Source organism: Rhinolophus ferrumequinum, chromosome 19 (assembly GCF_004115265.2).
Source record: "Rhinolophus ferrumequinum isolate MPI-CBG mRhiFer1 chromosome 19, mRhiFer1_v1.p, whole genome shotgun sequence".
Classification (NCBI taxonomy): Eukaryota; Metazoa; Chordata; class Mammalia; order Chiroptera; family Rhinolophidae; genus Rhinolophus; species Rhinolophus ferrumequinum.
The window spans coordinates 26600992-26745170 of record NC_046302.1 but is presented as its reverse complement, the minus strand read 5'-3'; the positions used below and the strand labels follow the sequence as shown (position 1 = coordinate 26745170).

The 144179-nt window shown below is 35.9% G+C and overlaps 1 protein-coding gene and 1 pseudogene across 5 annotated transcripts; one reads left to right on the top strand and one right to left on the bottom strand.

The window, feature by feature from the left end:
• Positions 1 to 22082: 22082 nt before the first annotated feature.
• Positions 22083 to 24952, bottom strand: LOC117011672 (protein quaking-like; annotated as a pseudogene).
• Positions 24953 to 38330: 13378 nt separating this feature from the next.
• TRAPPC8 (trafficking protein particle complex subunit 8) lies at positions 38331 to 115723 on the top strand. 5 transcript variants are annotated; one of them, XM_033087344.1, is made up of 30 exons: positions 38361 to 38843; positions 44676 to 44870; positions 54532 to 54621; positions 55455 to 55629; positions 57656 to 57809; positions 59941 to 60034; positions 60716 to 60972; positions 61313 to 61428; positions 62169 to 62319; positions 66100 to 66200; positions 69390 to 69495; positions 74797 to 74817; positions 75727 to 75858; positions 80011 to 80235; positions 80634 to 80742; positions 82632 to 82826; positions 83248 to 83378; positions 86211 to 86285; positions 86775 to 86901; positions 88912 to 89066; positions 93582 to 94024; positions 95355 to 95502; positions 96720 to 96816; positions 98450 to 98518; positions 98607 to 98665; positions 100616 to 100789; positions 103643 to 103744; positions 107129 to 107274; positions 113652 to 113741; positions 114696 to 115711. In XM_033087344.1, the coding sequence occupies exons 1-30, from the start codon at positions 38687 to 38689 to the stop codon at positions 114928 to 114930; spliced, it is 4329 nt and encodes a 1442-aa protein (XP_032943235.1). In that variant the 5' UTR covers positions 38361 to 38686; the 3' UTR covers positions 114931 to 115711. The 5 variants fall into 5 exon arrangements, with proteins under 5 accessions (XP_032943238.1, XP_032943235.1, XP_032943236.1 ...); XM_033087345.1 differs by having other exon boundaries at positions 60713 to 60972; positions 74800 to 74817; XM_033087343.1 differs by having other exon boundaries at positions 60713 to 60972.
• Positions 115724 to 144179: the final 28456 nt, after the last annotated feature.

Genomic DNA, 144179 nt, shown 5'->3' with positions numbered 1-144179 from the left:
TGCTAGCCATTAATACGTCAACTAACAAACTCAAAAGATTTAATGACAATACTGCTTCACGAAATTTGTTTCAGAGAATTATGTGGAACTCCATTGCCAAATGAGAACGAATAGTCAATAGTTTGGTCAAAACTGATGATGATGTTAAGAGTGATCCGTAAGTAGCAGTAACACAAAGGACAAGCGGACTTCACATGGAACAATTTTTATGTTCAAGTAATACAAAAGTAACTATGGGTTAATTCTACCCCAGACATAAAGCTTACAAGAATAAAAACTAAACAAAAATTTTAAAGTGAACCACTGTGCTCCTGACACATAAGAGGCCTCACCAGAGCGTAGTAATAGCCTCTTCCTAGTTTGTCTCTGTGTTCAAGTGAATATAGAAAAATCAGGTGATTCTAGGTCAGCAGTTGCAGAGGTAAGAGAAGAGTCATTGTTTCCTTCATTTAAAGGCTCTGGAGAGTTCTCCTTCAGGAAACAGTGGAAAAATCAATGCCAGATGGCTCTCAAGGAGATGCTGCTAATGGTTCTGCTGTTGTCAAATCCCCTGTGGAAGAAATTTCTTCACAGTTAATCAATACAGCAATGCAATGCTGCAGATGTCACATTTCATGAACCACTGACCTCCACGGTGCAGGAAGCTGCCCGGCTCAGGCTTACCCACGGGCCTCAGCAAAGACCATTTCTCACGATACCAACAACTTATGACTTGATTCAGACAAAACGGCAGAAATTTCCCCTCCTTCTCCACTTTTTATTTGTGTTGAAATGGTATTTTAGCCAGCTAAAGAAAATTCATAAGTCACATTAGCTATTACTTAGAAGGCACTTACTATGTGCCAGTAAAGTGTGAAGTGCATGACATATGTCAATGCATTCATCCTTACCTCTGGGACTGGCATTATTATTTCCTTTTGAAGTTAAGTAACTGGCACGAGACCGTACAGCTTCCAAGTGGTAGAGCTGAGAGGTAGACACAGGTCTGTATGACAGACACCAAAGTTTCAGTTTCTAACGGCTGAACTCTATATTCTGTTCTAAAATTACAACACTGAAAAGAACATCTTTATAAACAACACCCTATCCCTGCTAAAACTGCTTTCATTTTCTTGTATTCCCCTTCATTGTTGTTTATAGGGATAGAGCTGGGAACTTTTCTGTTTATTGTTCTCCCCACTCACTTTGTCCTTTCAGTTAAGCAAGAGTAACCATTTTCCTAGAAGTGACTTTGCACCCAAAACTCCACCCCCAGCCACCAGCCATTGTTTATTAGTTTAAGGTTGGCTACCTGACCCAAGCTTGGCTGAGAAGTCTGTTCCTAGGAATTTCAAAATTCGAGCAGGGAGATTTCAAAAGACGGAGGAGGGAGAGAAAATGAATCAGTTTCTCTCTTCATTAGCTGAAACATGTAAAATTCAGAACCTATGTGTCAGTATGTTCTTTATTGTGGACTGCAGAATAGAGAAAGCCTTTAGCAGTAAGAAAAAGGCAGAAGCATCAGAGAGAGAGGGAGAATGAGGAAGACCTTGGATTCTCTACAGTATTTCAGGCTGTGGTTTATTCCTGAGGCCCCGCTGGAACTCTGTCCTTGGATTCTATGAAACGTCCTGATTTTACAAAGAGTTCTCCTTTTTGCTTAAGATAACTAAAGTTGTGTCTTGTCACTTGTAACGAAAAGAGTCTTAATAAAAATAAAAGAATGTCTATCTCACAAGGACTCTGATAGGGCTGGAGGGGAGATGGTGTGAGTGATGTCTGGAGATGCCCCGCTATCAACTGCAAAGACAACCTGACTCGCAGTGATTTCACCTCACCGGTAAGGAGACTCACTGGCTCGTGTAGCTACACACGCAGAGGAAGTGCAGGCTTCTGGGCTGACTTCCTCCAGAGGCGACAGCACCAGTTCCTTTTATCTTTCCTCCTCCATGGCCTCCTCCTCCTTAGGCAATAGGTGAGACAACTGCCTTCTGAGTCCAAGGAAACTTTCCTAGCATCCCCAACACATTTTCAAGGCCCTTAATTCCCGTGGTCAGGCAATGTCACATGCTGAGGTGAGGCCTCAGTTCCCGAAATAACAGCTGGAAAGCAGGATGGAGATTCACCAGAGTCACTTCCCTGAAGAACATGGCGGCTGCTCGAGGGCACAGGTGGAACAGAGATGTTGTAGTCTGCTCTAGTCCCTGCGTTGAGCCTGCTCGTTTCTCTTCGTTTTTACACATGCCCCTTCCTCCCTCTTACTGAGAAACAATGGGTATAGGAAGAACAGCACTGGTTGTGGAGTCAGACTGCCTGAGATTTTTCAGATTCTTGGCTCTCCTGCATCTTGTCCTTGGCAGCAGCTGCCCCTGTCACATTCTCTGCTTGAAGATGGCACCGGAGTCTTTGTCTGTGCTGCTCCTCAGTGACCTCAATATGGCTGATGACTGACCTTTCTGAGACAGCCAGGGAGGCCAGGAATGAGCCTCCTGGAGGGGGCTCTTGGCCGTGGGCAAGCTGAGCCCGCTGCTAAACTTTATCTGGCTGCATCTGCTTCTTGTACCAACTTGATATTTTTCTTGGCTCTGAATCTCTCAGCAGTATGAGTATGGAGATGACTGGTACATAATAAGTACTATATGAGTGGTCAAGAGGCAGAATAATTAGGGAGAACAGAACTCTCAAAACAGAAAGCCTAGGCTTTGGCACTTACCAGCTGTGTGACTTTGGAGGGCTCACTTAACCTCTCTGTGCTTCATTTCCTTCATCTGTAAAACAGGGTTAGTAATGGCACTTACCACACAGGGTTGTGTGAATTAAGTGAGTTAATATATGTGAAGCACTGTGAAGAGTGGCTGGTACATAATAAGCCCTCTCTTTAAGTATTTCCTAATATTATTATCATTATCGTTTATTATCTTAGGTTGAATTCCTAAGAAATAGACTCAGAGATAGGAATTTAGGTGCATGAAAGTCGTTGGGTAGTACTCTACATCCCTGCCTCCCTGTGAATAATTTTGGATGTAGAATTCCCCTGGGACAGATGTAAGTCGGAGGTAGAACAATTTCTAGGGTGGGACTTGGCCATGAGCCTTTAGCAGACATCACTCCTGGTAACTGGAAGGAATGAGAACCTTGGCCATGGGGTGGAGATCTGAGTGGTCCACTGCAGCACCCACTACATATATCTTCATGCATGACCCCTCTCATATCAGATGCGTTCACCCAGGACTCAACCCAATGACATCCAATTGTGGTATCAGTGCCAAGTTCAGCAATCTGGGCCTTGTGTTTCATCTTTATCAATTCTACCTATAGTTCCTCTGGGAGCCTACGTCTGAATGATAAATCACCTGCAACACCCCAATATACAAGGAACTAGATAAGTGATTAAAATGTTGGAAAATGGGAGGCTGAACAACACATATAGTTCCAAACACATATCATATCCTGTTGGACCCAAATAGCAAGAGCCCTCTGCCATACAAAGGGGAGAGGTCTTTGGTTAACCACGTTGGCAGTCTGAGGCTGTGTCCTTGAGAGGATGACCCTTTTATGGCCTAAATTGAGCCTAGTTCTGTGCTCTGGGATGACCTCTTTTATCCAGTGTGTTCTTTGGCTATATCTGGGGTGAGCATCAGTACAGAATCCTCTTCTAAGGGCTACATCTATTGAACAATCTGTTTCTTGATGGTAGGCTTTCCAGGTCATAGGGTTACTTGGGGGTTGAATGGTCATACGATGTTCAAAGTGAAGGTACTTCCAAATAATCCTCAAGAAACTTCCCTTAATGGCCTGAATTAAGTCATATCCATTCTTGAAATAAGAATGGTCTAAATAATTTAGGTCTGGGATCCTGAAGTAATAATTGGGGAAAGGGATGGGTTTATCAGGTTGGGGGCATACCCCACTACAGCTGGTCATCAGTTTCTCAACCATTTGCTTGCTATACAATGTGAGATGAAGCAATTGGTCTTGGGCAGTGATCCATATATTGCCCCATTAGTAATTCAACTGGATCAACAGGTTGAACAAGCAAGATGTGTGACGCAGTAATAAATTTTGAAAATTTTGCAGGCTAATCTCATTTAATTACACTCAAGAATCCCAAACTATACTTTCAGCCCAAAGAATTGTTTAAGGACGGTGATCTATTCTAGAATATATTAATAGTTGAGTTAAAGGCTTAACAGGGGATTATGTCAGCAGAAGAGAAGAACAATTAGCAAATTAATTTATTTGGTCTTACTTGTATTGCTATTATAATCATGGGTTATTGTTCATTTTACATTGGATGTTCTGATTTTAAAATCATTCATGTCAAGGGTTATTAAAAATATAGTCATCAATTGTCTTGTCTGTTTCCCCAATTAGGGACCTGATCTCATTCAACCTTATAGATCTAAGATCTAGCATAAGGTCTTAAAGGTGGCAGGAACATGATGAAAATTTGTTAAATGGCATGTGGAACTTCCTTGTAACTAGTCACTCAAAGTTACTACATATTTCCTGATCATTTTAAAATGAGCTCTGCTTGGGATGAAATTTTATTTCTCTCATACTTCTACATACCTAGCATAAAATGCAGAAATATATGGAGTTCTTCAGAAATTGAATTATTAATATTAATGTCAACATAGCTTTATAAGCAAATGAAGTCTTCTAATTTATTTGAAAGTGGTTAAAAACAATTTGCTTATGTGGAACGAATAATACTCTCCTATACTGATGGTGGAAGTGGAAATCAGTAAGAAAAAACCCCCAAAAAAACCCAATTTGCTTAAGTTATATAAACATGTCATCTATAATTATGTAGTGAAAATTATTTTTTATGGAAAAAGTAAAACTGAGCCAGTTTTCCAAAGCTTTATCCATTTATACAACACATGGAAATGTGTTAACAATCATTGTTTAAACTTCACCGATTCTCAGCCCCACAATCAGTGATGCAGGACTTCTCCTCTCTTCTAGTTTGACCACAGGTGTTTCTGGGGGTTATCATGAGGTATCCCACATATACTTGCAAGAGTCTGTTCCCATTGGACACTATCATTGCTTCACAGTAACTCCTTCATCAGATCCCATCACACTTTTCTGGGTACTGCAACATACCATGACAGGGCTGCCTCCTTTCTCTGCCCAACACTGCGATGTTTGCCTTGTATCTCCGCAATTTTGATAGGCACCACTACCTCTGCTGGTTACTACCATTGATAAGAGTATCTTTCCATATTAATAAATATAATTATATAAAATATTTTTGTTGGCTCATATTGTTATTTATTTGTACACATCAGTACACTTTTGTATAATTTTATCACATATTTGAATGGTATTTTATGCATTGTACCATAACTGATTCAACCAATTCCCTATTATTGGACATTTGGTTATTTCCTTTCTTTCTGTCTTTTTTTTTTAGGGTAGCCACAAAGATGGATTAAGTTATGGACTCCTTGTTATCCCCTGATATGTATCCATTCCTTCTTTAGTAATGAAACTCCTAAGTGTTAGCTAGGTTTATGTGGTTATTTTCCTTTTTTCTATTACACATAATGCTGCAATAAACAGCCTTGTACTCAGATCTTACACATTCCTTAATTTTAGCTTTAGGATCATAAGAGCTGATTTAATGTTTCACATGCTCTTAAAAGCAAGGAAATGATTTCATAAGTAGTTCAAAGACTGAATAGTTTTTAGAAATTAGAAGAGCAACTGATAAAAATAGAAAACACTAACAATCATACCGTGTATACCAGCTTAATTACCAGCTACAATTCAAGGAAGAGCTGTTCGGTGGCCTACAGGGACTATCTTCCTGGCTACGTTGGTTTTGTTTAGAAACTGCTCACCATCAAGTAAACAATGTGGTTTTGGAATAATTTTCAGATGTTTTTATTACTTTGCTTTAAATATGTAATTAGTCCATTTGAATGTAAAGAAAAGTACAACTGAATAAAAACAAAATGAATTCTTATAATTTTATTATTTTTTTTACCTGTTAAGTTGTATAAACATTTAAACAGAAGAAGTAGAGTTTATATAAGAGCACATTCCAGCGAAGCTAATAATGGGAGCTCTAATGAGGGCAAAGAAAAGACTTAAGGAAGTTTCTAGAGCGGAGCTGGCTGTTTGATTGGCTAACACCATAGCAAAACTCCCAGCTGAAAAATAGAAATTAGGAAGGAGACTGCAATTCTCAACATTTACATCAATTCTGCTGTATTTCTTTTGCTGGTTTCTTTGCTGTCTGCCAGAATCTAAATCTGGTTTTCCAGGGGCAAATCCCAGGTCAATTCTCTACTGCTTATTCCAGTCTTCTTTTTTCAGAAACTGATCCTGCTCACCATAATGCTTACTCATCTAGATAGATGTTCTAGTCATGGCCACTACATTGAGTGACTTCCAAATTGCCTAAAGTAATAATAGGTATCATCTGTATATACCATGCACCGAAGTAAGGTCTTTACCGTCATTATTTGATGTTATTCTCGCACTAGATCTAGGTTGCTGTAATCTACAAGTAACAGAAACCTGACTCAAGTCTGTTTAAACAATAAGAAATTGTACTGGCTCCATATAACAGGAAGTTCAAAAGTTGTATTGGCTTCAGGCATAATTTGGTCAGGATTCTGGCTCCATTTCTCGGCAATGCTGTTCAATTCTATATGTCAGCTGTGCTCTGAAGCTGATTTCCCTGCTGGTGTTGGAATGGGTGCTGGAGAGAGTTGGGGCTACTTTTGTGCTTTTTGATATATGGAGTGAGAAAGAGACTTCCTCTTGTTTCTTTAGCAGAGCAAGGAAACTTTTTCCCAGAAGCCTCCATTAAGTTCTTTGTATTAGTCAGCTCGGGCTGCCCTAAGTAAATACCATAGACTGGGTGGCTTAAACAAAAGAAATTAATTTTCTTACAATCTGGAGTCTGGGAGTCCAATATCAGAGTGAGTATTCTCTTCTTGCCTTGTAGACTGCTATCTTCTATCTGTGTCTTCACATTGGGGAGAGAGAGAGAGAGAGAGAGAGAGATCACAAGCTCTCTGGTGTTTCTTCTAAAAAGAATACTAATACCATCACAAGGGCCCCACCCTCATGACTTCATGTAACCCTAATTATCGTCCAGAGTCTCCATCTCTAAACACAAATACCACAACATGAGAGGTTAGGGCTTCAACATATGAATTTTGTGGAGACACATTTCAGCCCATAGCATGCTTCTTCACATCTCCTTAGCCACTCCTGGCCCAATTAGCAAGGAGAATGGGATTCTTGTGGTGAAAAGAATTTGGGGAAGTCAACCATAAAGTCTGTGGTAAAGTAGGTATGTTTCAAAAATAAGGAAACTGAATCTGAGAGATGTTAAGTGACCAGCCAATGTCATGCATACTAGTGAGAGAGCCGAGACTGAAACTCAACTGTCTCTAAAGCCCTTCTTCCTGCACTACATGACATCAGTGTGTCTTGTTTTCTTTGCTAGTTTGCAGTTTATCTGTCCCTTCTAGTTTTAGGCTGTTTTCTCTTTTGATAGCAGATACCCTGTCCTGGCTTTTGCAGCCTGAGTGGACAATCCTGGACCTGAGCTCCATGCCCCATCTTGGGCTTCTGGCATGGAGGACCAGGCCCAAACATAAATAATTCCCTACTGTTTTTTGGACTACTACTTAAGGCCTTTTAAAACAAAGTCCTTACTTTTAGAAGGTCTTAAGTACTTCTTACTTAACTCTGTTGGTGGAATGTCAGCCTTCCACTTTCCCGTAATCTCCACTCCTGTCAAATCTAGTTTCTTGCAGAACTCCAAACATGCCTTCCATTATTAGATCTCACTGCACTGTTCATACTGTCCAACCTGCCTGGAGGCCTCTGATTAGATTTTGTAATCCTCCCAGTGGATAAAATAGACACTTTGAAGTAAGATATTGTGATTTATAATAAGAAATGTGTATTTGGTCTTCATCCTTGTTTCTGTTTCACAGAGATCCTAAAATTGTTGGAATTTCTTAAGTGATCAGAGTACTGGGAGCATTTTTTGTTTTTTCAGTGTAGTGTTTGGTCTTTTATCCTTGGTTCCTGAAATAGCTCCAGATCCATAGAGGTGAAAGGAATGTCTTATTATTAATAACAAACCCCTTTCAACCACACCTGAGTGTATGTCACTGAGATGACTTTTAGAAAGCCTCTAAGGATAGGGGCTAATTAGAGGGATGGATCTTTCAGGACCCTCCCCCCAAAACTGCCAAGAAGGGGAGAAGGACTGGAAATTAAATCAATCAACCAATGGCCAATGATTTAATCAGTCATGCCTACATAATGAGCCCCCATAAAACCCCCAAAAGAACTGGGTTTGGAGAGCTTCCAGGTTGCTTGTCATGCAGAGGTGATGGGAGAGTGGGGAGCCCAGAGTGGACATGGAAGCTCGGTGCCCTTTCCCCATACCGTACTTTATACATTTCTTCCATCTGGCTATTCCTGGATTGTATCCTTTTATAATAAACTGGTACTCTAGTAAGTAAACTGTTTTCCTGAGTTCTGTGAGCTGCTCTGGCAAATTAATCAAACCTGAAGAGGGAGCTGTGGGAACCTGAAATCTATAGTTGGTAAGTCAGAAACACAGGAGACAACCTGGACTTTCGATTGGCATATGAAGTATGTGTGTGTGTCGGTGGGCCTAAATTTCTAGACCCAAGATGGAGCTGGTCCTGCCTGGGTGCCACTCAACAAACTAAAACCAAAACTTAGATAACTTTCGAGTCTCTGTAAATGCTCTGCTTGACCAGAATCGCAGTATATCCAGCCAATCAGTCCCCAACTGCCAAGACTGTGTAATGATTTCTTTATTCTAAATGAGGTCAGCAATGTAACCTCAGCCTATCAACTGAAGCCAAGTACTTTATCCTTATTTCCTGGGTGACATGCTAACCTTCTAAGGAAATCCCAACCTCCTAGCCAATCACGCCCTGTTTCCGTGTTACCTCTTCTAACATTCTATAAAACTCACCTACTGCCCAAACATCCCTCGGGAAGAGTGCTTCACTCCTTGTGAGGCGCTGTACTCCCCCATCCATGGATTGTTTCCCCCCCTTGAATAAAAGACTTCAAACTCACTACTAAATTGTATTATTTTCATAATTGGACAGTCCTTAACCTGTGAGTTTTGGTGCTATCTCAAGGCGGATAGCGTCAGAATTGAGTAAAATGATAGGATGCCGAGCTGGTGCCCCAGAACTGCTTGATGTGTGGAAAACCCACACATCTGGTGTCAGAAGTGAGGTAGTGTTGTCACAGAGTATTGAGAGTAGGGGAGACACACACAGGAGTGTGTTTTTTTCTTTTTCTTTACAGAATCATATGGAAACAGCCCTCTCTGCTGTTTCCTGGCTGAGTTACTTAGGACAGATTTATAACCCTCTGAACCTCAGTTTCATCCTTTGCAGACTGTGGATACTAATGCCTATTCCATAGCGTTGATCTGAGAAATCACAATCCAGATGTGAAAATGCCTGACAAGTAATCAGTACTTAATAAATGGGAAATGCTTGAAGTCCCAATGCCTTCATAAATTTTCTTGCATCATCCCAATCTGAAGTGTTACTTTTTCTCTGAACTGTCATCACAGTTGACACAATTGGTTTGATTATTAACCGGGCACTATGTGGTGATAACTCTTCTGTTGCTATCTTAGACTATTTAAAACACATAACTATTTAACTATCCACTTAGGTTATAAGCAACTTCAATCTGCATTACGTAGCACCGTGTCTTGTCCATATGTTTGAAAAGCATACCCAGTGCAGAACTTTCTCTTCTTCAGGACTAGTTATCATGCCTTTAATATGCTAAATACATAGCAGTCATTCTCAAATATGAGGCACACAATAGAAACACACATAGGAAGACCATATCCCCCCTGCGTGTCTAAGGATTGCATGGGTCATTGTGAAGAAGGGCACAGACAGTAATTGCTGATGTGTATGTGGCCAGCACTGATTGAGGTTACCAGTAACTATAAAGGAAGGCTGCCTAGACCCTCTAGGTGGTCCTGGGCTGCAGTTCCCATTTTAGGCCCCTCTTGCCCTAATTTATAAAGATGGTTTCTCCCTTGGTACCTGTGGCAAACATTGTTTTCCTAGTACCCTTCCAAGCATTACATACCAAGAATGACATAAATTACCATCTTAAGCAGGACTCTGTTGAAGACGAAAGGGGATGCCATTTATACTTATAGCAAGACCACAGACATCACACAGTAGTGTTTCCTGCTAACTATGGATACTTCTCCTGGTACCTAAGCTTTGCCTTGCATTTGCCTGTTCTCTCCTTGAGGACCAAGAGCCTGTCCCTGAATCTTAGGCTAGTTGGTAAGTGGAGGTCGCCACCAAGCACCAGCTCTCCCACACATTGAGTGCCTTCCCAGAGGACACTGTCCTTTGCCCTCCTAGCTGGACTTCTGTTGTCAGCTGAGTCATACTCCACCCCTTTCCGAGGGGAGTGAGTTTGGCCAAGTCCCAAGATTCGTGCTTGTTTTACTCAGAAAATAGCCATGTATCCTGTGATAGGGCAAGTGCTGTTGTTAATCCAATTATGTGGTTAAAGTACAAGCGGTCCTTACATAAGGGAACATAGATACACGGTGTTTTGCACTTACAGGACTTTGCAGATTCCACTTGGGTTGTAAGCTACAGCTCTTCCAGCCCTGCCACAAAGTCGGTCACTGGGTCAGAATGCTTTTCAGAGTTCCAACAAACCACATTGTTGCCTTGGCTATGACTCCCAAGCAGCTTTCCTCCCACCCCAGCTTTTCTCCTGGGGGTCTCTCCATCTCTCTGCCAAGTCATGGATTTGGGTTTTTCCAATTCCCAGTCTGAGGCACCATTTGACGCCAAAAAAATCCCCAAGACATCGCTGCCTATCATTATAATTTCTCCTTTGGTTAAAAGCACTTTCCTGAGAAGGCCATGTTAAAAATGCATATTGACTTGAACAGAAAGAATGCCAATTATGACACATAAGATGTCATTGCTTTTGGGTTATCAGCATACTGACACTTCAAAAGGCAGTGCTGTTGGGGGGCAGCCATAGCTCAATGTGTGTGGTGCTCATGACACCAAGGTTGCTGGTTCGATCGCTGCATAGGCCACTGTGACCTGTGCCCTCCACAACTAGAGTGAAACAACTACTTGACTTAGAGCTGATGGATCCTGGAAAAGCACACTTGAAAAAAAAAGGCAGAGCTATTGGGGACGGGGGGGGGGGGAAGAGGGGGTGGGGGTTGGGGGGAATTATGTAGACTTGATCTACCAAAGGGCTAGCAGCATAATTTCATCTCCTTGAGGGTATTTTTGATAAGTAGGAGGAGAGGAGTAGAAGAGTCCAATTAAAAAATCTTCCCTGAAGTAAGTTCAGTTCCCCTTTCCTGATCTGTATCTCTCTTTGGTGATCTCTTCGCTTCTGGAAATTCAGGTAAATTCAATTCAACAGGCATTTATTGAAGTGAACTTTGTGAATGGTATTATACTAGGCATTGATGATACTAAGAAGAATAAGACCTAATCCTGGCCTTCAACAAACTCAAAACCTGGTGGGCCACTCAGGAAAGAATTGTGTATGCCACAGAGCTTGGTACCTGCCCTCACTCAGTCAAAATTTCAGTCCCACATGTTGTTTTTATTTCTTTTAAAAATCACACACACACACACACACACACACACGAAAAGCAAAAGAATCACACTAAAAATGATCCACCATCCAAGTACACCTACTGTGAAAGAATACATTATACATACCTCTTTCAAGGAAAATTTCTCAGTAGGCTGCAAGCACATTCTAATTCTCTGTGTCTTCTAGAGATTATTTGCTTGTTGAGTCTCTGTCTAAAGTAGCTTAAATACAACTAGATTCACATTTCCAGTAAATCCCAATACATAATTCCCTCCTACCTCTTTCAAGAGCCAGAGAAAAGACAATGAGAGTCGTATAGAGCATCACAACTGTCCTCAGAAAGCTGAAAAGCTGCCACCTTCATGACAGGTGCACTGACTCTGCTTTTCTTCAAAGGGCATATGAGTCTGGGTAAGCACGAATGGGCACATTTAGAAGGAACATTGGCAAAAGCCTTCTAATTACTAAATTTCCTAAAAATTGAATGGGCATGACAGTTAGTGAATTCTTCTTCTCTAGCTTTAAACAAAGCCAAAGATAGATAACCTCTTGAAAGCGGTGCTGATAAAAAAAGATGTTATCTATGTGATTACCCAGGTTTGGAAACTCTCAGGAGGTATTTAACACAAGGGCTGCTGATTGGGTTCGCACATTTTGCCAACTTAGAAACTCACATCTGTTTGAAGAGTGACTCACGTTAGGCTGAAATGCTGTTGCTTTAAAAAAGAAACAGAATCTGGGACATTATTCAAGCATTTAGAACAAAGTTTAAACCCAAACTGGGATGAGTGCCTGGGTATTCATCAACTTTACAAAGGAAAACAAAATAAAATTGAAAACAATCTGTTGAGATGAAGTAAGGAAAAGAGTCATGGGTGTGTTTACACGTTTGTGAAGATGTACTTTTAATAATGTTGTTGCTTGTAATGTGCCATTGATGACAATTTACATACAAGTTTGAAACCAATTGGACAGTTTCTTCACAAGTGCTTTAAATAGGATTGTATCATTAATTTCAAAAACTGTTTGGATGCTGTGTATAGCCTCTCAAGCATTTATTTGACTCATTGTCTGGAAAACTATTAATAGTATCCTAAGACTCAGAACTCTTAAGTTATGAAGAAATATTTCTCATAATATGAAATGTTGCAACTCATCCTTGTATCATTTATAGAGTTGGTTCATCTATACAACAACTGTTCTTGTATGTATCCTTAAAAAAAATCTCAATAGTTCACATTTACTAAACCCATATTCTGTGCCAGGCATTGTTCTATAATTGTATTAAATCACTTAGAATCTGGTTTAGAGGTGAAGAACAGACATTTTTTTATATAAGCAGTCGTTGTGTCAATGATATGTATAGCAGAAATGATCTTTGGGTTTTTGTTTTGCGTGTGTGTGTGTGTGTGTGTGTGTGTGTGTTTCTCAAAAGGATTGCCACACTTCACTTTCCTTGAGCCTAATTCCAGACACTTCAGAAAAGAGAACTTAGTTATTCTACGACTCTTATGACCCCACTGCACCGGAATCTCCAGGAGCAGGTATCAGGAGGCTAAATTTTTAACAAGCACCCCTGGTGATTTTCATGGATATCAACATTTGAAAACCACTGCTGCTATCCCTCTTGAATTATCCAAAGTACTGGTACCCAGCGTCCTTCTTGCTTTCTCCTTTTGGAGCCCTGCCCCTCTAGAGCATTTCTCCTGTTCAGGTTCTCCTTTTTTCTCCACCACTGACATTTCTATTCTGTTACAGGTAAAATGGAAAAACTGCATCATTCTGAGAAAACATATTTGGGACCCTCTTCCTGTATTTTTTTTAAAGCCATATATTGGGGAAAGAGGTAGAATAGAGAATGCACACCATAGGTGGAGATGGTTCTAGTTAATAAGGCCGAGTCCAATGAAAGAAACAGAATGTATAAAAATCACTAAAGCACATACATACGTCTTTAAGATTGGAACCTGGACCTTTCCTTTTATTTCTTGCAGATTTCATCACTAACAGTGACTTACAAAACCAAATGCTGGAAGTCTCTTGGTTTTTCAGATTTTCCCACCTCTCATGGAATATGCTTATTTATCCATCTAGTAGTATATTACTATTTTTGAAAAATGATATATGTTTATGGTGAATAATTAAAATAGTATAAAAGGATACACAGTGAAAAATTAATGTCCCTTCCACAGTAGCCTCAACCAATGACACACCATTCTGGCTAATTTATACTCCAGAGATACTCTATGCATACCAAGCATATAAATGTATATATAACCCCCCTTTTGGACACAAATGGGAGCATACTGTATACAACATTGTACATTTCCTTTATTCATTGAACAATAGGGCTTACAGATTGCTGCAAATTAATACCTCATTCTTGTTAATAGCATGTCTACTATGTTAGAGTATAACATAGTTGTGGTTCCTGTCTTTCACGTCATGGGTCAAAAGGTGTCTTGCAAAGATGCTGAGATCTTTTTAATTACTGTGATCACTCTGTTTCCAGGCTTTCTCAATTATGCTTCCTTCAAGCTATGCTCCAATATGACTGTAATGAAAATAGATGGGAATTATTTAACCCCACTCTATTATTTGAATTCATTCTAGGTAGATCTTAGGTTCAGTCAATAATATTGCACAGCCCATAGGTAAAAGGAAGAGTAAGGGATACAAAGGAGGAGAAACTGCTAAATCATACACCAGTATTTGCTAAGCAGTGTTTTTTAACTACAGGCTGTGACCCATGGATAGATTGTGAAATCAATTTAGTGAGTTTCAAAATAAAAAATACATTAGAAAGAAAGGAAAGTAGACTGGAAAATATGTACAGGACATATAGAAAAGGTAAGCATTGTTTTATGAAACATTTGTTTCAGTTTTACAAGTATATCAGTACTGGTTTCTGATATGAAATATATCCCTAACTGAAGCCAGAGCAAAAACAAGTTTGAAAAACATTGTTCCCCAAGTGTACTCTTTGGAAAAATAAGTCCTTTAAATCTTAAGAAAATGTAGGAGGTTTTTGGTGTTAAAAGATAACTGAAGCATATTGAAAATTTGAAGTTTATTTGAGCAAAAATCGATTGGAACAGGGCAGCACCAGAAATAGTTAAGAGCACTCAGCAGACAGGAGCCAGAGAAAGAGTGGAAGCAAAGAAAGGAAATTATTTGATTGGCTATAGCATAAAGACTAGGTGGCTGTTTGTGATTGCTTGTCCTTAGGTTTTGATTTCATAACTTTGAGGCATTTGGTAGGCCCACGTGGCCTTAGCGTCACCTGTCTAATGGATTCCTTGTTTCATTAATTTAACAATGGTCAAGTAAGTTTGGCAAAGTCTGAGAACCAATTTACCTTTTGGAAATTCAAAACTCACATTCATATATTAAAAGTCCTGTAAAGTCTTGCAGTGAAGAAACCTGTTTAGTGGAACATTTTCCAAAGATTGGCTGTAGAACTTTTTCTGTACTCCAAGGATAATATCTATTTCCATCCTCCAGCACTGGTGTTGAGAGAAGCATGCTTTCATCTGTGCTGCCATGGCCTCCGATTTCTATTGGCAAGTTGTTGTCTCTGAGAGTGCTAACTCCTGTCTCTGAGTTTGACCTACTTCAGTCTAACCCAGGTTATTACAAAGAGGGGGCTATGGTGTGTGCGTGCAGAGAAACGCAGGCCACTGACAGTAAGGAAACAACAGCATATGTCAATTGCTCAGTTTCAGTCTGGCACTCAGGATCAAATTGCTCCACCATGCCTTGCTTTTCATCACTTATTTAAATCCCAGAGTGTTTTTTTTCCAGGTCTGTGGCTAAGACCTCTTTTCAAGCTTCCTCCAATCCAGACATGCTAAGGTAACTACCTGGGGCCAGAGTGTGAGATCCCAGGGCCTTTTCTTGGTATTTCCTTCTGCAACTCCACTAAACATTATATAAGGAGCTCGGAATTAAGAGTTAACATCTAGGAAGGACGAGGTAACTAACTAGACTGAGATATTATAAATCTGGACAAGTTATTTAACTCTTCTGTGTCTCTAGTTACCATATCTAAAACAAGGAGGTTGGACACGATTTCGGAGACCACATCCTGCACCAATATTTGGGTCTTTAATCTGGTGTTCTTGATATTAAAGTAATCCTGAAAATTTTTCCCTCCAGCTTTGCCTTCCTTCCTCCTTTCTTGATCTACTGTGCAAGTGTTTTGAGGGTTTGCTCTTTGTCAAGCATTGTATCAACTGCTGGAGAGATGATGGTGAAAAAATAATGTTTACATCTTGCTCCCAGCAATCACCTGCTTGGACAAAATGGTGATTCTTAACTCTGTCTGAGGTCTGCCCAAGAGTATTTTGATATAGTCAGTCTTTTACCTGATCACTACCTTTACTACAGAAAACATTTCTCCATTTCACCGAAACATCGCCTCAGCTAAAAAAATAAATATAATGGGGCAGACAGCTGGCTCAGTTGGTTAGATAGAGCACAAGGTCTGGGTAACGGGGCTGCAGGTTTGATTCCCACATGGGCCAGCGAGCTGTGTCCTCCGCAACTAGAATGAAGTCAATGAGCTGCTCCTCAGCTTCCAGGTGGCCAGATGGCTCAGTTGGTTGGAGCGCAGGCTCTCAACCACAACGTTGTTGGTTCGACTCCTTGACTCCCACAAGGGATGGTGGGCTCCCCCCCTGCCCTGGACCTGGAGCTGAGCTGAGCCCTCCACAACTAAGACTGAAAGGACAACAACTTGACTTGGAACAACTTGGCTGTTCTCCAATAAAGTCCTGTTCCTCTTCCCCAATAAAATGTTAAATATATATATATATGTATATGATTCACATTTACATTAGGAAATAGATAATGACAGTTGCCTATTTGGGATGTTTCCACAAATAACACCCACCTTTGTTCGCTTGGAGAAGAGCCATGATATCAGTAAGTGCTGCCTTCACCCCCATACAACAATGGCTGGCCAAGGTCCATATGACATTCATGCTCTACATAAGTCCTATCTGGTGGAATTCTTTTCAGGCAAGAGTCACTTCTGAGCCACTGATAAATGTCTTTAAAATTGAATTAAATGAAAGTGGTTACTAAAGCTCATGCAACTATTCCTTAAAAGGGTAGAATGTCTATGTTAAACCTAAATATCAAATATGCTGAGCATATGAGGACAAAATTAAACGTCCCATAAAACCTTTAATTGCATATTCTGCAAGTTGTCTTAAACACACACACACACACACACACAACATGCTGGCTTTTCATTTAACAACATCCAGGCATACTTTTGGAGTGCCTGCTACATACGTGGCAGTCATCGTAAAACTGTTTTTTTTTTTAACTTCTATTTGTTAAGTGACCTTAAAAAAAAAAAGTATACTCTCTATATAATGAAAGATAACAGTTGCATTGTACTTTTACTGCTCAGATCACATCTGGAACACTGTGTTCAATTCTAAGCACTGCATTTTTAGAGGAACACAGACAAATGAAAGTATTCTCAGAGAAGTGAGGGAAAAAATGGAGAGGGAGCTTAGAACCATATAAAAACGGAACTGCTAAAGAGTGTGTGTATTTTTAGATCAGAGAAGAGCAGATTATAAAGGCACACAATAGCTAGTGAGCTCTCTTCAAATATGAGGTAGTTTTCTCATTATACAGAGGGTGCCAAAAAAATGTATACACATTTTAAGAGAGGAAAAAGCTATTAATAATAAATTGTAATACTCAATATATACCAATAACAAAAGATGAATACAAGTCATGTTTGACTTCTGCAATTACAAGAGGTGCTCAAAGTTGTTACCATCAGCATCCAGACACTTCTGATTACGGCAAATTACTGCTTAAGCAACGTGGACCAAAGTGTCCACTTGTATACATTTTTTGGCACCCTTGGTATATTGCTCTGGAAAGCAAAATGCAGTCAAAAGGCTGAGGTCATGAGGAGGCATGATTCAGCTCAAGCCAAGGTTTAGATCAGATCTTGGCTTTGGTACTTGAGCATCAGAGATAACCAAGCGGAGGCTAGACTACCACTTGGCTGGAATATTATAGCTTTTACTTCTATTTTGCATATTAGATTTGCATATATCCCTTCTTGCCCTTTGGTCAATGTGAACCTAAAATTGGATGAAAAATTACGTCACATAGTAGAATTGTGCAATGTATTTGAAAACGTTAGCTGGTACAATTTGATACAGAACCGAGGTCTTCTGTGGAACCATGTTCCTCACAGCTCTAAACTGACTGCAAAGTTGTGCTTGATCTCATTCATATTTCTAAGCATTAGTATAAAATATCCCATATTATGACCTCAGGATATAATTTGAGGATATGAATAACTTGCAGAGCCAGAAATGTAGCCTTTCAGCTCTTCAAAAATTGAAATTTCAGGAGTATGTTCTTAAAATAGATTGAGCTCAACTTGCCCTGCAATTTTCTGGAAGAAAACCTATTATCAATTTTCAGAGAAACATCTCAGGAAGTGTTCTCTGACTTTCAGAAGTAGGATGAAAACCTCATTCCATGCATGTCACATCCTGGGTGTGGGTAGAATGCCTCCAAAGTATCACTTGTGGATGCTTTGCTCTGAGTGACGGATGGAGGTGTGGGTGACAGGACTGAGTCAGTGAATGCAGGTAGGTTGAGGAGGAGGGAAATACATGCTAGGAGGGCAGAGCTAAAATACTCAGAAGGGAGAGGAAGGGCTGACAATGCTACCTTGAACAGTGGTTACAGCACTTAGCAGAGCAGCTGAGATTATGCACAGATGCATGCAAAGAGACTGTGCAAAGAGTGAGAGTCTCCTTTCCTTTCCAGAAGGGCACTGAAATGGATGAAAGGAGAATTATGTACTCTCAGATTTCAATCTATTGGTGTTGAAGAATAGAGAAGCCTACGGATTCTGACGATGGTAAAGAACACGACTTTGTATTTCAGTACTATCTTATATTTTCCAAAGTTCTTTCACATTTTGTGGGACCAAATATAGCATTGTAAAAACTTTAGCATATTCTTGAAATTTTTGGATCCCAAACCTGTTTAATGACTTCCAAATTCGGGGTATCAAATGTTTTTGTAAGGCCAATGAATTTAGTGGGTATCAGTGATGACCTCTGCATTTTATTTTTGCAGTAACTAATACAAAGACCATGTCCCATATTTCACATTCTGGCTGACAGTGTAGTTTGGAAGGTTAGAGTTAGTTTTGTGGTGCATAATATTGTCTAAAGGGAAATTTGATCAGGTAATTGACGAAATTGCTCAAAAGCACGAACGGCAGGTCCAGGGTGCATTTTGTAAGTTTATTCTGGTTTATTCTCATAAACCTTATGTTCATATCATTTTAGGGCTTGTGCCAGTTATTCCTCAAACTAGAGTAGAAATGTTGAATACTATTTTTCCAGTTAATATTCTTTATACCTTGTGGTCTTTTTCAGAAAATGCCAATTCTATTATTTCTCAAATACACTATTAAGAATTTAATTCAGATCCACTTAGGAAGTATCTATCAAGTCAAAATACATTATAAAGAGTCATGGCAACAGAAGGCACATAGCATATAATATAGATAAGACTATGGAGTCAGAGCCTGACTATCAGAATTTACATTCTAACGCTATCACTTACTGCACTGGATTTTGTGGGTGAGTTAATTTCTCTGTGCCTTGGTTTCCTTAGTTGTCAAGTGAAGATAATAATAGGACACATTTCTTAGAGTTGTGAATTTTCAATGAACTAATAATACATGTAGAACACTCTGAACATTGCCTAACCTTTGGTAAATGCTCTGTAATTAGGCTCTGTAAGTGCCAGCTTTCATTATTCAAGGATTTCCACTTGGAGTTCTAAGAATTAAGCAAACATTTCCTTTACCTTACTGTATATTTTGAAGTATCAGCAGAGAATTTTAGATCCTAGACCTTTTTAGAAATTACACTTCCTAATGTCTCAGAATTTCAAACCAATGGGCAAATGTAAATATAATAACGTTTGGATATTTACAATGAAAAATTTTCATTTTAAGAAATGAGAGAATTTAGGTATATGTAGATGAAGGGACTTGCTGGAGATGTGAAAGAGGAAGACTATATCAGGGATTCTGTCTTCTGATAATCTCTAAAGCATTGCTTGGATATGTAAATCATAATCTGCAAACAAAAAAAATAAATACTCACAGCCAACTTTGGATCACAGATACTATTAATATTAACATTTTTGTACCCTTTGGTGTTTTTATAAACACAGCTTTTTTTTTTTAAAGGTTTTATTGGGGAAGGGGAACAGGACTTTATTGGGGAACAGTGTGTATTTGCAGGACTTTTTTATTGGGGAACAGTATAGTGTGTTTTTCCCAGGACTCATCGGCTCCATCCAAGTCAAGTTGTTGTCCTTTCAGTCTTAGTTGTGGAGGGCACAGCTCAGCTCTAGGTCCAGTTGCCGTTGTTAGTTTCAGGGGGTGCAGTCCACCATCCGTTACAGGAGTCGAACTGGCAACCTTGTGGTTGAGAGCACATGCTCCAACCAACAGAGCCACCCATCCACCCCTGTGCAAGGTCTGTTAAAGTCCAGGATGAGTTTAAATGAGTGAGCTGAGTCATCTTACCTTCCGGAAAATGTACTTATTTGCTTTTTCCATTCCAGCAACCTTAAGACAGTATCTATACACAGGCCAGGTAGAATGATTAACTGTGGAAAGCAAACCATATAATTCAAACAAAATAACCCCCTTTGGTCTGAACTATCCAAATAACTATGACTAAATTGGTTGTTCTTTGTTTGCTTCCTTTTGGAAACTGTGGGATCAGTAGAAAATGTGGATGAAAAGGAATTAAATTATCCAAACAATTGTCTCAATTTTCTACCCAGAGACAGTCAGTGCTGACCCTTAAAATAGATAATAAGAAGTTCTGTGAAAGTGTTTTTCCCAAAAATAAGAACCATAGCTCCTGTCATTTTACTGTTATAGCATAACTTCTATTTAAATTTTATGTATTTATAAGTATTGCTATTATTCACATGTTTACTTTAAGCTGATATCAGCCAAAACCTATATTTGCAGTGTCACTACTTCCCATCAGCAGAAAGCAAAGCTAATTAATTTCTAAATGCAAAGCACATTAATTTCTAAATGCTTGTCGAGGCGGAGAAAAACGGCTCAGACATGAGATGTGAGAGAGGACATTTTCTAATGTGTGTGACTTGGATTCAGTCTAAAATGTAAACCAAAGAATCACCAGATAATATGAAGCTAATTAAGTTCTTACATATAGAAATGAAGTGGCTGAAACAAAATCAACTACCTAAAAATATTAGAAAACTCTTAAAAGTATTCGTCACCATAGTTGACATGAACTAAACTATCAAATACCTTATCTGATAGTGACAGAACACTACACCTAACAGCTATAGAGTTGTTCTCTTGAATTGCATAATTCAAATTTCTTTTCAAATTCATGTTGACTCATGAAAGTTGAGTCAAAGATGTCGACTCATTAAAAAATAAATCTAATAAAAGAATCATATTCATGTTATCTGACTACAACAGAAGTAAAGTAGAAATCGCAAACAAGATATCTTGGTGTATTAGGCTACATCAAAAATCCACAGATTCAGTGGATTAAACAACAGAAATTTTATTTTATTTTCTCCCAGTTCTGGAGGCTGGATGTTTAAGATCAAGGTGCTGGCAGCTTTGGTTTCTGGTGAGTGCTTTCTTCCTGGTTTGTAGATGGCCACTTTTCTGCTATGTCTTCACGTGGTTTTTCCTCAATGGATACATGAGGAGAGTGAGAGTGAAAGAGCAAGAGAGAGAGCTCTCTGGGGTCTCTTCTTATAAGAACATGAATCCTACTGGATCAGGGCCTCACTGACCCTTAGGACCTTATTTAACCTTAATTACTTCCTTAGAGCCTCATCTGCAAAGACAGATGAGTTAGGGATTCAACATATGAATTTGGGGGGGGGGGGTGTCCACAAACATTCAGTCCATAAAACTTGGAAAACCTCAAATATTTAGAAGTTAGACAACAAATTTTGAAGTAATCTGTGGGTCAAATAAAAAAAAAGTAACGGGAAAATAGAAAATATTTCAAACTGAATGACAATGAAAATACAAGATATTCATTTGGAGGGGATGAAACTAAAACAGTGCTCAGAGAAAAATTTATAGCTTTAAATTCTTTTTTTCCTTGACAACCACCAGAAAAAATCATTTGATGAAATAAAGGGTTTCTTTGTTCTTTTTTTTATAACATAAACATTTAAAGTATGAAATGTTACATGTCCAAAAATATGTATTTTTTCTGCACCAGCACCCTTGTATTGTAAAAGTATCTACTTTTTGATCATTTGTTTCAATGCACTACCCTTTTACTACAATTCCATTCCATCTATACAGCAAAAAGGCAAGCATGGCTTTTATATCCTTAATAATTTTTTTTAATACAGGGAGACTTAAAAAGAATTTGAACAGTTTGCCCACTAATGTGACACATAATGCATGTACCTTGTTCTTGTATATTTTTTAAGGAGGTATAAAATAAAGTTTCCGTAATTTTAACTCAGATATTTCTGGTTTAAAATAGTGTTGCAGTTTTGTTCTTTGCATTACTTTTCAAAGTTCCTTGTTAAGTTTTTGTCTCATGGCACACTTCTAATACTTCAAATTTTGGCAGGCAAAATAAAAAAAGCTGTAACTTCTGCCCTTTGAGGTCACTATAGTAACTAAACAGCATATCAAATTTTGAATATTTTTTGAAATCGCTTCACCAATGACATCCCTGAGCCAAGGTTCATGCATGATGCATCCTCACACATACATTCAGAGAGCTGTGACTCGCTATGAGAAGAAAAGATTCCCAGGAGTTTCTCATGGTAACTGTCTCTGTCATTGAGTAGTTAAGCGCCATCTGTCTCCCCTTCTGAAGTGAGGCCTTCTTACTGTTCACTTAGGGTGAGGCATTAAAAGATGATTATTGCTGTGGGATGAATTGGGCCTTACGGCTTTATTAGGATTCAGTGCAGTTTCTAGAACCACTTTCACCCAAACAGGAAAAAAAAAAAGAACCAAAAGCTAAGTTAGAGGACAACAATTTCTTTGTCTTTTGTTTGGTTAGATGGTAAGACCTAAGGAGAAGTGCCTCAGCTTGCTCAACTGACAACAGGCAAGCAAAGATGATGATCAGTAAACTGATCAGCAGGCAGGCAAGGTCAGGTCATCACTGGCTGAAGAGTTCAGCGGTAAGAAGGTCATAGGGTAGCTGCTGGTGGCAGCTCAGTCTGCAGTCACATCCTTTGGTAACGATGGACATGCGTATCGTGCCTTTGAACTTTAGTAGCCACCCCACCTAATACACCACTAGGTTTAACAGGATACTCAAAGATTGATGAAGTTGGTGCCAATGTGTAGGGGTATTCATAGAGTGTGTAGATTAAACCAGCTTCCTTCCCTGGAGGAACTATTGCAGCAGTTGGGTGAGGAGTTCTATTTGGCATGACTGCAGTCTGTATTTGTCTGATCAAAGGCATTATGGTAGCGCCAGCTGGCGTAGGAGTACACAGTGCAGCTGGTGGGAAAACAGGTGCAGGTCCAGTAATAATGCTTGGAGCAGACTGGGCTGTTGCTGCAAAAGAAAAGGCAAGGGCTGATGAGTTAATGTTGGCATTTCTGTAGGTGGGTGCCATTCAGAATCGTGGCTCCATCAGCTGCATCTTCTTCAGGCTGTCTTCTCCCCCTGCGGCAGGTACCAGTAATTTCTTCTCTTCCTCCATGGCTCTCTTCAGTTTGATCTCTGCTCTGTTTTGAGTGTCTTCACAGTGATCAGTACACGTAAATCTGCGTTGAGATGCTCCAAATTGGGCTTGCCTCTATTTTCCTCCTCCTTCTTTTTAATCCCTCATTGAGATCTTGGCTTTTGACCATTATTTTACATCCTGTTTCTGCTTCAAGCTGTTTCTAAGTCCTGTAGGTCCAAGGATTCTCCCAACAAAATTAAAATCTGGGTATTCTTTTACAAGCACAAAAAGTTTCTCTTGTAACTGAACAATAGGTTTCACAGCATCAGACAATTCTGCACTCTTTTTCTCTGTTCTGCCATTTAATGTGTCATTGTACATGTCTTCCTGTACTCTGCAAATTTCAGTCTCGAAGTGGCTTCTTCTATATAGCCTTAGTTGTAGGACTTCAGTTTAGCTGAAGTTGTAGGACTTCAGGTGATTCTCAATGATGGTTGTTCTGTAATTTAGTTGTAATTTTGAGGTGATTATGAGAGGATGCAAGCACAGTATTTACCTCCCCTGCCATCTTTACCAGATACTTAAATTCTTATATTAAATAGAAGAAAGGTCTAGGATCAATGATCTAAGACTTCACCCTAATAATCTTAAAAAATGAAGAGCAAAATAAACCCCAAACTTGTAGAAGGGAGGAAATAAACTTAAGAGCAGAAATCAATGTAGTACAAAACACTAAACAATAGAAAAAATTAATAAATGTGAAAGTTGATTTTACATTATTCACTAGTCAAACCTTAGAAAACAAATCAAAGAGAAAAAAAAGAAATAACACAGATTATTAGTAACAGGAATGATACAGGAATTATCATCACAGATCCTACAGAAATTAACATAAGAAGATATTATTGAAATATTTGCCAATAAATTTGAAAAATTAGATGAAATGGACAAGTTCCTATAAAAATATGACTTACCAAAATTGGCATAGATGAAACTGCATAGTCCTATATCTATTAAATATACGGATTTTTAAATCAAAAACTTTTCCATGAGGAAAACCTCAGTTTCAATGGTGAATCCTCAAATATTTGAGGAAGAAATACCACCAATGTTACATAAACTCTTTCAGAAACAAAGAAGGAAAGAACAATTACCAATTTGTTTTATGTAACCAACATTATATTATTTTTAAAATATAACAAATATATTATAAAAATAAAATTGCTTTTCAGAAACACACATGCAAAAATTCTTAATAAAATTTTAGTAAATCAAATCCAACAATATAAAAAAGGATAATATATCATGATCAAGTAGGGTTTTACCCTGGAATGCAAATTGGTATAACATTTGAAAATCAATCAGTATAATTCACCATATTAACTGAATAGAAATAAAAGTAGTGTTATTTCAATAGGTGCAGAAAAAGATATTAGACAAATTTCAATAGATGTAAAATTCAGTTAACATCTGAATCATGAACATAATCAATGGTGAAATACTGAATATTTTCCTAAAGTTTGGGGCCAACTAAAGAACACCCTTTTTGATTACTTTTATTCAATCTTGTAATGGAGGTCCTAGTCATTGCAACAAGGAAAGGAAAACAATGCATAAAAAATCAGAAAGTTCTAATGTCATCTATATTTGCAGATTATGTGATTATTTACTTATAAAATGATAGAAAAAAACTGCTAGAAATAATGAAAAAACTTAGCAAGGTCATAAAATACAAGGTCAATATACAAAAGTCAATTATATTTTTATATGCTAGTAGCAAACAATTGGACATTGTTTAAAAAAAGATTCAATTTACAATATTACTACAAAACATTAAATACCTAGGAATAAATTTAACAAAAGATGTGCAAGACCTCCTCACTGAAAAGTACAGAACATTGCTGAGAGAAATTTAAGACTAAATAAATGGTGAAATACAGTATGTTCGTGGATTACAACACTCAATATTGTTAAAATCTAAAATTTCCCCAGCTCAATCTATAGATGGAACACAATCCCAATCACCATTCTAGTGGGGTTATTTTTGTAGAAATTGATGAGCTCAATCTAAACATTATTTTAAAATGTGACCTAAAGTAGCCAAATTAATTTTTTAATGTTGTTAATTCAAGAAATATTTATCGATAGGTGCTATGGGACAAAGTAATTTTAAAACAAGAAGAACAAACGTGGAGGACTTAAATGATCTGATTTCAAGACTTACTATAAAGCTATAGTAATCAAGATGGTACAGTACTGGTGTAAGGATAGACATAAATCAATGGAACAGAATAAAGAATCCAGAATTAGACCCACAGATATATGGTAAATCAATTCTCTACAAAGGTGCTAAATATTCAAATATATTGACATAAAGTAATTCATTTTTTTATTATCTTTTTAATGCCTCTAGCATTTTTTGTTCTCTTTTTCATGTCTGTACTTGTACCTTTGACCTATTTTGTTGTTTAAAAATCTAAAGAATAAACATTTGCTTTGTTAAATTGTCTCTATTGTACATTTGTTTTAGTCTCTATAATTGTAATCATTGACATTTGGTTAGTCTTGATGTATGACCTAATATACGATTGATTTGAATAATTGTTCCATGTGCATTTGAAAATAATGTGTATTCTGCAGTTGTTGAATGTACTATATTTTATATATCACAATTAGGTTTATTTTATTAATTGTATTATTCAAATATTAAATATCTTTAATGATTCTATCTTTTTATGCTTGTTTTATCAACTATTAAAAAGATTTGTCCGTTTTTTGTTTTAATTCTTTTAGTTTTAGCTTTACATATTATTAGGCAAACAATTTTACTTTATTTCTAAAGTAAACTAAGTTTCATTTTATTTTAATGAACACTCACATGAGATCTACCTTCTTATTTATTGGTTTTATTTTTTAATAAATTAAAATTTTATTTATAATTTTTAAGTTTATTATTGTTGACTATAGGTACAATGTTGTATAGCCGATCTCTAGAGCATATTCATCTTGCTTGATTGAAACTTTGTGCCCATTGATTAGCAACTCCCCATTTTTTTCTCCTCTCAGCCTCTAACAACCACCATTCACTCTTTGATTCTATAAATTTGACAGTTTTAGATACTTAATGTAAGCAGAATCATGTGTATTTGTCATTCTGTGATTGGCTTGTTTCACTTAGCATAACGTGCTCAAGCTTAATTCATGTTGTTGTATATTGCACAATTTCTTTCTTTTTAAAGACAAATCATATTATATTGTATGTATAAGTGACAGTTTCTTTATCCTCTCATCTGTCAATGAACATTTAGGTTGTTTCCAATTTATGGCTATTGTGAATAATGCTGTAATGAAATTGGAGTGCTAATATTTCTTCAAGATGCTGATTTGAATTCTTTTGAATACATTTCCAGAGTAAGATTTTTGGATCATATGATAGTTCGATTTTAAAATTCTTGAGGAACTTTCATATTTTTTTTTTATGGTAACTGCACCATTTTGCATTCCCACCAGCAATGTAGAAGGGTTCCAACTTCTCCACATCATTGCTAACATTTGTGTTTTGTTTTCCCTCTAACAGACATCCTGACAGGTGTGAGGTGTTATCTCACTGTGGTTTTGATTTGCATTTTCCTGACGATTTATGATGTTGGTCAATTTTCCATATGCCTGTTGATCATTTGTATTTTTTAGGAGAAATGTCTATTCATGTCCTTAGCCTATTATATTAGTTATTAGTTTCTTTGCTATTGAATTATAGACGTTCCTTATATATTTTGGAGATTAACCCTTTATCATATATATGATTTGCAAATATTTTCATCCATTCTGTATGTTGCCTTTTCACTCTATCGATTGTTTCCTTTGCTGTAGAACTTTGCAGCTGAAACTATTTGAAAAGAATCTCAAAATAAATCTCCTTTTTCTGCCTGAATCTGGAGTAGCTATGCCTTTGTAATGATTTTTCTTCCTCTGTATTCTACATTTCTCTCTTATTACCCTCTCTTCCTACTCTGCTTAGCAATTCTGGGGAAAGATTGTACAGGAGATATTAATGAACTAGTCTTTTGTCTTAAAGGGTTAAGTATGGTTCAGAACCATGGAGAGCAGCCCATATGGTTCAAACTTCTAAGTGATGACCTGATTATGGCAGGTCTTTATCGGCTCTGTTTTAAATCCTAGAGTTTAGTGCAGTGCCTACCATATAAAAAGTAGTCAATTAATATTTGTTGACTGAAAGGAAATGACACGAATTCTCCATAGTGGAATCAGTTCATGCAGGACTATGAACACTTTTGTAGCTCTTGATACATGCCACCAAATTACTTTTCAAAAGTGGGACATTAATTTACACAACCACCAAGTAAAACTTCTTTAATTTTTCTCTTTATATCCTTCATTTATTTATCTTTTTTACTGTAGTTGACATATTAGTTTCAGGTACACATCATAGTGATTCAACATTTATATTCCTTACGAAGTGATGACCACAATAATTCTAATAACCATCTGTCACCATACAGAGTTATGATAATATTGACTATTTTCCCTATGCTGTACATTACATCTACATGACTTATTTTTTATAACTGGTGGTTTGTACTTTTTATTCTCCTTCACATTTTTCACCCATTTCCCCACTTCCCTACCCTCTGGCAATCATCAGTTTTTTTCTCTGTATCTATGAATCTGTTTGTTTTATTTGTTCATTTGTTTTTTAGTCCACATTTAAGTGAAATAATATGGTATTTGTTTTTTTTCCGTCTGACTTATTTCACTTAGCGTATTGCTGTCTATCTCTATCCATGTTGTCACCAATGACAAGATTTCATTCTTTTTATGGCTCGGTAATATTCCATTGTATATATACCACATCTTCTTTAGCCATTCATCTGTCGATAGACACCTAGGTTGCTTCCATATCTTGGCTATTGTAAATAATGATGCAATAAACATGGGAATGCATATATTTTTTGAATTAGTTTTTGTTTTCTTTGGATAAATACCCAGAAATGGAATTGCTGGGTCATATGGTAGTTTTATTTTTAATTTATTGAGGAAACTTCATACTGTTTTCCACTTCACTCACATGGGTGATAAAATAAGTGCCTACTGGCTCTCACAAAACGTGAAATTCATATGGGGGAGCAGATGCAAAAACAAATGATTATATTACAATGACATCAATTCTATATTAAAGTATGCTATGAGACATGTAGAGGAAGATCTTATTATTAGACTTGAAGGTCAGAGAATTCTACCTCATGAGAATATAAAAATTTGAGCTGAATATTGAAAAAATAAGAGTTAATCAGGTGAAAAGAGGAAAATGCAGAAATAGTGGTAGGATTAAAGTAAAGTTTCATACAGGTTTCATTGCCTGCCCTTCCCATAATACTTTTTATAGCATACAACTGTTTGTCACTGACCATTGAAGCAAGGATGGACACTTAAAACAACTAATTCTTTTATCTTTAACAGAGGAAATAGTTTATTCCATCATGTAGAATTGAGGTTTGGACATCATATTAAATATGGTGCAAAATGAGTAAAGTGTGTGTGTGTGTGTGTGTGTGTGTGTGTGTGTGTGTGTGTGTAAGAAAGAGAAAGAGGAGAGGAGAAAGAGAGAGAGTCTTAGGAAAATGCCTGGACTCCATAAAAGAAAAGAGGCTGAGATGAAAATAACAATAAGAACCCTGACTGAGGAAAGAGCTTTGGGTCTAGCATTTCTCTTTCTGTTTGCATCAAGCCCAGTTGTATGTCTGTTTCTGTCCTTGGATTTTATGAAAAGTCTATATTGTAACAATTTACTTTCCCCTTATTGTACCTGAGTTATTTTGAGTGGGTCTCATTTTTTCTGCACTTAAAGCCTTAAGGAAAATGTGTTCTAATTAGAGGGAGTTGATAGAGACATTTACGAAAATTCAAGTGTTTCAGATATGGTTTTCAATATAAATGGAATCAAATGTGGTTCTTTGTGACTGGCTTCTTTCACTTAGTATGTTTTTAAGGTTCATCCACATTGTAGTGTGTATCAGTACTTCATTTCTTGTTATTGCCAAATAATATTCTATTGCATGGCTATATCACACTTTATTTATTCCTTTATGAGTTGATGAACATTTGGATTGTTTTCACTTTTTGACTCTTATGAACAATACTGTAACGAACATTTGTGTACAAGCTTTTATGTGGGCATACAAGGTCTGACAATTAAGTTCGCGAACTTGTTGCAACAATGTTGCTAACCTTTTTTGATATCAGAGGAATTATTCATTATGAATTTTTACCTAGTGGACAAACAGTTAACCAAGTTTACTATTTGGAAGTGCTGAAAAGGCTGCAGGAAAAAGTTAGATGACTTGAACTTTTCGCCAACAATTCATGGCTCTTGCATCGCGACAAACGCACCACTTCACACGGCACTGTCTGTGAGGGAGTTTTTAGCCAATAAATAAATAACTGTATTGGAACACCTTCCCTACTCACCTAATCTGGCCCTCAATTACTTCTTTCTTTACCTGAAGATAAAGGCAATATCGAAAGGAAGATATTTTGATGACATTCAGGACATCAAGGGTAATACGACGAGAGTTCTGATGGCCATTCCAGGAAAAGAGTTCCAAAATTGCTTTGAAGGGTAGACTAGGCACTGGCATAGGTGCATAGCTTCCCAAGGGGAGTACTTTGATGGTGACCTTAGTGATATTCAGCAATGAGGTATGTAGCACTTTTTCTAGGATTAGTTGGCAAACTTAATTGTCTGACATCGTATGTTTTCATTCTCTTAGGAGTAAAATCGCTGCATCGTTTGGTAACTATATTTAACAGCAGGAGAAACTCTATGTTTAACAGTTTGGAAAATAGCTGTACCCCTTTACACTTTCACCAGCAGTATATGAAAGTTCAAATTTCTCTACATCCTTGTCAAACTTCTTATACTCTGTCTTTTTGAATTTAGCAATCCTAGTGGGTGTGAAGTGGTATTTTACTATGGTTTTTGTTTCCCTGATAGTTAATGATGTTGAACATCTTTTCATGTGCTTATTGCCTATTTGTATATATATTTTTTGGAGAACCTTTTGTTCATATCCTTTGCCCACTTTTTTTGTTTGTTTGTTTAACTTCGAGTGTATTTCAATGTTTATTGGCCATTTAAAGTTTTTTCTCTTCTGTGAAATGACTTTCTGTCACTTGCCTATTTTCCTGCTGTTTTGTTTGCCTGACATGGTTTGCACTTTTTGAATCTTATTTAATAAATCTGTACCTACTTGTTTTGTGAAAGGGAAGCAGTTTAGTGTAGTGGTTCAAGACAGGGACTCAAGAGGCAGATCACTTGAGTTCAAATCACAGTTCTTCTATTTAGTGGCTCTGTGGACTGGAGAAATTTAGTGGCTCAGTTTCCTCATGTATAACATGGGAATGATACTAATAGTATCTAGTTCACAGGGTTGTTATGAAGACTAAATGAGTTAGCATATTTAAAATGCTTAAAACCATAATAGGCACATAATAAGCATGTTATTATTTGCATCTTTATTCTATCTGACCTGATTTTTTAAATGCTGTGACAGAAAACAAATTGGACTTTTGCTCCGTAGAGACAACCAATAATTAAAGCAGGATTTATTAAATAATCTGTCCTTTCTATGTTGCTTTGTTCATGTTTCAAGTTGGTCTATCTTGTAGCTCTCTATCCTATTCCATTAGCTTCATTTGTCTACCCCGGTCTTTTAGTAATTGTATTGTAACTTCAATAGGTCTTGCTTGCTAGTAGGATAAATCCTTGTACTTTTTAAAATCCATCTTCAAAATTATCTTAATTATTCTTAGAACTTTGCTCTTAAATATGGATTTTAGAATTAGTTTGTCAAATTCTGTAAAATCTCTGTGGGTATTTTGATTAGAATTACATTGAATCTCTAGATTAATTATGGTGAAAATTGACATCTTTATGGTGACGCTCCCACTTTCAGTTAGGATTTTTGCACATTTATGTCTAGCTGACAAAAACCCAAGTTGAATGACAATGTCTTAGCTATATGAGAAGCTGAAATTTTGAGTTCTGCCTTCTACTTTTAGGAGGGCATTAAAGAGAAGATGGACAGCCACATAAATATGATGAAGGCATACTATATATTTAGCCTACTATGTCATTTCTAAGTAAGTATAGAGTATAGAGTAGGCCCCCTTGTCCGTGGTTTTGCTTTCTGTAGTTTCAGTTACCCACAGTCAACTGCAGTCCAAAAATATAAAATGGAAAATTCCAGAAGTAACCAATCAATAAGTTTTAAACTGTGCCCCGTTCTGAGTAACGTGATAAAATCTCACACTGTCCCACTCTGTCCTGCCTGAGAAGTGAATCATCCCTTTGTCCAGTGTTAGTCAGTTAGTAGCTTCTTGGTTATCAGCTCAACTGTTGCAGTATTACTGTGCTTGTTCAAGTAACTCTTATAGCAGCCTAGTGCTATGTCACGATGCCTATGTCATTCACCTCACTTCATTGCATCACGTAGGTATTGTATCATCTCATATCATCACAAGAAGGGTGAGTGCAGTACAACACAATAAGATATTTGAGAGCGACCACATTCATATAACTTTTATTAGTATATTGTTATACTTTATTATTTGTTATTATTGTTAATCTCCTACTGTGCTTAATTTATAAATTAAATGTTATCATAGGTATGCATGTTGTCACATCCAGCACAACACGGGCAGTGACAGAATGAGAAAGGGCAGCGAAGGGTTAAGAAAGAAACAGAAGTCAAGATGTGATGTACTAGGGGCCAAGGGTCTCACAGCCTCAAAGGACTGAGAGCCCCAAATCGGGCCACCTTGTGGCTTTTATTGATGTACACACAAGGAAGTAACATTGTTTTCTCCATGGCCTGTGAATTTCATACATTATACTAGGAAACTGATTCAAACTAATCCGCCTTGCCTGCAAGCAATGGAACTGTAAGTCTCAGGATGTACCTCGCCAAGGGACAAAACCTTTCTGCTGAAACTTACTGATATGAATAGATGGAGAACTGTTATCACATCATTGAATTTCTTCCCAAGCAGGTTATGGGAAGGAATATAGCCACAGAGGCAGAAGCTCTCCTTAGCGGGGGGAAGGTGGGGTTCTATGCCCACCTCTATTAACCCCGTGGGTTCTCCTGATGGTCCCCAGGCGGCTGCGCCTGGCTTAGGTTGTTCCCCCCGTGGGGAATCTTATCCGTCATTGGCTAACCAGCCATCCTTTGGGGCCAAACAGGGAGACATAAGGTGTAAGCACAAAGGTTAAGCAAAGTCCCTGAAAGGATTAGTCTCACAGACTCTCCTTTCTTTAGGGGTAGGTACTAGGGGACAGACAGGTAGGCTGCTGTGTGACAACAGTATGCATAGGAAAAAACATGGCATATGTACAGGGTTTGGTACTATCCATTGTTTCAGGCATCCACTGGGGGTCTTGGCACATATCCCCCAATGTTAGATCTCGATTGACATGCTTTTTTTGCACGAGGAGGAATGGGTGATTTCCACTGAGAACTACGAACCTTGGTCTCAGGATTATAAACAAGTTTCATCTCCTGTGATGACACATCTTAAAAAGCTGGAATCTGAAGTGGCACAATCACGCAACTCCAACGAAATTGACAAACACTGTTGTATTTGTTTGACAGTCAAAACTCGTGGAACAAATTTACCACTCATTTGCCTTACGTTCAAATCTGTTATTAAAATGCTTTGAACAGAACCACAAGAGATGTTCAGATCCTCAGAAATTTCCCTAATAGTCAATTGCCTGTTTGGTCAAATTATTTTGCTTACTCTTTCAACATTCTGTTGGGTTTTTGATGTTGAAGGACATCCGGATCTCTCCTTATCTTCAACCAATTTACAACCACTACAAAATCACTCATACCACTTATAAACTATCTTCATGGTCACTTCAGCATTACCATAAACTAATTTTAACATTTCATGTGTTTCTTTAGCACTTTTTTGCAGTTTGAAACAAAATTTCATGTTAATGCATTGTTCGTTATCCTTGATTAACGGCACACTTTAAAACACACCTTCTCTCAACCATAGCTCACACCCAACTGACTGCACCAAATAAGTTGAAATTTGTCACACATTGTTACGAAGGTTCAGTGTGCCACTTCCCATATTGAAGATACCTGCCTTTCCATTGGATGGCATTCAGCAGCAGCAATCACCATATTTTTTTATCGTACCTATGATAGGGGAATCAGGAGGAGAAGAGAGAGATAGGAATTGAAAACCTATTTGAAGAAATAACGATGGAAAAGTTCCCTAACCTGGTAAAGGAAATAGATATACAAGCTCAGAAAGTGCAGAGAGTCCCAAACAAGATGAACCCAAAGAGGCCTACACCAAGACACATCATAACTAAAATGCCAAAGGTTAAAGACAAAGAGAGAATCTTAAGAGCAGCAAGAGAAAAGCAGTTAGTAACCTACAAGGGAGCTCCCATATGACAGTCAACTGCTTTTTCAACAGAAACTTTACAAGCCAGAAGGGATTTGCAGGAAATAGTCGAAGTGATGAAAAACAAGGAACTACAGCTAAGATTACTCTACCCTACATCTATCATTTAGAATTGAAGGACAGATAAATAGCTTCTCAGACAAGGAAAAGCTAAAGGAATTGATCATCACCAAACTAGTATTATAAGGAATTGTAGAGGGACATCTTTAAAACAGAGAAGAAAAAAAATATAAAAAATATGAATAAAATCACAATAACTATATACCTGTCAATAATTACTTTAAATGTAAATGGATTAAATGCTCCAATCAAAAGACATAGGAGGGCTGAATGGATAAGAAAACAAAACTCTTGACTGCTGCCTAAAAGAGACACACTTCAGATCAAGACTCACAGAGACTGAAAGTAATGGGATGGAAAAATATATTTGATGAAAATGGAAATTAAAAAAACCCTGAAATAGCAATACTTATACCAGAAAAAATAGACTTTAAACCAAAGGCTATAATGAGAGACATAGAAGGACCCAGTAATCCCATTTCTGGGTATTTAACCAAACAAACCCAAAATGCGACTTCAAGGGGACGTGCTCATCCATACATTCTTTGCAGCATTATTAAAATAAGCCAAGATATGAAGGCAACATGGGCGTCCCTCATGAATGGATAAAGAAGAGGTGGTACATATATACAATGGAATATTACTCAGCCACAAAAAGAATAAAATCTTGCCATTTGCAACAACGTGGGTGGACTTAGAGGGTATTACGTTGAGTGCAGTAAGTCAGACAGAGCAAGACAGATCCAATATGATTTCACTATGCGGAATCCAAAGAACACAAACAAACAAACAAAACAGAAACAGATTCATAGATACAGAGAACATTCTGAGGGTTGCCAAATGGGAGGGGGTTGGGGGTTGGGTGAAAAAGGGGAAGAGATTAAGAAGTAGTTACAAAATAGTTATGGGGATGTAAAGTATAGCATAATGAATATAGTCAATAATATTATAATAACTGTATGTGTGTGGTAGACGAGTACTAGATTTATCTGCGTGATCACTGCATAAGTTATATAAATGTCTAATCACTATGTTGTACACCTAAAACTAATATAATATTGTATGTCAACTCTAATTGAAAATTTGACATTATTCAAAAAGAACTGCTTTATTGTTTTTGAAAGCCAATACTCAATAGCACCATCTACTGTTAACATAGTGAATTTTAATAGCAGTGGGAAGAATATTAGACTCTCAGATCTTCATACGAAAGAAATACAAGAAATAAATACAAGAAATTCTTTAGTCACAACTTTCTAAGCTTACAGATAAAGAATGTGAGACCCAGAAAAGATAAGTAACTTGTCAAAAGTCACAGATTTCTTGCTGAAATGATATATATTATTGCAAACTAAAATTTCTGTAGGCACTTTCAAAGCAAGGAAACATGGAAAAGCAATTTATCCTAGTGATCAAGTCTATAGGGTTAAATAGCAAGCTGGCTCTGTTTCTGGGTCCAATGCTATCTTTGGGCAAATTAATTAACTGCTCTGTGCTTCTGTTTTTACATCTGAAAATTGGCAACACATGTGCTTTTCAGTGTTTGTGTGAGAAGCAGATGATGTAAAGCACCATGCAAGCAATACGATGATCAATACTGGTGACATTAGTTTTATTAAGTGGTGGAACTGCTTTTGAATCCAGGTGTCTTTGACTTCAGTGTCTGTTCTTTAAACTTAACCACGCAGCCGTCAGAAGAGAATGGGTGTATTATTCATACAAAATAAAAATCCATGAACATTTGATAACACAGTATATCAAAATATAAGCCCACTGACATGGCATAAGTTTCATGGGAGTTTTTGACTTGAGGAGAGAAGGAAACTGGGTCTTATCTTCAATACTTTGGAAAGAGGTCCTTAGTTGCTTATGTTATTATTATTTTATCCAGCAAGCTTTTTCTCTTTTAGTGATAGACCCTATCCTCTTGGCTTCGAAGGTGGGCACGTGGCTAAGTCCTGTCCAATCATAGTATCTCATTTTTCCTGGACACAGTGAATGGTTCAGGGGACATGTGATGCAAAAAGATCCAGTGTCCAGAAGAGTCAGAGAAATGAGAGAAGTATGATATCTTAACCTCATGCAAATACCTTCTGCAAGGTACCTCATTCTTAATAAAGCGTGTTGGAGACTTGACTGTCATCCCATATTCATTCTCCTCCTCTTTACCTACCAACAGATCCCATGAACCTACATTTTCCAATCTCCTTTGGAGACAGGTGTGACCAGTAGACTCACTGGGGCCAGTGGGTGTGGGTGAAATTGTTGAATGTTATTTCTAGAATTTTATCTTAAACCATTAGTTATGTGCTTCTCCATTCTCTTTTTTCCACTCCTGTAGGCTAGAAAGCAAATGTGGCAGGGACTCAGCTTTAACTTTTAGATGAAAACAATACCTTAGAAAATGAACACCTTACATAGACTAGGAAAGAAATGGATTTTTACAGTGAAAGCACTCAGTGGAAACACCGTGTAGATGTGGTGTTAGATGTAAAGTCAGTGCAGAAAACAAAAATCTTGACTCATACTGATTCTTACTACAACGTGGAGTAAACCTGAACACGTTGTGCTAAGTGATAGAGATCAGACACAAAGTCACATATTGTATGATTCCATTTATGTGAAATGCCTAGAATAAGTAAATCTATAGAGTAAATTCGTGATTGCCAGGGACTAGAGGAGCTGCAGAGGTAGAGAATGACTGCTAGTGGGTACCAGGCTTCTTTTGGTGGTGATGAAAGTGTTCTGGACTTAGACAGTAGTAATGGTTGTACAACTTTCCGAATATACTCAAAGCCACTGAATTGTATACTTTAAAGGGGTGAATTTAATGGTATGTGAACGATATCTGAAAAAAATCCCTTTAGGCTAAATTGCCCCTGAAAGTCCTTTTTAGAGTCTAATACAGCTAGTTTTACCTTTATTGTAAAAAATAAATTGCCTTTTTAACTTTTATTTTGAGTTGAGTACTAGATAACGCAGTATACTTGCATTTAGGAGCCCTATTACAAAAAAAAATGTAAAATGTATAATTTGAGTCATACATACTTGGTTGTATGAAATTCTCACATTATAAAGTGCAGGGATTGAGATCAGAGGTATTCAAAAGGAAATATACTGGTATGTACTCCTGGAGGTACAAGAAAAATTTTCAAGAGCTGATTAGGCACAGATAGTTTTAAAGAAATGAATTCCCAGGTCCATCGACTTGCAGGTATTATCCATTCAAAATGTATCTGTGGCTAAAGCTGCCATGTCATTACGTCCTACTATCATGTCCTACGTCCCATTTCTCAATTTACAAAAGGCATAGCTCTCCCTGTCATAAATTCTTACCATGGTAAAATCCTGAGGATGCCAAACAATCTGACAATTTCAATACTGGTGTTGGGGAAGCCTGCTTTACATCAAGGCACCATAAACCGTGATAGAGCGTTGCATTTTTCCCTGCCTTATTACTTTTGGCATATAATTCAGAAGGAATTCAAACTAATGAGTGACACGATAGTAAAATTCATTTCATTCACGTCTCCTTATTTAGAGGAACAATCTATCAAATGAAAGCTAGGAATGGAAGCCAGTTCAAGATTCCATTGGCACATAAATACTGGCTTCCTGACCTCCATCACTATGAAGTAAACACCGTAATAGAGAGTAAAAAGGAAGCGGCTGCGGAAGACCGACTGGGATGTTTGCAGGCACATCCCTTCCCTGCGACCAAGAAAAATGCAGTAGCATAGGAGTTTCCCCTTATATTCTTGTCAATTGCAGGACACACAAAAGCGCCCATATCTGTTCACTGGTTGTCTACATTCGTTGCAGTCCGTTTCTGAAAGCGGTTGTGTTCAAACGATACACGGCCTGTTCAGACCAGCTCCAGAGACACCTCTAAGGACCCGGACAGCGGGCGGAGTTGGGGGGGAGCACATGCTCTCCAGTGAGCAGGGGCTCCTAGTCGCTCCACAGCGTGGGAGGGCATGGCGAAGGGAGCCGGCAGGAAGCAGCGCGCACCGCCACTTCATTTGCCCACTGTTTCCAGGGAGAGCCTTTGTGACTCCAGACAGGCCAGGTCGGCGTAGGAGAGCGGGCGCCTTCGCCACTGTGACGACACCGACCTCCAGTACTGACTGACATGGCCGGTAGCCCTCGCACCTCGCTCTGTTTCGCCAAGTACCTGCTTGAAAAGCGGGTCTAAAGTCGCGTGCCACCCCGCATGGCTCCGCCCACCCCGCGTAGCCCCGCCCCGCCCTGTTAGGGTCCCACCCCTCTTACCACTTCCGGCGCTAGCCTCCCAACCAGCCTCTGTCGCTCCTCACTTCCCTCTCCTGGACTCTCTTCCCCCGCCCCTATCTCCTCCTTTAACGCCGTCACGTGAGGGGCGAGCGCGGGGACTGCCGGGAATAGTACTGCTGCTGGGTCAGGGTTCGGCCTCAACATGGCGGTTCCGGTCGGGCAGTGACCAAGGATTTGCTGTCCCGAGGATTAACTGGCGATTGTCGGCGTCTCCACTTATCACGGTGGAATGTGAGGACGCCGGGGAGAGCGCTGAGGAGCGGCGGTGACAGGGAGGGGTCTGTGGTGGGTGCTCCGGGAGCCGAGGCGGCGGCGTTGGTGCCTTCTATTGGTCTCAAGGCTTCAGTGCGGGGCCCCGCCCGGCCGGGGCAGGCCGGCGGGCGGCGGCAGTAGCTGCTGCAGCCGCAGGATTAGCCTCTGAAGAGTGGGCCGGAGGGCGGGCGCCGCCACTGCCTCTACCACGGCGATGGCCCAGTGTGTACAGTCGGTGCAAGAGCTAATCCCGGACTCTTTCGTCCCCTGTGTCGCCGCGCTGTGCAGCGAAGAAGCCGAGCGGCTCACTCGTCTCAATCACCTTAGCTTTGCGGAGTTGCTTAAGCCCTTCTCTCGCCTCACTTCCGAGGGTATGTAGTCTTTTATTCACTGAGTTTCCGCACAGCCGGGACCGAGAGAATAAGTTGGGGGCGGGCAGGGAAGAGAACGGCTATGTTTACATGTCGGAGCCGGTGGAGTGGCGTCTGGGGCTTGGGCTCGGCGGCGTCTTCGGTGGCGGCTGGAGGAGGGGCCATGAGTGAGGTTGTCAAGACAGCGCGGTCCTAATCTCCAGTTTTCTCTCGGAGAAAAACTATTCTTTCTTCCTATTCCCAAGTAAGCCGAACTGCTAGGTAATTATTGTAAAGAAAAGCGTGAGCCCCGTAGAAGGGCATTGAGACTGTTCTCAGCGGCCACAGGAGAGGTCGTTAGAAAGTGGCATGACAGGTAAGGGTAGGAAGATGCTTCCTTTTAGACCGATGAGCTCTTAGTAAAGAAAACAAATATTCTTTCTCTGGTGTTAAGATGGACTTTGAGTTGTTTGGAACATTTCATTCTTCTAGCAGTGAGGCTCATCTCTTTCCAAGCTTCTGTTTGTTTTCCTTTTTTCTTTGAAAATGTAAACATTTTCTTAAGTATATAATATTTTACTTAACCTCTCAAGAAAATAAAAAATATATTACATAAATAGTAAAACGTGCAACAGTCTTTACCTAATGGACGAGGAAGGGCAAGCTGTTATTAAGTTAATCTAGATCGGTAGAGTTACCTAGATTTATAGGGATGGAAAAGCCCTAAAATGTGTTTTTTTCCTAATAAGAGTTAAATGAACAGAAGAACTGTCTTTTATTGAGGAACTACCTGTTTTCTCTAGCTTTAGATTCTTTATTAGGGAAAAACAAGTGTAATAAGACTGCAAGTATGATTGAACCAGGTCTTTACCAGTACTTTGCAAACAGAACGTAGGAAAGTATAGGTAAAGTTCTTTGTTAAGATCTGTATAAAATGCAAGGTTCTATTAAGGAGCTTTGTCAAGTGAACGACTATGATGTTTATTTGGTTAGGATGACTTCACAAAAAACCAGTGCTGTGCCATAAATTTATGTCTTTATATGCTACAGGTGTGTATTCTTCAGGAGAAGAGCTACATTATAAGTTCACTTTAGCATTTAAAGAAAGGAACTGTCCAAAAAAAACCAGTTTAGGAAGTCTTGAATTTTCTTCAGCTTGTACCATCGCCAGCCCATTCAGTGTTGTACTAAGTCAACAAGAAGAGTGGAGTGCCCTACATCCTTATATTCTTTAAAAAAACCAAACGAACAAACAAAACGCATGAGAGCCAGTTTGACTTTGATGTGTGTGCTCTTTTTTGCCTTGCTAATAAATAATAGTGGTAATACTTGATACATGCTTTATGTGACTATTCACTTTTACTTCTTATTGAATCCCATGAGGTAGATACTGTTATCATTTTAAATGTGAAGACATTGAGGCATAGAGATGTTACCTTGTCCACGGTCTTAAATGTGGGAAAGGTTTAAAAACAGGCAATCTGACTCAAGACAAGGTATTTTTAATCAAGTTGTCGCCTGGCAATATTTAGAATTACTCACACTAGAGAGCAGTGCTGTCCAATAGAAATATAATGTGAGTCACATATATAATTTTAAATTATTTAGTAGTCATATCATAAAAAAAAGGTAAAAGGAAGCAGGTGAAATTAGTTTTAATGATATATTTTATTTAACCCAGTATTTCCAAAATGTTACCATTTCAACACGTAATCAATATGAAAAATCTTAAGAGATATTTTACTTTTTTTTTGGTAAGTATTTGAAATTTGGTATGCATTTTACACTTATGTTACATCTCAATTTGGACTACACATATTTCAAGTGCTTATTAGCCACATGTTGCTGGTGCCTCCTGTATTGAACAGTACAGTGAATAGAGGCTCAAATCAGTATTTTTCTGATTTCCTTTTGTAGACTGCGAAAAATTTAGGAAAGGAATATAATAAGTTGGATTTTTATGGCTAGGTAGAGAGTTGGTAGAAAGGAACCAGCGTTTCCTGTTGAGGAGGGGGATGAAATAAGAATAGTATGGGCAAAAGGTATAAATTATGAGTTATGAGCGGTTGGGGAACAGTGAGGAAACTATCCCTATCGGAATACAGAAGAGTAAGGGAAGGTGCTAGATAAAGGAGGATCTTGAATTCTAGGAGAGGGATTTTGGCTTTCATTTTGAAAAGTATTATTTTTTAGTTACTACTTTTAAAAAAAAAAAATTTATTGGGGAATATTGAGGAACAGTGTGTTTTTCCAGGACCCATCAATCGTTGTCCTTCATTCTAGTTGTGGAGGGCACAGTTTAGCTCCAGTCCCGTTTTCAATCTTAGTTGTAGGGGGCACAGCCCACCATCTGATGTGGGAATTGAACCGGCAACCTTGTTGCGAAGAGCTCCCTCTTTAAACAACTGAGCCATCTGGTTTCCCAAAAGTATTATTTTGAGATTTACTGTGAAATATTTTAAGGGATTAAAAAGATAAGAATAGAATGTAGTTTTTATGTAAATCTTCAATGTTTTCTGAATGAACTATCAAAAATAGCGAGTTAGATTAGGGAATGATGTTTGAAGGATACTTAATGCCTCTAGTTTTATGTTTCTTTTAAAAAGTAGAAATATTTCATTAACCTTAAGTGCCATGTTAGTGTAACTAAGTGATTACCCTTGAAGATTTTCAAGTATCAAAGTCTGAATAAAATTCAAGTCAGCTTTTCAAAATTTAGATATAAATACAGGTATGTTATTTGTGTCATTTTTGTACAAGTTTAATTTTATTCAGCAATTGAGGTTTTCTTAATAAAGTTTTGTGCGCTAGGTAAAAACATGAAAGGTATGATTTCATTTTTGAAAATATATTCCTTAGAACACCAGATGTGTTCTGTGCTCCCTAAAAATTAATTTTGTGGTCAAATAACTTTGCTGAATATAGCATGTTTTTGGGAGAACAACAGTCATTTAGCACATTAAAGATTGTGGGAAAACCTGTTATAAAGAGACGAAAAACCTAATCCAGTATTTCCCAAATTTATTTGAACATGGAATCAGTATTTCAGAAACAACTCTTGAGGGAACTATTCCAGGAAGCAGTGCATACTGGAATATTACTTCATATTCCAGTATTCCAAATATTACTTCATAATATAGTATTCAAAAAACTATATGGTAAAACTATATGGTAAGATAAAGTAGAACTGAATTTCACTTTGAAATTGAGATGTTATATAATACATAAAGTCACCTTTTGTGCTGTTATAATCTTAATGAAGCCTTAATATAATTAGTTCTGAAGCTTTTGAATTTTTTTGTTTGTGATTTAAGAGAACTTCTCTTGATCATTCTTAACTCTTATCTTCCTCTCCATTAGTTTGGTTTTGTGATACTTCAATGTATTACTTATTTATTGTTGTGTAACAAATGACCCCAACATTTAGCACCTTAAAACAAATGCATTTATTATTTCTGTTTCTCAGGAATCTGGGAGTGGCTTAGCTGGATACTTCAGGCTCAGGTCTCTTGAGGTTGCAGGGGAGCTGTAGCAAAGGCTACCGTCATTTGGGCCCATTTGGGGCCGGAGGATCCTCTTTCAAGCTCACTCATGTGGTTGTTAGCAAGTCTCACTTCCTCACTGCATGGCCCGAGACCTGGGTTCTGTGCTATGTGGGCCTCTCCATAGGCTCCCTGAGTATCCCTGTGGCATAGCAGTTAGCTTCTCCCAGAGGGAGTGATCAGAGAGAGAACCCAGGATGGAAGCTGCACTCTTTTTATAACCTTATCTCAGAAGTGGTATACCATTGATTTTGCTGTGTTCTTTTTGTCACATATACCAACCCTGGAATGTGGTAAGGGACTACACAAGAGAGTGATAACAGGAAACGTCAGGATCATTGGGAGCCATTTCAGAGGCTGGCTGCCATACCTATTAACTCATTTTTGGATTTATTAGTAGGATTACCTGATAAACCCACTCTGAATAGAGGGCAAGACTAGAATGTCCCTTTTGTGTTAACACTATGCTAAAAGATAATTAGCCAATTTAAAATTTTGAGAGGTTTAATACCTACATGGCTACGTAGGTTGTTCAACAGTTGTGGACCAACTTTAAGGTAAATACTTGTATGTTTCTAATAATATAAAAAAATGCACTGTAGTGTTTTCATGGTTTTTGGTTTCTCTGTGTCATAGTTAAGACTAGTTGGGAAGTTTAATTAGGGAAAGAGTCCTATGTGTGTGTATTTAAATTAGAAAATATAAACAGTGACAGAAGAATGCAGAGAATACAAGAAACATCCAGCTCCCCACTACCCAGAACCAACAAATATCAACCTTCTTGTCATATTTGCTTTTTATCTTTTCCTTTCCTTTAAAAAGAAATCAAACACAGGTGCAGATGAAGGTACCTTTTTACCTTTTCTTTGTCCCATTTCCTTCTTTCCTTCATAGGCAACCATTATAATGGAATTTACATGTATTTTATTGTACTTTCTGTACGTGTATTTGTATTTACAATACAAGTGCAAATATTTATTCCATTTATAGTATTTAAAAGTATTTTTGTTTTATGTTTTTTAATTAAAAATTTAGAAACCAACAGAGATAACACACACGAAATTTAGGAAGACAGTTTCTATAGATTTAACATTATTTAAAATATAGCCTAAACTTAGAAGTTTGGTATAAAACATTTTCCATTGGGAATAAAAGTATCATTTTTTTTAATGATGTTCAAAGCTAGTTTTCCAGAGTTGCCTCTTATTTGTATATGATGATCCATGATGTACGTGACATAGTGTATGTTGCAGCTAACCCTGTGAAGTAGGTATTAATCACATCTTATAGATGAGGAAGTTGAAGAATGGAAAAGTTAAAAAGTTATTTAGGATAATCCAGTTAATAAGTGGTGAGTGGGAATTTAATAAGGTCTGACTCCAAAAGTTGGGCCCTTAATCAATATAATGCGATGTTTCTAATACTACTACAGAAACTAATCATCTCATCTGATTATATTTACATGAAAAAATGCTCACATTTCCTACTGTGCACTGTGGATACTGTCTTCTTGGTATACTCTCCTACGAACCTATTCCCTGGCTCTGAACCACTGGTTGTAAATCCCATAGACTAAGCCTAGGCCATAGCGGGGGGGAGGCGGGAGGTATTGGGGTAGAAGAAGGGATTTGGGCATTGATTTTTTTTTTTTAATAGGCTTTATTTTTTTTTAGAGCAGTTTTATGTTCACTGCCAAATTAAGCAGAAAGTATGGAGAGTTTCCACATATCTTCTGGAAGTGTACAGTTTCCTACACTATCACCATCCCCACCAGAGAGTGGGCATTGATTTTTATGATGGTGGAATAGGGGCTGAGAATGCAGCAGCACGCTAGGGGAAATGGAGGAATCCTGAACGTAGCATTTAATTCCCCTTTCTTTCTTTCTTTCTTTTTTTTTTCTCCCCTTTCTTAATTCCCCTCTTTTTTCCCCTTTATTATTTTCTGTGTTGATACCATAGATTTCACACTGCCCTGGACAAGCCTTAGGGTGAGGTGAGAATTAGATCAAATACTGGTGGTGGTTGGCTCCTGGCAACTCCAAACAAGAGGAAGGAAAGGACCTATTGGAGGGACATTGTGAGCAGTGGCATTGGGGACATGGTTAGACTGTTTGGCTAGCCCTTTTGGTTATAAAGGAGTGTTACAAGTCCTTTGTATTTGTGGAAGACTTCCGTTTGGAATTTCTGGTTTCTGATTTGAGCATCCTTTTTACTGGTAAACCATTAACCCAATTTTTTATTATTGTTGTTACAGTTGAGTTGTTACGCATTGTGTAGAATTAATTTCAAGTTTTTTTTCTTTTTTTAAAAGTTCATATGAGAGATCCTAATAATCAACTTCACATAATTAAGAATTTGAAGATAGCAGTAAGCAACATTATTACCCAGCCACCTCAGCCTGGAGCCATTCGGAAGCTTTTGAACGATGTTGTTTCTGGCAGTCAGCCTGCAGAAGGATTAGTAGCTAATGTGATCACGGCAGGAGATTATGATCTCAACATCAGTGGTATGTAATAAGGTTTATTTATTATTATCTCTTAAATGAATGTTTCTTTTTTAGAAAAAGTAATTCTGTTACTGGGAAATCATTCAATAAACATTTAAATGATTACTGAGTGATAGAGCCTGGGAATACAATACAGTAAGGACGGAAATAAACAGTCCTTACTTTTAAGGAGGTTACAATCTAGTGAGTAGGCAGCCATTCAAACTATGAATTACATGATTTCATTGTATTTTGTCATAATGAAAGTGTTTCTGTAGTTCTAATTGTAAAGCTCCATGAGGGCAGGGACTCTGTCTCTTTATTTTATTTATTTCCAGTATCTAAAGTATGCCTAGAACATGTGTATAGTAAATACTTCTTGAATGAAAGAATTAACAGATAAAAACAACATATTCTTTTGTGACATACCGTGTTTCCCCGAAAATAAGACCTAGCCAGACAATCAGCTCTAATGCATCTTTTGGAGCAAAAATTAATATAAGACCCGATCTTATTTTATATAATATAATACCGGATATAATATAATGTAATGTAATATAATATATGATATGATATCATATAATAAGATTGGGTCTTAGATATAATACAATATAATACCCGGTCTTATAAGACCGGGTCTTATATTAATTTTTGCTCCAAAAGACGCATTAGAGCTGATTGTCCAGCTAGGTCTTATTTTTGGGGAAACACGGTAAGTAATACATACTATAATTAAATAAAAAGAATTAAGTTTATTTTTTTATCTTGCTTAGTATTAATTGGAGAGAATGTTTATAATACATGAATTAATATTTCATCTTTTCTGAGTGCTTTCTAATCTGAATGGTAAATATTTTCATAATAAGATTGGTAGGTGAAATGATATATGTAAAGTAAGTTAGCAATATTTGATATGACTTTTGGTATGAAAAAGACTTAATAGAGGGACATAAGAGTTATTTCTAGAGGGAAAAGATGAAAAGTACCTCTGATCAGAATACTTCAGCAGTGTAATAAAATCTTTTTAGGTCAATACAATTTATAATCTAATATTTTAATATCTCCTAAATGAATACTTATTTTCCTAAATATACGAAGAGAGCTTAAGTGTCATATTTTAGGTTATGAAGTTAGTTGGTTGCACTTATGTAGTTAGAAATATTTGTAGAATTACTTTGTTTAAATGTTCATAATTTTTCCTTTTTGTATGTCATTTTAATTCAAACAAGATAAGTTAACTTCATAATTTTAAGTTTAGAATATTATGGTTATCTTTACAAATCTAAAGAATCTGAATTTCAGGGTACATATTTTGAGCATTTCTTGATATAACATATTTTCAACACAAGGCAAAATTTGGATTTTTTGAGAGAAAGTGATAGAATTTGAACTTTTATTTCCCTGTTATTAATGGGAAATCTGTGTTGAAGTGTGCATCTAATGTCAGAGTGTCCCAAGTTTTTATACTACCATTGCCATTACTTAATTGGATAACTTGAATAAGTCACTTATTCAGAATTGGTTTCATTCTTTGGAAACCAGAGAATTTGGCTAGATTCTTTCTCAAGGCCTCTCCGAGACCTTTAATCCTGTGATTCTGTTTTATAGGGTCTTTAACATTTTTGTTATTCATGAAACAAATATTTATTGATTTCCTACTATATGCTTTGAATTGAGATCTAGAGATGAATAAGACATGATGTATGAGTTCATAATCTGGTGGGGATCAGTAATCAGAATACATCTCAATTTACAATACCTTTTAATCAGAATACATTGTAATAGGGATATGTCATATCCGATATGCCAAAGTGCTGAGGGCACACAGAGAGGGATTAACTATTATATTTTAAAAATAAATAAAAATACCTTTTTTGTACTGCAAATATCCTCTAACCTCTAAAGCTTGTAATACTTTTTATTTTTAAAACAATTTATCAAAATGATATATGCATGTATAGCTCTATATGCATTAGTGCTAAAAAGACTTTGTGTAAGGAAAAAACAGCAGTGATCTCCCTGTGCCCCTTCCCCCCAACTTTTTTAGTGGTTTTTAGTTTGTGTTTCCAAGTAATATTTTTACATGGCTCTCTATGGCTTACTCAGTTTTAAATTAACATATTGATTTCTCATAATTGATGAAGCTTTAGCTTAATTATTCCCCTTTCCCCATCTCTTTAATGTAGTTTTCATAATTTTTGGTTAATATTCACTATTTACAATATTATGATTAAATATTATTCACTTCTTCATTGCTGAGCCAAATACTGGGATTTCAGTCCATTCTTACACAGCATTTTTTTTTTCAGGACTTAAGTAATTGCATTTTTAAAAACAACTTGCTCAGAGTTGTCTGTATCTCTTGCTAATCTCAAATTATCAATAACCTCTCAGTAAGATTTTTTTTCTTGACAGATTGTAGTAGCAAAACCTCAATCTTCCACCTCCTGTAAAGGGAAAAACCTACCTGTTCCCTGCTATGTCTTTTTTCCCTGTGATTCTCCTTTTCTACTCACACAAAACATTTCACTTTTGATCACCAAATGTGTGGAGTTTTTTTCCCCATATCACCAAGCAATTCTTGGATTCGAGCAGAGTGTCCAAGAATTCAATTCAGTTCTGACACTACCTTGAGATAGCATCAGATTCCATAAGTTAAGGGCTTAATCCTACAAGATTCCTGTCCTGTTCCACTTCAGATGCCAGTTGCAAGCCCCTGTGCTTCTAACCTACTGGCTATAGATTGGGGCTTCCAGTGGCCTCCTCCTTGGGTTTAATTAATTTGGTAGAGAGACTCACAGAACTCAGAGAAACACTTTACTTACTAGATCACTGGTTTATTATAAAAGGATATAATTCAGAACAGCCAGATGGCGGAGATGCATAGAGGGATGGGGAACGGATGTGGAGCCTCCACGCCTTCTTTGGCCACGCTCTCAGCACCTCCACATGTTCACTAACCCGGAACCTCTCTGAACCTCATATTTTTGGGATTTTTATGGAAGCTTCATGATGTGGGAATGATGAATCATTAACTCCAGTTTTAGCCCTTCTCCCTTCTCAAGAGAATAGGGGACGGGCCTGAAAATTCCAAGCTTTTAATAGTCATGGCTTGATCTTTCTGGTGACCAGACCTCATCCAGGAGCAATCTAGGAGCCCACCCAGAGTCACCTCATTGGAATAAAAGACATACTATCACAAAGGAAATTATCTGGTTTCAGGAGCTCTGCATTAGGAACTGGGGGTAGAGACCAGTCTATAAATATAGTATTTTCTGTTATTGCACACCGACTAGTTTATCAAATAATCTATTTATCAAGATCTCCTTCCTGAAATCTTTTTACTCCATGCATTCTCTCTATGGGGAATGATAGCATCCTTCAGTGGAGGGGGAAATTCAGTTTTGGGGGGGGGGCAAAAAAATATCATAGATATTACAATAGTTTGTGACGCTCAGAAGGACCATGGTACATAAATAGATATGTAGTATATCTGTGGTATTATTTTAAAGTATTTTTTGTGGGGAAGGACCAATTAGGAAAGAAAAGGCTCATGGGGAAGATAATGAAATAAAAGTTGCTAAACATGGTTTTACTTCCTCTTGGAGAGGATACTCTCCAAGGCATGCTCTACAGCTGTCACCCTGGGGATTTCCTTTTCTTCTCTACAGTCTCCCTCTCATTCACACCTTTTTTGGTCCATTTCCTTGATTTGGTGAAGGACATCTCTAATAGCTACCTGAGAAAGGTTGCTTAGACAGTATTGAGGTTGAGTAGTCCCTTTTGATAGAGTGGTCATGCATACTCTAGTCCTGAGAAATTTTCGTGTGTTTTTGTTTGTTAGTTTCTTCCTCTTTATTTATTTAATTTTTGTGGAATGACTGTTAGTTGGATGTGGAACTTCCTGAGTTGCTTCTCTAAAGTTTTCATCTTCTAATGTTGTCCATCTCCATCTCTTATGTCTTTTTGTATTACTTTCTGAGGAACATCCTTAACTTTATTTTCTGACCCTTTTGTTGAAATTTTAATGTTCACTGTCCTTTTTTTTTAAACTTCCCTTGCTCTTTTGATTTTCGTTTTTGTACCATACAGTTCTTGCTTCATGTTCTGGTACCTTAACTCCGAGGATATTAATAAATTGTTGTTTTTAACTTTTTAAGTTGTCTTCTGTCTTGTGATTTTTCTCTCATTTGTATTATTTTTCAGTTTGTTTTGGTCTCTTTTTCATATTGGAAATTTACCTCAAATGTCTCTTGAGCTCTTGGCATTTTTTTCCATTTCAAATTGAGGCATTAAAACCCTGACAGAGCAAAACAAAACTTGTCAGCTAGTGGACTTCCTTATTGGGTGGTGAGGCTGTGAATAGGCTTGAAGGTTGCCCAGTTTTTTACTTATTGTTCTTTTGTATGGGGCCATTTAGTTTCTCCAGAGAGAGTTTCTCAAATCTAATGTCTGGCTGTCTGCATTCTGGAGGTGGGCTTATTATTTTTTTTAAACAGCCTATTAAAGTGGTTTGGTAGATAGTTTACTGTAACAATGTAGTCATGATTTGGTTGTGAAAATTTATTTTATCTAGGTATATTACTTATATTCTCAGGTCCCGCCAACATCTCCACATAAGGAAGGATTGAGTGCAATTTGTCTTTAAAAGCAGGTGGAGGCACTACTATAGCTCAATTCTTTAGGTAGATTTTAAAAAGAATCCCAAATGGTTTGGATAAACTACATGCCAGAAGAAAACAGTTTCTTCAGCTTCTTTCCCTGATTAAGGCATCTTCCTTCAGCTTTATTGTTATGTTGGTCTTGAGGACTGAGAATGTAATTTATTGAAGCACTGAATTCATTTTAAAAATGTTTCAGTATAACAGTAATACTCTGGAAATTTAAGAGTGATTTTATCCATTTTAAATAAGATATTAATTCATTATATGTCTAGAAATACACTTCTAATTTTTGCCATTAATGTGAGTCAGCATACTTTTTACCCATTCTATTTAAGAAGTGCATGTTAGATATTTACCTCATAAGCCTAGCTTAACAGTGCCATGTTTTCTTCATCAGATCGGTCAATTAAAGCTAGTGTTCCTTGGTACAGTAATTGGAAAGACACATTGATGGAATTGAAAGAATCCTCGTTATACACAGGTATTTCCTATGGTAGTCTCAGTTTTCCAGATTGTTCTCACTCTACTCCTTATCTATTAATCTTTTTTTCTACTCAGCTACTACTTTTTTGTATTTGTCCCAATGAACACGTCTGTCTAATTTTTCTAAAACAGAGGCAATCTGGTGATGCTTGTTCAACTTACGTTATTTATTCTATCATCTATTATTTATTGTATTTACTCTTGATTTACATTATCTGGTAAATCCAGACATTGTTTTAGAATAGTATAATTTGGGTTGCATCTTATTTCGATCAGAAGGAAAAACATCTTTTTCCCCCTTTAAGTGTGTAGTATACTTTTTCTGATTGCCTTTATATTAATTGCTATTACTCTGTAAAATACTGTGATACTTTGGAGAGTAGTCACTTGTAAACAGTATTTTAGAGGATTGCTTAAATATTCTGTAATATTTTTTCCTAAATTTTTACTTAAGAGCAAAAAGCATAAAGGACTCTTTTAAAAAGTGACAATTATTTAAAATAATTGTGCAGGAACTTAGTGTTGTTATTTTTCCAGTATCTTGAAGTATTTTGCTATTTTTCACATCCTGTGAATTATTTATCAGTTATCATTACTCTGAATAGAAGAAAGTGGAAGGATGATGAAATTGCCTAAAAAGATGATACAGTAGTGAAGTAAGTCATCAATATTATAACATCCTTTAATTTTAAATTTTGTGTCGCCCAAAGTATATTGCATCTTCTTTTGAGACGATATTAAAGAAGTCTAGAGACCCCATCTTTGTAGTCACCATCTTTGTTTTCATTTTTTCTTGCATTAAGCACAGTTGAGAATTGAGAACTTTTCATTTTCAGTCTGTATTAGCAAAGAAAAAATTAACAATGGAAGACAAAATTTTTCACAATTATTAGACAAATCAGAAGATTCAGTGAAACAACAGCATTCTAGACTAGCATTGTCCAGTAGAGATATGTGAGCCACTTATATAATTTTCAGTGTTCTGTGGCTACAGTAAAGAATGTGAAAAAAATGGGTGAAATTAATGTTTTATTTAACCCAGTATATGCAAAATATCATTTCAATATGTAATCAATAGAAAATTTTTTTTTTGTATTACTGTCTTTGAATTCTTAATGTGCATTTTGCACTTACAGCACATCTTGATTCAGACAAGCCACATTTCAGGTATCCAGTAGCCACATGTGACTAATGGCTACCTACCATATTGGACAGTCTAGCTCTAGACTCTAATGATAGTGGTAAATTGATCATGAAATTGATCATATACAGAAATCTCATTTTATGAGTATTCAATATCTAACACGAATTTCCTCGAACTCAAAAATTGATGCTAAACAATGTATTTTTAATTTAACAAGAAGGACTTCACATAATACTATTTTGAAACGAGCCTAGACCATCCTATTTTGTTAAAGCACATATCACAGTATTCTTTTCATTTTTTATGATGTTTGTTTAACAAAACTTACTTCCTTCAGTTTGTAAGTGATAAATGTTGAAAGTACGCATGTGTATGAAGATGATTGGGAGGAATTAGATGATATTGAAATAAAAAAAATCATTGGATTGATCTTTCTGTTTACTGTTAAGAAGTAAGTCTAGACGATGAAAACGTTTTTGCAGTGATGGAGCAAATAAGATAGCTACCTTTCTTACCTTTCCTTACCAAGACAAAATACATTCTGCATAGAGAAGCTGGTAGAATAACATGGTTGCTGTTTCAATTCCAAAGAAAGAACACATAGAGATGGAAAGGGGTATGGGCAAAATACTAATTTCATCCCAAAATAAGTACAAGAGAATTTCTAAAGGGAGACAACTGTCACTAAATGTTAGTCTCTTGTTAATATAAAACATTTTAAAACTATTATTTTATCCACTTTGTAAAAAGTGTCATTTAAAAAATAAAAAATAGAAGGACTTCTATTTTTTTTTTATTTATTGGCATGTAAAATAATGGAAGGACTTCTTAATTAGCTGCTTAAGGAAACATGAGGCTGAAGGGAAAACCTAACTTATAAAACTGAATGTGACCTACCTGAAGGATAAAATTCACTTCTGCCATATGTATTTAAAATTTTTCCTTTGTTCCTCATACCCAGTGTTGTCTTGTAATCAGTATTTAGAAAGTGTTATTTTGATTTAAGAACTCATATGTGTGTATATATTTGCTTTTTCATTTTTATTTAATTTTATTTTTAATTATGTAGACATATATACTTGCAAAGTTAGAACTCTAAAACAAGGTGAATTCAGTGAGGTCTGGCTTCTATTCATGCTCACTCCCCTTTTTCTTCTCTTGTCTTCCTTATATGTAATGGAATTTATTAGATTTATCCTCCTATTATTTCTTTGACAGTATAAGCAAATATATGTGTGGTTCTTTATATTTTCTTCCCTTTCTTACACTAAAATGCATACTTTTCTGCTGTTCCCTTTTTTCACTTAACAGTATATCCAAGAGAGCACTTTATAATAATATATAGAGAGATTTTCCTCTTTCTCTTACAGCTGGATAGTACATCCATTTAATGGGTGTTCTCCCCTCTTAATGGACTAGTGGGTTTGCTTTCTAGTGTTTTATTACAGGTAGTGTTGCAATGAATAGCTATTTTGGAAGATAATTTGTTTATTTAGAACTCCCCAGCCCACCATGAAATACCCTTTTTCATATTTCTACAATTTATCTGTTTTTTGTTAAATTTAAGCAGCATTGAAGCGAATAAGTAAATAGAAAAATAATCAAAATAGAGAAAGTCATTTCCCCATTTCTGTGGCGATTCCTTCCTATTTAACCAAAGTTTTCATTGTCTATTTATTTTCTTGTCATTGGTACTAAATGAAAATACACATTGATTTTCTAGACAGGGACTAGTTTTGACTGACTTGGGGGAAGATATATTTATTGGTTGGAAAGAAAATTGGTTTCATATGATAGGTAACAGACTAGTTTGTCATTTATTCTTTAATTTTTGCCACTTTTCATATAGATTATAATATTTATGGGAATGTTTTTCCTCTTCTATAGCAAAGAACATGAAATTGTTATAGTAATAGCCCCCCTAAATAGTATACCGGGAGTGCCCGAAAAATGTATACAAGTGGACGCTTTGGTCAGCATTGCTCAAGCAGTAGTTTGCTGTAATCAGAAGTGTCTGGACGCTGATGGTAACCACGTTGAGCACCTCTTGTAATTGCAGAAGTCAAATGTGACTTGTATTCATCTTTTGTTATCAGTGTATATTGAGTATTACAATTTTAATAGTTTTTTCCTTTCTTAAAATGTGTGTACATTTTTTTGGCACCTTCTGTATGGATTATTCTCATAAGGCATTTGTTGGAATTAAAACTTTTTGTGTCTGTGGCAACAGGTTAAAAATGTTTTTTGGTCAAGATGAATATCTTTTTCTTCTTCAGCCTTCCCTCTCGTTTAATGTAGTATTATAATGTAAACGGAAAATACATTTGCTGTGTTTTCAGTGATTAAGGTGAAAACAAAAAGTACATAAGATTTGGTAATCAGCATAAGTAGCTAGGAATAGAGTGCTCTTATAGTAAAACTGTGATTTAAATAATCTCCTTAAAACTAGTGAAATTACTAAATTTAAGTTCAAATATAAAAACATTAGAATAGTTGTAATGTAAAATGCATAGCATGAAATGAGAGATTTGATATTTTTAGAATCACATTATATACATGTATACAAAAAGTGAAAATGCACATCTTTGTATTTGATTATAAGTATGCTTTGAAATTCCATTTAAAGACGTTTTGTTACTGTTATATTCAAATAATCAAATTGTGCAGTAGGCTTTGTCAGCCTCACCGCTATTGACATTGAGCCAAGTATTTCTTTGTTGTGGGGGTCTGTCTTCTTCTGTTCGTTGTAGGATGCTTGCATCATTCCTAGCCTCTTTCCCTAGATGCCAGTATCCTCCCCACGCCTAGTGGTGACACCCAAAATATCTCCAGACGTTGCCAAATGTTTCCAGGGGTCAGAATCACTCTCAGTTGAGGACCAGCATTCTGGAATGATATCATTTATGATAAGGAGTTACTTATGGACAACATGACTGGTGGCAGGGGTATAAAACTTTAGTATATGTGCTGCCGAAGCGAGCACAAGGGGTACAAAACTTTAGTTCTAAAATTTTTTTATTCATATAGGTAATATTTAAAGCATTAATAGGTAAGTTAAGTTGTGGAATTATTGTGTAGGTTTGGGAATCAGTCAGTTTTCTTTTTTCAAGTACAGTATACTCCTATGTGTAAATATCTTTGTATATGTGGCTTAAATTTAAATATGTATGTGTATATATATATATATATATGCACACACACACACACACACACACATAAAAGCACACATGAAAATGCTTGTTACATATGTTTAAGCACATGTGAGAAATGCTTGTTTATTGCTAGAAATTACTATGTTTTATGCCTTTTAGGAGTATGGACTTGAAATATTGTCTGTTGTAAACTGATTCTGTTGAGGAATTTTAACTGTTTCATATACGGTTAATTTTAGCTACTACTCCATGGTTTGAGTCTTACAGAGAGACCTTTCTTCAGTCGATGCCCGCATCTGATCATGAATTTCTGAACCACTATTTAGCGTGTATCCTTTCACCGTAGTGTTCTCTTAAAATCAAATGTTTTGGAAGTTATTAATCTCAGAAATGGTTAAATGAAGGCAAAATTGTTGAGAGGATATAGAGAATGCGGCAATCTTTTTTATTGATGATGCTTCAAGTTTTTGTTAATTGTTTTGTTAAATGGCATCCTACATACAGGACTGGTGTAATAAATTAATTTTTGATTACAAAATAAGAATACTGAGGGCTTGCTTATTGTTTTTCTTTATCCCCCAACTTGAATATTTCATGCTTAATATGTTTTAAGCCATTTTAGAAAGAGAAAATGTAGACTGTCATTGTTAACTGCTTTTGATGATTACCTCAAAATTAATTGCTTTTACAAAAGCACAAGTTTAAAAACAGTTTTCCATTTTTATGGTAACCTGTTTTATAGCTGTTAACCTCCTTTGACAGTTAAGACTTTTTCTTTTTTTAAATGGGGTTGCAGAGAAAAGTTAAGAGATAGGGTAAGGTATGAAACTAGTGAAATGTAATGAAGAGGAGCAAGATGTAGCATAATTGTTCGTCATGTTGATAGTTGTACAGTTTTGGTCCATTTTTATTTTCATGGATTTCCTTATTGTAAACGACCTAAAAAACTCAACAAAAAATCTTTAACCAACCTTGAATTTAGAACCAACCTTGAATTACTTAGAAGTGTTGGAGAAATTATTTTGTACTTGCTGTGAAAACCTATGAAATCATACATATTTTTTTATTGGCTCAGAATATATCTTCCTAAAGTTTATTTTAATAGGGTAATATTTATCATCGAGTGATGGGTGATAATTTCCTTAATAATATGGTTTACAAGGTATGTTGGTAGCATCGTCTAGTGAAGCTGAACCTGTGGAACAGTTTTCAAAGTTGTCACAAGAACAACATCGAATTCAGCACAACAATGACTATTCCTACCCCAAGTGGTTTATACCAAATACACTTAAATATTATGTACTTTTACATGATGTAAGTGCAGGAGATGAACAGAGGTAAGCTTCATATTTTTAATTAACTTTTTTCTGTTAAACGATATAACTTTAATTTGGACATGGCTTATTTAAATTTTAGATAAACTTTTCATCTAAGAAAGTAAAAATATATTAATAAAATATTTAACTTTTATTCCAGAGTTATATTCAACAGCTAAGTCATTTTATGTTGGATTTCATTTGCTTACCTAGCCTTTTCTTTCAATATATAGCTGTGTTAGTACAATCTTGGTACATAAGTGCTTGCCATTTCACACCTGTAGGTCTAAGGTGTATATAAAATTATTTCTTGTTTTTTCTCTTTTCTCCTTCCCAGTTTTCCTCTAACTTTTCACTTCCTGGCTGTTGCTTGTAGGCACTTCATTTTTCACTCTTTGTTCTCTTGTCACTTTATATTCTTAGCCTTGATGTTTTTCACAGTCTTAAAAACATCCAAACATTTCTTTCTTATGTTCCCTTTAATATTCCTTATTAGTGATTTGCTGTAGTCCTTTTATCTTTGGGATAAGTGAATAACTTATCTTTAAAAATAAGTTTTTAAAAAATAAGATAACATTAAAAGCAGTTTTACTTACGGTTTTGGAGTCTATTTTGACTCTTTGTTCAGGTTGTAGATCAAATGAATCTTTTGTTTCAAACTATTATTTAGGTTATGCAATTAAATAATTATTTCTTGCCCTGTTCTGAGCATAAACCATCATCTTTTTAATAAATTTTTCTCTATAGAATGATCTTTAGGATTTTTTGAAATCATAAACAGTCTTCGGCCTGTAGGATAAAGTATACTGTATAAATAGAAATAATTTGAACAGGCTGTTAAAATTAGTTTCCATCAGTTGAATATGGTATATATCCTCCATATTAAATGGTTGTAACTAGGATATTTAAGAGGTACTTTAAGGATTAGATCAGTGGTTCTCATGTTTAACAGTATCATTGGTAAAGTGACAAAAGCTTAGTTTATTGTACTTAAGTGTATATACATACACATATACTTATATGTCTGTGTTTATTCAAATTTATAATTATTTTAGTTAATTCAGCTTTAATTATATAGCGTGTAAAGTGATTCATTTGCTAGGCTTTTTATTTGTAGCATCTGCATTTGAATATGATATAAGATTTTCCAGGGTTTTATTTGCACCAGATGGCTGATTGACTGAAAAAGTACCTATTTAAACTAGATTAGCTCTAAGTACCAAAGTTTCATTTTCCATCAGAATGTACTGTTTACTTCTTAGGCTGTCTTATTTGAATTATATTATTTCCTACCGACTAGCAAGTTTAGTTAAAGTATGGAAATCAAAATGCTTTTTGTTACATCTGAGATATAGCTCATGGATATAGCTGTCCGTGATTATCTGAATTTTGCAAGAAAAAAGGCTGGATTTTATGGAAGAAATACCTTGGCTGCTCTTCTTGAGTTTCCTCCTTTTCTTCCTCTGTACTGTGTCCCTTTGGAGACAACCAAGGGAAGTGTAAACTGTGGCAGTGAAAGATGTTTTGTAAGTTTTGGGTGCTATATTTTTCTGTTGTAGCGCTCATGTTGTTCGATAAATGTGTGTTCTCAAGATTTTTTCAAAGTCATATATTTCCTGAAATTAGTTCTCATAGTTGAAAGATTTACTGATGTATAAGTTTGCTGCTGCTCTTTGGAAATTTATAGTGCTCCTTAGCAAATGGAAGGCTCAGAGGTTATTTGCTGCAAATACACTATTTGGCCTTGTTTACTGTAATTCCCCAAACTAGTATGACCACCAGAACTCTCTCTGAATAACATAGGAGTAGCTTGCAAAATGTCTGTCATGAAATACCTTGGTAACTCTGTTTTATGGTGATATCCAAGCTAGCTAAATTTCAGTTAGGATCATGATCTTTATTTTCATTTTTAAATTATTCTATTTCTAATTGTCTGTTTTGCCTTTTGGGGGGTTAGTTTTGCAATTTTTCGTATTATTTTAGTGTCTTTTATTGCCTAAGGTGTGCTACCCATTTACTACAAATTGGTTTTCATTTTTTATTTTAGAGCTGAATCCATTTATGAAGAAATGAAACAGAAATATGGAACTCAGGGTTGCTATTTACTTAAAATTAATTCTCGAACATCTAATCGAGCATCAGATGAACAGATACCAGATCCTTGGAGTCAGTATCTCCAGAAAAATAGTATTCAAAACCAGGTATATGTAAAAAACAACAATGAAGCAAATCACAAAAGCTATATTTCAGTCTTATGACATAATGGTATCACTAGAATTTTTCATGTCTTGGTTTAACTAGTAAAATTACTAATATTTGTTTTGGAATCTGGCTAAATTTTATCCATCACCTTGTGGGCTCTTAAATCAGAAGTTCGAAAGCTGTTTTTAACTAATAATAATCCCTTATTTGTACTCCTTTCTGGTATATAATATTAGTGTTAATTGATCTTTTTCTTAAAAAATAAAAAGTGAATTGCACATTAAGAATTGAATGTCTAGACACGAAGAGAATAGAATTTTTGGCTTGAACGTTTAATTCATTATGAATGCTTACAGTCAGTTCTTTATTATCCACATGCTCTGGGTTGCCTTCCTTCATTTTCAACATGCTGTTTTTATGGCCACCTTTTGGAACTCATACTTTTTAGGTGGGTGGGCTTCTTTCCCTAACTTCCCTCTGATTTCCTTTCCTTCTTAATTTTCAGGAAGTGTTGTTTCTTCCTAATGTACACCTTTCTTAATCTAGAGTTCTAGACTAATGTTAACTGTTACCTGCTGGCTGAAGTAGGTGGGTGTACGGTTTCACATTGTCAAACTTTTAAGATAGAATTGTATGCCACTTGGTAGTAGTCAAATGACAAGTTCCTATGATTAGTGCAGATAATCAAGAATTGACTGTTTTTTGTTTAGAAGCAGGATTTCTTAAGTAAATGGAAAATATACTTATATTTTGTACCACTACATTGTGTACTCTTTGTGATATTTTTAAAAAATATCAATTATAATAGAGTTTATATAACTTGATTTTCTGATATAAATATTATTTAATCTGTTTATTTGCCTGTTTTTAATATATGGAATTTTTGATCCAGATATAGTGCTATACTGATATTTTCCTCACTTTAACATTGAGTTGACTGCTGACCTTCTTTAAGACAATGCTGAGGGAAAATGCCTGAGAAAAAAAGAACCAGTTGGATGTGAAGGGACTCTGTTTTTTTAAATGGTCTTTTAGGGCCACGCTCATAACAGGAACAGTACTGAAATAACTCAGTTGAGAGTCCAGCCATTTAAGTTTGGGAAGGGCAACATAAGTCATATGGCTCAGCTTGAGAACTTTTGACAGAAGACCAGCGGTATGAGTAATTCTATAGCTTAGAACGCTAGAAGCTCCGGATTGAAGGATAATTTAAAGGTTATAAAAATCCAACCCTGTTCTAATGCTTTAATTCCCTTTAAACCTATGAATGCCCTCATCTAGTGACTGTCTTCTCAGGTGACCCTTTCTATGTCTGAACAGTTTGAGGATCAACCAAAAATTTCCTCTCTTTGCTTGTACTCATTAATCCTTTGAGGACCATATCAGTTTTCTATTATGACAACTTTCAAAATATAGGAGGGTGACTCTCATGTCCCTTTTAAAATTTTTCCAGGCTAAATATGCCCAGTTTTTCCAAATCTTTCTTAAATGATGGTTTCAGACTTTTCTTGTTTTGATCACTTTCCTCTTAAGTTCTAGTTTATATATTTCCTTGAAAGTGTGGCAACTCAGATGATACCTCATATTTACTGGTCTCATGGGGTAGTCTGGGTATTTTCAGTTTTTGTTGACTGGGAAAACAGTGCCTTTGTATAAACAAACATTGCATTGGATATTTTTCCAAAACATTTTGATATATTCAGAATGCACTCCAACCTAGTAACATGGGGTTCATGACCAGGAGATTCCATATCATTCCTCTTTTTTCCCCTGGCTTGACTTTAGTAGTTCATCTCTCTTGCCATTATTCCTTACTCAAACACATACAAGATATTCATATAGGCATATATCTAATCACATATAAACTGAGAGAGAGAGATAATTTGAATTCAGAATAATTAGGGCAGTAGATTGAATGTGAAAGGGAATTTAAGAATATAGTAGGTGTGGACTAGAGTGCTAGAAAACATAATGGAAAAAGTTAAGAATTTGGAAGATTGGAAGAAAAGAGTCTTGCTATAGCAAATAAATGAGGCTTACAGTTAGAGCAGCCATAGTTGTTGATGGAGATAGTAATAGCTTAAACATGATTAAATATAACTTCTAATGCTTTTTATTTTGTTTTGATAGGAATCATATGAAGATGGTCCTTGTACTATAACTTCAAATAAGAATTCTGATAGTAACTTGCTTTCATTGGATGGATTAGATAACGAAGTCAAAGGTCTTGATATACTTTCTCTTAAGTTTCTCTTTTGATTGAAAATATACACTGTTGTCAAAGCATGCTAATCTTTATAGATAAAAGATGGGGGGAAATTTTCATAATGAAAAAGATAATGGGCAGGTTAGCTTTTCTTCTGAAGATTTTATTGACTCATTTGACTTTGATTTTTTTTTGACATTTAAAATTTATTTTAAAAGTGTAATGTATCAAATTTCTTTTAGAAAATTTTGTAGAAAGCAAGGGAAGATAAGATGTGCCGCATGAATTATTTCCAAAATTCACATGACTTTGAGAATTTTATTTTTGTATTTTAAATTGCGATTTTGATAGTAGGGGTACATATATTATAATTTTTGTTACAATTTTTGTTATTGCTTGGTTGTGCTATTTGAAAGTAATTCTTTATATTATATAAAAAATTTTGTTTTTCCTCATTTATTACCATGAATTTTAAAATTTCTATTATGTGTAGCAAGTATTAACCCAAGCCCTATAATTTTAAAGGGGGAAAGATTAATGTTATTGTATCTTAGACTTCTAAGATATACAGAAAAATAAAAGAGTCCAACATTCTTTTTTTTCTGTAGCAGTGTAGTAGTAATATCACTACTACTAAGAGTAGTAATATCAATTTTCTGTTGCATTCTGAGAGTAAAAGAAAGATTTGTTTTTCAGCAGATGGCTTACCAAATAACTTTAGAGCTCACCCACTTCAATTGGATTCATCCAGTGACCCTTCTAACAGCATTGATGGCCCAGATCATGTAAAACCTGCTTCATCATTAAACGAAACAAAGAAAGCAAATACTGGAATTATTCATGGTGCATGTTTAACTCTTACTGATCATGATAGAATTCGACAGTTTATACAAGAGTTCACATTTCGGGGCCTTTTGCCTCATATAGAGAAAACAATTCGGCAATTAAATGATCAGGTAAGATTTTATTTTTTTGGATTAGTATTTTTAAAACCTGAGAATATAGTAGTATAAGGTATTTAAAGTATTTGAAGTTCTTTTATTTTAAAGATACACCAATATTAGGGGTTTACTAACATTACTATCAATCAGGAAATTTTATTAAATCTTAGAACAGGCTTATTCGTTTTCACTAGGCATTTTGCCAGCATATTGGACAGTTTTCTTTAAATAAGTGTTGTTAAAATGAACATTTGCTCACTATTAAAGCTTTTTACTTACTTAGAATTTTTCTTTTGTATGTAAAAAAAACTACCAAATTCTCATATTTGTCAACATATTTAATCTTTTCTCTTAGCTAATATCAAGAAAAGGTTTGAGTCGATCTCTATTTTCTGCAACTAAAAAATGGTTTAGTGGCAGTAAAGTCCCAGAAAAGGGCATAAATGAGCTGAAAAATACATCTGGATTGCTGTGAGTGAAATACCATTTTTGTTTTTTTTCCTGTGTTTAACTCTGACTAATGTTTGACTATATGATGTACTGCAAAAAATGACAATTTCTTCACTTTCTTTCATGTTGGTCAAAACTCAGGTAATGTCTAGGTAAATTCTATTAATTAAGAAGAATAAAAACTTTTAAGTAATTTCATATCTAAAAATAAAGAATTGGGCAAGTCACTTTACTTTGGGTCTTTTTCCCTATTTGTAAAAGATGGAGTTAGATTAGGTATTCATTAATACTCTTCTATATTAAAATATTGTGGTGTTGTGCTTCTGTGACATAGCCTATATTTAGAAATTTTTCTTTAATATAAAGATCTTGTTTTATATAATATAAAATCTTTAATATAAAATCTTGTTTTAAGGGAAAATAAAATTAACCCATTTTGGATTTTAATTTTTTCCTAGTTGTATATAAAAGTGGAATTAACCATTACTTCATAATTTGCCCATGGACAAAGTGCTTGCCTGTTGTTGACAAGTTCTCAATATAGGGCTATAAATTATATTAATACAGATCTAGCTATCTGTTTCCAGATATCTTTGAGACATGACACTCTGTCCTTGGAGGTAGAGTTCTGTTCTTGTAAAACAGGATCTGTTTTGCTCATGTTAATGGACAATTGAGCAGCTGTTAGATATTTTATAGTATTTAACGGTGTAGGGGTCATAAATTATAAATAACTTTCTTAACTTATTTTGTATTTACAGGTATCCACCAGAAGCACCAGAGCTTCAAATCAGGAAAATGGCTGACTTATGTTTTTTGGTGCAGCATTATGATTTGGCTTACAGTTGCTATCATACTGCAAAGAAGGATTTTCTTAATGATCAAGCAATGCTTTATGCAGCTGGTGCCTTGGTTGGTATTCTGTGTAGAATAATTTCCAATTTCTGCTACCATAAATAATGTAGAAATTTCTCTTTATGAAATAGCAAGCAAAATATGTAGGGATAAAGTTGTACTAAAAGAGGAAAAATAGTTTTTCAGTTATTCTGACTTGATGAATTTTCCTGAAAATGGTGCATTTAAACAGGGTAACATATGAGGAGTGATTTCTTAGTTTTGATTAGTACCTTCTAATTTTTCATATGTTTCAAAATTTAATTTTAATTTCAGTTATATTTAAAGTATAACGTTTTTTTTTAGAAGATGTTTTTAGACTTGAAAAATCTTTCTAAATTGCTTGAAATGTTTTTTCCGATGTCGGGCTATATACTCGTATTGGTTAAGAACATGTACTTTGGTGTAAGAGAGACTGTTATGCAAATTTTTGAACATCTCTGAGCCACAGTTTTCTTGTCTGAAAATGTGAATTCTAATGGCATAGGATTAGGTAAGGTATAAGGTTAGCACACTGCCTTGTATATAAGCTGTCAGTAATCACTGGCTTTGTTGGTTTTTGTAGTTGTTATGTAAAGCTAGGTATTTCAGAAAGAGTTTTTTATACTTGTTGCCTTATAACCTTTTAGTATTTTGAAAAATTGTAAATATATGTATAATCTGTTTTCTGTGCTTAGAAAAGAGTAAACTATCATTGTTACTTTCTACTTAACCTTAAAAATATGTAAGCTTACAGGAGTGGCCGGTTAGCTCAGTTGGTTAGAGCGTGGTGCTAATAACACCAAGGTTGCCTGTTCGATCCCCACATGGGGCACGGTGAGCTGCGCCCTCTTTTAAAAAAGAAATGTAAGCTTACAAACAAAAGTATGAAGAACAAAAATGTATAAGAACTCTTAAATACCTCATTGGGTAATTATGTAGACACTTGTTTGTCTCATTTTGCCTTTTTTAATCCTATGTATGTATAAAACTAAAATCGGTAATTTAAAATTGTAAAGCTAAAATCACAAAATTACATTACTCTTCCTTTTTATTTCCATAATATTTTAATGAAAAAGTCAGTTAACTTCAAAAACCTTCTTCAGTAACTGAAAATGTGTTATGTTCAAGTGTTTGACAAATTATATGTCAATTGGCTAGACATTCTCTGGTCTTTTATTATAGTCATCTAATATAAGCTAATGTGAAATCACATATACCTAGTTTTAGCTCATTAATACCTTAAATTTTACATGATGTACCTGCAAATTGAATGTTTGTATTAGGTTGGTGCAAAAGTAATTGTGGTTTAAAAGGTTAAAAAAATAAATGGCAAAACCGCAATTACTTTTGCACCAACCTACTATATAGATAGAAACCTTACAAAAGTATGGCAACAATTTTTTTTTTTAATGATGCTTAAGCTTTTTCATTTTTATAATAAGATAAATGCTTTGTTTCAACCATTTAGATAGAGTATTAGTAGCAGTTATATGAGGAAGTGTAGCACTGGAAAATATAGGCATATCTGCTATGATACAATATATGCATACTTGAAAATCCTTGTAGTCTGTAGAAGTTGCCCTAAAAATAATAGGCCTTGGAGAAAAATAGGAAACAGTCCTCTTAAAACCTATGTATCTTTGTAACCAGAGCACACACAAAAACATTGTCTTGGGAGACGACCTGTATGATCAGTCTAGTCAGGCAGCTCAGTATGGCTGGAGGTTACCTCAGGGAATTAAAAAAAAACAAAAACTCAAAACCAATATGTAAATATTGGCTGGGAGTAGGGATAAGGAAGAGGAGCTCCGTTCTACTCAGTAGAGCCTGCCTTGAGCCAAGAGCTGTGCAGGGCTGGGAGTGACTTCTCTGGAGAGAGAGTATGCACCCATCAAAGTGTGGGCATTTATTTTTTATTTTCTTAAAATACAGGTTAAAAAAGCTTTTACCTGGACAAGAGCTGAGCTCAAGGCTTTTTCCTTTCCTATTGAAAGTGGTTATAATTCTATATTTGCTATTTTTGATCCCCTGCCTAAAACATTATGTGTACATATAAATTTTGTTTGTACTGAAGCATTTCCCTATTTATAATACCATTAACATATTAGTTAATTGATAAAGTCAGAATGTGTTATAGTAGAACAGACTGTACTGCCTGCGTTTTTAGATGAAAATTATAGAAAATATTTGGTTATGGTAACTAGAAAGTTAAAAAATATATACCATGCCAAAACCAATAATAGGAATTCTTGAAATACGGGTTTTTTATAGCTTAATCTGTCATAACTCAGTGAAGGTTAAGTAGATCACTCCATTTCCTAATGAAAATCTTTGTAAAATATATTAATTCATTATTGTAGTATATAAGAACTGACTTTTAATGGTTGATTATTGAAGATCATGCAGTAATTTAGGGTGATCATTCTGAATATTCTCACTGTATCTGTAGAAATTATGTCAATTTTGTTTGAAAATATATTGATTTAATATTTTTTGTAGAATTAAAATGGAAAATAAATTAGAATTTGGGACTTTTTCTATAGGATTTTTTTCTTAGTACACTTTTATTAATATATATGAATGTAGTATAACTTTTATTAATATATATGAATGTAGTATATGTAGTTCATATATAGTAAATATGTATTTTTATACAATATAGTATTATACTATATATTCAATATATATTTGATATTTTTGGTACAATATAGAATCATGTACATTCATTGTGTATATTAAAATATAAACCAGCTAAGAAAACATGTTTCAGAGCTGTAGAATATTCTGTCACATGGATATGATATATTTTCAGTAGGTTTATTCAATAAATTTTGGAGCAGACATATGCTGGATGCTGGGGATACAGAGGTATTCTGAAACATATGGTTGATACTGTCATGGAACTTGTATTCTGTCACATTAAAGGCTTTAATCATATCCCAGTTTTTAGATAATTATTTTTGTATTTCTTTTCTGTTTTTAAAAAAAATGTTGCAGAGAAATACATTTATTCATCCTGAGAGTGGATTGACATTAGCAATTTTTTCTCCTGAATTTCTGAAGATTTCATTTATTTCTAGTTAAATTTTTATTAAAACTTCATCTATATGAGAACATAAGTATGGACATAATAGGATATTTTACTAAATAAGAAAGCCAAAACCTGTATTTTAATCTTCATTTCTAAATCTTTTATCACAATTTTATATTGTATGTCATTGAATTATTAACTAAAGTGATAGACATTGACAAGAGAATGGGTTTTGAAAATGAAATAAAAAGACTTAGAAAATTGACATAACATAGGTCTAAGAAATAAATCGCCTTTGTGCCTTCTGTATGATACAGGATATAAACTGGAGTATGAAAATAGTTGAAAATATATATAGTGCAAGCTGTTGTGAGCTCTGTTTTCATATTTCGATGCCAACAATTGGAAAGAGATGCACTTTATTTTGTCTCTGTATGGTTCTGTAATTAGTCTGTTCTCTACTTACTGAGGAAGGGAAGAATAGGGAGGAGATAGTCGTGGAAATCTTAAGCTAGGCTCACTTGGTAGTCACATATACTGGAACTCAAAAGTGTTCTTGAAAATCTCATTTAAATACTGAATGACAGACTTTGGGATTTGACTAGAGAATTTAAAAACTAAAAGCATATCAATATATTTTTCAAGTCTGCATTCGGCTTTGAAATACATACATGTGCATATATAAAAGCCCCCACCAAATTTCATTAGTTTTTAGGCTTCCTGAATGCTAAACTACATGAATATTTCCCCTTTTGAAGTAGTATAAATAATATCTTTTCCTCTAGGAAATGGCAGCAGTGTCCGCTTTTCTTCACCCAGGAGCACCTAGGCCATACCCTGCACATTACATGGATACAGCAATCCAGACATACAGGGATATCTGCAAGTAGGTGACTAGAGTATTTATGTTCTATCCACTTAGAGCTAAATTTGGCATTTATGTTGTTATTGGAAATAAATGGTTCTTTGTTTTTCATGCTTTAAACTTAAATAAGCACCCAAATCAAGTTAATATAGTCAGAGACAAGATGAGGTTATCTTTTAAAACTTTTGTTTTATCCTCCTTTCCTTTCCTATTTTGTTTGGATTTGTGGTTAGGAATTTGGTATATGTAATGTTGAGGTTACATGTTACGTTGAGGGTGATTTATATTGTGGGAACATCTGATCCTAACCACTGTTAATAAGCCAGTAATGAGCTAATTTGAACCTTGCAAAACACAGTTAAATAATAGTCCAGGGAAGAAAATGAGAAGTTCTTTGTACGAATAGTGAGTTCCAAAAGAACTGTGGGACTTAGAACTTACTGACTTAGAACTTATTACCTGTAATGAAACTATGAATGGTCCAGAAGTAGTCAGAGGAAGTTTCATGGGATGTTTGAGGACTAAACCTTGAGTGATTGGGGTTTGATAGCCATGAAGACATTTCAGAAATTGTGTTTGGCTGGAATAATGTTTTGGATGCACGATTACTAGAGAAAGGGAATAGAGCCCTGACTAGGTTAGGGGGATTGTGTATATAAAAAATATTGGGTGATAAATTTGGAAAGGTGGTTTAAGAGAAATCAGTATGGGGAGCCTTAACTTGCATTTATTGTTGTTTTTAAGCTGTAGTTAAAAGTTATGTAGCAATAAATAGGGAGTTCTGAATATTTGAGTAGAGCCTTGACATATAAAAGTTACTTTTCAGAAAGATTAATCTGACTTTTTTATGAAGCATGAATGGGTTGAAAAATGGGTTACAATTTTGTCTTTTATCACGTTGAAGTATTAAGTAGTACTAGTCATAACAATATGTTTACAACACTAATAATAATAATTAACATTTATTGAGTGCTCAGCATTTGCCACTATGCCAAAGTAATGCTCATGAAATCATAAGCCTATGAAATGGTGGGTGCTATTATTATCCTATTTTACAGATGGGGAGACTGAAACTTATAATTTAAGTTGCCCAAGGGCATGCAACTAATAAATGGTGGAGCCAGTATTGACTCCTACCTACTACCGTGTTTCCCCGTAAATAAGACCTAGCCAGACAATCAGCTCTGATGCGTCTTTTGGAACAAAAATTAATGTAATGTGTTACAGTAAAATAAGACCAGGTCTTACATTTATTTTTGCTCCAAAAGACACATCAGAGCTGATTGTCCAGCTAGGTCTTACTTTCAGGGAAACACGGTATACCTTATGTAACATATTTGAGAATATATTTGGAGATTCTGGCAGGAGATACAGCCTCCTGTGAAAGAGGAACCATTGATGGGACCTAAAAAGGAGAAATTGAAAAGGAAAAGAAGCTAGGATAGAGAGGTACCAAAGAAGCTAGTAAAAGAGTTCAAGACGTTTGAACATTCTTTCTTGAAAAGATTTTTATCTTCAGGAAGCACAGCGCTTTTCAAGAGATGCCTGTGGAATGATGCAGAAATAAAGGGATAATACTAGTGACCCAAATAGCCAAAAAAGCCTTGGCAATCCAGTTTAGTTCTCTTGTCCACAACAGATTATATGCTTTTTCTAAGTACATACTTACTGTCATGCATTTACCTGATCATCTTCATTCTAATTTACCATAATTGGTAAGACTTATCAATTTAATAGATTTTTCGGGATAACTGGGAACACTTCATTAATCATACATATCAATTTTAAGAAGCTCGCTGGCTCAGAAATATTAAAATGTAAATAAATGTTTTTTAATACAGGAAATGCAATATTACTTTTGCAATGCCCTCTTCTTAGAAGGTCAGCCTCCTCTTTTTAATTGATGAGACACTGTTTATCCATAAAAGATTTTCTTAAATTTCTTTTCCTTTATGAAGTCATCCCTTCTCTCCTTTCTCTCCCCCAAATCATAATAAAAATCAATCATAACCTGTTTGTTATGGTTTATATCAGTTTCTGCTTTTAGATAGAGACTGTGTCATAGAAGTGCTTGAATCTTTAGCATTTTCACTGCCTGACACAAATGCTTTTTTTAAATGTTGCTTGAGTTAACAAATTCATAAAATCCTGGACTTGGACTTAGGCTTGTGACTTAATAACTGACTACATAGGGAAAGAGATAAGGAATCAAACATAAATAAGTAAAACAATAATTTTAAACAAAAGATTTAAGGGAGTTTATAAAGTTTACTTAAGAAAACTCTTTAAGAACTGAGTATATTTGAGCATATGTGAGTAGGAGTTAGTCGTTTCTGTTCATTAGAACATTCTTAAATAGTCATAGATGCTAACCCCCTAAGAAAAACTGATTTGTAGAAAGTATGGCAGATCTACAGTACTTTTTGTAATTTTTGAAAGTAATTGTAATTTTAAAATATTGTTCAGAATTACCTTCAATTAGTATTTTTTTATTGTAATTTTAAGGTTAAGTGGTATTTTGATGTAAGGATTAGAAAGTAAAAAGAGAGAGACTTTACTGATGTTTATCAACAAAAGGGTTCCATCTTATAATTTCACAGTAAGAAATTGTTTTCATTTATTTTTATTATTTTCGAGAATGAATAATGTAATTCTAGATTATTGATGGTAGTTGTCCACAAAGAAACATCAACTGCTAGTGTTCTCACAAAGAAGATTTTATTCAGGAATCAGTCAGACAGCACTGGCCCCATGCTGTCTCTAATTGAAACTTCTCAGTGGTACTACTAGAGAGAAAATGTCTAAATATTCCTAAAAGTAGCCAGTAAAATAAAACACACAGTTTGAAATGAGGAAGAAGAAAGGAATACAGGTGAAATGTTTATATTCTTTTCTGTTCAAAGCACATTTTATTTGTGAAATAGCTGCTGGTTGAGAGATACCAATTAGGTATCGTTTTGTATACAGGAAATACGACTTCGCATTGTATTCTTACTGCAAAATTATATGATGATAAAAAGTTTTGATGAGTTATGAGAATTCTTAGAAGTTTTACTTTTTTAAACCTTTTTGGGAAGTGGAAAACAAGGATATGGATTTCTTTTTACTCAAAAATTAGAATTGGAAACTTACTGAACAGATGGCTACTGTGATGTATTAAGATATTACTGTAGTCCTAATTATATTTTTCTTGTCTTTTTTTTCCTTTAGAAATATGGTATTGGCTGAAAGATGTGTATTGCTTAGTGCTGAAATCTTAAAAAGCCAAAGCAAATATTCAGAGGCTGCAGCTCTTCTAATACGGTTGACTAGTGAGGTACTGAAACTGTGTAATATTTAATTAGTATTGTTTCATAATTTTAAAAAAGTGTTTCTTTTTATTTGAGAAGGTGTGCAAAACATAAAATTAGAGGGGAATCTCTCGGGGAATTTATAACATCTCTAAGTTACTTGTTGAATTAGATTTAAATGCAATATTTTATAAAACTGATTTTATTTTATTTACAGATTTTGAGTCTACATTATTATTAACCACAAACATGTATTGTACCTCTTCTATGAATTAGGTTCTGACCTATGCATAACAGTATTTAAAGTAACATGCATGTGCATCATTTAATATAAAATTGATACTTAAAAAGAGTAATCACTCAGGATTTTTAGATCTTGTTACTAGTGTGAATATTTTAAAACTCATCTTAAGCATTTAAAAATCTATATTATGAATATTTCAAAAGGGAGAAAAAGTAATCCATTTATAGTTGCTATTGAAGGTTTATAACAGAAATATAACTAAATTTCATTAAGTACAAGCTTGTAAACAATGGTAGTAATTCCTTTGTAAGTATGGTTATTTTTTTTTACTATACACCTGAAACAAAATATTGAATGTCAGCTGTAATTGGAAAATTTAAAAAGGGGGAAGGGGAATAAGACGTTCAAATTTCCAGGTATAAAACAAATAAGTTATGGGGATATAATGTACAGAATGGGGAATATAGTCAGTAATATTGTGATAGCATAGTATGATGTCAGGTGGTTGCTGGACTTATCCTCACTTCTTTAGGTTTATAAATGTTGAGTAACTATGGTGTACACCTGAAACAAATATAAAATATTGTACATTACCTATATTTTAATAAAAATTCTTTTAAAAAGACACATTTTTAACATGAATGCTTAAGAAAAGAACAAAACCAAACCCTTCCTTTGCACCTTAAATGTTAACAGACACTACGGTTTTAGTCCTATACTTTTTACTCTACACATTTTTTTGGGTGATCTGTTCACAGTCGTGATTTTCAGTCTCAAATCTATCTCCAGTCCTTACTTCTTGAGATTTAGATTTGCATGGCCAACTGCCTTTTAAGACTTAACTACTTGAGTGTTTCCAGTGCACCTGTAAGTTGACATATCAATAACTAAACTCATAACCTTTCTTACCTTATAGATTGTGATCTTAAATTATGTCATAACCAGCTAGCTCCTCATTTGCTTCAGGCAAAAAGTGCTAGAGATGCTCCTGTATTCTCTTACCTGTTAGTAACATAATTGGGTGGGATCGTGGAGGGTGGTTAACTTTTTAAACATGTTTTTATATCTTCAGATATTATACTTCTCTCTCTCTGTTTTTTTTTTTTTAAATCTCTTCTACTATTTTGGTTCACGTCCTTAATGTCCTTCTCCTGGTGTGGTCCTTGGCCTCTTTCTTCACCTAATTTATGAGTCCTGATATCAGTCATGTCCTTCAGATAATTGTCTGTAATACCCCAGGTTGTCCTGAATGTCTCTGTCCTGCCCTCTCATACAATGCTGTAAGACCTCACTGACCCCATTATATTGTAAATTACATTTAAGCTGTTAGCTTTTCAAGGGTAGGGAACTATGTTGCCTTCTATATTTTTATCCCTAGTGCCTAACACTGGGCTTGGCACATGGTGTATGATTTATAAATTCTTTTTGAACTGAACCATTAATTATTCTAAAGAGATTTCTGTAAGGTATAGCTAACTACGTTAAGAGATGATATAAAATGTTTAATAATTGATATTGCATGAAAACTGACCAATACAAACAGTTGCCAAACATAAACTATTTGATAAAGCTCAAGATAGGCTTTTGAGTATGTTGATGCTCTGTATTATATCAAATAATCCTGTGTTTTTTAACCTAGCGATTATCAGTGAATGTAAAAGGAGTTTATGGCTTAGGAGCTTGAATAAAATTTCTTTAGAGTAAATTCTTCTGTTTGCATTGTAACCGTGTTATTTTGTCATTGTTCTCTTTTCCTTTCCCAACTCTTTGTTTTCACCTTTCTTTTTCAAACCTGGACGATTCGTTTTTGTCATGAAATTCTAGGAAAGTTATCTTTGTCATTTGCTGCTTTGGGGTGATGTGTGGAGGCCAGCAGTGTTTCGTTTCCCCAGAAATTGTGATTCTCAATGGCCTTTTCTGCTATACCTTTCAGATATTTTCTTTGAGATAACTTGAAAATAAAGACCGCTAAGCATATGTGTATAACATTGTTAAATTTAAACTAACAATTTGTACTTATATATTTCATTAACTACAAAGGCTTTATAATGTCATGAAGTTCACTTGAGGATAGGGAACTGAGAGTTGCACACACTTGACATTCATGAATTGTATTTCCTAGATTTTTGCTAATACCATTATAGCAAAAGATAGCTGTGAGGCCTGGGTGAAAAGAGCTGTACTTTGACTTTATTTTTTGGACTGCAAGTTTATGGGCAAGTGGATCTTTATGTTATGCCCTGGGATTCTCAGCATGGCAGAGAAAACCAAGCTTAATGATAAACAAGCCACATTCAGCACCACATAGGATCGTGTGTCTGAATTTGGTGCTTAAGACATGATGCTTTTCCTCTAATTGTGTCTGTTTTGAACATTTATTCTGGTCTTATTAGCTCTTTTTGTCTGTTACTGCATTTAAATACAATAAATCAGTTCCTTAGTGGTAGTAATAGCAGCAGTTTTTGTAAGTTTCTCCAGCTTGTAAGGAACTGTTCCTGTGGTAAATTGAGGAGCTGATAGTATCTTTACTGTTAATGTCACATTTACGCATATGCAAAGGAAAAAATCTTAGAGCCATCTTTCTTGAGATTTGATTCAGCTAGCTTTTGTGCAACTGGTGCCTGTATCAACTGTGTTTTTATGAAAGTGTTTATTGAAGCTTCTAGCTTAGATGATTTTTCCCCCCCTGTAATTATCCTCATATTTTAAGCTTTTGTTAAAATTATCTCTTCGTTATTATCTCTTGGGCAAAGTTCATAGGCTGGAGTTCTTGTTAAAGTGGTATCGCAAGTTTTTTTCTTAGTTCCTTATAGAGCATGTATATAATAGACTTGTCATGTCATAGATATGAACTACCACTAAAATAAAATAAAATTTTATTCTTCAATTCATTCAAAGCCTCTGCTTTCTAGATAAAACTATCACTGTGAAATTTTCATTTTTCTTCCATCAGCACTGATGGCTGTTGTCATTCTTTTAAGGGCCATTTTTTTAGTTTCAAAGCAATGTTTTTTTCCTACTCTAGTTGTCACTATAAGAGACAGAGACTAACAAAGAGCAAAGCTGCAGTGAGATAGGAATGTAGGGTATTCAGACCTGCAAACTGATTCTCAGGCAACAGCTTTACTGAATGCGCAAGTCAAATTTTGCTTCAGCTAAATTAGTACATGCCGTGGATTTCCGGGTCTCCTGAATTGGCCAGTGTCAAATTTGAGAATGCTGAGGTTTTACTGTGCTGGTTTTCAACCAAATTGTACTTTAGAATCATTTACACACCGTCAAAGATAACGTAGGATATGTTCCTTATCTTAATCAGAATGTCCAGGATGGCTGCCTTTCTAAGTCTTATCATGAAGACAATTTAAAATATAAATATAAACACATGCCTTCACGGGAAAACTGAAACTATTGAGAAGCCTAAATAAAATTCCAAAATTGAAGAAATAATTAGAGGGAATTACCTGTTCTGTATATTAAAATGTAGGGCTATAGAAATTAAAATTGTTTATAGTGATAACAATAGAGTAATGGATTAGAATGAGAATTTAAATACTACATATGATAGGTGTCATTAAATTTAGTGGGGAGTGTTAGGTTATTCACTGAATGATACTGTGATATCTAGTTGTTTGGGGTTGGATTCCTGTCTTATTCATTACATGATAATATAATTATAACTTGATTAAGTTATGATGTGAAAAAAATGAAACCAAAACACCTAGTAAGAAAATAGAGGATGGCATTTTTATAAATCTAGGAATGCTAACATCCTTTCTTAGTTTGATGCACTATCTTGAAGCCATAAAAGCAAAGATAGCATGCTTAACTACTGAAAAATAGACTCTTTCATGTCAAAACTGGGAAGTACTATTTGCAAATGTATGACTAAGGCATGATATTAAGTGTACAAAGGGCTCTTACAAAGCAGATTAATTACAAAAACCCATTCACAAAAGGGTATAAACAAGCAATTCACAGAAAAAGTACAAAGACCTTTAAATGTATGAAACGATTAACAGTCTTACTATTGAAATGTATGTTGAGAAACACAGTGTCATTTTTTTTTTTTTTTTTTTTACTAAAGAGGTAAACATTTCAAAAATGATTTTGGCTGAGTAGAGTGGAAAATGTACGCGCTCATATTCTGTTGATGAGAATGTACATTGATACTATTTTTGTAGCAGTTTGGCTATATTGTAGAATTTGAAGTGCAGGCATAGCTTTCATTATTAACTCAGCAGTTCTACTTGAAGCAATTTGTCTAATAAAAATATTTGTAATTATTCAAATATTTTTAGAAAGATGTTTATCAAAGCATTTTTGTAGTTACAAAAATATAAATCAATATTAAGTCAATTGGAAACTATATTAATAAATTATGGTACAGACATAAAGGAATACAATATAGCTTCAAAAGAAATGAGAGATGTAGATGTCTTGAAAAGATGTCCATAATATTAAGTTTAAAAGGAAAGATAAAGAATTCTCTGTATGATACCAATGCATAAAAAAGTATTTTTAAGGAATTATTTGCCATATGTGATATGTGAGGGAAATGACACACCGATACCATGCTGATAAATAATAGTTACCTCTGACAAATAGTTACCTGTGGGAGGGGAAAAAAAGATGTTCACTGTTTTTCTTCAAACATTTATTCTTTAAGAAAATAAAGAACCTGTGTTCATTTTTCCAAAAACATTTTCCTAAAAAATGAAGAAGTAAGCTCCCTAGCTCTCCCTCAAGTTAATTCTGATGCAAATCCTTGGTTAGGAACTGCTTGTTAATTACATATTCCTGATTTTCCCACTAACCAGCTTTTAAATCTTATTTGCTAGAAAAATTACCTGATTATTTAGTTTTTGTCATGAGGGGGGTTAAAATAGATAATAGTATCTGCCACTTATGGATGCTTTCTAGAGTGCTTCCTCAGATCTGTTTCAGTTCTAACATAATTTTATTATTGCTACAGAGAGTTATAATGATCTATGAACACTTTTGATGTAACTATAATTTGTTGAAATTATTGCATTTAAAGTCAATGTTTTCTGTTTTCAACTTTCCCTGGGGAAAATAATGGCAGCAGAACACATGGAAGGGCATGGTAAGTTCAGCTTCAGAATAGCTGAAAACCTAGAGAAAGTTTTGGTGACAGTGTTGTTGATAGTTCATCAGCAACCTTCAGTACTTTCTCAGTTATTTTTAAAGTAATAATAGCTCTTTCAGTTGTAAGGTTGTCTTATGGGTGAGGATGTAAATGCAGTATGTGGTTTTCTTAGACATTGTGGTAAGATTCAGTTGAAGTCGAAACTGAATCGAAGTCGAAACTAATTCGAATTGTACCGTTTACTAATATACTAAAAGCAGGTGATAATCTTTTAAGGGGAAGCCTCCTGAACTATTTAATGAAAAGCATTCATTTTGGCCCTCTTGAATTACATAAAAATTGAGAATTCCTTTTAAATACAGTAAAACTTTACAGAGGATAAAGTAGTAGATTAGATTATTCCATAATCTACACACATTCTGTTTTATCTTTCCTTTTGTTTTTTGGATGGATGGATGGAAATATGCTATTGGATGTCACAGATCAATTTCCAGAAGAAATTATATTGGTGTGAATCTATTTTTCTCTGTATTCTGTTTTCTGGTTTATCTTTAATCAGTATACTGTATTAAATTCCCAGTTTATATACTTTTTGGCCATTTGAAAAGGGATTGCATTTCTTCAGAGACTTCTTACATGGTGCATAGCATAACTAGACATTTGGCTTTATGAAAAGCAAAAGAAAATATTTCATGGTAGAGCATTTTTTAAAGGATTTTCTTTAAAAAACTGTGCTTATTGAAAGAATCATCAAGATTGAATTACCCCTTGATCTCTGCCCTCTGATACTCTTAAGTTAAACATTGAATGTGCTGTATGTTATTTTAAGAAAGTAAATGTTTTTTACCAAGTATCTTTTTAGTTTTATTTTTGTGAAACTAACCTTTTCTTTTTAACATTCAATAGGATTCTGACCTTCGAAGTGCACTTCTTTTGGAACAGGCGGCACATTGCTTCATAAACATGAAGAGTCCCATGGTTAGAAAATATGCGTTTCATATGATACTGGCAGGCCATCGGTTTAGTAAAGCAGGGCAGGTGAGTGTGTTTTCTTTAAAACGAAAATAACTTGTTTTTTATCTTAATCTTTATTTGTTATAATTTGTTGTTTATAAATGTATACTATTTGTCAATTTTTAATGATTTAATATTAATCCTAAAAATGGGTAGCAATTTTGTTTTGAGGTATATTGGTAAGGGCATGAGATTTGGATTTAGAAAAATCTGGGTTTAAATCTTGATCTTCTGTTCACAATTTGACTTTGGTCAGGTTACTTCTCTGAGCCTCAGTTTTTTAAATAAAATTTAGAATTTGTCCCAATTTTTGTAAGGCTAAACCAAATCATATATGTGAAGGTCCAGATACACTGAATGCATTCAAGCAATTTTAACTATTTTTAACAGAGGTTGAGCTCTCCCTACTTGAGCCTCTAGTCTTCTGTTGTCTCTCACAGAGCCTTATAATAGTGTTTACTAAATATTAAATGAATAGAAATCTTATGTCTCTTGTCCCTGGAAGCAATTGGGTTGGAAAGACGTTATTAATTTAAAGAGATTTCTGCATCCCCAATTGTCCCTTTTAGCATCAGTTGGAGGGAGCTTTGCTGGAGACAGTGATAGCAGCAGTGATATAGATAGTGGTTTACTGTAAGTATAGATAGAAGTGTGGATTCAATAATCATCACTATATTTCAGGGACTATACTTGGAGCTGAGCATAAAGCCCATAAAACCAACATGGTCTTGTCTCTTAAGGAGTTTTTTATCTAGTAGGGGAGTGTGAGTATTTTTTAAATGTAGTTAATGGGAATTTTTATGAACATACTTACATTTTTCAAAGTCTGTGTTAACCAAAACATGGCAGTGTTTTTAACTGTATGTTATTTTAAAAGTACAAAGAAATAAAGAGGTTCACAAATTACTCTCTTAGCAAAATACCGTCTAGGCCCATCTATGTTGTCGCAAATGGTGACTTACCGGTGTTTCATGAAATAAGTCAGACAAAGGCAAATACCATATGATTTCACTTATATGTGAGTCTAAAAAACAAACTAAATGAACAAACAAAACAGAAACAGACTCATAGATAGAGAAAAGCTGATGGTTTCCAGATTTGGGGGGCAATTGGGGAGACGGCTGGAAAAGGTGTGAAGGGATTAAGCAGTACAAATTGGCAGTTACAAAATAGTCACAGGGATATATAATACAGCATAAAGAATATAGTCAATAATACTGTAATCTATGTATGGTGTCATGTGGGTACTAGACTTACCAGGAGGATCACTTCATAAATTATATAAATGTCTAACCACTATGCCGTGCACCTAAAACTAATATAATATTGAATGTCAACTTTAATGGAAAAATTTTTAAAAAGTTACTCTCGGTTTCTTATAAAAATGCCATGATTTTTAAAAACCAACATTTGAAAATTGGATTCCTTCCTGTATTTTTAGAAACTGGCAAGGTAGAAAATATGTGACTCACTATATATTCAATACAACACTGTAAAAATATTTATAAAATTAAATGTATTTTTATAATGATTAATATACTCCATGAATTAGAACTTCTCAGGCTTTAAAGTGGAAAAAAAAATTAAAAACTGTAACTATTATTTTTAACAGCCCTTCTTCCATAGTAAGTGCACATGCATTTGAACATGTTATCCTATTGTTTACCTTTGCATAAAGTGTCCTGTTCAGAAATTAACAAAAGGTATTAAGCATGTGGTTTCCTTTACTTAGAAGGAAAATCATGTACATCATTAGGGATGGTCCATTGTCTTTTATTTTAAAAAAGTCATCCTTTTCCCACATCTTTTGTGAGTGGTTTCATTTGTGAAACTAATGACGTTATTGGAACTGGAAACAGCTGCTTTTGTATATAGTGCCTTCTGAAATTATAGGGCATATTGCTTCTATGCATAGCAAGTTAAAAATGCTACACTTGTGGTAGGTTGAGATACATTTGCTATCTGGCCTAATAATCATCTCTAAATGTAGTTGTTATCTTAGAAAGTTAATGATTCCAAGGAAGTTGGTTTTGCTATTTTGTGACCACTCCCTATACAACCCAAACCCAGGAATTCTTGTTCTCATACATTATATAGAAATCTGAGAGTATGATTAGGAATACAGATCTGTTGTAAAAACAAACATTTGTTGTAAAAGCAAACTGAAGTTGGTCAAAAACAGTATCTTCCTTGGAAGATAGGGCACACACAATTGTGACTAAGGCCAACTTGTTTCTGAGAAGCACCAACATTTCCATTTAAAACAGGTGTGTGTATTGGCAGGCATGAGTGAGGACGACAGAAGAGATGACATAGTAATTCCAATTCTCTCAGTCCCTCTGATTGAGAGTTCATGCTGAATTACTTATCTTGTCCCTAGAAAGCTTTTATAGTTTAATATTTTTCCATTAAGAATATCAACAGTACAAGGCATTTAAAAAGTAGCATTAGAAAAGATTGGCATTAGAAAAGATTACAATCAGTAAAAAAAGTATTTAAGAAAATGATGGGGGGGGTTTGTTTGTGTTCAGTATACCCTGGACAATCTTTCTTATTTTAAAAGGCAGATTCTCAATCCTCGTTACCATTGAAATCTTTTTAGATGCTTTTCCACTAAATCATGAAAAATGCACTTGAACTTGACACTTAAACATATTCAATTATTTCTCTGTATCTCTCAGTTTTTAAGAATCAGTATCTGTGTTTCTTTACTAAATGCAAAATGGAGATTAGGGTTGATTTTCTTTAAAAAAAACACTTAAAAATTATTTTAACAGTCTCAAACTTAAAAGAAAAATTACAAATATAGTTATAAGCTATTGTTTACCTGAGCCACTGAGAGTTAAGTTTGTCTACCTGGTGCTCCATTACTCCCAAATACCTTAGGGCATATGTCCTATCTTCCAGAAACAAGAGCTTTTCTCCTCTATAACCATAATACAACAATCAAAATCAAGAACTTAGTACACTTCATGAATTAGAACTTCTCAGAATCTAAAGTGGAAAAAAAAAATTAAAAACTGTAACTATTGTTTTTAGCAACCCTTCTTCCGTAGTATGTGCACAAGCATCTGAACATGTTACCCTATTGTTTATCTTTGCATAAAGTGTCCTGTCAGTACTACTATCTAATCCTCAGACACCATTTGGGTTTTGACAGTTGTCCCAATAATGTCCTGTATAGCAGAAGGATCCTGTTCAGAAGGATCCTTTGACTTTTCTGACCTTGACACTTTTGAAGATTATAGGTCAATTATTTTGTAGAGTGTCGCTAACTTTAGGATTCTCTAATGTTTCCTCATGATGGGATTCAAATTTGGTATCTGTAGGGATATCACAAAAGAGAGACTATATTCTTCTTATGGCATGCTATCAAGTGGCAGATGATTTTGAGTTGCTTTCATTATCTTTCTATCAAGAAGACATTTCTTAAAAATCAAATAATTCTGGCTATGCATGGTACAAAGTTTGTAATCTACCCTGGGCAGGGGAGTGGGCACAAAAATACACTCTGAAGCAAAAGTTTTAGTGGAGAGAGACCTCTTCCTTGGTACCAAATCCCATTTTTAGGATGAAAGTTGAGTTCAGGGGGTGGCAGTGATATGTGATTAACACCAAATATCTGCTCATGGGTGAGGCAGGATGCAGTAGTAGGCAAAAGAAAAGAATACCAAACTATCACTACCAAACAAAGCAGTAGTTTAAAAATGTGTATACACATAAATATATACACACACATACACCATACACTCACACATGCAGAGTTAGCACACACAGTATTTCCATTCAGCCCAGTGCAGTGGTATAAAGAGAGATGACTGTAACAAAATTGAGACTTCATAAGATAATTCTCATTTACAAGCTAACAACCAAACCTCTAACTAACCCACAGCTCCATGTGCTACTGCTTTGGAAATTCCAAAGGTTTTCCATGAAGTAATCATTATTCCTGATTTCTTAGACTTCTTGCCCTTGGACAAAACAGCTGCTTGCCTGCTTCAGGACCTCTTAGTTTTTAGTAATAATTGTAAAGAGGTTTTCCTAAGTGTTAATTTAATTTTCCTCATCATTCCAGTCTCAGAAGAACCAGTTACCAGTTATTCGATTGTATGTGTGTGTATTTATTTTTCGTCTAAGAGAAATTTGAATTGTAATACTTTGTTTATTTTCTTACAGAAAAAGCATGCTTTACGCTGCTATTGTCAAGCCATGCAAGTTTATAAAGGAAAAGGCTGGTCTCTTGCAGAGGATCACATTAACTTCACTATTGGGCGCCAGTCCTATACTCTTAGGCAACTGGACAATGCTGTGTCTGCTTTTAGGCATATTTTAATCAATGAAAGTAAACAATCTGCAGCTCAACAAGGGGCCTTCCTCAGAGAATATCTTTATGTTTACAAGGTGAATACTTATTTCCAAGAGTAGATATTAAAATTATATAAATCATTTTTAGCAAAAAGCATATTCAGTACTATCTAGTAGGAGTCTAATAAAATGGTTTTATTAGAATATATATATATATATTCTCATAACAAAATAATGTTTGGAAGTTTAACATCCAAAGAGAGCTAACTAGCTGAGTAACCTTAGGAAGGTTCTCTTGGGCTAGAATAAATGATATCTAAAGTTCTTCACAGTTGTATATTTTATGACTGATGTATTAAGTAAAACGAGTAATTATCTTAATATTTTTGCTTAACATGTTTTTAATACCTTGTGTCTTAAAAAATGAGGAAGCAAATATGAAGAAAATGGAGTTTTCTCAGAAATTCTTTTTTTTTCTTTTGTATTTCTCCTAGAATGTAAGACAGCTATCACCAGATGGTTCTTTACCGCAGCTTCCTTTACCATACATTAATAGTTCAGCCACGCGGGTTTTCTTTGGCCACGACAGACGACCTGCAGATGGTTAGTAAAGTTTTTGGGGGGTTTTGTTAACGAGTGACTATTTTTTTTAGGTTTTTTTCCTCCATTTAAAAAATCATGTGTAGTTGTTAAAGAACATTTGAAAATAAATAATTCTATACCATATCACCTATCCTGTTGACGTCTGAAGATAACCACTACTTCAGTGTTTTTCCTTCCAGCTTTAAGCCAAAAATAATAGCAACAAAATAGCTGTAATTATAATTTTCTCATTTAGTATAAAGAATGCTCATGTTTTTATATAATTTTTTTTTTAAAGATTTTATTGGGGAAGGGGAACAGGACTTTATTGGGGAACAGTGTGTATTTCCAGGACTTTTTTCCAAGTCAAGGAGTTGTCCTTTCAGTCTTAGTTGTGGAGGGTGCCATTCAGCTTCAAGTAGTTGTCTTTTTCAGTCTTAGTTGTGGAGGGCGCAGCTCAGCTCCAGGTCCAGTTGCCGTTGCTAGTTGCAGGGGGCACAGCCCACCATCCCTTGCTGGAATCGAAACCGGCAACCTTGTGGTTGAGAGGACGCGCTCCAACCAACTGAGCCATCCAGGAGGCAGCTCAGCTCAAGGTGCCGTGTTCAATCTTAGTTGCAGGGGGCGCTGCCCACCATCCCTTGCGGGACTGGAGGAATTGAACTGGCAGCCTTGTGGTTGAGAGCCCACTGGCCCATGTGGGAATCGAACCGGCAGCCTTCGGAGTTAGGAGCATGGAGTTCTAACCACCTGAGCCACCGGGCCGGCCCCTGTTTTTATATAATCTTGATAAACATTTTTAATGACTAAGATATTCCTTTCATTGCATATGGAGTCCTTTATTTTAACATTTTAGGTCACTGCTTCCATCTTTTTGCTTATATAAAATCATGTTGTAATAGACATCTTTGTGGATAAAATTTGTTTTCTTAACTTTTTATTACGGGAGTTTTCAGATGTACACAGAAGTAGAGAACAGTTGCCAATATTCTGCTGTTCTAGTTGTTAGGGTTTTTTAAATACAGGATTTTTCCTTAAGGATTGAGCCTTAGAATAGCAGTACGTGGCCAAAAATATAAATATATTAAGGCTCTTGCTGCATTTTAAAGTAAACTTTGTAATTCTAAGCCTTCTTATATTTGAGCTTAGTATGTTTCTTCTCAAGACTAATTTAGTAGTTTATTTTAAAAGTATTTATCAGGATGTTTATAGCAGCATTGTTTTTAATAGCAAAACATGAAATAATAGGGTATGAATTGACAAATTTTGGCATATTCATATAATGGATTCATGCTGTAGGACATGAGTGAATTCTAACATGTTTAAGCATGGATAATACCCATCACATAATGTTGAGTGAAAAAAGTTACAGAATGAGAGGTCAAATATAATTTCATTTATATATTTCAAACATACAGCAGTTCTATGCATTGTTTATGTATACATTCATATGTGGTAAAATAAAAGTAAAAATAAAAAATGGATGAGAATGCTATACTTCAACTTTGGAGTAGCTCCGGGGAGTAGTGCCAGTGGAGATGAAGGATTGGGGAGGGTTACACAGAGGAGGACATCAGCTTTTACCTGTAACATTTATTTTATAAAAAATACTTGGGATTATATAACATAGGTTGACTTATTAAATTTTGATATACAAACTTTTTATATTCTACATGCTTTGTTCATGTGTTTGAAGTATTTCATACCAAATTATTTGTGGGAGACTAGGGAAAATACATTCTTTCAGAGTCAGGAGGAAAAAAGCATCAGTATTATAAGCAAAGTTCCAGTTAGGATAGGGTTAATAATAGGATATTTTTCTCTCAGATTAGTTTTTATTTGAAATATGTTTCAGTTGAGGGCAGGTATTAAGGAACATGTGTATTTGGTTTTGACACTTTTTTTTTTAGGTGAAAAGCAAGCGGCTACTCATATAAGTCTTGATCAAGAATATGACTATGAATCTTCTCAGCAGTGGCGAGAACTAGAGGAACAAGTTGTGGCCTTGGTTAACAAAGGAGTGATTCCATCCGGTTTCCATCCCACACAATACTGCTTGAACAGTTACTCAGATAACTCGAGATTTCCACTTGCAGTTGTTGAAGGTGATATACTTGAATATTTATACCTGGTTTTTTTTTTTTGTTTTCTTTCAGCAGATTCAAGATGATTTTCTGTATGCCAAAAAAATCACTGGAAGCTGGGGATGCAAAAATAAATTAGGAACTCATAATTTAGTGAGCTGCATTTATAAAACCATGCAGTGGGGGCTCTAACATAGGGAGATACAGTGTGCTGTTGGAATACGGAAGAGAGAATGTCATTGTTTATTACAGAAAATTGGGGAAATCTTTTAGAGGAGGTAGTTTTGAAACTGAATTTTCAGTGAATGGACATTTACAAGTTGGTAAAGGATGGTCTAGGCAGAAATTCAGAGCCAAGAAAGCAAGATATGTTCAGAGAATTGAAGCATAGAGTGAAGTGTGGGGTTTATTGAAGTTACTTACTTAGGCATTTCTTTTATAGAACCGATAACAGTGGAAATGGCTTTTAGAAACCCTTTGAAGGTTCCACTTTTGTTGACTGATTTGTCATTGCTCTGGAAGTTTCAACCTAAAGATTTCAGTGGAGAGGATAATGAAGAAGTTAAAGAACTAGTAAGTTATTAAAAGGTATTTGTAATAAGCATGTTTCAGTAATAGCTTAACAGATGCTATAACATTTCAACTTCTCTGTTCAGCGAGCTACACTTACTCTTTTTTATGCGTATTTCCCTTAGTTATAAAATATGTTATATGCTTGTTGTTGAAAATTGAGAATGCAAGAGAACATAAGGAATAAAAATAAAACTGTCTTCTCAGTATTTAGATAACCACTTTAACACTTTGCTGTCTTTTCAATTATTTCCATTTTGTTTTTTTCCCTCATGGGATTTTCTCATATTATGTCTTTTGTTTTTTTATTCTTTGTTGATTTATATGCATATTTTGATTTTGAAAATGTCTTAATATTTCATTTTTGCATAACATTCCATCATATAGATGACCTGTAAGTTACTCTGTCTTTCCGTTGGTAGTTATTTTGGAAGGATCGATTTGTTCACTATCGTAATCATTCAGTGGTGCAAATTTGGGTGCATAGTTTTTTATCCTGATTATTTCTGTAGGAAAGATTGCGAGGCATGAAGTTAGAACATTTTGGGGAATAAATATTTTTTCTCCCCTTTCTTCCGCTTCCCCCGCCCCATTCCGGTTCAAGCCGTTGTTTCTCAGTCTAGTTGTGTAGATCACAGCTCCCTGGCCCATTCTGGTATTATGAGCCTTGCGCTCCCCCCCCCACTGAGGCAGTCTCTCCAGTTGTCAGTTGGCCGCTCACAGCAGCTCATGGCAGCTCTCACCAGCTGCCGGCCGTTCACGATGGCCACCCGCTGCTCATGGCAGCACCTGGTAGCCAGTGGCAGCACACGGCAGCACATGGCAGTTCACGCCAACCTCCGGCTAACCTCTGGCTGCTCACGGCAGCCCAGCTCCAGGGAGAGCTATTGTTCACAATTTTAGCTGTAGAGGGCACAACTCACTGGCCCATGTGGGAATCGAACCGGCGACCTTGGCTTGAGGAGCATGGCGCTCCAACCACCTGAGCCACCGCCCAGGAATAAATATTTTAAAACGCTATTGGTTTCTTAAAAAGTCATACCAAAGAGTTTCTCACCAGCAACATATCCTGTTTCCCCAAAAATAAGACCTAGCCGGCCAATCAGCTCTAATGTGGCTTTTGGATCAAAAATTAATATAAGACCCAGTATTATATTTATTATATTGTATCATATCATAGCATATCATATATCATATACCTGGTCTTATAATATAAGACTGGGTCTTATATTAATTTTTGCTCCAAAAGACGGATCAGAGCTGATTGTCCGGCTACGTCTTATTTTCGGGAAAACACGGTATATGGGGTTGGGTATCTCATCTTTGCAACATTAAGCATTTTTGTTTATAAAAAAAAAAATCTTCTTGATTTGATAGGTTTAAAAAAAGGCCATGTTAGTATTTTTTTTTTCATTTCATTGATTTCTAGTGAAGTTGAAATTCTTGTGTTTGTATTTCTGTTTTTGTGAATTATCTGTTCATACCCTTTATGTATACTTATTTTTGTCTTTTCCTATCCATGTTTACAATAGCTCTTCATATATTTAAGATGTTATTTTTGAAGCAGGAATGACTTGAACAAAGAATTTTTGTTACCTGGCTGATTGTAACAGAAATAACTTGGATAAATACATTTTTTTACCTAGTTAGTTTATTCACCAGTATGTATTATATAAATTTTACTTATTCTACCTTGCTGTGCTCTTTAATAATGTGAAATTATTTTGGAACTGGGAAATAATATCCAAACGTTTTGGTGCTGGTTTATGAAGGGAGAACTTGAGAGATGTCTGTTGTACTAACTTTAAACTACTTAAACTTTTGAAGTATTTCTTTTGAAGTATTTTGATTTTTTTAAAGATTGCCTTATTTAAAGTCTTGCTGGTTAAATTAATTGAAGACATTTTGTGACTATACTCATTGTGACTAGTTTGAAAAATTGAAATTTCCTAGGCTGTATTCTCACTTGAATTTTAGCAAATTCAGTCATTTTTTAATGTATGGATACCTGGAATACAAATTAGAAGAGTATGAACTCCTTGCTCTTGGAAAAGTTTTTTTTTTTTTAAATATCTATTCGCTTTTTAAGTATACTAGTCTGTTCAATAATTGGATTTTAAAGGCGGTTTGTTCAAGTTAAGTGAAACATTTTATTGTGTAATGAGGTTACACTTTTCCTATAAATTTCTAACTCTTTGGATTTCTTCATGAGCTTTGATTTGTGATAGACTAAGATGCTGAACTGAAATTTAGGGAAATGTAATCTTTATTTCTTATGTCAAGTAACTAATGTCATGGTGAATAGTGTTTATATACTCTTAACAGATGTCATTGATTTGGAACAGACAGGCCTGTTTTGCTTTTCTTACTGCCCTTATTGTCCACCAGTTTTGTATGCATCCTACTTGGCTGCCATTACTTTTTCTATGTATAATTAACCAATTTGGAAAAAGAGGCAAGTCGGATTAAAATATGGAGAAATTTGCTCTTGTAAGATGAAATTAAATGGCCATTTTGGCCATTGGTGATATTGAGCAGCTCAACTTTATCTCTTGAGATTTTAATCTCTTGGTGACTGCAACTTTGAGTAGATCTCTTATCTTCCTCAGTTGAGTTGGACTGCATGAAATTAAAAATATCAAGTGCCTCCTACTGCATGGCTTTATTGCAATTATGAAAATAAAACAATTTGTATATTGCTTAGCACATAGTAAGAACCTAGTAAATGCTAACTATAATTATTGTTATTTTTCTTAAGTATTGATATATAGGAATGTAATAATATGATACTTTATTTGTTAGAGTGTATATTTTACAAAATATTTTATTTTTTAGGTAACAAGTGAACCTGAAATGATTGGAACTGAAGTTATTTCAGAATTCTTAATTAATAGTGAAGAATCGAAAGTGGTAATTGTTTGATTATTTTTCTGTCTTAAGACTTTCTAAAAGTAAGATGAAAACACTTTAAAAATCAGTTTATTCAATGTGTTTTATATTCTAGTTTTCTTAAAAAGTAAAATTTGGAAACTTAGGATACTGGAATTACACGGGAGGAAATTGGTTGGAAAAGTAGGTTTGCAGTGGTCTTTTTGGTTTGTTGATTTCCTAAGAAACCTGGTGAAAAGTTTTTGCTTTTCTCTTGGGGTCAGCATGATGGTTGAGCAGAATATTTTGATTTCTATTATTAATAAAAGTATTGATGATGATCGGGGCCTCTGATTGTTGAATTTAGAAATTTTCTTTTGAAGAAAATGTTTTCCAACAAGAGCATTTGATAATTTAAAAGTTTAGGTCAATGAGTTTGTATTTCTGCACCATTACAGAATATAGGTATTGCACAATTTAAGATATTATTAAAAATTTAAGATAATAAGAGTGGCTTAAATATCTCCACAGGCAAGACTAAAGCTCTTTCCCCATCACATAGGGGAGCTGCATATTCTGGGAATTGTTTATAATCTTGGCACTATTCAGGGCTCCATGACAATAGATGGCATTGGTGCTCTTCCTGGATGTCACACAGGTAAAGCTACAGCATTGCTAAACAATTAGAAAACTAATACTTAATATATTCTCCTAGACTAAAATGAATGAAAATGAGGTATTTTCAAAATGGGTTTATGTACCTTTAAAAAAGATATCTAATCAACTGAAAGATGAATAATTTGGATTATTTTAAACTCTGACATTGCTTCAAAAAGTAAACAGCTTTAATGTCTTCTAATGTATTTTCTTTCGGAAATTCTTAAGTTCTACACTATGTATTTTTCTTTTCTGTTATTGATCCAAGGTTAGTAAAGTCTAACCAAATATATTCTAACCATTGATTGAGATGTCTGCTGTCAATACAAAAACCATCTTAGCATATTCTATTTTTTGAACATTGTCTTTTTTATAAAACAGACCGAATTAAAGACCAGTGTTTTCACATTATTAGATATAAAGCACCTTAAATTCTGTCATTCTGTAAAAAGAGTAGGATTTTAGCGTTAAGTTGATATTTTTGGTAACCCAGATGATATGTTTTACACATTTTAGAAGACTAAAACTACAAGATACATGTTTAACATAGGTCACTTTTTTTTTTTTTTTAAATTCAGGGAACCCTTCTAGATCTCACATTATCTTGTAATTGTTATATGTAGATATTTGAGTTTAAGTTGACAAGATGCCAGGGAGTTTACTATAAAATCCCTCACTTCTACCCCTTCATTTGAGTAGACAAATCTTATTTTTATCAAATAAAAATTGATAGTCATTGACAGACCATTTATAAAAGCTGATTATTAATTTTGGGGACTCTTGGAAAATTTGTTGGTCCTTTTAACCTTCAGCTGAATATTTTTACTTGTCTGCATATTAAGGATGATTCAGTAAAAATTTTTTTTAATAAAGTAAACAAGTGGAATGAATCCATAAGAATTCAAACATTAAAAACAAAAAAATTTCACTAAAATTGAGTATGGTATTCTTCATTTTAGTACTACATATTTGTAATTCTTGGTTGACAAGCACCCAACAAGGTTCATTAATAAATAATCTTGCTAATTTATTGCATGTTTTAAATAAGTTATCCGGGTGTTAAGAACTTTTTGACGCTCCTTTCCTTTCTCAATTGTACATACCTAGGATCTTAATCTAGTACAACAAAGTTATTGTCAATAAAATATAGCTAAATTGCTTCACTTAAGGTACCAAATATATTCATTAATATAATGATTTATATGTTATTTTAGGACATTAGTGGGAGGACGCCCTGAATTAACTATTAAATTGCATCTTGTAAGCAGAATTTTCGTGATTTCATGCAGTTCATTATTATGTAAAATGCTATAATAGAGATCTGGATCAAAGGAAGCATGGGAAGTGGTACATTGTATGTCTGGTCTGGGAATATCACAGAGACATCAGCACATTAAAGGCTCTGATTAGGAAAGATAGTAGTATATCCTAGCATTTTTCACACCTACACACACTGCGGGGAAGCTTTATGGGGGGAATATTAAATGAGTTTTAATTTTGAGAAAGCTGCCTGTGCTATATTAAATTTTCTTTGTGTAATCTGTTATGGAGATTTATAATCCAGAAATAATTCAAATTAGTATATATATTGAATATGAGTAATAGTGAAAAGTTGACTTGTTCAGTATTTTGGAGTATTTTTCTTTTGAAAATAGATCTTTTTTTTCATAGCCTGAATCAAATTGTTGGTTCCAACACAACTGTTCTCTCAGATCTTTTTGGTTAACAGCCATTATGGTTAAATAATAGGTTTCAGAAAATTTACTACTTAGTGATATGTAGTCTTTTTACAAAGTAAGTTAATTCTAATAAAATGAGAAATTAAACAGCATAAAATAAGTGTAGTTAAACATGAAAATAAAATACGCTTAATTATTCGATTAACCATGCTAGTCAGTAATTATCTAGGATTTTCTAGAAATAATCTGAAACTTAGAGTATTTATATATTCAAGCTATACTGATATCAGTTAACATGCCTAGTTATTTTAGGGCATTGTTTTTTATTTCAGGAAACCATTCCTTGAGTATGTCAGTCCGAGGGAGACAGGATTTAGAAATTCAAGGTCCTCGACTTAACAACACAAAAGAAGAGAAAACATCTATTAAATATGGTCCCGATCGACGGTTAGATCCCATCATCACTGAGGAAATGCCACTGTTGGAGGTATTTCACTTTTTAAAATTTCATGGACTTAATACTTTATCTAAAGGTCAGATGATACTTTGAGTGAATTTTCGCCTTTGAAGTTATTGATATTACATTAAACTGTACTTTTAAATTATTATTAAGCTAGGGTTTAAGGAGATCTAATTCACAAAGATAATCATGCAACTTGGCATTAAGTCATAACTAGGTTATAAAACGTAACACTCAAAATATTAATGGAAATTGGGAAAACACTTCTGAAAGAACACATTTGTTGTTAAATCAATGGCTCTTTTTCAGTAAGATACAAAAATAATACGGGAATTAATGCTTACAAAAATTGAAGCAATATGGGTAAGTATATGAATAAAAAGCTAGGAGGGCTAAGACTGAAAATGGATCGAAATGAGTTGGGATCCAAATGTTAAAAAAAATAGGATATGTATCCTATCCCTTCCTGCTTTCGTGCCATGTGAATTAAAGGTCTTTCAGTTGCAGAAGATAGAAACTGATGCTAGTTTATATAAGCCAAAAAAGAGAAAACTTATTATTTAGTTGAAGGATATTGGAATGTGACATGGCAACTAAAGTATAGAACAGTAAGTCTCAAAGAAGAACAAGGACTTGGCAGCTCCAGGGAATGCAGCAGCAAATGCTTGTAAGCTTTTAGAAAGTATTTCTTTTGATATGTCCTTAGTCTAACAACTTCCAGTCTTTATGTCACATTATTACAAATTTCAAGTTTCTGAGAGAATTCTGGCCTACCTTAAATTAGGTAGACCAAAGGCAGGCTTATGTAGTATTAAGGGTGAACACTGGAAAGCGGTCCTCAAGTTTCCCTAGTAAGTATACTTACACATACAGTTTAGTAATTATAAATGGAATCATTTGATTCTGTGGCTTGCTTTTTGTCTTTAACAACATAATTTTGTCTTTGTTTTCATTCAGTAAAAATTTTTTTAACAGGTACATGTTATTTTATTTAGTTACATTGTAATATGTTTTAACCATTTATTGATGGGTGTGGTTCTAGTTTTTCATCATAACTGACAGTTTTTCAATAAACATCATCATGTACATATTTTGTCCATGTTATAGTTCAGATTAGACTTTAAAAATGGAATTGCTGGGTCAAAGGGTATATATCAATTTAAACTTTTGCAATATACCACAAAATTATCTTTAGCAAGGCTGTAATAATTGGCACTTTTCTTCAGAATGGGAGTCCCCATTTCTTCACATCTGTGCCATACTGGGTATTTTTAGTTGTTTTTCTTTTTTTTTTTTAACTTTTGCAAATCAGATTGGTGAAAAATTGCATTGTTTTTATTACAGTTCCCTGATAACTATTAATAATAATTTTGATCAATCTTCATATAATTTTTGTCCATATGATTGCCTTGTTGATGCCTTTATAATTGGGTGTTATTTCCCTTCTTTCATTGGATGAGTTTTATGGGTACTAATCTCCTCTACCTGTAGTGGGGGGTAGGTACCATACTCATGAAAATGGTGTATTGGGGGGAAGGTGTTGCTGAGTTGCTTGTATTCTGCCCAGGTTTTACATTTGCATAATTTGGTTGCATTTAAAGTTATATAGGGCAAATAAAACACTTGTAGACTGACTTCAATGTTAGTTTCTGCTTGATTAATATTTAATAATTTAACTTTGATTTGGTGTCTTTCACTAAGGTTTTTAACTTATATGAAGTCATATCTAATAATCTTTTACTTTATTGCTTCTAAGTTTTATAATTACGTACTTGCAGAGACTTACCTAGTCAAAACTTTTAGTTTTATTATTTTAATCCAAGGGAATATACTCTTCTGAATGTCAAGGGTTAGGGATCAAACTTTGTTTCTAATTCCAGTTACTGTTAATTAAATATTGACAGTTCATTATGCCATCTTTCTAATATACTAATATAACCATAGAGTATCCCTAATCTATTTTATTTTATTTGGGGGATGCTACCTATTCTGCGCATGTCATGATTCCCTCCTCCCTTTCTGTGTCAGTAGCATACTCTTGCTTTACCATCTCTCTTAATCTGGCAAATCAAGTCCATCTCATAATCTTTCATTTTTTTCTTCTTATACATGTGACATTATTGTCTATGCTTGTTAAATTTCCACAGTGATGTATTGCATTTTTATTAGGTTTGCATTGCTATAGCTAGGAGGGCTAAGACTGAAAATGGATCGAAATGAGTTGGGATCCAAATGTTAAGGAGGGCTATTCGCTGTTAATAGTTTAGCAGTCACTAACTATTAAGCATTTTATTTGGGTTGTGTTAGAGCTTAGTTTCAAAAGGGAAGATTCTGTTCTCTCGTTAAAGTTGAGGTCAACCCATAGAGCACACTGAAATACTCAGTTTTTATTGATTCTACTAGCTTATAATTTTCACTATATCATATCATTTAAATGTTCTTCAATTATAAAGATTGTTAGGTGTGCAAATGGTTTTTAAGTGCAGTGTTTCTCAGATAACATATTGTTATGGACAGAGCTTTACTTTTAGGCTTCTGCCTAAGCCCCATCTTTAATTACCTGACCTTGGAAATTTCTTTGACTTATAAAAAATGAGGAAAGTTGAACCAGATGATGTTTCATTTTAAATTCTGTGTAACTTAACACTCTTTAAATTTACATTCGTCTTGTTTTTGATACTGGTAGTTCTGTACTTAACTTTTCTTCCTGCATACTATAGTTTTTTTTGGTTGGTTGTTTTTAATTATAGATGCAGTTCTCCTTGAAGAGGGTATTTTAGCAGAGCACCTCTTATTCTGTATAATAACAACTGGTGTTTGGTTGATTAAATGAAAAAAAAAAAAAACCAAACTTAATAGATACATACCCTAAATATTTTACCTTAATTGAAAACATACAAATGTACATTTATTGACTATTTTGGGGGGAGTTGATTTAGGTCAGAGGCCTTTTCTATGAGTTCTTTGTTTTCGTATGGTTTTCCTAATAATTACATTTTGTCTTTCATGCATTCAGCCACATCCATAAGTTGTCATTTTAAGTTTCCAGTTTTGTTTGCTTCAGAGTGGGAATCTAAAGACAAGTGTTGAGTAGTCATAAGTACAATACGTGTCTAGGTTTTATCTACAGATAGAAGTGATACTTTCAGGTATAAAAGGAAGCAGTTTACATAATACTTAATTTTTAAAAATAAGTTTGGGAACAAATGGTGACTCTTGATAAGGACAAGACAGGCAGGCATAGTACAAAGTCTCAGGTCACTAATGTTCAGTTCCATGAACATCACTCACTGTTTTCTGCTAAGATACTAGAGAAGTTGGTTAATCTAACAAACATGATATGATGGAGGTTAGTTAAGAGACCTTTTATTATATTTGAATAAACAATGATACTGGTAAAAAAAAAATCATAGAATGTTCCTATCCTAATGTCAGAAATATTTTATAGAATTTGAAGTATTTAAAGGAGTAGTGAAAGAAGTTACCAATCTAAATTGCCTGATGAAATAATTTCTTACAATATGTATTTATCAAAGCAAATTAGGATGAAAATTACTGATGCTCATTGAGAAGAGAGAAAAATTAAAGTGTCTTGTGTATACTACCATTTGTGTATCATACTGAAAGCAAGCAGTGAGCTATGAGCTATATCCACTTACATAAATATGAGGTGTGATCAAACAATACGGTTAATGTTTAAATAAAAAAAAATTATTACAGTAAAAGACATATTGCTATTAATCCCCCTCACTTCGAACACACTTATTCCATCGTTCTTGCCACTTTCTGAAGCAGTTCTAGAAGTTCTCTTTCCTGAGTGTCTTTAGTTGCGCTGTTGTGGCTGCTTTCGATATTCCAAACCATTTTGACTTTGGGGAAGAGCCAGAAGTCACATGGTGCCAGATCCTGTGAATAAAGTGGATGAGGACACACCGTAATGTTTTTATTTGATAGAAATTGCCGTACCAGAAGTGATGTGTGACACGGAGCCTTTCTGTTGTGATAAAAAATTATGGTGAATGCTGCTGCCAAGTGCCATCCAACAGAAAGGCAGGGATCTTCAATACGGGAAGCAGCGCAATGAACCTTAGTAACTGTGTGTGACAAGTTCCAGCTTGTTCGGTGCAGTCAGTCGAGTTTTGAGCTATTATTGAGAGGTGTATTTTAAAGTGTGCTATAAATCATGGAACACGTATAACACATTGACATGAAATGGGCAAACGGTTTCATCCTCCATAATGACAGTGCTCCATGTCACACATCGCTTCTGGTATGGCAATTTCTGTCAAATAAAAACATTACTGTGTATCCTCATCTTCCCTTAGTCACCGGATCTGGCACCATGCGACTTTTGGCTCTTCCCCAGAGTCAAAATGACCATGAACAGTGGTAAATGTTTTGAATCAATTCAGGAAGTAATCAGAGAGAATTAATAAAATACTTTAAACCTTTAGTAAAGAATATAGCGTCTTAAAATGTTATTCATTAGGGGTTCAGAATTTTTAACAGACAATATAATAATATTTTTTCCCTCCAATGCAGGTGTTCTTTATACATTTTCCTACAGGGCTCCTCTGTGGAGAAATCCGAAAAGCATATGTAGAATTTGTCAATGTCAGCAAATGTCCTCTTACTGGATTGAAGGTTGTTTCTAAACGTCCAGAGTTCTTTACTTTTGGTGGTAACACGGCTGTTCTAACACCACTAAGCCCCTCAGCATCTGAGAACTGTAGTGCTTACAAGACTGTTGTGACAGATTCTACCTCTGAATGTACAGCACTCACATCATCAGCTTCTTCTGTAGACTTTGGCATTGGCACAGGAAGTCAGCCAGAGGTGATTCCTGTTCCCCTTCCTGACACTGTTCTTCTCCCTGGAGCTTCAGTTCAGCTACCAATGTGGTTACGTGGGCCAGATGAGGAAGGCGTCCATGAAATTAACTTTCTGTTTTATTATGAAAGTGTTCAAAGGCAGCCTAAAATACGGTGAGTATTATAAAAGCTTTTTGATTTAACTTCTATGTTTAATATATGCACAAATTCAAATAAACACTTTGATATTTATGGACATGTCATTGTTTATTAAGATACTACCCCTTCCCTATTTTGCATGATGTTTGTATCTGAGGTTGTTCCTAATAACTACAAGTTCTGAGTGGCTGAAAGTGGAAAAAACTAAGCTACATTAATTTTTCTGTGGCTTTTCTATCTATAAACTCTTTGATTCTTTGATATAGGTAAGTACTGTGGCCAGAGTTATCACATAATAATGAAATTCACAGGTATCATTTGTATATGCAGACAATCTGTCTACAGTCATCCTGTTTGAAGAAAATTATTTTGTTTTACCTTTCCTTTTCCCTTTTGCCCTCCAACCCCTCACCTCTGAGAATGCATGAAAAAAATACATGCTTTTGCTGAACAGATGTTACAATGAGGATCACTAAAGAAATCAAACCTAACTCACTTTCACAAGGATATGTGGCCTTTATATTACAGAGCAGAATATTTTATTTGTTGTCATTTTTATAAAATTAACTAGGAGTAATTGCGCTACATTTACTTTATTTAATGGAATATTTAAAGTATTTTGTAGACTTACTGTGAGAACAAAATGACAGTATTTGTAAGCATAATTATATTTTATATCCTAAATAAGTGTTAATTCCCCTCAAGAAAATGATAGAGAGTACTCTGGCCAAAGCAATCAGGGAAGGCTTTACGGGATATAGTAGTGGTAAAATGAGCTTCCAAGGAAAGTAAAGATTTCAGAATTTGGATATTTAGGGAGAAATGTAAGAGATTAATGGGTCTTCCTGGGAGAGGCTGTGTATATATGAGTGAAGATTTGCAAGTTAGGAAATATAAACTGAATGAGTTGGTTTGGCCACAGTGTAAAACATGTATAAAGGAACCAAAGGGGAACAAACCTTGAAATGTACAAATATTATGGAGGGTCTTGAATGCCGGGTGAAAGTTTGGAGTTTATTTGGAAGGTGTTCGGTTTCTTTGGAACCACTGTCGTAAACCAGGCATAATCAGGACATTACTATTTGAAGATTACTTTCACTTGCTATATAAATGAGTTTAATGAGCAGGGAAAAGCCTAGAGTCAGGGAGACTAATAGTTGCCTTCCAAATTGAGAAGAAAGAATTGAAGTTAGGCCAAGTAGATAATTTTGCTTTATTGTATTCTTTTTTTTTAAGTATAAATGGTCCTGAGAGTGATGAGGTTTTAAAAGCTTTATTTGAAATTATAGAATCCTAACAGAAGGAGAGGTTTTTAGATTAAGTTTACAGTTTTTTATTTCTTCAGTCACAGAATATTAAGACACACTGCAGTTATTTGTACCAGCCGATCTTTGAATGTACGAGCCACTGTCTGCAGAAGTAATTCTCTTGAAGATGAGGAGGGCCGAGGAGGCAATATGCTGGTCTTTGTGGATGTGGAAAATGTCAATACTGTAAGTTGGTTTAAAACTAAATTATGTTTTTAATTATATTTGATGTGTTTCCTTTGTTTTTAGTAATGGATTTTTTTTCCCTTCATAAGTTAGGAATTTAGAAATGTTCATGTAGCATAGAGTGTGAAAACATCTTAATGCTCCATTAGCTTTGTAATTTTAAGTCTCTCTTCAAGTAAAAGGATCTGGTGGCATTAATATGGTACATATTCATATGATATATAGCCCCATATGTCAGTAATTCAACCCAAAAAAGATGTCATAAAGTATTTTCTAATTTCACCATTGAGAATCTATTGATGTAATTAAATTTACGAAGTTCTGTTAGGATTTCACATTCAATATTAACTTAATAACTCTTCACTTACACATTTCTGACAGTACCATTTCCTTTAATATAAAACATTTTAAACATTCTCCCATTTCTGTTTTATGTATTCAAAATATAAGACTAAATATTCTTAAATAAGGGAATGCAATCTCATGATTAAAATAGGATCTTAGCTTCAGATTGATACAGTCCAGATACTTATTTGAGATGTTACTTATTAGTTCTGTAATCTCCTTTGCTTTTAAAAAGCTTCATAAATTTATATGGTCACTTCTATTTAGGATATTTAGGGTTAATGAGCTAATACTTTGTTTTGATGATCTTCCAAAAAAATCAGTATTTGTAAGAGTAAGAAAATTTTCATAATTTCAAATTAGGTCTTATTTAGGAGAACAAAAAATTACATACAATTTAAATAACTTTATGTATATTGTATATTGGGATTCTGTTTTGTGAGTTTTTTGTTGTTTGTTTTTTTGCCTTAAATGGAAATAGGATATCAGAAAGATCTGAAGAACTAAAAAAAAAAAAAAAAGATACAGTTTTGATTCAAAATTGACAACAAATAATTTTTGATCTATTAAACCCTACCAATAACTCATTATGATAGATTCTAATAACTGAATACTTTTAGTATTTTAAAATTTGCCACTGGGAGTGCATTATAAACATGTTTCTTAGATGGAATGTTGACTTCTCTGTTTTAAGAAATTTAAAAAGGGATTGAAATAACTTAAACTTTCTGAAGTATATATAACATTTCAAAATAAAAATCTCATGTTAATTGATGTTGACTTTGGTAGCAGAGTCTGAATATTGTTTTTATTGGAATACTCTAAGTTAGTGCTCCTAAATCCTGAATGATTCTTTCATTTGTTTTTGCTAGAGTGAAGCAGGTGTTAAGGAATTCCATATAGTACAAGTATCAAGTAGTAGCAAACACTGGAAGTTACAGAAATCTGTAAATCTCTCTGAAAACAAAGGTTTGTGCCTTTTCTTCTCTTCATAGTCAATTCTGACATGTCTTCATTGCTTGATTTTTTTTTCAGAATAGTACCATAATATACGATGATTCGTGCCTTTCTTATAATTAACTTTTTTAAGCATCAAATTGTGCTTTCGGTATAACTGTGAATCATATTATCTACTTTTGTTCATTCTTTTCCATCTTTTTATTTGTATCTTTCTTTTTGCACTTTTTTCCTGTTCTTATTCGGTTGTAAAATTGGTGCCTGAATACATGATCACTGTCAAAATTTCAAACAGTACAGAAACATATAAACTAGAATATGGAAGTTTCTCTTTGTTTCCTTTGCCATTAGAAAGCTGGATTTTCTTTGTGTAACTGTCCCTATGTGCTGACTGACTCTTCCGTATATTTCCATATCTATATAACATTCAAACAAGAATATGCACCCTTTTGATATATATTGACTAATTGTTTTCCAGAATGTTTCTATCAGTTTATCATCCTGCCAGAAATATGAGAATATCTAATGCTTGTAAGAGTGGAATGAAGCTGGCAAAATGATATTTGCTCTTTCTGGAAAAGAATTGTATATATTCAAAAGATATAAAAATGTTTAAACCCTTACTTAGCCTCATGGTTATCCTTATTTTTGGAATTTATACAAAGGAATTAATTTAAAATACGGGAAAATCCATATATTTAGGCAATATGTTGTAAGAGTATACTTACTAGGGAAAAATTCAGTGTGGCTTTAATATAAATTAAGCTTCAACTGAGATTGTTTTTGTGGTCATTAAAATATATTAGCATTTTAGAAGTGTCTGCAATGGTGGGAAAATGCATCATAGCAAAGTGTGTACATATCACAATATTGGTCAAAATCATGCGTATAAATGCTGAAAGGAAATGAAGAAATAGTAGAGTGGTGGAATTGTGGGATTGTGGGCTCTCTAACCCCCAAGTTCTGATCTTTCAAACTTTCTGTTTATCTATAATGTCATATATATAGATAGATAGATATACACATAGATAGATACACACATATGGACATGTATTTCAAGACAATTTTATCTTTTTTATTCCTTTTTTTTAAATTTATTTTTATTGGGGAAAATTGGGGAACAGTGTGTTTTTCCAGGACCCATCAGCTCCAAGTCAGTAAGTCGTTGTCCTTTTGTGGAGGGCGCAGCTCAGCTCCAAGTCCAGTCTTCGTTTTCAGTCTTAGTTGCAGGGGGCGCAACCCACCATCCCATGTGGTAATTGAACTGGCAACCTTGTTGTTAAGAGCTCACACTCTAACCATCTGAGCCATCCTGCTGCCCCACCAGCAGCTCAGCGGCAGCTCTTTGTCTTCAATCTAGTTGTGGAGGGTGCAGCTCACTGGCCCATGTGGGAATAGAACTGGCAACCCTGTTGTTAAGAGCTTGTGCTCTAACCAACTGAACCATCTGGCCATTCTGGCAAGTTTATCCTTTTTTAAGAGCTTAGTGTGATTTACTTCATTGAGATGAAAGCAAAGACACTTTTAAACATTCTTTATGATTATGAATTATTTTCCATTTTGACCGAGGAAGTCTGAATGATGAGTTGCTTTTACCATATCATAAACTGAGAGAGATCTTTGACATTTTATCTGTTCTTCCTAGATGCCAAACTTGCCAGTAGAGAAAAGGGAAAGTTTTGCTTCAAGGCAATACGATGTAAGGAAAAAGAAGGTAAATTCACTTTATTTCATACTTTCTTAATAGTCATTTTATATTTCATGCCAGTAGTATGATTAGTTTGTTTTCCCCTGTTTTTTAGTTGCTGCACAGTCCTCAGAAAAATACACCTTTGCAGATATCATCTTTGGAAATGAACAGGTAATGCAAATAAGCACAGTAGTATTTGATTTTAAAAGTCACAGTTCTGGAAAATCTGATGATTTTGGTGAAACTATTGCTCTAGTAATCCCCAGATTCTTTGGTGGATGAACGTATCGACTTTGTTGGGTTTTGCAACTTGACTTCATGCCCTAGAACAGACCAAAAATGCTACATAGACTATCCCATTTTAATTCATTAGTTAAAATTAACTTTCTTTTGAGAGTATCACATGAAATAAGTATAGTCTTTGGGATTAAAAAAAAAAATAAGCTGGATTATATGAGGGAACCTGTTTATTAGGGAAGACGGTCACAGTGGAACATATAGGTGATAATCCTCTGGATTTTGTATATCATATGGTTCTGAGACCCAAATAATAAGCTCTTTTGTGATTTTAAATGTATTATTGTCATTATATGTAAGAATCACCAAGAGCATTGGTTTACAAACTTTCAAAAAATGTGCATGTGAGTCACCTGGGGATCTTGTTAAAATGCACGTTCTGATTCAGTAGAACTGGCGTGAGACCTGATATTGCTATAAGCTCCTTAGGTGATACTGCGGTTATCCGTCTGCAGGCTCTGTTTTTGACCTAGAGAATTTTGTAAAACTGAGAGCTTTGCCTCTCTGTTTCTAAAGCTCTGGCTCATTACTTCTTGGGTGGAGTTTAGGAATAGGCATTTTTCACCACCCCTGCAAGTAAGTAATCTGAAGAGGTGATCTGGGCATCTGCTTTGAGAAATACTGGACCACGAGTGTAAAATTCCATGTAGTTGTGAGTTGTTATGCTATAATTTTCTCCTTGTGTTCTTCTCCTTGATAATTACCACATCCTTATACGTTCGTATTTCTCTTATCATTTGCCTTCATCTGCCTTGCTCTTTGTGACTGTCTTTTGACCATTTGAGGAAGCGGCTATTTAGAAATAGATCAGAGCACCAAAAGCCCAATAATTCCAAAACAAGTGTGACTTTGGGAGACACTGCTTTCTGAATGGTTGAATTTAGCTTTCAGGACTCCGGTTGTTTATTTAGTTCATTTTTAAATTTAAAATTCCTAGAAACATCATCAGAACCTTAAATTATGTTCAGGTTATAACTTTTATTGTATTTGTTGCTAAATAATTTTGTATAGGAGCATTACAGAAGGCAGAAACAAAAAGACATTTTCTCTTTGATGAATCTGGTTGAATAAATAGAAGTTACCAAGCAAGCGCTACAGATCAGTGAGAAAACTGGGGACAATGGTTTACCAGGAAAAGTTCATTCCTTCACATGGGGAAAATGTGTGTATTTATTAATGTTTAATTATTATCTCGAAGCTTAACATGTTAGGTTGGTGCAAAAGTAATTGCGGTTTAAAAGGAGAAAAATAATTGCAAAAACCGCAATTACTTTTGCACCAACCTAATATATAGCCTATAATGCAGGAAATCCTAAATATAGAGATTTTTATAATGAAACACAATATTTCATTAAGGGAAATCCTGTAGTTCTGAATCCACTTAAAATTATTTTCTCATGTTCCCTCCCTTTAAGTAAGAAAGCCAAATTAATACCAGTAACTCCATTTGCATTCTGTTTTATTGGATCTTTCCCAGTGTTCTAAATATTTCAATGAGAAATACTTTTGTTATTTTAATAGTAAAAAATTTTCGACAATTTATTTTTTTATTCAGTTCCTTTTATTCATTTCCTCCCTGGGTACTTGAAAGGTCAAACCTAATGTAACAGCAGTGTAGATGAATTATTTTGAGGTAACGGTTTTAAGATCAGGGTAATTCGTATCAAATATTTTAAGTGTTGAAGTCTTCGGTGGCCTCCCTATATTTAACCAGATTGACAAGAAGTTATTGAATAAGACTTTTGGGTATATGTAAGTTACAGAAGCGTAAAAGGCATATTTAATGGAAAACATTTATGTAGAAAAGTGATTTTCTTTTAACAGATAATAAGTTCAGCAAGCCCATGTGCAGATTTCTTTTATCGAAGTTTATCCTCTGAATTAAAGAAACCACCAGCCCGGCCATCAGTGCATACAGAAAAACAGTCAGTAGAGGATGCTGTGAGATTAATTCAGAAGTGCAGTGAGGTGGATTTGAATATTGTTGTCTTATGGAAGGTATGTGTTATTAAATTATTTCAGCAAGTCTTGCTTATAGATACTCGATTCTTAAGCTGAAGAACAAGTGTGAGCTGCTATTTACATTTTTCCTGCTTAAATTTTCCAGTTTCAATATTAAAGTAGTTGTATAACTTTTTTTAACAGTTCCATAATGACTTTTTTGCCTAAAAAAAGAATTCATTCAAATTAGATGACTGTATTCTGTGATATTGTTACTTCTCATTGATACTGAGAATGCTGTAGACATGATAAGCTCCATGAAAGCAGGTATTATTTATTAAACTCTTTATTATAGGCATTTTCAAACACTGAAAAAGGAGAAATAGCACCATGAATCTCTAGGTACCCATTACCAGCTCCAGCAGCTTCTAATTTGTTGCTATTCATCTTTCATTTATTCCATTTTCCCCCTTTGTTTTATTTTTACCTTCCTTTTTTTGCTGTAGCATGTATTTTTTTTTTTTTTAATGACATAATATTTTATCTGTAAATGCTTCTGCATGTACTTCTACCAGATAGGGACATTTTTGTTTAATATAACCCCAGTATTATTATCTCAACCAAATTAACAATAATTCTTAATAATTATCTGATTGTTGGTTTGTGTTCAATTTTTCCAGATTATTTGGAAAATATTTTAATTTTTTGTTTAGAAAATCATAACCAAATAAGATCCACACATGGTAGATCAGAATGAGATTGTTTAGGCATTAGTCTTCCCTGAACTATAAATAATACAGAGGAGGCTTGTTTTTCACAGTACATATTATGCAGATATTATTATTTTGTAAATGATTCTAAATTAAGGATCTTACCCAAGGATATTCACCTGAACCATCTGAAAAAGTTTGATTTTGTGTTGTCTGATACAAGGGTTCGCAAAAAGATATGCCCATAGTAGATGATGGAGAAATACATGTATTTTAAATTGGTTCAGATGTTCTAGAGAGTGTTCTTTTTACAAAACCACACATTTTTAGTAAACGTTTTTGAAATCAAGCTAGCATGATTTTTTTTGCATGTTTCAATAAAACTGCTTTTAAGTAAATTGATACTTTCATTGATTGTAGAATGTGTTTAATATAAAAAATGTCAGTTACATATTGTTAGCTTGAAATACAATGTACTTGAAGCTTAGAATCAAGTGGATTCTATTTTCAGACTCAGCAGCATTGCCCCTAAGGTAAACCAACCACCCATTAAATAAATGTATAATAGACCCTTGACGTTTGTGCCTGTCACTCCACAAATTACTTCCATGTTACAATTTGCGATGTTTCTGAGACAGCGTTTTGAGTAATGTATGCTCTGCACTCTGTACTCATTGTTAAGTCCACAGTAACCTTGACTGGGGGGAAACTGTTATCTTTTTAAAAAATGGTCCTGAATAAAAGCCCACGACTAGTATTGGTGATAACATGAAGAAGAAAGAAAACTAAGACTGTGATGCTCCTTGGCTAGAAAATAGAAATTTGAATAGATTGACAAATGGGATAACAAATGGGATATTAAGTTTGGTAGTGACTAGTATCTATGATAAGTTTATTATTTACTTATTTGAGAAAGTGGTAGGTTTTCTTTAGTGATTACTCTAGATAACACAAAAATGACCCATTGAATGAAGGAAAAGCTTAAAAAGTCATTTAAGTTGTAGAGTGAGATGCATAGGAAGCATAAGACTTTTAAATAAAATGTGATTCAGGAGAAGAGCTTGGACATTATTGTAAAGGAAAAAAAATCGAAATGGGGTATAGTATAACTCCTAGCCAATCTTAACCAAAAATAAAGGTTTGTTTTAAAAAGTTCAGCTGTTATGCCTGGAGGAGAATACATTACAGAATGATGCATGGCTATGGGTGACTTCCTCAATCCCATGAGACCATTGGAAAAGACGGATGACATGTCTCAGGACCTTATCTGTCAGCTGTCACCTCTCTTGATTAAGGTCACCCCATCAGGTGTTTAATGCCTGCCTTTCTGGGTTGTGCATGAATGGATACCGAGCAGGTCCTGGGCTGCCTGTGCCTTATTTAGTACAGCACTACTCCAAGTGTGATCCGTGGATGGCAAACTGTCACTAGTAAGGATAAGATATGACAGAAATTAAAAATAAACATTTCGAAACTTTGATAGCATTTTGGTTGAATAATTTTAGGTCTTTTGAATCTGAGAGTAAAAAGAATTGGGCTTGTTAAAATTAAGCCTTTGTATTTGTATAATGTGACAGTAACAATGCATCAGAGCCATTTACAGATTTTATTTGCTCCTGGACAGAAGCAGTTCAAGAGGGAAAAGAGTTACATGCTGGAACAGTTTTTTGATATAGATGAAATCAGTTCACACCACAGAAAAGAAAACGCCTTTTTTAAGAAAGCAAATGTACCTATATTTAGGTCTCCAATGGCATGACATTTCAGCTCATAGCATTTCTGATTGTACTCACTGATGTTAGCTCTACTATGTGATAAACGTATGGGTATTTCAGAAGCAAGAGTGTAAGAAAAAGCCTTTTGCATTTATATTGACATTCCAGGAAAGAAAGTTTTTGTTATGGCACTGTTCTTTTGGATAAGTTTCTTAAGAGCTCTAGAAAAAAATTCAAAAAGATTTCAAGATGTGTCTCAAATATCCAGGCCCAACACAGGCCAACTGTGTTGTATTGAGGCAAAACCAGATTTTGACAGATACTGTATAGATTGAATGAATAAATAAAAGTAGAAATGCTGATACAGCTACAAGTGTTCATAACTGATAGATATTAGACATATTTCTACCTTCCATCACATATTGCTTTGGTTACTTTTGAGGTTACTAACAAACAAGGCAACATTTTTGTGCTTTGTATCTTAGGCTTACATAGTGGAAGACAGTAAGCAACTTATTTTGGAAGGTCAGCATCATGTTATTCTTCGCACTATAGGAAAAGAAGCCTTTTCATATCCTCAGAAACAGGTAATAACAGAGTTTGCTTTGGGGCTTTCCTGTGAACTTGTGGGGGGGTGTTGTTTGATTGTTTTTTGTGTTTTTGATGGGGTCCGTTTGTGCAGGCTTTTATTTTGGGATTTGAGTTGGGGGTGGTGGCAGAAGACTGATAAAAATTAGAATGAACACAAATTGCTTTTAAAATTCATTAGCACCTTATGAGAGTATTAAGATGCATTTGTGATCTTGAGATTTCCTGAGATATATTCTACTCTGAATCTAGATTTGATAGTTAAAAAAAAGAATTTATTTGCTTGAAAGAAAGGGAACCATGTTCTCTGTATTATTTGTTGTAACAGGCCCATACCATTGCACAATTTCAGGGGGCATAGCATAAAATGTAAAGGATGGCCTCTGGAATTGTGCAGCAATTGGTAATAGTGTTTGATATGTTTTCTTATTTTTTCCTAAAATGCTATTTAATCTTACTAAAAAGTTCTCATAGAATATATGAACAAAATTTAAGCACATTTGGTCCAGTAATTTAAATAGTTACTTTGTATTGTTTTTGTAAATAATGGATCTTATTTTCAAGCTTTTTTCCTCATTATTTTTGACAACTTTTATTTTGAAATAATTTTGAAACTTACAGAAGAGCTGCAAGAATAGTAGAGAGCACTTTCTTATACCTTTCACTCAGGTTCACCAATGGTTAGCATTTTACCTTATTTGCTTTATCACTTTTCTCTATGTACATATTGATTTTTTCTTAATCATTCTCAAGTAATTACTTCCAAGAGCAATGCAGGCATCCTTCCCCTCTCCCCCTAAATATATCACTGAGTGTTCCTAAGAACAAAGATAATCTCTTACATATTCATAAAAACGATGACTAAATTCAGTAAGTTTAATATTGATATAATGCTCTTAATATACAGTCCATATTTAAATGTCATCAAAGTTCTCTATTATATCCTTATAACTGTGTTTTCCTATCCAGGATCCAGTCCAAGATCATACATTGTATTTACTTGTCATGTCTCTTTAGTCGCCCTTAATCTGGAACAGTTTCTGTGCCTTTATTTGCCAATTATGACACTGACATTTTTGAAGAGTGTGGGCCAGTTATTTTAATGTATAAAATGTCTTTGGATTTTTCTTGTGTTTCCTCATGATTAAGATTAAAGCTATATATTTTATGACAGAAATACTACATAAGTGATGTTATGTCCTTGTCAGTATATTTTGTCAGAAGGCACATGATGTTAGTTTGTCCCAATATCAGTGATGGATCAGTTGATTAAGGTAGTATCTGCCATGTTTCTCCACAATAAAGTTGCTATTTTTCCTTTTATAATAAGTAATTTGTGGGGAAATAATTTGAGACTATGTAAGTGTCTGATTTCTCATCAAACTTAGGTCCACTAGTTTTAGCTTCCATTGGTGATTCTGTAATTTGAATCAATTTTTATTTTGATGGTACTAATGGTAATTTTCCATTAAGTTTAATGATGATATCAAATTAACCCAAAATCGATTTCTTATTTTAAGAAAACCTTTTTTTTTCTTTCTGATCAATAGAAAATCCGAAGTTTTAGTTGTAAGAGCCACAAACTCGATAAGTTGGAACATCTCAAACAATGACAAGATTAGCACTTAGAAAATGAAACAAAGTAATTTCTATAAAGTTTAATCTTATATTCCCAATTTATGTACTGCGTATGGCGTATCCTTTTTATTTCTTTGTATTTCACCTTTGAAATATTTTATATTCTCTTTATATAATTAACTGAGGTTGGGAGATATGGCAGTTTCATCATCCTGTGAATAATAGATTTGAAGCCCAAAGACTTTCAGATTTATGACTTAGTACAAATTGCTTGCATGCATGATGGACCTTAGCTTTACTACTTACTTATGAAACAAGGATAATAGTACTTTACACTTTCCTCTCATGGTAGAACTGTCATCAGGTAGAAGCAAATCCTTATTGTGAAACTACTGTACAAATTCTTAAGCACTGAGTATGAAAATACTCAGCTGCTACGCTTAAGCTGGGAGTGGGGAAAACTCTTCTAAATATTCTCTCAGTAAATTAGCTTTAGGTGTTTAGTCTTTTTTTATGGCCATTGTTCACGTTTTCCTCCTGATAGGTGGTATATAGAAATTTATTCATTGTAATTTAGAAGTCTCAAACAATAGCTTGTTTTCTTTGATGAATAGAATTTATTAAACAATAATACATATTTGAACTTTTTACTAAAGTGTAACATAAATGTAGAATAGTGAATAATAGCTCATTGAACTTAACAAATCCTGTATGTCCAGGACCCAGCTCAAGAAATAAAATATAACCAGCACCCCAGAAGTTCTGCTCTTGCTCTCCTCCAATCACAAGTCTTCCCTCCTCCAGATTAACCTCTGATCACTTTTCTCTGACTTATCTGTGAAAAGCCAATTTAGTTCTTGATTTTGCAGGTGTCTAGATCAGAGGTCAGGAAACTTTTTCTGAAAAAAGCCAGATAGTAAATATTTTAGGCTTTATGGTCAAAGGGTCTTTATCATAACTACTCATCTCTGTTGTTGGAGTCCAAAAGCAACAAAAGCAAACATAGATAGTCTGTGGCTATATTTCAACTAATGTGCTTTACAAAAACAGGAGAAAAGCTGGATTTGGCCCATGGGCTATAGATAGTTTGCCAATCCCTAGTATAGATCAGAATCCAACTTGACTAGCAGTAAATTAAAAATCACAATTTTCCTGGATGGTGAAGGAAAATGGGGGGAAAAAATGACCAAGAAAGAAAATAGTAGAAATGGGACGTTATTCTCTATTTTCAGTTAGATGATAGTGAGATTTATTGAAATATTTACAGTGTTCCTAACACTGGCTATATTAAGACTTTTACGTACGTGTTAACCTTTAGTTAATAGTTGAAGCATTATAATCTATAAAACACAGCAATCTATTTTCAAAATAAAATTTTAAGGCAATTTTAGTTCTTCATCTATTAAAACAGATGCTATAAAATTGAATGTCTATAGCCTAAGTACTAAGCAGTTTTACCAGATGAGAACCACAGGAACTTTTGAAATCATTATTATGACTCCTTTTTTGTATATGAGGAAATTAAGTCTTAACATATTAAATAACTTACCCAGGATTGTAGAGCTAATAATGTGAAATTGCTGGAATTCAGGTCTAATGCCAACGCATAATACATAGGGAATGAATAAATGATTCTGAATCATATTTTCTTTCCACTAGATTGCATTGCAAATGATTCCAACTGTTCGTTTAAAAAACAGAAGTATTGTTCTTGCTTTACTTTATTGGTTTTAACTTCTTTTGTTTATATACACTATATTTTAACAAGGCAATGTTTTTATTGTCATATTTTTTTCTTTTCTCAGGAGCCACCAGAAATGGAACTATTAAAATTTTTCAGGCCAGAAAACACTACAGTTTCATCAAGACCATCAGTAGAACAGCTTTCTAATCTCATTAAAACAAGTCTTCACTATCCAGAATCATTTAATCACCCATTTCATCAAAAAAGGTTTGAGGATTTTTTTGTTAAAATTTTTATGCAACACACACGTGTGTGCGCACACAACACGTGCGCGGACACACACACACACACACACACACACACACACACCACACACACCCCCTATTTATTTATTTTGACAATAGCATTAACCCAAATATTGAAGAAGAAATTTAGAATAATACTGAGTCTACAGAAATTGCTCTTAAGTAATTTACTCTTTACTACGATTATTGTATGTTGCTGCTGTGGTTAAAGATGGATATTGCCTCAGCCACTTCTGTTGCCAGAAGTTTCCTTTTGATGAGCAGTTTTATCTTTAAGTCAAGAACAAGGAAAAACTATTTTATATTTGATTGCATGTAGACATGACTGACTGCAATATACACACAGCAACAGTTCAAATTTAGACACTATTATTTATTTAAGATTTATTAAGTGGTAAACTTCCTGAGGAATGATATATTTATAATTTTGGTAAATACCTTGATTATATAAACTTAAGATTCAAAAATGACACTTCAAAAAGTTGCTGGTTTACAGACATAAGGAAAAATGGAAAAACCTGTGTTAGAATCTGTGTGTAAGTGATAATCGAAGGTATGAATTTTGGAGAAGTCGTCCGGGATAGGGGTGGGATAGGGTGGGATAGAACAAAAGGAGAATGGTGACCTGTAGAACAATGACATCTGAAAGAGGAGAAAGTAGTATCTCAAAGGTTGAGTGAGAACAGTTCAAGCAGAGAGGAGTGGTTAACAGTTCACAGTGCTGTAGAAAGGTCAAATAGTAAATGGATCAAAAATTTGTTCATTGGATATGACAATAAAGAGGTTGTGGATGATTTTTGAGAAGAGTGTTTTTATATAATCAGGGTGAAGGCACTACATACTAGGTTGAGGAGAGAATGGGAAGTAAGTAGATAAATAAAGGTAACACTTTCAAGAAGCGAGGCATCAGGGAAGATCCACTCAATATTATTGTTTTCTTACTAGCTAAGATAATGGATATTTGCGTGATGTTAAAGGAAACGATGGGCTACCGGAAGAGCAACAGAATCCTTAGTAGATGGAAAGATACACCAAAGAGTGACAGGATTAGCTTTGGACTGAAGAAGTGTCCAACTTACTATTGAAACGGAGAGAAGAAACTAGGGAGAAATTTTAACAAGTGTACACATTGGAGTGCCTCCATTTAAAGAGTGTATAGGAGCAATATTAACTACTCAAAGTAATTAGGAAGTAAGAGAATAAAGGATAGAAAATTTTTTTCAAAAGTGAAATTTGAGGGTAACAAAGGAAAGTCAAGCAACTGGCTAAGGACACACAGAGTACCGGGCAAATTAAGACCTAACATCAGAATATATTTAAAAAGTAAAATGTGCTAACTAACCATTTTTAAAAACCTTTCATTGTGAAACAGAACACACAAAAAAGTGCTCAAAAACAAATATATGGCTACAATGATTTTTTTTCCAGCCAAATAATTGCTTCTATTCGAGAAATAGAATATTGCTAGCATTGCAGAACCCCCCATGTACTCCCTCCCACACCATTCCCGATATCAATAGTCTTCTCCTCACTTACCTTTATAATTTTTCCATACATCTTTCTATTTTGATTTTTGTGTTGTTTTGAACTTTATTCTGTAAGTGGAATTATACAGAGTATTTTTTATGTCCAGCTTCTTTCATTTAATATGTTAGTAATTATCAATCATTGCAAGAAACTGTAGAATTAATTTTTGTTGCCCTATGAATATGTTTGAACATACCAGAATTAGTTTATCTACTGCTGATGGACTTTTTATTTTCTTATTTGAACTATTTTGAATTCTGCTGTGAATATTCTGTATATATCTCCTGGTGCATGTAATGTATGTTTGTTTTTTTTTTTTTTTTTTTGCATATGTACTGAGGAGTTTTTCCAAAGTAGTTGTACCAATTTGTACATCCCACTAGTAGTACATGGGAATTCAATTTGGTCTTTTATCTTCAACACTTATTACTGTTCGATTTTTTAAAATTTTAGCCATTTAAGTTATTTGTAAAATACTTTTGGTCTTAAATTTTTGTCTAGGTTTTAATGTTGCTCAGTACTTACTCTGTGTGTCTCTGATGGCTTTAGTCCTGTTCCCGGAGGTTGTGATTTGGTTGGTCCAGGGTAGGTGCTGGACATCCAGATTTCCTAACGTTATCCAGGAGACTAATGTTCATACAAAATTGAGGGGAAAATAACGAATTGATGTTTTATCAGTATTGAACCTGTTTTGACTTCACATACTTCCTTGGAGAGTTTTGATTCCATGATGTTTCATTTTAACCCACTCTTCTACTTTGTTCCTGGTGATCAAACACCTGTGCTGCTTCCTGAATGTCTTAGATTCCATGGTGTTTCTCTTTAACCTTAATGGTTAAATCCTTGGCTGCACTCTGGAGGCCAGGATATTCAGGAGTTATTCAGTGATTGTGTTGGTGTTTAAAAGCATCATAGAATCTAGGCAGTGCAGGGAAGTATGTGAAGCAGGACGGGTTTGATTGAATTAAAGTCGAGCAGTGTGTTAAAATAAAGCATCACAAAATCAAAACTCTGCATGCAGTATGTGAAAACAAGGTAGGTTTGATAAGGATAAAATGTGGCAGTTTTTCCCAACCTCAGCTGCACATTAGAATCACTTGCAGAATTTTTGAAAATCCTGGTGTTTAGACCAGTTAAATCAGAGTATCTGATTTACAGGCATCTGTATTTTTCAAATGTCCACAGATGATACCAGAATGCATCTGTATCAGTCATTGTTGCCATAGTAATGCTTCATAACAAACAACTCCAGAATTCAGTAACTTATGAGGCATGTATTCCTATGCTCCTGGGTTTGCAGGTCAGCTACTCTGTTTCCCCAAAAATAAGACCTAGCTGGACAATCAGCTCTAATGCATCTTTTGGAGCAAAAATTAATATAAGACCCGGTCTTATTTTACTGTAAATTAACATAAGACCGGGTCTTACGTCACATTATATATCATATCATATCATGTCATATATTATAAAGACCTAGTCTTACATTGTAGTAAAGTAAGACTGGGTCTTATATTAATTTTTGCTCCAAAAGACGCAATAGAGGTGATTGTCTGGCTAGGTCTTATTTTTGGGGAAACACAGTATAATTTGGCTGAAGCTCAGTCCAAAGGGGGCAGCTACCTGGAATATGTTCTCATGGCATATCTCTGGAGTACAAAAAGTATACTGTTTTACAAAGTACTTGTTTTGTACTTTTGTACAGAAAAGAGTATTGCAGAGCACATTTAAATCTTCTGTTTGCATCAAAGTCATTAATATGCCATTGGCCAAATCGCCTCAACCTCCACAATCCACAAGGATGGTGCACAAGGAAGGTGAAGGGCATAGCTGCCAAAGAGTAATTACAATTAACCCAGTAACCAAGAGTAAGAATCACTGAAATATAGGATTGAGTGATTGGGCATCCTTTTGAAACTAAAGAGCAGAAGCATACTTGAGTGAGAAAGCTGGAGAGAGGAGAGAGTGGTTACAGAGTGAGTGACTCTTATTTCAGAGGAAGCTATTTCAGGTGACACAAATAGAAAATACATGGTATGGTCATAGAAGTTAGATGGCTGGACTTTAAATAATACTGATTGATTATGGAGGTGACAGGTAAAGGATTTGAGGGGTTGAATGAGCCATCTACCTAGACATTGATGTTGTCCAAAAGGATAACACGATTTGGGATTGAAAGGAAGGAAGCAAACTCATGCTGAAGCTTTTTAATAAATGAAGCCAATAGATGATATGGAAGAGAAACCTACAATGGTGTTTCTACAGGCGTAGTACATGAATGGGGGCGTGGGGGGGTGAAGTAGATGTTTCCTTCATCTTTACCTCAGATACTTCAAAATACTCATCCCTTTCTCTTCCTCCAAAGTATCTCTGCTGTACTGTTACTGTCACTAGTTTTAGTTTGTCAGTATGGGTTCAGAAAAAAAAACAGAAAAACCTTGGAGTACATTATGACAAAAATGGAGGCCTTTTTATGAGGGAGGTAGGAGGAAGAAATCATCAAGAAGTGGCATTGAGAACTCCACTAATGATACATTCTGACCCAAGATGTGGAAGATGTTAGAAGAAAAATAGCATCTGTTATTGAGAGGGTATAAAGGAACTGTGTCCTCAGCTAAATTTCAGAGAAAGTGAGATGTAGAAATGTAAAGAGAAGAGATTGAGGACCTAGAGTGTTCTCAATGTGGGAGGGATGGGGCAGTGGGAGGTTTGCTCACGGCACTGGAACACAGCCGTGGAGGATGAGAATATGAGGCAGAATAGGTGTCCAGCACTAACATGAATCATCCTGGGTTTAGCTGCCACAGATTTTCAAAATACAAAGCCATTTAGATAATGTTCATGGAGCTTTTGAACATTATCCTCAGCACTTAACATATTTGATCTTACCTAATCACCACAACAACCTCAGAGATAGGTACAATTACTATTCTCAGTTTACAGTTGAGAAAAGTGAGGTACCAAGTTGTTGAGCTGACATTTGATCCTGAGCAGTGTGACTCTAGTACCCATGCTTTTCCTAATGCCCGATTTTGGCGGTGCAGGAATAGTTGTCAGCAATTTGATTTCTAAACACTGTTTGTGGCTCATGAGATTAGCATTGTAGAAAGACTATTGTGTAAAGCAGTGGTTTTCAGAATGTGGTCCCAGACCAGCCTCGTCATCATCTTCTGGGAACTTAGAAATCCATGTCTTGGGCCACACCCGGACCTCCTGAATCAGAAACTCTGCGGTGGCCCTAGCAGTGTGTTTTAAACAAGCCCTCCAGGTGATTCTGGTGCACACTTAAGTGTGAGGAACAACAGGGCAGATATGAGAAATACCCGGGGTAGAGAATGGATTCCATTGGGGTGCTAATTCAGAGACTATTGCAATAAACCAAGAGGCGTGGTGACTTGAAATTAATTGTAAGGGAAATGAAGGTGGAATGAAGTTACCAGGTTCCAGAGATGTGTGGGAGAAAAAATTGACAGGAATTTGTGAAGAATAATAGAAAATCGGGAATGGGTGGTAGTCCCCATTCCCAATTAAAAGCCCTTAGTATAATGCCCAAGGTTTGCTGGGGTGCATGGGGTGCTATTCACCGAAACAGTGAGTGGAGAAAGAGGAGAAACAAAGTTGAGTTTGGTTTGGGGCTAGGAAACATCCAGACGTTCGCATTTCTTTTTTTAGTAGAAGCATTTAGGTAAGGCATGGAGAATTTGACATTTGAGAATCAGATGGGAACAGAATTGCAAAAGTTCCTGAGGTTTTGCTTTGGCTGACAAACACTGCTGTTGGAATTTTACTTTTAATGAGATGCTTCAGCCTGCAAACCTACTCGGTAGTCTCGCTGCCCTCCTCTCTTTGTGAGAAGTTTGTGGGAGAGGTAAGGGCATTAGCACCAGCACAACCGAAGGATGTGTTTTTGAATTATCTTAGTTTTGTTTAGGGAAATCTGTTACTTGCTGAATTGTTTAGAAAGTATTTCTCAGTAAGAGGATATAAAATTTCTGAAAGCATGAAATACATTGAGCAGAATTTTAAAGTTATTTTGTGTGAGCTTATAAGGTTACTATTTTTTCTTCTTTACTATCTCTTTGTTCTTTGTGTTTATAGGGTAAAATATAAATAGTATGCAACCAGGCTTCATTCGTTCATAGATTGTGTCCGTTTATTATGTTCTTGATTTGAAATCTACACCAGTGTGTTCATAATGTCCTCTTCTGTCACTGTCTGTCCTTCTTGGGCTTTAGTAATTTATTAATTATAAAGTGATATCAGAAACTAGATTATCTGAGCAAATGTGTCCACTTGAAAGGGCTTTCTTCATAACGTATACAGAAATAGTTTTCATATTCTCCAGAACATGATGACTTTTATGCAAATTGGATAGAAAAGCAAATGTTATTCTAGGCCAAGTTCTCAAAATTAAGTAATTTTCAAGAAACGTAAAGAGAACAGGATTAGTTGTTGGCATTTTAATGATTTATTTTTTTCTCCATTGATCTTTGTAGTTGAGATTATTTACTTTTGTTTTTCATTTTGGGAAAAAACCACTTAGAAATATTGTAGTTATTTTTTAAGATTAGCTGTAATAAATTGAAATAAAAAGGTTTTGTGGATGTATACAAGTATATTCTCATATTTATTCAGGCAATTGTTTCACTTTTTATTTACACAATTTGTTTTAAGTGATATTGGAACTCAGTTTTTTTTCCTTACTTAAATGTAATTGTTTTTGAGGAACGTTTTTTGTTGTTTTCTTAAAAGTTGGTTTTTGGCGGTTTTTAAAAATAACACAGCTAATCTTTTTTGTTTATTTTTCTTCCAAAGCCTTTGTTTAGTACCAGTCACCCTTTTACTTTCCAATTGTTCTAAGGCTGACGTTGATGTGATAGTTGATCTTCGGCATAAAACAACGAGGTAAAGATTCGTTCAGTGCAAGATTATTTTGTAGTTTAAGATTGACTTAAGAACAATTTAATATTTTGAAATTATGCAAATAATTAACATGGATAGGAAAAGTTTGTGCAGGCATGCCCTAATTTTTTTGTTTCGTATTATAGTGTTATAGAAGAGTTACAGAGGATTGTCTGAGCATTACAGTGCTGACAAAATGGAAAGCAATTTCCAAAAGCAGCAAATTAATTTGGCCAGAGACAAAAAATTTTATAAAAGTTTGTTGGTGATGAACCGTCAAATTGAAAACCAACAAGTTTATGATAGTTTTTTTTTTAGTTTTTTTTCCCGTGATTGTAAAAAAAAAAAGTATAGCTCCATACTCCCATGTCTGATACTCTTAAGAGCTAACTGTTTTTTGGAATTCAGAAATTTTGGGATTTTTAGAAAAATAATGTGAAACTGACCATTGTTTAACATCCCAAACAGGATCTCGGGCAGCTCTCTGAAATCCGACACATTCTGTGTATGATTATGTGTATCATAAATTAATTGGCTAATGCCATATTGGTTAATACAGGGTTGTTTTCTGTTTTTCAATATTATAATATAAACAGTTTTAATACTATAAGCATTCTTGTATACACATTTATTTTTATGTATGGTCAACCAAGTGGTAGTTAAAAGCTTAGGTTTGAAATCAGGTTCCATCATTTACTAGCTACTGTTTTGAGTGTTAAATAAGATAATTCACTCTTAGCATTAACCTAGAACATAGTAATTATTAATAAATGTTAGTTATTATGGCAATGTTAATAATAGTAGCTGTTGCCATTATTGTTACTATTAATAAACACTTGGCTTCATGAAATGATTTCTAGAAATAGAACTGCTAGATGAAAGGGATGTGTTATTGGGACTTTGGGGAAAAATTTATAAAGAAAAGCCCTCCAACTTAACGTTTTCTTCCTTCCTTAGTCCAGAAGCATTGGAAATCCATGGATCATTTACATGGCTTGGACAAACACAATATAAACTTCAGCTGAAAAGCGAAGAGATTCACACTTTGCAGCTGAAAGCATGCTTTGTCCATACAGGTGTTTATAACCTTGGAACTCCTAGGGTATTCGCCAAGTTATCGGACCAAGTTACAGTGTTTGAAACAAGTCAGCAGAACTCCATGCCTGCCCTGATCATCATTAATAATGTGTGACACCTTGCAAATCCACAGGAATCAGTTTTATTTTACAGAATGGGTTTTACAGCAGTATTTGAAATACCTAACTTATTCTGGAGGTTGGTGTCAGATCACTGCAAAATACTTTGGACTTGTCAACTTGTTGACAATGCAAAGCACGTTGGACTGAGAATATTGATATTCCTTTTTTGTATTTCTTTAAACCTGGTAATAATTTACATGCTCATAATACAGACTTTCAACATATCCGTGCACCTTATTAAGCCCTATCTTGAAAAACAATGTCTAAGTCTGCTGTTACAACTTATCAATGGTATGTGACTATTAGGAGATGATTTTGAGGAAGGAAAGGCCTTGTTGACAACACTCGGTTAAGCCATTAGCCTATAAATTCCAGCTTTACTGTGAAGTTCAATAGAGTGTTAAATACAAATTTTCCTGTCTTCACAATTCTCTAAAATCAGTTTTGAACTTTGGTTTAGAGTCATCATACTTCGGTATCTGGTGGTTCCTATGGCTTATATATAACTTTGTAAAAAGAAAATTTTTTTCTGATGCTTTGAATATAGTTTTGAAAGGAGTTTGACTTTTTCCCCCCCTCACTCATCTCAGCAGAGAGTGCACTATTTCACAGTATGAGATTTTTGTCATTTAAATTATCATATTCTTTATTATGTAACTTTAACAATTGAGTTGATCTGTTTAAAATATAAATCTCAAGTTAATTAAAAATAAGCTTTTCAAAAATGTATTATATTTATAACAAATGTACTGTAAATAGAATAAAGACATCCTATTCACTGTATAGATGTATTAGATGCCTTTCTTTTTATTCTGAGGATCTGATATATTCTTTATTTAAAATGAGTGCCAACTATATGGCAGATACCAGACCAACTTCCTGAGAAAGCGTTTCCATCTTTGTTTCCAAAAGAGAAGTACAGCCTTTGTTCTTACAGTCCTTGGTAGCCTTGTTATATACATGAGCGAATGAATAGTCTTTAAGTGTGTCAAATACCCAGTTATAAATTTGGATTATCTTTTTATATCCTGGGAGAAAAGAAGATCATGTTTATTGAACCTATTATGAATAACCACATTGCAGACTCTGGTGCTGGTTATGGAAGACTAGGTAATTTAGCCTTCCTCCTGAAGGAAAAGAAAAAGTCTGAACAAAATGGAAGAAAACATCTACTGAAACCAAAGTGTTACCAATATAGTCAGTTATTAGAGGACCAAAATCCAGAGGACAGTTCAGAGAGATGAAACCCGCATTTGGAACGACGTTGCCTTGGGAGTATTTGCCCACTTAGGAGGAAACAGCTGAGAGGCAGAACCTTACGTTTGACATACTTTGAGACTATAAGTATATAGGTCAGGAAAAACTGAACAAGGAGAGGAAAAGAGTGAAAAATAGGCAAAAGAAAAAGATCAGAGACCTACTGGGTTGAGTGAGAAAGTCTTATCTGTTTATTTGGACTCTTAGAAGAGAGAGAGGTTAGGGGAAAAGGAGTGTTTGAAGAGAATCTCAGAATTTTCCAAGATGGACATCAAGTTACAGATTCAAGTAGTTCAGTAAATCCCAAACAACATAAATAAAAAGAAATCGATATCCAGATGCATCATAGTGAAACTGCTGGAAATGAAAGATGAAGGAGGAAACAATCTTGAACACAGAAGACAAAACTTATTTGAATGATAACAATAATTCAACAAAGCTTACTTTTCACTAAAAATAATGGAAGCCAGAAAATAGCGGAGTATCTTCAAAGGGTTGAAAGAAACTAACTGCTAAGCCAAAATTCTGAACTCAGCATGAATACCTTTCAAGAATGGAAGTGAAACTAAGATATTTTCAGACAAATAAAACCAGAGAGTTTACTTCCAGGTGGTCCTAGGACAGTGGTGTCTGCCTAAATCGAAATCCATTCATTCTCCAAATAAATATACAAATCAACAAGAAGAACAAGGGAAGCCATACTTAACTCGTGCTTTTGGCATAACTAGACAGAATACTACTAACCTCAAATTATCTGTAAATTGAAACATTAGCACTAAATTCCAATGAGCTATCTCAAACATCTACTTGCAAGTGTTTGTGGTAAGTACAGGAATCCAGAAAGACTGGATAGAAGGTAAGAGAACAGAGGGTTAAGGGTGAGGTGAAATCACTAAACAAAAAGTTGATCCTCAATGTAAAACTATTCAACAAGAGACCTGGTAGATCAGAGCTCTAAAGATAGGCAAGGCATTTGAGACTTTGCTGTGGGGCCTTGTAGGGGGAGCAAGGAATAGGGACTGTCCATTACACAGCAAAGGAAATGTCTCCTGACAAAAATTACCTTATGAATCAGCTGCTTAGAAGACTACTGCATATGTTGAAACTTGTGCAGCCCAAATAACTTTCAATTTCAATTGAAATTCTTCCATTAAAGATTCATACCCTTAGGCCTGATTTCCAGAAGACAACATTACATGCAAATGCATGTAGGTAACCCTAAGGACATACCCATATCCATCTTTAAAACGTAAGATTTGTCAGGCAGCTTGTGAGGGCTCAGCTTTAAATGGAATGGGACACAAGAGTGCTGGTGGGATGAGCAGGAGTGGGGCATGAGGCTCGAGAGGAGGAAGTGATAGGATGCTGAAGAAAAACCTGGCGGAGTTCATAATTTTTCTCAGCATTAACCCTGTTCGACACTATTCCATTGTGTGTTCCCAGCATTACTGGGCTGTAGTTTTTCACCTTAGGGGTAAAGTGTGTTTGTCATATCCCCTACCCAGCCACTCAGCTGCTGTTCTTATTGTTTGATTTTTTAAGCTGCGATAGAAGAGTCAGCTTTACCAACTTCAACAGTTCTCAGTTCCTTACCTACTTGAATTAATTATGCTGTACTTGGTGGCAAGAAGGGACACATCTGAGAACTGGATGCTTGCGAAACGCAAAAATGGGTGTTCTTTTTTGTAGGTGAATGGTATGTCCTAGTTCAATAAACTTTCCACCAGGGTGTAGTATATAAAAGTCTGAAATCTTTTGAAGAATATTAGTATCTGTTGATTGGAAAGTCTGGTTTCAAAATAACTTTAACTAGAAAAGGGGCATCAGGCCGCACAAGGGACTATAGGGAATTTTAACACAAGTCCCTGTTGCAGATAGAGGAAGGGGAGGCGGGTGTTTCCAAGGGAGGTCTCTGTAATTGGACAGGCTGTGGGGTGGGCGGGAGTGGCTGTGGAGCCCGGCTCTGCCAAGTCTGGGGGGTGGGAGGGCAGCCCCTGTGCCATTCTTGGGCGGCTACCACGGTTTGTTCCAGTAACCCTCCAATGGGCAGCTGCACAGAAGTGAGGAGCGATCGAAAGACCTGGTTTTATAGGCTCAAAAAGATTCAAGATTCAAAACGTGGGCGTGGAGCTACTCTTGAGAGCGGGGTTGCTAGTCTGCACACGTCTCTGCAATGCCGCTTGTGCTTCTGGATCTTACGTGGGTCTCTGGCTTCTCCATTCCAGCCCTGCGGTTCAGGAGCTGTGGGGCAAGTCGGAGAGCAAGGTCACATCTAAGGACACTTACTTCCTTCTTGAAAGTTTCGGGCCATGGGCTTGTAAAAAAGCCTGAGGAAGAAAATGAGAGAGGGAGCACATTCATCCCACTTATGAGAACCCATTGTTAAATTTGCAGGAATTCCATGAACCAGATGTGAAACACAGCCACTTATGAAAAGCTAAGTTACATAAAGTCACAACTGGATACATGCTATTCAAAATAAAGGGAATAAATACTCAAAATCCATCACTTCCTAAATATCTTACAATTACCTACTTACTCTCCATAAGTTATTTATGTCTATTATATCTGTCAACAAAGAGAACCTGAATCTTTGGAGTATTAAAAAAGATTTTCATTTATGGGCCTTGCTGAGGAATTAGGTGAAAAAAGAGTTCCCTAACTAAACAAATTAGGGAAATAATGGAATTAAAATTAAAGAGACTGCTTTACTGCTCATGTGCATTCATGGCGAGTTTCCCAAGCATTTGATGGGGACCAGCGCTTCCTAGCCAACGTATTTCTCAGAAACTAGTGATGTGCTCATAGACTAAAGGCTGGGAAACTTTTTCTGCAAAGTCGCAGATAGTATTATGGGCCTTGCATCTTATATAGTCTTTTGCAAACTACTCAGCTCTTCCATTATACCACAAAAACTGCCAAAAACTATTATGTAAATGAACAGGTGTAGCTGTTTTGGTAAATAAACACCTGTTTCTGTAAATCACGTTTTATTAGCTTTAACACTGAGTGACTATCAGCATATCTTGGGAATCGGGAGCTACGAGATCAGAGAACAAAGGAGAAAGGAGCACAGGGCGAAGGGATGCTTCATTCCTTTCTAATGCAGGTTTCACTGAAACGTAGCAAGTGATTCCTGAAACCAGCTACATCCACCAGAGGGCGCCAGGAGTACAATTTTGCATCAATACATCCATGGCAATTTACCTGTAAAATGTTGAAATTAGCATCTTATTATGAGATAGCACTTAGTGGAATTGGGATTAGCATTAAACATTTTTTTATTGGCTACAGAGAATTAGAAAGAGGCACATTAATGATAATGTACCAGCCTAAGGTACTAAAGATACTAACCCAAGAAATACTTCATAATTAAAACTGCTGTTGACTTTTTAGTAGTCTTCACCTCATCCAGAGAAAAGATGAATAATTTTCTTGAAACTTTTAATATTTTAGACATTGTAAATAATGTATGGATCAGAAAGTCCTTTAATTTTTCATAATGCAATCTAAAATGGAGGCTAAAATAGAAAATTGTTAAGAAAAACTGATAAAAGATATGGATAAGAATTCCTCCATCCCCACTTGTTGGCTGTGGACAAATCTCTCTGTTTCTTTATAACACAGGATTCTTTGGTATATTTAGGTGAGGTAATGGGTTTTAAAGTGCTTGAAACATGGTTGGTGTCCAGTACATACTAAATCGTGGCTAAATGGCTAAATGATGTGTCGGTGAGCTACAAATCGGAGTTTTGATGTATCTGGAGAATTCCTGCTAGTGGTATATGATATATTGAGCAAGATGCCTGAAACCAAAAGGGCCCCAGGCTTTCCTAAGTTTGCCAGCTTGATTCAGTCATTTGGACAGCTTTCTGAAGTATCTCACAGTTACCCAAAAGTCAAAATCTGGTACTGGTTAGAAGAAATCAGTATAAATAATCTTACAAGTTTTCAAACAGAAGTTACAGTATTATAAACTAAAACACTGGTTTCAAAACCAACACCAGAATTGAGATATCAAGTGTAGTGCCTTAGTATTACTTAGCTCTTTAAAGGAAGATTATAATATTTTCTAAGTAATAAAGTAAGAGTCTATGATTCAGGCATATAAGTTTGCATGTGGATAATAGACCATAATCTCTGCAAACGAGACTGCCTTGGAAAAACTAGTGTGAGTGGCTCCTAAATCAGACTACCCAGTTTGAATCCATGGCTTTACTCCTTACCAAATATGAGACCTTGGGAAAATAAAAGTCACTTAACCACCCACCTTAGATTTCTCATCTGTGTGGTGTGGCTACAATACTTCCCGTCTCACTAAATCACTGTGAGGAGCAAATGACTTAATTCCAGAAATTTCTTAGTTTAGTGACTGACAGGTAGTAAATAATAAATGTATTATTATTTTTAAAAGTTATATGAAGAAAAATAGGGTAAGAAGATTTAAAATTTTTTAATTGTTCCATTACAGTTGACTCAATAAATCTATTATTTTTAAATATGATTTTCTTAAATTCCACTTGAGAATGCTCTCTGTAAGCCTAACAGCTGCAATTTCAAATGGCTATATGAACCATAAACCCATAATCAATTCTGTCTATAGCAACCATTGCGTTATTTTAAGTTTCCAATTTTGTTCAAGATCATAGGATTTATTTTGATTGCAGGCTTTGGCTGCATGTGTATCAACCATGAGCTTTGCTTCCTTCATATCGTCCCTTAATATTTAGAGGAGTAAGGGCATATGCTACAAGTTCTTGTTGAGATAAATAGAATTGAATTGATTAAATTGCTTTTTGTCTATTAAAAGCTGAATGAATTTTGTGATTAACAGTGCCAGTATACAGTAACTCTTCAGCGGCTTTAATATATGGAAAGCTTCATAAATGACAAATATTCCGAATCCTAGCTTTTAGTTTAATAAAAATGAGCTTTTGAAACTGAATCACATACTTGCATACATAGGAATTCATGTGTAAGTCGTCCCATTAAAAATTTTTGTTAAACATGATGGGTACCCACTGTTCATACTGTACTTGTGCTGTGGAAATCCAGTTACCTCTTGATGTTTGAGGGCTCTCTGTAATGTGTTTTTGCTTATAAAGACAATTTTGTTTTCATTAGCAGTTTAAGCCTTGTACTATATCAAGGAGCATGCATGTGAGATAATTCTCCCATCATGCCTTTACCCATAGCCTCAGTTTCATGCTGCTTTTTTATTTCTTAGTTTCTTGTATTGAAATATAGTATTTTATCTTAAAACAAGTAAACAATCCAACAACCTTATTTTGTCCAAAAAATGGTTCGCCAAAGCATTACAAATATTACTACCAATGAAAAATATTAGGTTATGATATAGTATTCTCTAAAGTTTGAATGGATTATATATATCCCAGCAAGCATGACTTGGTGGCTGCTATTTTACTATATGTTTTGAAAACTGCATGCTTTTTGGACCATATTTCTGGAAGATTACACTAGAACCTGATAATAGTGGTTGTTTCTGGACTGCAAAGTTGATGATTATGGGATAGGAGTGGGAGGGAGATTTTATTTTACTCTGTAATCTCACCATTTGCATTTCAAACCATGTAAATATCTTTATTTTAAAATTAAAATAACTAAAATCAAAAGCTAATTTGCAACCCCTACCCCAGATATTTTAATTTAGCAGATCTGACGAGGAATCCTGAATTACATTCAACAACAAAAATGTTCACTTTTTAGTTTTCCTCAGGAATTTGGCGTTTTTATGAATATGATGATAGAACTGAGAATTACCTTCTCCATGCATGCATAGAGTCAATATTTATCAGAAAGGTCTTACCTCACTGGTGCTGTGGTATTCTGGCTTTGGTGTTCTCCGGGCACTGTGGTCTTGGACGCTCCTGAAAGCTGACTCTATCAGGGAATGTGTTGTGGGTTCTTGGGTGACCCCATCCCTGGAGACCTCTCACCTTAAAGTTCCTCGAATGTGGGTGATACCTCCTGGGGTGGCTGTTTATGGCTGTCTTTCTCTCTTGGGCTTTCAGTCCCTGTAGGTGAACCCCTTTTAAACCCAGCCATAAGATGCCCATGTCTCATGTCTGATACTTACGGTAGTCCCAACAAATTGCAAGTACAGAATGTTCCCAAGGCAGCTACCATTCCTTGCTCTTCTATGAGAGGAATTAGCCACAAACAATTTATTGCCTTTCAGCTTTTCCAGGCATGGGCCTAGCGCTCACCTCCTCATGAGCCCCAGGTCAAACTGTTGAGAAGTCCCTTTGAAGCCCTACTCTAGACTTAACCCTCCTTATACCCTTGAGGTGGGTGCTGAGTCAACCGAATGCCAACTGTCTCCTTTGTGAATCCTGTATAGGCTGTTGAGTACATCACTTTAGAATATGGGAGTAGGTTCCATCTTTAGTTTTATTCTTGGAATTTTGGGGCATCGATTAAAATGAAAACAGAGTCCCATTTTAACAACTCAGTTCATTTATTTTACAGAACAACTTAGGTTTCTTTGTGTCAATATTACTGTATGTTTGATAATGCTGTGTTCCAGCCATTTTCCTTATGATTGATGGGTCTATGTATTGAGTAATTTTAGCCTTTGCTATTTTTTTATCTTACCAAGATTAATAGCTGTAGAAGTTGCTGACGAATATTTTGCCTCCACTCTGCCTCACTTCAAGACTTTTTTCTTAAAAATGGCTTGTCAGTATAAATTCTTGTTCAGCCCTGCCTTCTGTGTTTTTCTTCAGATTCAAACACAAACAAGAGAGATTCTCATCTTGACTTTCAGGACAGAACACCCTTCTGGTTTTTCTCCAATACCTCTGATGCGCCTTCTGAGTCTCCCCTTTGTCTTTATTCAACCATCAACAGTTAGGCCGAATTGTTGGTTAAAATGTGGGCTGTTTTGGGTACAGTGGAGCATTTCCATTAAAAAGAGGGGCTTGATTCTACTCCTGTTTTTTTTTATTTCCATGCTTCCATGAATTGCTGATTTAACAATCATACAAAAATCAGGGAAAGTGCTCTTTCACCTGAACTTTTAGGGTGCATAATTACACATTTAAAAAATTATTCAAAAACTAGGTGAAGTAATAAAGAAGACAACGAAATAGCTGTATAATAGAAAAAAACATTCAGAGTTAAGATAAAGTGAATTTTTAAAATATTCGTATATAATAAATGAAATCTAAGCCTAATACTGTTTTTTAGACAGCTATTCTTCTATTATGAAAACCAGAATTGTAGATTCAAGGAAAGTTAATTAAAATCTAGGAAATGTCTGTTAGTCTTAAAATGAATTGCAGTTTGGGGATATTCAAAACTGCCTGTTAAGTTTAATATTTAAAATATTGGGACTATGTGCCTGGCAGTTACATTTTTATGCTGCATATTTCACATTAATGTATTGAATCAATCAGAAAATGGGTAACTGCAACTCAGGTACAATTTGTAAAATAAATGATTATTGCTAATAATTAATGTAGTATAGTAATCCCTATGTTCTTGTATACAGGATCTCGGAAGTGACTACTTCACACAAACACTCGTGTTCCTATTATAATTATTTTAAAACATAAATTTAGGTTTCCCATATAGGAACTTGGAATCGGATACTTTTCACAAACACATTTATGGATTACAATTATTTTTATTTTTTAACATTTTTATTAAAAATATAGCTAACATACAATATTATATTAGTTTCAGGTATACACCACAGTTATTCAACATTCATATACCTAAAGAAGCGATCACCATGATAAGTCGAGCAACCATCTGACACTGTACCATGCTATCACAATATTATTGACTATATTCCCCATGCTGTACATTACATCCCCATGACTTGTTTTATACCTGGAAATTTGAACCTTTTATTCCCCTTTACCTTTCCCCCCTTTTTAAATTTATCAATTACAGTTGACATTCAATGTTATTTTATATTAATTGCAGGTGTACAACATAGTGGTTAGACATTTATCCAACTTAAGAAGCAATTCCCCTGACTAGTCTAGTACCCACCTGGCACTATACATAGTTATTACCATATTATTGACTATATTCCCTGTGCTTTACTTTACATCCCCATGACTATTTTGTAACTATCAGTTTGTACTTCTCCACCTTTTTCACCCTACCTCCAATCCTCTCCCATCTATCAACCTAACAAATCTAGTATCTACCTGACACCATACATAGTTATTACAATATTATTGACTATATTCCTTATGATAAACCCTGCATCCCCTTGATGACTTTGTAACAGCCATCTGTAGTTCTTAATCCTTTCCCCTTTTTTACCCACACCCCCGACTCTCCCCCCTCTGGCAACCATCAAAATGTTTTCTGTATCTATGAATTTATTTCTGTTTTATTTGTTAATTTTGCTCTTAGATTCCACATATAAGCGAAATCACATTACATCTGTCTTTGTCTGACACTCCACTCAGCACAATACCCTCCAGGTTCATCATGCCACCACAGATGGCAAGACCCCATTCCCTTCCCTGGCCGAGCAATATTCCACTATATATATATATATATATGCACAACCTTCTCTATCCAGTCTTTCATCTACAGACACACAGGCTACCTCCCCATCTTGGTCATTGTAAACAATTCTGCAATGGACATATGGGTGCACATGTCCCCTTGAAGTAAGGTTTTGGGTTTGTTCAGATAAATACCCTAAAGTGAGATTACTTGGTCCTTCATTGTCTCTTCTTATAGCCTTTGTTTTAAAGTCTATTTTGTCTGGTGTAACTATTACTACACTCGCTTTTTTTGGTATTTTTTCATTTTCATTTTCATGAAATGTCTTTTCCCATCCCTTTACCTTCAATCTCTGTGTGTCCTTTGATCTGAAGTGAGTCTCTTGTAGGCAGCATATGTAAGGGTTTTGTTTTCTTATCTATTCTATGGATAAGCCCTCCTATGTCTTTTGATTGGAGCATTTAATCCATTTTTTATTAAAAGTAATTGTTGATAGATATGTGACTATTGCCATTCATAATTTTGATCTTTTTTTTTTTTTTTTTCTTTTTCTGTCTTAAAGAAATCCCTTTAACATTCCTTGTAATACTGGTTTGCTGGTGATGAACTCCTTAGCTTTTTCTTGTCTGGGAAACTTTTATCTGTCCTTTGATTCTAAGTGATAGCTCTGCTGGGTAGAGTAACCTTGGTTGTAGGTCCTTGTTTTTCGTCACTTTGAATATTTTGTGCCAATCCCTTTGGCCTGCAAAGCTTCTGTAGAGAAATCAGCTGACAGTCTTATGGGAGCTCTCTTATAAATTACTAGTTGCCTTTCTCTTGCTGCTTTTAGGATTCTCTATTTGTTTTTAACCTTTGCCATTTTAATTATGATGTATCTAGATGTGGGCCTGTTTGGGTTCATCCCGTTTGGGACTCTCTGCACTTCCTGGACTTGTATATTTATTTCCTTTACCAGGGTAGGAAAGTTTTCAGTCATTATTTCTTTAAATAGGTTCTCAATCTCTTGCCTTCTCTCTTCTTCTGGTACCCTTATGATGTGAATGTTTTTACTTTTGATATTGTCCCAGAGGTCTCTTAAACTATCCTCATTTGTTTTGGGTTCTTTTTTCCTTTTGCTGTTCTGATTGGGTTTTATTTGCTACCTTGTCTTCCAAATTGCTGATTCGACCATCTGCTTCTTCTAGTGCATTCTTCATTTCAGTTATTATATTCTTCACTTCTGACTGGTTCTTTTTTATGGCTTCTATGCCCTCGCTATCTCTTTGTTGAAGTTCTCACTAAGTTCCTTGAGCATTCTTATAACCATTGTTTTGAACTCTGTCTCTGGTAGGTTGCTTGCCTCCATTTCGTTTAGTTCTTTTGGTGGATTTTTCTCCTGTTCTTTCATTTGGGACACATTTCTTTGTGTACTCATTTTGACTGCCTCTCTGTGTTTATTCTATGTATTAGGTAGCTTGCTTTTTCTGCCAGTGTTGGCCAGACGTTATGTTGTAGGTGGCCTTATGTAGTAGGGTCCTGTGGGGCCCAGTGGCACAGTCTCCCTGGTCACCTGAGCCAGGTGCTTGTGTGGGTGTGTGTGCCCTCCCTCCACCCTGTTTCCCCGAAAATAAGACCTAGCTGGACAATCAGCTCTTATGCATCTTTTGGAGCAAAAATTAATGTAAGACCCGGTATTATATTATATTATATTATATTATATTATATTATATTATATTATATTATATGACTCTGTCTTATAGCAAAATAAGACTGGGTTTTATATTCATTTTTGCTCCAAAAGACTCATTAGAGTTGATTGTCTGGCAAGGTCTTATTTTCAGGGAAAAACAGTAGTTGAGCCTTGATCACTCTTAGTATGTCAGTGGGTACCAAGAGCTTGGTACCTCAGACTAACTGGCTGTGGGATTTGGTTTGGCCACAGCTTTGGGGCTGCTGTGCAAGAGGCTTATTCCACTGAGTGGCTGTCGTGCAGCAGACCCTGCTCGCTGCGACATTTGTCATGCAAGGTGGCCTGCGGGGTCTCTGCTCCCGCTCCCCACATAAGAACGCAGGATATGGTGAGGCCAAAAAGGAACACCCACGGAGCTATAAATAGGGGAGTCATACCACTATAGTCTCACTGGAGGCTGGTGCCACACGACCTGCCACCTGCCGTCCACTCTTCTACCTGCCAACCGACCAACTCGACTCTCCAATCAGTGCAGCTATGGCAGTTGTATCAGTGGCTAGATAATTGGCTAACTGGTTACAGCTGATGGCCAACTAGCCACAGCTGACGGCCGTCTACTACCCGAGCCAGTACCTTTCCACGTGAGGCTGAGAGCCTGGAAACTGCTCTCTGGGACTCTGTCCCCACAGTGGGATTTATCGCAGCAGGCTCTGGTGCCTGCTGAGACCGCCCTTTTGTGTGTGTCGCTTGTGGGGCTAATTGTTGGTGCTCTGAAGCCAATCTCCAACTATGTTGGTTCTGGGTCCTCTTGGGAAGGGCTTTGGTGCAGACCCAGGTCAGCCACTGCCTGTGACCAGCCAGGGGCTACCTGATAGGAGCTACAAAGCTATACGCAGTTGTGTTGACTATGCTGGGAGGAGGCCATGCTATGAACTGAGGATGGCTGCCACCAGTACGAGGTCTGGAGTAGCTCTGCAAAAAGCCAGGACACTCTGAGGCCTTCTGCCACCTGCCAACTCCCTTAAGGTTCAGCCACTGTAATACCTCGTGCAGTATGCGAGTTGGATGAGGCAAGGTCGCAGGCAGTCACTAGAGTGGGAAGAATTGTGGTCACCAGGTTAATGTAAATTCTGGTTTGGTGGCAGTGCTGAGCCTGGAGTGATTTGGCAAAAGTCTCAGAGTACACTGAGGCCTATCGCTGCCCACGTGGGGCCTGCCTCACTTGGATAGTTTTCCAAATAACAGTGTAATGTGGGTGGGGTTGACTGCTCTGGGAGAAAGTGCCTCTGGTGGTGCGTGAGTTGGGTGGGGCAGGTTCCCTGTGAGTCAGCAGGGTGGAGCAACAGAGCTCCCCAGGCCAATCAGATTTAGATTTGGCCAGAGGGGGAGGGTTCAATACAGGAAAGATGGCGTCTGCCTGTCGGCTGCGCGAAAGTTAACCCCTCACTGGGAAAATGCCAACAGTCCTCCAGTCTTCCCTCCATACCTACACATCTCAGTCTGCCCGCTGCCCCGTGTGTCTCCAAGGCCCCACAAGTCACCGGCCCTCTGCTGGAACCCAAGGTGAGTGCCTGCAAGTGAGTGAGTCCGTGCGTGGGCCATTTAAGAGGATATCTGGGTTTCTTGTAGCTTTCTGGCCCACCCGAACAGTCGGAATCCCCACTGCTTTTCACAGTGAGATGTTGTGGGGGCTCCTCCTCTCTGCCCCCGTACTCTGGCCTGGGGAGCCTTGTGTGGGGATCTGGGGGCTCTCTGGGGGGAACCGAGGTGGCCAAGGTATCCCTCCTGATTCTCAACTGCCACATGCAGGTGTGGGGCCCATTCCATATCTCTACCCCTCCTACCAGTCTCAACGTGGCTTCTTTATATTTTTGTTGTAGGACTTCTGTTTGGCTAGACTTCAGATGGTTCTCCAGGTTGATTGTTCTATAATTTAGTCGTAATTTTAATGTGTTCACGGAAGAACATAGGCAGTGTTTATCTACTCTGCCATCTTGGATCTCTCCTCTCTATAATTATTTTTAAATGTAAGCTTAGATCCACTATTTTCCAACCAAAATTCTTCTCTGAGCTTTAACCCTGGACATCACCACTTACATGTCCTATAGACATTCGAATTCAGCAGTGCTCTTAGCTACCCCACCCTCCCCAACCCTGGTGCTCCTACCAATTTCCTTGTCTTGTACTACCCTTCATCAGAGCCAGCACATGGAGCCCTGTCCCTGACTTCTCCATCACTGTCATTCTCCACATCCAATGAACTGCCATGTCCTGTTGATGCTATCTCCTATCATGTGAATTTGCCTACTTTTCCATTGCTATTCCCAGACTCCAGGCTTCTGTGATGACTAATCTGGTTTACTTCTAAAGTTATCTAATGGGCCTAACTCTCGGACAACCCATCTACAATCCAGTTTCCAAATTACAGCCAGAGTATCCTTCTCAAGTACAAATCTGATCATGTTATTTCTTTGTTTGATACTTCTTTTTCTTTACAGAAAATCTAAACTCCCAGCAGGTTCTTCCTCCTGAGGCTTATTTTAGACTCATTTTCCCCCAAGCCTCAACCTTGTACTCTATGCTGGTTTTCAAAATGATGTTGGGCTTCTTCAATGCATTATGCTTTCTCTCACTTTTGGTTCTTTGTATAAACTCTTTCGTCTACCTGGAATGTATCCTCCCACACACACCTCTAAGACTAGCCTAGTTGTCCTTCAGGATTCCAGTTAGATCTCTTCCCAATGCATTGCCTACTGTGTTGTGTCATATATGCTATGGTGCAGATTGCTGGTCATCCCACAATATCCATTCTCCCCTTCTTTTACACAGTAAAACCCCACATATTTAGTTGGTACATGTCTTGTCAGAATAAGGAACTCTAACGAGTAGATGTGGCCATTTGTCTAAATTCTACCCTATGGCATGTAATTGAAGTGTCACGTGTGACTTCTGGGAAGTGTCCTAAAAGACAGGGAGTATGCCTTCCTTCTTTCTTTTTATCTTTTCTGAAAGCCAAGATGCCTTCAGATTGGATGGCTGAAACTGGAGCAGCCATCTTCAGCTACAAGGTAGAAGCCATGTGTTGAGAATGGAGCAAGAAGTTAGTAGAAGCCCTTGGTCCTAATGGTTGTGGAGTCTACATAGTAGCCTGAGACAGTTTTCCTGGACTTTTGTGAAAAAGAAATAAACTTTAATTTTATTTAAGCCATTGGTGTTTTTACTGAACATAACCCTAACTAACAAAACTGTACAGCCATTGCCAGTAAGGTATGTTTCCTCTAAGTGTAAAGATACTTGAGGGCAGGTGTCTTATTCACCATTATACCTCTAGATCTTAGCACAGGATTATAGGCCAAAATTATAGGCCAAAAATATTTGCTTAAAAATATTTGTTCAATGAGTAGATCAACCTGATATATTTATGGAGGCGGCCTGGTTTTGGTTTGGTGTGCCATGTTTTATTATTTAAACCCATTTTTGAATACAGCAGTTAATTTGGTTGAGTTTAGCATTGCTGTTGTTGACCAATTTCCCCCAAAATTCTCCATCTCCCTTCTTTAAAATCTGGATTTTGACCGGGTTCCCCTCCTCACCCCCAAGGACCCCCGGTTGTGCTTGTCTAGAGAACAGCCACTCTCACTTCCGGGCCCACCTCTTGTCATTGGACAGGTGACAGGCTTCTCTTCAGCTGCAGCTTCTCCCATGCTGCTTGGCTCCAAGTGAGGCCAATCCAGGCCTTTCCTTAAGGCGCCAAAGCACAGCTGACACTAAGCTGTGTCACTGAAACAGGAATTAACTGAAGGCTTGCTGTTAACACAGACTACAGTCTGTTTTCAAAAATGGAATAAAATTGCCCAAATGGCCAAATTCCCTAATTTAAACAAAAGTTTAAAGTCCAGGCTACATTAATTCATTTGTCTCAATGGGTTTCACAGTTTGATTGTGGGGCAACATAGATTCAAACTGCTGTTTATAGACTATTTATATCTTTTATAATGGGTGATAAGCAAACCTGCCCGACCTTCACTGCAGAGGACATGTTATCCTTGTTATCCTCTACACTAGCTTCCAAGGCTGTTCCCTATACACACATCCTGGAAGAGGTTTCTGAAACTAAAGGCCAGGTAATGCTCCGGCTCACAGGACACGCAGAAACGCAAGCGACCCGTGGAGAATTGCCTACCAACACAAGGTGCCATATGTCCCTTGAGGATACTTTTGAACATTGATGAAGCTTTCTTCAGTAATGTTCAGAGTAGCAAAAACTCTTTTAGAATGCATTCCACCTGGAAAATTGTTCTTAGCATGAAATCTTAAAGAAATAAAGGAGGTGTTATATCAAGAAATTGTTAGGATTGCTAGCCAAGAACCAAGGCCTATGGATGATAGCCTTAGAAACCATATTTATACCCCCTAGTGTTACATGATAAGCAGAAAGTCTGTGCTAGACATTTAATTCGTGGTATTATGTCTCAATTGTCTGATGGTAAGCAGAAATTCTTTGCAGGTAAAGGCAATTATTGTGCAGTCTGTCCTCAAATGACTGCTAACACAATTCTAGGGTTCCCAGTATTCACACAAACTTTTCTATTTGGGGAGGCTGACACCTGGTCCAAGACTTGTTATTTCCTTTTTCTTATTCACATTTTGGCTTTGCATGCATTCAAATGTTCTATATTTAGCAGAACTCTTCCCCCATATGAGCTGGTGTAATATTATAGAGGATTTTTTACTCCTGCCAGGTAAAACAGCTTTACATTTAGTTCCTTATTTATGACAGAAATATCACAGCTCTCATATTTTGCAGTATTTTTAATTCTTTCATTTTTATGGAGTATTTTTAATTCTTTAGTTTTTATGTAATGGAATAATATGATAGGAATGGTAAGATTTTAAAAAGAAAGAAAGACAAGCTGACCCTAATTGAACAAATTAAACTCAGAATTTTATGTCAACTTGAACTGTTGTGGCTTTGGGAATTAAAATTCTATGTCCTCCAACTTGTAAATTAGAAAATTGTGTGTGTGTGTGTTTATGTGTGTGCATGTATGTGTGTGATATACACTTTCTAGTTTGTAACGTTAAAATACATCTATGCTTATATTTAGTGATTCATAAAAATAGCTATTTTGAAAATTAGAGTTATTTGCAATGATCAAAACAATGTCCCTATTTAGTTGGAACTGGTGATGTGGTTTTATACAAAAGGAGCCCTCTTTTGTTGATTTAAATTAACTTCAGATTTTCACCTGTTAAATTTTCTTAAAGCACATGACCGTATACCATTGCCATTTTGAATGTTAACATATAAACCCAAGAGTTGCAGGAAGGTGTCTGTTGTCAGGCCAAGACTGGCTGTCCCTCCCAAGGGCCTTCCCAAGGTCATATTTGTCTCAAGCAGTTCACTGCCTTCGAGGGACTATTCCAAAGCCTTGACATCTCAGACATTTGGCTTTGACAGAAATCTAGGAACAGATTCATTACTCGTATAGATGGAGGTCTGAGTGCGCGCATGCACACACACACTGAGATGAATGTAGAATGTATGCCCATTTGTTAATTTACAAAAGTAATAGCACCGACAAAAGGATCAGAATGCTCACGTAGCCAGGTCTGTCCTTTGGCTTGCAGGCAGTCTACAAAGGAAGCCCAATTACAATCCAAATGTTATTTGAAGAGTGTCGAGTCAAAGCAAAGGGAGTTTTTCGGTTTGAATCTTGAATGGCATTGACCTATCTCATTCTCCATGAAGAAGATATATTGCGGCTAGAAAATGTGGGAGTAAACTGTAGATAAAAAATTGTGTCTGAAAAGTTTGCAAATATCCCATCCTCCAATCTAGATAACTCTGGATCAAAGGGCTGGGAACTGATTGTAATTTAGCGAGGGGAAAACCAAATTCTATGAAACCCCGTGACCAGGGAGCCGTGGCCCTCTGAGATCGATACCAGGCAGCACATTGTTACATCATCAGAGGAGCAGTGGAAACTCACCACGGGCTGGTCTTTGTTCCACAGGCCAGAGCAGAGGTGTCCTGTTGGTGGTGGTGGTAGCGTTCAGCAGCTAGCTGTTAGTCCATTTTATTTCTTTGGGTGTGCAGTGGTAACTTCTTCAGGGAGGAACGGACATTTTAAAGAATTGTTTCTCTTTGAGTAGAGCGCAGTCCTCACAAGGAGAGAGCTGCCAAGGAGAACTTTAAAAAGGGAATGACAATGACCCAAAGGAACAGGTGGGAAAAGAGAGATAAGAGAGAATTGGCCAGTAGCGTGGGATGGGGGTGGAAGGACTTGTTACCTCCACTCTCATCCTTTGTCTCTTTCCCCTAATGTCAAGCTCGAGATAGAAGGTGGCATATCCTTCTCCTCTCTGTTTTTCTCTGGTAGCTTCAGATTAGGAATTTACTGTTTCTCTTTCATATCATTTCCGTCCCCCATGCTTTATAGGGTGAAGCGCATTTAACAGAGAAAGACTTTGGGGACTTCAGTGCCTTTTGTGAGACGATGACTAGGGTGGGACTGAAAGAAGAAAATAGTGGCAACAGGATCTGGACTTTAAGAGAAACTGACAAATAAGACCTGGAAGTCTTTGTTAGCATTAACCTGATAGCTCAGCAGTCGGCCAACAGCCCCTTTGTTCTCACTTAGATCCAAGAGGACACTTGGTACTGCCTGAAGTGCTATCACTGTGAAAAAGGATCAGAGAACCAGAAACACAAAGTTAAACTATTGGAAGAGATTGGTAGGAATTAGGCACATTTTCTGACACTGTTTAGTGTCAATGTGGGAGGTGAGGAGAGGCTGTCCAGATGAGCAGGGGTTAGAATATGCTTTTAGACACACATTCTGAGTCTTGATCCCATGTCATTTTTAAATTTATTTTTATTTTTATTGGGGAATATTGGGGAACAGTGTCTTTTTCCAAGACCCATCAACTCCAAGTCAACTTGTTTGTTTCAATCTAATTGTGGAGGGCACAGCTCACTGGACCATGTGGGAAACGAACCGCCGACCTTTGTGTTATGAGCACGGCACTCTAACCACTGACCCAACCGGCCACCCACCGGCAGCTCAGCTCCAAGATCAACCCCTTGTTTCTCACTGTTCCAATTGGGAATCGAACTGGCACCCTTGGTGTTATGAGCCCTGTGCTCCAACCACTGAGCCAACCGGCTGCCCCCACATGTATCTTTTAAAATCCTCATGCCATTTTCCAAGTAGATTTCCCAGTGAAAATATATATTTCTCACTGTGAATGTGAAATTGGCTTTCTGTATAAAATTCGTTGTATTTGAGCCTGGATGTTGTGACCCAACAATGTGGTGACCCAGTTTTCCCTGGGCTCGGTCACCCCAGGATTTAAGGACATTGAGATTCCAGAATTGCAGAGTGAAATCCAAAGTCTGGACTATTTCTGAGTCATTCTGAGATCATTCTTGACCTCCTGTTTCCTCACGATTTCAAGATAGAAAAACACTGAAAAAAAAATATTTAAAAAATGGTCACATGTAATACAATGTGATTTGATGTTATAGGCTTCTATTGCTTTTATATAATAAATATTTCCATTTAAATGAGATAATATTTGTTGTGCAAACATTTCAAAGATGAAAAGTTTTTATTTCTGATTTGATCTGCAATTGGCAGCCTCCTGCATTTCTCTGCCTTGGTCTTTTTTTAAGGAATTAGGGACACACACACGCACATACACACATCTGGGAGTGGGAGATCATGAAGAAAATTATAAATCCATGCAAAAACCACTTAAATAAAAGGACTTTTTTAAAATTAAACTGAACTGTAAATTTAATATATAGACTCGATTTCTCTATTTGGATATTTTAAAAGAGACTGTTATAGTCACAGTGTAATAAGAGATGACACTTTCAGACCCTGCACAGGTTGGTTTTTTAACCTCCTGAGAATCACCACAATGGAATCAACACAATCCAAGGTTGGCTTTCTGTTTTATAGAGTTAGCAACTTGGTTATGAATGCCCTGTAGATATTTAGTCTCTAGTGGAAATAATTCATGTTATTCAAATTCACAAGAGTAATAAATTACTAATTCATTATTTTTCAAGTGGGGTGTTCTTTCCTAGTGCTATTAATAGTCAAGACCACTATGCAGTAACAAATCATCCCAAATTTTTATGGCTTAATTAAAGCAACAATAATCAGTTAGTTGTTATTGCTCACAATTATCAGGATTTCAGATAATGCAGAGGGGATGGCTCATCTCTGCTTCCCTCTGGCTGGTACCTTAGCTGAATGATTGAAGGCTGGGAGCTAGACTCACTGAAGGCTCAGTCTCTCACAGGTCTGGTGGTTAATCCTAGGTGTGATACCTTAGCTGGGCTGTTGGCTGCAATATCTATATGAGACTTTTGCCTTTGACTCGGGCTTCCTCACAATATAGTGGTCAAAGAATTTCAAAACCACCACACTGGGCATCTATCTGAATTATTAGAAGTATTCAGATCTACTGATCCCAGACCTGTGCTTCCTATCTTACCAGGATGACTTTCTGTTGGTCCCTGGGACCAGCCCCTATTCCGCCTAACTGAAAAAGGGACCAGTCACAGAATCTGAGCACCAATCCAACCTGTGGGATCTGGGGGCCCCTTGCATCTTCTGTCGCAGGATGGAGCAAATCTCCATGTGGAGAAGACCATGATTAGTTCAAACTGTGAATTTTATTGCTTGTAGTTGTCAGGACCCTTCTTTCCATCAGCCTGGGACAGCTGTCAGGGTTACCTGGAGGAGTCTGAGAACTGTCTGGCATGCAGAATCTTCTGGCACCCAGAAGCTTAGATTATATTCATAGGAAGACGCCTTTAGCATGAGAGGTGACAAAGCTTTATTCAAAGCTCATCCCAGAGATGGACAGAAGACATGAAAACCAGGATTTTTATTTTTTTTATTTCTTATGAGTGTGTGTCCTTTCTGGGTTATTACCTTCTTTCTGACCAAGCATCATCTATGTCACCAGGCAAATCATATGAATTTTGGTGTTTCAAGCAATGCCATGTTCCAAAATTTTATATAAGTGGCGAGCATTTGGCTGGGATTGAGGATTTTGCTTCTATTAGAACGTGGTAAAACTCAACAGATGTAGCAGAATTATTTTAAAGCAATTAGCTGGGACAGCAAAATCTACAAAAGGATAGTCATTATGCAAATACAGGGCCATTAAATGCCAGGCTTCCTAATATAGATAAAGTCAGAACCTGCCGTTAGACCCAAAGGAAAGGAGAATAGATGCATAATGTTTTCTTTCAGCAAAATTCACCCCATTCTGACGGAGCTGTCCCCATTAAATCAGGCTAACAGATTTTGCTTAACAGCAAGAACCAGCAGATGATTTCTGATGTAAATGGTGTTCATCTCACATTCAGGTTTGGTTTCCTTTTAGTATCTCCCATCTCAATGTTGAAGGTTTTTTTCCCTAAATTTTCAGGATCATGGAGACTCAAGCAAATAAGCAAGGAAAATAATCTATTAAAAATGTAATCCATTTCCCACCCATTTTGCACCTCATGAGTTTAATGTGGGTTTGCAGAGACAAAGTGTATTTCCTTTCACCACCTGAAAATACAGACTGGGAGAAAGAGCTGTTGTTCCTCTTTCTCCTCCCAATTTTCTCTTCCCAGGACCCATTCAGGTTAGTGTCAACTTGCCTGACGACTCCTTGTTAAAAGAGGAAATAAATAGGTGCTGTCATTCTGTAGTTCCATTTTTGCTTGAATTGTAAAACCAGTAAAGAGTGCTTGTGTCACAAAGGATGAAGGGAGAGAACAATGTTGTTGTGCTGTTTCTACTAGGTATTCCAGGCACAGCACCTTGAGTACCTGCGCCAAATCGGAAGGAATGCAAGGGGGAAGGATTTCGAAGCAAGCCGGAAAGAGAAATGACAAGATGAGGCTTGACAAGAAAGGGCAGATCTGGTGAGACAAGCATCTTTTTTTAGATCAACAGTTCACTAGGGCAAGCTTCTGTGACTGGGAATCCAGACATGGGTTTTAGGTCAGTTCTGCCACTTACTAGCAGTACAAGGTTGCCTCAGTTTCCTCTCAACAGCTGGAGTCTAGGAACACCATCTTTGTTTCTTGCACAGGTGATTGCAGCAAAGGAGATGCAAATGAAATCCTCTGAATTGTAAAACAGAAACCAAATAAATATGAAATCTCAAGAGTGTTGAAAGATAAAATGAGGCATGTTAAACTTTTGAAGAGTTTGAGCAAAAAGCTATTGGAATTGGGCAGCACCAGACCAGAAGTTGTTAGGAACGCTTCACCAACATAAGACAAAGAAAAGGCTTGTCTATAGAAAGTGCAGAAGCAAAGAAAGGAGATTATTGGATTGGCTGTAGCTTAAAACTTAGGTGGCTGTTTGTGATTGGTTGTCCTTAGCATTTTGATTTTGTTACCTTGAGGCACTTACAGGTTTAGGTTTTCGTTTACTTACACAGATTGCATCAGAGCCACAGCCTTTTTAATGGCCTCCTTGTTTAATTAATTTAACAAGAGCCACATAACAAAGAGAGCAAAGGCAGGGCCCACCTGGGAAATGAGAAAGCATCTTCATTTGTTCTCTCCTTGCTTTTCCAACCTGCATCTCCACTGCTCTGTACATCACACCTTCCAAAAAAGTATTTTCTGGTCACTGAATTTCTCGGACTCAATATTTCTTCTTCCTGACTGAACCCTGATGAATTCCTTCTCATCATCAAATACCCCTTTATTACCTTCCATGCAGGTGACGTTCTCTGCTCACCTATTCTGTCTTCAGATACACCCACAGCACTGATAAAGCTAGTTTCCTTTTGCATCCAGTCAAGCATCAGTTGCTTTTCTTCTGCTTCCTTCCCATTTATGACCTGGGAGAAACTCTCACCTCTAAGGTAACTTTGAACAGAATGAATGACGTCTGTTATGTTATAATTTACCAGTTTAATAGTAAGGGGCTAATGTGGAATCTCCTTTTAAAATTTAGTGGGGGCATCTCACAGTCGCCTCCACATATATGACATCGTCAGAGGGTGGGACTGTCTAGGAAGGAGGGTTTTAGACTTAGGGGACTACTAACTTGCAATTGTCCTGTTGGAGCTATGGAATCCACACCACGTTGTGAGTGTGAGGGTTTTTTACCCCAAAGAGAATATGTGATTCTACTGTCAATCATCCTAAGGTAGGATGGGGGAGGGGTGAAGACATCCTCTGGGTCCAGTTTGGTCTGGACTGAACTTGTGGGGTGCCTAGAGACGCTTAGGATTGTGTGTGTGGGGGGGTTGGGGTGGGGTGGGAGGGGTGAAGGCTGCTCCTGCTACGCGGCAGTCTGTTGCACACTCAGGAATTCTTGAGGTTAGGTTTAGTAACAGTCACACAGTAGTCTCTGCGTCATTGTCTGTATTCCTACTGAAATTAATAAAAGCGAATGTCTGGTCTCAGCTGTCCTCTGAGCAATTCGTGGCAACAGGATCCCCAAGTTGAGGACAGAGTGGCAGCATCAGAGTGGTCATCACGAGGGACAGCTGACCCCACCAGGGAGCTGTTTCACGAGGCTCATCAGGGTTGCAAGTAAGGAAGGGACAGAGATCTGTGGTACAGTTTCTCTAAGGCAGTACCTTGAAAACCCCTGGGAAGAGCTAGGAGGGCATTTTGAAGAAAGAAGGCCTGTGGGTATTAGAGCCATAATAAGTTGAATAAAAAGGAGGATATAAAGCCATTCTGAGGTCACAGGCCTGTGTTACTGGCAACCTGAGTTACAGCAATGTCTTTCAATGATCTTCCCTTCCCTGTCTTCTGAAATCATGCTCCCCAAGTGACCTTCAAATAATGAGTTGGCTAAGTAATTGCCAACAGGGATAGAATATACTGCTAGCGGCAGTGTGTGTTCCAGTTGCTCTGCAGGCTTGATGTTGCTTTGTTAATCAGGATGCTCTAGTCCATACAGCAACCTTTTATGAGTCAGCCCTTAAATGATTATCTAGTGTGTTCAGGAACAAAATCAGATTTTTGATCCTGCAGAGTGCAGAGTGAGACGCTGGGCTATAGCCTCTGTATTAGTCTGCTTGGGCTCCCATGGCAAAGTGCCACAGACTGGTGGCTTAGACAACACAATTTTATTTTCTCACACTTCTGGAGGCTGGGCAGTCCAAGAGGAAGGTGGTGGCCAGTTTGGTTTCTCTTCCTGGATTGTAGACACTCATCTTCTTGCTGTGTCCTCACCCGGCCTTTCCTCTGTGTATGCATCTCTAGTGTCTCTCCCTCTTCTCATAAGGACACTGGCCTTATCGAATTAAGGTCCCATCCTGGTGACCTCATTGAACCTTAATTACCTTTTGAAAGGCCCTGTCTCTACATGCAGTCACAGTAAGTGTTGGAGCTTCCACATGAATTTTGGGGGACACAATTCAGTCCACAGTGCCCTCCCTCATCTCACCCCAGGAATACCACTCTGTGAGGCCCAAAGAAACCAACTGCTCCCTAGACCACCCTTCTCTATTGATCCCTCTCTACTGACTGCCTCACCTCCCATACCGCCTTGTCACCATTGATTGAGTGTCAGAGTCTCTCCTACATACAGTGGCTCTCACCCCTGGAATGCAGGCTTCCTCTCCCACCCTCCCTCATGTTGCCATCAAATCCTGTTGCATTCACATTTCTTGAAAAATTCAGGCTAAGCCAAAACTACGCTAGACTCTAGGAATGACCAGAGGAGATGCAAGGTTAGAAAGTTTCACTCTTTTCTTTTCTTTTTTGATATCCCTATGAGTATGGTGAGAGACTAAAGTGGCCACTTGATTTAGAGAAGGATCTAGATATTTTCTTCTGTTCCCTTTCAGAGCGATATTCCAAGAACAAATATTAGCTGGTTGGGGGCTGGGTGGAAGTGGCAGGTATTGTGAAATGTTCTGTTGTATTTTTCAAACAAAAGTCATTGAGTATAATACAGAGAAAATGAGATTCATAGAAAGGTACTGGAGAGAAATTACATTAAGTGTCTCATAAATTTAATGGCTATTGTTTTGAACTACCTGATAGATTTTTTGGTATCTAGACTACCGTGAGGCTGAGTTTCTTGTTTTAGTGAGAGCCGTGATTAGCATCCAGATAGCTCCCAGGCACCTCTGAAAGCGGGATAACAACAGAGCAGGACATTTCTCTTAAAAATCAGCTACCATGAAGCTCTCCATTTATACTCCATTTATAATGTATTTATTGTCTTCATCCATGTTGAGTTTTTATTATTTTAACTATTCTGTTTTAACTAATGACTTTAAACTTGAATGAGCAAAATTAAATTAATAAAATCATGGATGTAATGCTATGTTTGTTAACTTTCAATTTTTTTATTATTTCTCTGACTTTTCTTGTTATAAATATAATGCAATCTGATTTTCAATAATCAGTAATCTTTAATTAGCTTTTTAGATCAGTGTAAGTTAAACAATTTATCAACAAATAAATATGTAATAAATAAATAAATATGTAAATATGTATATCATATCATGATATACATAATGCATAGGGAAATAAATCACATTAAAACTATTATCTGGTATTGTCTGTTGTCTAATATTTACACTCACATTGTTGAAAAATAACTTCCTTAAAAATATGTTTCTTCATAAGTCAGATTTCTGTCAGCTGGTGCTCTTCAGTCCCTATTTCCAGTGCGTCTTCCCCTGGTAGACTCTTAAGAAACTTCTAAGAGGAACCAGAGGATCAGCTATTGTTCACTGACATTCTTTTTTATAACGTAATTAAGGAGCTATTAATCTCTTAAAATAAAATATATTCTTTTTGGCACAATAGCTTTTTACCCTGAGTGGTCCGAGTGATCTTTTCGTCAAAGATTCTTTTAAAAATGCCCATGTCAAAAATTCTAGGAGAGAATGTTGTCTCTCCCCAATACAATAGTGTTGCATTAGTTTGCTAGGGCTGTTTAATAACAAAATATCACTAACTGGATGGTTCAAATAACAAAAATGTATTTTCTCACAGTTCTGGAGGCTAGAAGTCTGAAATCAAGGTGTGAGGGAAGAATCTGTTCCAGACCTTTCTCCTCGGCTTGTAGATGGTTGTCTTCATATTCACGTGGGATTCTCCCTGTATGTGTGTCTGATTCCAAATTTCCTCTTGTTGTAAGGACACCAGTCATTAGGGTGGGATTAGAGCCCATTCTAATGACTTCATTTTAACTGAATTACCTTTGTAAAGACCCTATCTTCAAATAAGGGGACATTCTGAGGTACGGGGGGTTAGAACTTTAATATATCAATTTTTTGGGGGGGGAGGTGACATACACAATTCAACCCTTAACTAGTGTCATTTTCTAAACTTCCTGAAAGTCTTATACATCCCAACACCTATTTACACCAAAAAATATGCATATAGATTAAAACATCTCATAGATAGTTTTTAAACCTACTCAGTTAAAAAACAATAAAGATCACACATAACTGGTGTTTTATCATAAGACCAAACATATTTAGAAAATAGGACAAAGATTAAAACATAGATAATTCTATTTTAATAGAGCATTCTTTATTGTCACTTAGAGAATGGTTACAGAAGATAGCCTCTTTAGAATCTTTGTTTTACAGCATTAGTTATCTATAATTGCCATGTAATAAACTGCACATATTTAAAGTGTACATTTGGTAAATTTTGAAATATGTATACACCTCTGAATGAGACCATCGCACCAGAATCAAGATAATGAACATATCCTTTACCCCCTCCGCCAAGATTTCCCCACGCCCCTTTGTTATTTCTTCTTCCTGTTCTTCCTCAACCCCTTTATTCCCAAGGCCATCACTGATCTGATGTCTGTTATTATACATTAGCTTGCATTTTCCATAATTTCATATAAATGAAATTTTAAGTATGTGCCCCCTTTTGTCTGACTTCTTTCAATCAGCGTAATTATATTGAGATCCATCCATGGTATAATTAGTTTCAATAATTCATTGCTTCTTGTTGCTGAATAGTATATTCCCATTTTTGGATATCATGCATTTTTTTATCCATTCACCTGTAGATGGACATTTAGGTCATTTCCAGACTTTGGCTCTTACAATGTACATAGCTAATAGCTATGAGCTTTGTGTGCAAAGCTCACATGCTATGGACATGTGCTTTCATTTCTCTTGGTAAAATGCCTAAGAGGGAAGTGGCTGGATCATATAGTAGGTGTACATTTAATTATTTAAGAAATTGCCAGAGTCTTCCAAAGGGGCTGTAACATTTCATATCGACACCAGCAATGTATGAGAGTTCCAGTTCCTCCACATCCTTCCCAACACTTGGTATGATCAGTCTTTTAAATTTAGCCATTCTACTTTTGTAAGTAGAATGTACTTATGTACTCCAAGGTATTTGGAGGTTCTCTACCAATTTTGTCAATTGAGTCTTAATGCTCTTGTGCATTCCACTAAACCTGAGGACTGAGGGTCGGTAGTAAGTGTAGTAAAAGCGATATAAAACCGACCAAATAGCACAGACTTGTCGAAGCACCTGACCAGTAAAATGTGTTTCCTGATCACTATAGAGTTTGAGAGGAGTTCCCCAGGTAGAGAGAATCTTTTCCAAAAGGTCTTTAGCCACAAGTCCTTTGAGGACTTGCCTATGAGGGAAAGCTCCAGTCCCATGAGAAAACATACAGACCATGACTAAAATTTATTTTCATGACATGGGGGAAACTGTTTGAAATCCATTTGCCAGACCTCTAATGGCCCATTAGGCAATTTAAAATGTCTGGAAACAGTGTGAATAGGCTTCCCTAGGTTGTACTTTGGACAAGTTGGACAAGTGAGGTAGGCACTTTGTGTGGTCTTATTAATTTTTTTCCCATGAATGTTGATTGGTAAATGCTCTCATCTTGTCAGTGATCAATGGCTTGATGCATGTAAGTGGGGATTTTAGAGTCTTTGGTAGGACTGGGTTATTACTTGGCCCAAACCAGAGCTTTCTCTTTTTAATCAAAGCAACAACATTGGATTTCTAATCCAGGTTTTCATTTTATGAGCCCAATTTTTGGACTTCCCTAGCTAGCTGTTCTAAGTTATCATTTGGAGAAATATTCCTTTGGACCATGAGATGTTTGACTGCTATTGGTTCCTTTGAGGGCAGTATTCCTTGTGGAAGTGTCAGCAAAGTGATTTCCTTTGGCTTCCAAAGTGTCAAGTTTATAATATCCCAGGATCTTTTTTTTTAAAAGATTTTTATTAAAATATAGCTAACATACAATATTATATTAGTTTCAAGTGTACACCATAGTTATTCAACATTTGCCTTGGGATCTTAATAATAGTTTAAGCAGCAGGTAAAAGTATCACATCCAATAATTCCTGAACGTATTGACTGTTTTAAAATTTATTTCCACTGGAAATAAAGACATTGTCCCAAGATCATGAGCTATTCTGAAAGCATACCTACTATTATTATAAATGTTGGCAGTTTTGCCCTTGGCTAGGGTGTAGGGCCTTGTGAGTGGGTATAATGCTGCTTGTAGGGCTGTAGTAGCCAAAGGCAAAGGTGTCACTTCAGTTACATCAAAGGGGGTTGATATTGCATATTCAGCACAATATTGGCCTTTGTAACCTTTTAAATAAGGACGATCAGTGAATCTTGAGAAGTTAGTGGTACTCAAAGGAGTTTCCTGCAGACCATCAAGAGGGGTCAGGAGGTGATCTGTCAGTGCTGAGCAGTTGTGAGGGGATTCGTAGGTAACTAGGTAACAAGGGGAGAAGAGTAGCAGGGTTAAGGTTATTCCAATGTGAACGAGTTATATGAAGAGCAGTTAACAAAGGATTTCATAGGAGGTGAGATGTCTGACTGAAAAATGTTGAGTGTGATGAAAATTCAGGAGGACTTTTACTGTATGGGACACAAGGATGGTTAAAGGGGATCCCACAATAATTTCCCCAGGAGCCTTAACCAAAAGGGCAGTGGCAGTAATGGCTCTAAGGAAAAGGTGGTAGGTATCCCCGTGCTACAGCGTCCAGTTGCTGGCTGTAATACCTTATGGGCTGAGGGTGGTCCCCATGTTTTGGTGTGAATACCCACCCCAAGGGCATTCTCTTCCTTTTCATATACAAAAAGGAAAAAGGGAATCTGATAATCGGGATGCCCAAGGACAGGTGGGATCATTAAACTCCCTTTAAGCATTTAAAGGCTGTATCATCCACTTCTTCACATAAAATTAGGTTCCTTACTAAAACATAGAAATATTTGGTCATAAGAGTGATTTAGTATCCAATTTGGGCAATAACTAACTAGCCCAAGAAAACCTCATCGATGATGCTTCTGGTGTTTATAGCTTGAAGGGCGTCTTTACTTATGGGGCATTGATTGATTCTGGGAAGGGACTTTGGGGGATCTATTCGAATCTTAGTAGGAGGTGCAGTGTGGATTGTGCCAATATCAATTGGAGATTTTGTCCATAAAGAGCATGGTAACTGATCTAGTAGGGACAGACGATCAGTGCTCCCAGATTCAGCTATAGTGCCAGTGAAATGGACAAATAAATGATGTTGAAGGGTCATTTAATTTACCTGATTGGCTATTTTGATGGCCACGATCAAATTCTAGAATTATTTTCCCCCTTTAGGGAGAAAGAACATTCTGGCATGATACTTTTCTAAGAAGTCTCTGCCTAATAAATGAATAAGGGTGGAGAAACTATGGAGAAAGGGTATCTATCTCTCAAGGAGCCCAAACAAAAAGGGGTAGAGTAAGATGACAAAGTTTATTAGAGACCCACTGTATGAAGTGCTTTGTGCTCTGAGGCAGGGGCTGCTTTATAGCAGTGGGGTGGT

Coding starts and splice junctions, on each gene's coding strand:
- TRAPPC8 (XM_033087343.1), top strand. CDS start 38,687: ATGGCCCAGTGTGTACAGTCGGTGCAAGAGCTAATCCCGGACTCTTTC. Junction 95,503..96,719: donor ATGTGGAAAATGTCAATACT/GTAAGTTGGTTT, acceptor TGTTTTTGCTAG/AGTGAAGCAGGTGTTAAGGA. Junction 98,519..98,606: donor ACGATGTAAGGAAAAAGAAG/GTAAATTCACTT, acceptor CCTGTTTTTTAG/TTGCTGCACAGTCCTCAGAA.